This window comes from Lissotriton vulgaris, chromosome 2_1 (assembly GCF_964263255.1).
Source record: "Lissotriton vulgaris chromosome 2_1, aLisVul1.2, whole genome shotgun sequence".
In the NCBI taxonomy this organism is placed as follows: Eukaryota; Metazoa; Chordata; class Amphibia; order Caudata; family Salamandridae; genus Lissotriton; species Lissotriton vulgaris.
The window spans coordinates 598,720,112-598,864,290 of NC_141687.1; the positions used below are offsets into that span (position 1 = coordinate 598,720,112).

The 144,179-nt window shown below is 46.8% G+C and overlaps 2 pseudogenes; both read right to left on the bottom strand.

Annotated features, from left to right (window-relative positions):
• Positions 1 to 71,953: 71,953 nt before the first annotated feature.
• LOC147730815 (5.8S ribosomal RNA) lies at positions 71,954 to 72,107 on the bottom strand (annotated as a pseudogene).
• Positions 72,108 to 73,060: 953 nt separating this feature from the next.
• LOC147730816 (18S ribosomal RNA) lies at positions 73,061 to 74,809 on the bottom strand (annotated as a pseudogene).
• Between the last annotated feature and the right edge of the window lie 69,370 nt (positions 74,810 to 144,179).

Sequence of the window (144,179 nt, forward strand, 5' to 3'; positions counted from 1 at the left end):
CTGAGCTTGTTGCAGAGGTCCTGGGAGGGGGTGATGTCCATGGTCTCAGAGGGGGTTTGGTGAATTCTTGAATGATGCTGAAGAGTTCCTTCGAGTTGCCGACGTTGGCGGAGATCTTGTTCTGGATGAATGTTCACTTGATTGATCTGATGAGATGGTGGTATTCTGTCATGGCATTATTGTATGTGGTACGGTTTTCTGGCGTTTTGCTGTTTCACCAATTCTTCTCTAGACATCTGCAGGTGGGCTTGGATTCTTAGAGATCGGCAGTGAACCAGGGGCCTTCCTGGGGAATGGTCTGTTAGGGTTCCGGAGGGTTGCGAGTTCTTCTGCACAGTTGGGGGTCCATGTGTGTAGTTCTTTTGCTGGTGTTGGTTGAAGTGGAGGGGGCATTGGGGTTGAGGGTTGAGCTGGGGTGCTCCTTGGGGACCTTGCTCCGGTTCCTTTACGGTAGGCGGGTACAGATTTGGGGGCAGTGGGTTTGTCTTTTTTTTTTTTTTTACTTATTTTTATTATTTCCATACTTTGCACAGTTTACACATCATACATTTATACATTTCGTATAATACATTTCATATTATTTGCCTATAAGATAAAACATAGGATCGGCAATAACGACTCAATTGATATATGTATAAAAACACAATAAGGAAAAAACAACAAAAACCAAAAGCAAAGGGATACCCCTTAATCTTACTGAGGCCCAATATTCTCTTTCCATCTAGTTATGGGTTCCCATATTTTTAATCCTCTCATTTTACCTCTTATCCCTTTTCTGGAATAAATAGGTTTCTCCAAATTATAGGCTGCCAATAAATTAGCCAACCAGGTTTGCATGATAGGTGGGTTTTTATCTAACCAGGCTCTAGCTATAGTCAGTCTATAAACTGCAGCAGCCACAAAGATAAACCCTTTATGTACTATACCTCCATCCTGATCCATCCCCAACAATAATATTGATGGTGTGAGGGTTATGCGTAGCTTCAATGACCTAATTAGAAATCGTTCTATATTTTCAATCAGAGTGTACAGCTGTGGACAAGTGGCGAAAACATGGATTATATCCGCCTCTGGATGATTGCACCTTGGACAAGTGATACCCGTAGTACCTCCCCATTTAGCTATTCTCACTGGGGTAAAGTATAAGAAGTACCGTGTTTTATAATGCTGTGATTGTAAAGGTGCCGAACATAAAACCGTACGCGCAAGCTCAAGTGACTCTTGAAATAATTCTTTTGGAATACTCAATTTAGATGCCCATTTGTTACTAAATTTCTCCATATCATCTGCTTTTCCTTTCACCAGGCATGCATACAGGCTCCTAATTGCACAATCTGCAGAGATTTGTATTTTCTCTAAAATTTCATTACTCTGATATCCTGCAGGTCCTCCTTGTTTATTACCCAAAAAGCTCCTAACCTGAAGATATTTAAAGAAAGATCTCCTATCAATGTCGAATTTCGTCACGAGATCTGTAAACTGTAACATCGCTTCAATCCCTCTGAGGTCCCCAATCTGAACAATTCCCTTTTCAGCCCAGCCAGCCATTGTACTATCCGCAAAAATTGCTGCAGGTAATGACCTATTCTTGTATAATCTAACATATCTATTAAACCTACCAAGGCCTGATTTCTTTAAAAAAACATTCCAGATTCTAACAGCAGCATTTAGTGTTTTAAACCTGGTCCCTTTGTAGTACCCATACTCCGTACAGTTTAAGAAACAATTTTCTGCTTCTTCACCCAAAACAGCCTTGTAAATTTCTGTCGACATACTTGTAACTTTTTGTGTCTTACCACCTCCCCCAATTAACCCCTGCATATACTGCAGGGCAGCAGCAACATAATACAACATAATACATCCTGAAGTCAGGCACTCCCCACCCCCCTTTTTCTCTCGGCAAAGCCATAAATCTATAAGCCCTTCTCGTCTTGCCTTGTGCCCATATGAATTTATTCAGAATAATCTCTAATGAGTTAAACCACTTATTCTCGAAAAAAAGGGGAATAGCTCTGAAAAAATAAAGGAACTTGGGAAGAATTAGCATTTTGATAACATTTGTAGTTCCTACCAGAGACAGATGTAAATTGTTGAGCCTTTCCAGGTCATTTTTGACTTTTGCCAATAGGGGGGCGATATTATTTCCCACAACATTATCAAGGTCTGCCGAAATAGCCACCCCTAAATAAACTGCCGAGGTAACCACACGTGGATCATTACAGTTAGAATATCCATTTTCTACTATCTGGGTCTTTGCTTTATTAAGACTATACCCAGAGATTTGCCCAAATAACTCCGCTTCCCGTTCAACTTGACCAATTGACATATGAGGGTCAGGGGTAAGGATTGCCACATCGTCTGCGTAGGCGAGGGATTTGACAACGCACCCATTCAAACTAACTGGCGTGATCAAAGGATTGCCTTCTAATCTGTGGAGCAATGGTTCTAAATACAGGGCAAATAGCAATGGGGATGATGGGCACCCCTGTCTTGTCCCCCTTCCTATATTAACATCTGCTGAATACCCTCAATTAACTCTGATTCTAGCTATAGGATCATTATATAACGCCTGTATAGCCCTAATAAAACCCTCGCCTATCCCAGACCACCTCATAGTTTGCCATAAGTACTTCCAAGAGACCCTTCTCGGCGTCTAAGAAAAGTGCTGCCATAGGGTCTCCCAGGCCACCTGCCGCATCGAACATAGTTAGAACCGTCCTGGTATGCTGCGTTGTCCCTTTACCAGGTATAAATCCATGTTGGACAGGGCTTACCAGACTCTCAATAACCCCTGACAACCTTGTAGCTAATATTTTAGAGTAGACCTTGACATCAGCGTTCATCAATGTGATCGGCCTATAAGATCCTGTGTTTTTTGGGTCTTTCCCCTTTTTTAGGATTACAATAATATCTGCTCCTCCCCAGGATGGGGGAGCCCCATCACCTTTTTGTGCTGAAATCATAATATTAAACATATCATTAATCAATACATCTTTAAATACTTTATAAAACTCCACCGGAATCAAGTCCGGCCCTGCAGCTTTACCTGATGGTAGGCTATTCAATGCGGTGTTAAACTCATCTAATTGTATTGCCATGTCAAGTTCTTCTCTTCTATCTTCAGACAATTTATAGGTCTCAACTCCCCTTAGGTACCTCTCAATATCAGTAAAACTCTCTTCCTTCTCTGGGGTATAGAGGGTTGTGTAATACTCCCTAAAGACCTCTCTCACTTGTTCTGTCTCGCTTACCATGTTACCATGGCTATCCTTAATTTCTTTAATATCCGAAGTAGCCATTCTCTGTCTCGTACGGACCGCCAAAATATGTCCTACCCTCTCACTTAGTTCATATGCGCTCTCCTTTTTGGACAGATAATTATTTGCCTCCTTCTCTACAATGCCTTCTACTGCTTCTGCTTTCACAGCTTTAATTCTATACAGATGTGATTCCACTGGAACATTCTGTGTTAAGGCCAAAGCAAGATCTTCTTCCTCTTTTATCAGTCTCAATCTTACCTCCTCCAGTCTCGCCCTCTCCTTCTGTTTTGCTAGGACAAAACTAACTGTCTCCCCCCTTACTCCCGCTTTGAAGGCGTCCCAAACGATTCCTGAACTGGCAGATCCTCTATTAATTTCCCAATAAAATTTTATCCATTTTTCCATATGACCTCTGTATGCGTCGTCTGTTAGTAATGATCTTTCAAACGTCCATTGTGACCTGAAATTCTGACCCTGTCCTAGTTTAAAAGTTAAAATCAACGGACTATGATCTGATACTATCCGAGGTTGTTTCTCGATTAGGACATCCTGGAGTATTATACTAGAAATTAAAAAATAATCCAACCTAACCAAAGTCCTATGCGGGGCCGAGAAGAATGTGCTACCAAATACCTGTTGTTGTGATTTAATCCAAGGATCTACCAGGGAATTATGTGTAACCAGATCTAGTAAAGCTTTATATACTTTCTTCTTCCTACCACCATAATGTCCACCCGCCTGCAAACAAGAGCCATCTGGAACATGTATGTTTAAATCTCCGCAACATACTATTGGCTCTGGCCATTGAGCTAATTCAATGTCCAAGTATTGTAAAACGTCAGGATCATCCTCAGTAGAACCATAGACTGACGTCAGCGTAAAGGTCTTTCCTTTAAAACAGATTTCAAGGATGACCCACCTTCCCCACTGATCTTCTTTCTTTTAACCGTTATCTCCCTAGTCTTACCCAAAACTGCTACTCCTCTTGTTTTTGTCCCTTGTTGGGGGCAGTGGGTTTGTCGACGTGAAAGTGTACGCAGTGGTATGTCCTGCCTTGTGGGTGGGGGTGGTGATGAGCTGGTTCAGTCTGAGGTTTGTGAGGTTGTCCCGGAGGGCGCAGGAGTTGGGGTCGTTGAGGTTGTCGAGTTGGAAGTTGAGGTCTTCAACTAGTCTGTAGTCCGTGGAGGTGATGGTGTGGGGAGCAACGAGGTTGGCGATGGTGGTGGCGTGTGCAGTTCAGGGTCCGGGGGCCTGTAGGTGAGCGTGCCACATAATGTGGATCTGGGGTTAGTCTGCATCTGGAAATGGTGGTGTTTTATGGTGGAAGGGGAGTCTCTAGTAGCAGAGGTGGTGAGTCGAAAGGAGTTCTTGTGTGCGATGGTGAGCCCTCCTACTGGGCTGTGGGGGCAGTCCCTCCTTTGGACCTTGTATCCACCAGCGATGTCGGGTGCTGAGGAGGCATTAGTCCAGGTTTCTGTGAAGATGGCGATGTCTGGTGAGAGGGTGTAGAGGAGGTCCAAGATCTATACGGTATATCTGTGCAGGGAGGGCACGTTGAGGAGGATGCACTTCAGGGCTTCAGTGGTGTTGGCGTCCGATGTGAAGGTGGTGCCTATGTATGTATGTATGTATGTATGTATGTATGTATGTGTGTTCTTATATAGCGCTCGACTTACCCTAGGGCATCTCGGCGCTTGCATTGGGAACCCGTCCTGGCTTTTTTCCCTGTGAGATAACCCATACTGGGTATCCCCAAGGTGAAAGCCAGGCATCCCACTGCGGGGGGGAGGGCGTTGTGGAGATTAAGCAAGCTATTGCCCGGAGTTGCAGAGTGTGAGCCCGTGATTCGAGCAGGCACCGAAGCGAGAATTATCGAGTCCGTGGACAATTGGGCTCAGGACCCTGCCGCGTCGGGAATTGAACCCTGGTCCGGGTCTGACCTCTGCTTCAGGGTATGCTTCCTCTAACCAGTAAGCCACACTCTCCACCCCTATGGGGGTGCGGAGTGTGGTGAACGTCTGGCAGCAGTGACGGCAGGTGAACTGGCGGTCGGTGGTGTTTAGCGTGGGCAGCTGGCAGTTGTTGTTTCTTCCGGGGTTGATTGCGAGGTGGGCAGCTGAGTTGTTGTAGCAGTGAGTGGTTTGAGATTGAGGATCTCTGGCACTGGTCACGGCCTGGTCCTAGACGGGCACAGACAGGCTTGCCTTTGGCACGACGAGGCCACACAGTGGCTGCCATTAAATAGGGGAGGGGGAGGGAAGCTCAGCTGTGAGGCAGGAATGGCATGGGAGAGGGGCTACATGGGAGTAGCTGCAGGAAAAGGGCGTCGAGAAACCGGCCACGTAAAACAAGGGGACAGGATCAAAAACGGGTCACAGATAACAGGCACATTTTTAACAATAAATACAAAGAAGACAGAAAAAGACACCAAGAAAAAACCGCCACGAAAAGGCAGACAGGCAACAGTGGAAGCAGCAGAAGCAGGCTCGAAAACCTACCAGATCCCTATCAACCGCAGTGGCACAACAGTGGAGCTGCTGGGGGAGAGAGTAGGCCCCTGACCAGAGGCTTCGATACGGTCACCCACCACATAACTCATCTGCAAAACATAGGCATCCAAAGAGCTGCTCTCAGATTGATTGCCTACTTCTTCACCAGGAGAATGCAAAAAGTCTGCCTTTGCCCCTTGAATTAAGGAAATTACATCACCGAAACCCATGTACTTCACATCATATCCACTGCAAATGACACACAACTGATACTATCGCTCTCCGAAGACACTACCAACACCAAGACCAACTTCCACAACTGCAAAACAGACATCGCCAATTGGATGAAGGAAGTATTGATTTTTGGAAACAAGAGATGGGATGCACCCTGGCAGCACTCAGACCACTGACCACACTAGGAACCTAGGTATCATTCAGGAAAATATGGTAACAATGATTACATAGGTAAACTCTGTCTCCTCCTCCTGCCTCTTCAATCTGCACATGCTTTGTGAGATATTCAAATGGCTACATGTAAAATTCAAGTTACAATGATGAAGAAAGCACTTCAGGTAGTTGATGTAGGAGAGTAGGATCGGCTTACTATGGTTACCCCCACTTTTTGCTCGTCTTTCACTGTTTCTTGACTTTAGTCTTGCTGGGGCCCTGCTATTCAGGACCCCAGTCTAGCTGCTTCCTCTCTAAAATGATTGCATGTACTTTAGGTACACTCCAGGGCGCATATTATCAAGCACGGCATTAAAATTATCGCTGGTTTTGTGGCAAAAAACTGCTGCTAAAGCTGCAATAATGGGCTTGATAATATGCCCTTGAGAATTCCAATAGAAGCCCAGGTTCACACCAGAACATGGACTTCTATTTGAATTCTCAAGGGCATATTATCAAGCCCATTATCGTCGCTTTAGCTGCAGGTTTCTGCCGCAAAACCAGCAATAATTTTTACCCTTGTGCTTGATAATATGCCCCCAGATTGGTTACTGGGCTACCCTTGTGAGTCCCTAGTATATGGTACCTTAGGTACAATGGGCATAGGTACCCCAGAAGCCTACCAGGGGCTGTGGCATGTATTATGCCACCCCTGGGAAGCCTTTCAAAATGGCACCACAGGTCTGCTGTTGCAGCCTGGGTGAGGTGGTGCATGCACCCCTTACTAAGATATAGGCTACCTATATCTACCTTCAATCACTGACACATACAAACCTATCAGTCACTCCGACGGCAGGCCTTATCAATCCTGAAAGCAGAGTGCTTGGTTTTGTGTGAGAGGGTGCCCAAGCATGAGCTGGGCCCCTCTGCAACTTTTGGAGCCTATTCTATGAGGCTGTTCTGTGATGCAGCCAGACCACATCTACTCTTAAGTGCAGTATAACCTCGCTGTAAATGCTAACTTTGGAATGGCCTGGGAAGTAACTGATGTCCATTGTGAAGGCTCCATTGACACTACCAAGCAAACCGCTGGCGCTTCGTAACGAAAACGGGGAGATTGCTCTCCGTCCGACTGCGGAATTACTGCCCGCCTCCAAACGGAACGTAATTTTCCCAGTTCCCCTACGGGTCACAACTGCATTGCCCTGTGTACCGGCCGGCACTAACTGTGCGCAGGCTACCCATCACGGCTATCAAGGCTAGTAATAATTAGGCATTATTCAGTCCTGATGATGATCCCTGTAACTTTTTAAATGGGATCGAAACGCCGTTGACAATTACAACACCATATACTGTGATATGTATTAATTACTATAAGGCTAGTAATGGTGTGAATGAAAATTCTGTTATTTCAATATTCACAGAATACAATAGCTCTTGCCTAAAAATCTTGTTCTACTTTCTGTCCACTCTGCTCACTATGACAACTTGTAAATGTTTGGGTACAGGCTTGTGCCCTTCTCTAAGAAATTGTTGAAGGTATTCTCTCCAAAACAATTTTTGCTTAAATTAAAAATTGGACCATTGCCCGGCTGGGCAAGTCAGTACATAATATAGTTTCCATTGTGTCTATATTTACTCTGCTCTTGAAATTCCTCTATGCATGGGACCACTGTTGCTCTCATTAACTTTGGAATGGCTGCATGGAAACATGTCGTGTTTGATGTCAAACACTTTGGAATCCTACCGCCCCCCCGCCTGTCCCGGCGGCGGGGGTAGAATTACACCCTTCTAGAGGGAGAGACATGTACACACTGACCTAACCGGTTATAGTTCAAAAGAACCCTAGCATCACAAAATGGATGCTGCAGCCACAGACACGGGTCTGACTACCTGCTGCTGGATGAAACTCCAGCAGGGGAGGCCTGGACAATCGGTTTTCTGTCGCTTGGCGGTGTAACCACCTCCCAGACAGGCTTTAGTGTATTGGGGCTGGGTGGGTGCATTCGGAGAATGCTTTTCAGACAGTGCTGGGGGCACCCTTGGTGTCCCTGTGCATACGCCAGTTCAAATCGGTTGCAGGGGCACTTAGCCATTGCTCTTGCGCGAAACTGGGCAAAGGGAAAGGAGTGTAACCACCCCTCTTCCCAGACCCTCCCATAGGTGGGTCCCCAAAGTATGTCCAACCCCTTTCTTTAGTATAAGTAAGGGACCCCTGGCAACAGGGCTTTAGATTGTACCTGGACGAGTCTCTGAAGCTGAATCCTGGAACTTCAACACGCTATATTGACTAGAGGACTGAAGAATCTCCCTTGGGGTCAAGGAGTGACTCCCCTGTTCAAACAGGCACCAAAGAAGCATCTTGCCGGTCTGCATTTCCGAAGCTCCGACTGGACTCCAAAGTATTTGCGACTCAGGACATGGACTTCCAGACTTCACAGAGGCCAACACGAGATCCCAGCAAAGCTGAGACCCGCAACCCTCACGAGTGATGTGGAACCGGAACGCCTGGACACCGTGCACATTTGCTAGTGCATCAACTTCCAGAGATTTCCTGAAGTTGTGCATTGGGCTCCTTGTAGAGCACTATCTGTACCAAAGATTGTGGGCCTACACTCCACGACTGTTCCGTGAGCCCGCTTCTAGCATTTCTGCTTGAGGCCCCTTTGCGATCTCTGGTCCGTCGACTGGTGAGTCCCCATGAAGGTAACTCTTCTTTTCCTTGGGCTTCCCTGGTTGTTACAGATGTGCCCTGATACCACACCACGTGTTGAGTCCCTCAGACCTTGCTGGTCTGCACCAAAGCCAATCTCTGCTTTCTGAGTGGGTTGCCATTGCCAAGGCTTGTTGGGTCCAAACCAGAAACCGACACCGCACCACTCGACATCCTTCATGGGATAGCTTGAATCCAGCACCTGGTCATCGATGATGCCTCCTGGTCCTCGTGGCTGAAGAGTCAATCTTCACCTTCTTCACCTGAAATCACCCACATCGGTGGGCATCCGCTCATTGCCATCCTGTTCACTGGCAAGTGACCCAGGCTCTGTCCCCTCTGCTTTCAGGTTCTTCACATTTCCGATCCACCCCGACACTTTCCACTTGGACGCCAGCAGCACTTTGCAGCAGATCGTCATTGAAATCGACGACGAAACCCGACACGGAAAGACACCTAGGCTCCCGGCTTCCCTGGGTTAGGTAACTCGAGTACTCCAGTGTTCCTGCAGGTGTTGACTCTAGAACCTCCAAGTTCTAAAGGGGTTTACCCCAAGTCCTCTTCTAAGTGTCCTTAATCTTTAAAATTCCAACCGCGACTTTCCCCCTAGAAGTCAAAGGTGATTTGCAGCTGTGTTTAGACACTGCACGTGTCCCTTGTGGGTCCCCTGTGTCACTACCGTAGGTGGTTCCTGGTGGCCCCAGTGGTTCTACAGGCTCTAGGCCTGGTCTCTATGTCAGTCGTGGTTCTTATACCACTTTCTTGATATATGGTTTGGTACGCCCCTGGGGCTCAACATATATTGTGCTAATTTACTGTGTGCTAATTAAGTTTACTGAATGTACTTTTGCCGCTAGCCTCATAAAGAGACTGTGGTTCTCCTGTCATTTGGTCATTCGTAAGATTATAGACTGGTAAAACAAACTGCTTTACATTCCTTCAAGAATTAGCCTGAAGGCTGCTCTCCACAGCTACCACTAGCATAGCTTTCTATTAAGGTTGTCTTTAACCTACCACCAATAAGGGTGGTTTGGACTGGTGCAAGGTGCCCACTAGAATAATGGACAGCATATCCCAGGCCAACTTCTCACATTGGTGTGCAGCATGTGGGATTCCAGCTTGCCATTGTTTTACCAGATAATCTCAAGTGATTGATCATTTGAAAACCACTATAGGTACCAGAGGTATATTTGATACAGGCTTAGATACAGTAAGTTCTACTGAACTTAGAGTTGTGTGTTAAGGGCTTAGCACACCCTTTCTACAACTCAAGAGAAATTAGTAGGTAACAACTAGAGTAGGTAGTGCATACACCACACCTCACTCGTAATGTCTTCAAGGACAGGAATCAGTGGATCCCTGCCAGATGTAAGTATATTACAGGCATCCAAGTGTGATACAGTCCCTTTTTTTAGAATTAAGGGCTCTGTGTACTACGAGGAAATTAAAGACAGGCAAAAATGCCAACACCCAACGCCTCACAGAGGTGTTGCTGCTTGATGACCTTAGGAAGGCTGCAGAGCCTGAAAGGGTAGGCAGTAGGGTGGGAACAGCAGAGGAAGAAGAGCCCAGTGGTCCAAACCATCAGGACTCAGACTCTGATGCTGACCAGGCAGGTGACAATGACTTAGACCTGGACAATCCAGCTCCTACTGGAGATGAAGAATGCCAAAGTGGCCCTGTCTTTGTCCCACCAGGAAGAGTTGGCGGTATACCTAAAAGGCCAAGATCTCCTTCACATGAATCTAACTATTCTGACACATCTGTAGGGACCTCTGTCTCTTCTCATAGGAGGGACACCTCCCAGGAGAAGAAAGAAAGATAGATGAGACTTGAAGAAGCTCAACTGAGGATAAGGAGACAGAAAGTAGCCTTATAAAGGAAGTCTCTAGAGTTGGAAAAGCTAGAAAAAAAGATGGGGCTAGAGCCCCTTGGTGGCAGCAACATCCCTAATGTTAGAGAAAGGTCTTATGACCATAGAAACCTAAACAAGATTGTCCCTTCTTACCAGAGTGGAGTTCACATCCACAAATGGATAACTGCACTGGAAAGGGCCTGCAAGGTTCAGAAGGTCCCCCAGGAGCAGTGGGCAGCTATCTCGTGGCTCTACTTTGCGGACAAAGGTAGAGCCAAGCTCTTCACTGTAAGAGAAGAGGATGCTGATGATTACAAAGTCCTGAAGAGTGTTCTAATTGATGGGTTTGGCCTAACCACTGAGCAGTACAGAATACAGTTCAGAGATACCCAAAAGACTCACACTCAGGACTGGGTTGACTTTGTTGATTGTGCTACTTAGGCTCTGGAGGGCTGGTTACTGGGCAGTAAAGTGTGTGATTATACAGGATTATACAACTTAATTATGAGGGAGCAGATCCTTAATAACTGTCAGAATCAGCTGCTGCATCAGCACCTGGTAGACTCTGATATGACCTCTCCCCAAGAATTGGTAAAGAAAGCAGACAAATGGGTAAGAACCAGGGTGAAGCAGAAGGTACAGAAGCAAGGTGGTGACCAGAAGAAGCAAGATCTTAATAAGGGTGGGGAGAAGGGTAAAGACCAGAAGTCTTCACAAGGCCCCCCAAAATCTTTTAATGGTGGAGATTCCCAATCTTCCAAAAAGAAAGGCCAAAAGAAACCATGGTGCAAAATCTGTAAACAGAACAGCCATTGGACTAGCGATTGCACTAGAAGTAAAGACTCAACTCCAGCCACCATTGCCCCTAAGGCAATTGTTCCCCCAAGTTCAGCTCCAGGTGGTAGTACTCAGCAGAAGGGTGTAGTAGGGTTAACCCGTGGTTCTGAGGTGGACTCTGGCCTAGTCAGAGTTACAGCTCAGTCTGTACTGGTCTGTGATGGAGGCATGGATATGTCCTCCTTTGTGAGTAACTTGGGCAAATACAGACAGCAGCCTTTGATAAAGGGAAAAGAGGCTATGGCCTACAGGGACACAAAGGCAAGTGTCACAATGGTGACACAAGACCTGTGAACCCTGGGCAGATCATACTTTGTGCACTTTACCAAGTGACCAATGCTAGCAATGTCAGGACCAACCATGCCCTGGCAGTTGGGTAATGTCTCCTGGGGAGGTGTAACTGGCCTCAATAAAGTTGTGGTAAGTGCAGTCCTCCCTGTAGAATGCTTGCTAGGCAATGATTTAGAGACTTCAGCCTGGTCTGAAGTGGAATTAAGGACCCATGCAAAAATGATAGTGATCTCTGCACATGTGTTTGCTGTGAGTAGGTCACAGGCCAAAATGTCTAAAACTGAACAGGCCCTGGATTCTGAAATATTGGACCAGGTGCCTTCCAAGAAAAAGAGCAGTAGGGTCAAGGCAGTGCCTTTCCCACTGACTCAGAGTGAAGATCAGTCTCTTGAAGGAGATGATTGTGCTCCTGAAAAGGAACTGTCCGAGATGAGCTTGAGCCTGATCAGGTTGAGTTCTTGGGGACAGGGGGCCCTTCCAGGGCAGATCTGAGTCAGGAGCAGCTGAGCTGCCCTTTTCTTGAACCCCTCAGACAGCAGGCGGCTGCTGAGGCTGCTGGGAATGCTATTGGCACCCATAGGATTTATTGGGATGATGGACTCCTGTATTCAGAGACTCCTGGTGCAGCCAGGAGGTTGGTTATGCCTTTGAAATTCAGGGGCTTTCTATTGACACTAGCCCATGATATTCCTTTATTCCCAAATGATCCTCTTTTCCTCCCCCCCCCCCCCCCTCAGAGTAGTTACTCAATCTCAGCGCTGCGATGCCGTCTGGTAACCACGCGCTTTACAAAAACGACATACAATACAATACAATACAATACTTTAGCATGACACCTGGGCCAAAACACAAGACTTGGGACAGAATTGTCCCTCACTTTCATTGGCCCCAAATGTCTGAAGACATAAAGGAGTTGTGTCGCTCCTATATCACCCGTCAAGCCAGTGGCAAGGCAGGTGGTACAACATATGCCCCCCTGATACCACTACCTGTGGTGGGGGGTCCCTTTGAGAGGGTAGGGATTTACACTGTTGATCCCATGGCTCCTCAAACAGCATCTGGGCACAGGTTAATCCTAGTGGTGATGGACCATGCCACTAGATACCCAGACGCAATACCCCTTAGGAACACAACAGCACCTGTGGTGGCAAGAGCCCTCTTGGGAGTGTTCTCGAGAGTGGGTTTCCCTAAGGAGGTGGTATCTGACAGATATGCAAACTTTATGTCTAGCTACTTGACTGCAGTGTGGAAGGAGTGTGGAGTGAATTACAAATTCACCACACCCTATCACCCACAATGCAATGGTTTAGTTGAAAGATTCAATAAAATCTTAAAGGGTATGATCAAGGGTCTCCCAGAAAAGCTGAGGCAGAGATTGGACATCCTACTACCCTGCCTTTTATTTGCACACAGGGAGGTTCCTCAGAAGCGGGTTGGCTACAGCCCTTTTGAACTTCTGTTTGGGCAACCTGTAAGAGGCCCATTGCGTCTGGTGAAGGAGGGATGGGAGCTACCTCTCAAACCCCCTAAACAGGACATTGTGGACTACGTACTTGGTCTCCGCTCCAGGATAGCTGAGTATATGAAAAAGGCAACTAAAAACCTTGAGGCTAGCCAGGAATTACAGAAAGCCTGGCATTACCAAAAGGCTGTACTGACTGTTTACCAGCCAGGACAGAAAGTGTGGGTGTTGGAGCCTGTGGCCCCAGCAGCCCTCCAAGACAATTGGAGTTGCCCCCATATAATTCTTGAACAGAAGGGAGAGGTTACCTATTTGGTAGACCTTGGAACTCCCAAGAGGCCCCAAAGGGTGCTTCATGTCAACAGACCGAAACCATATGTTGACAGGGCAGGCATGGGCTTGCTCATGGCTACTGATGAGGGACAGGAGGAAGAGAGTGATCCACTCCCTGACCTGCTCTCACAGAAGAGAGTTCCCCACAAGAAGGGTAATAGATTAAAGAAGTGACTCTCTCTCTGAAAGTTGTTTGGTCGTGCAACAGGGAATAAGGTAATCCCTTGACGGAATTAAGGATGCCTCACACAATTAAAAGGCTGGACGACTATTGCCATCCTACCTGATGATTGTCTTGTATCATCATTGGCCTCCTGCTCCAGCGACAGACTGGCGGTGCAATGCCTGCCGGGTAGCACAGGGTGCTACTCTTTTGTGGAGTTCTTTTATTCCTGGCCAATAGATGCGTGTGTGTGAGGGGCCTAAAGTGTGAAGTAGTGAGCGTGAATGGAAAGTTAAAAGGGGTCAGTAGAGTCCACTAAGATAACTTTATTAATGTGGCTCACTGCCTCGTTAAAATTGGTGAAGGGAGGGGTACCGAAGCACGAAAGTAAGGTAATTTGGCCTCGTTCAACCCTCGCCTATGGTGCGGTCAACATGTTTCATGCCTCTAGAGGCAATTCTTCAGGACCTAAATAAGCTCATCAACTAGGAGGAAATTCAAACAATTTGAAAGAAATTTCGCATACAACCTGCGTGGTAGAAGTACCAAGGCAGGAAGGAGTCCTGCGTAGGTTCCCGCCCTAGGTGTGGGAGGAGAAGAAAAGAAGGACTCAATCATTCCTGGCACCATCAAATGGAAAATTACAGGGCAGGATTTTGCACATGGAATCATAATGCAAAGGTGGGTATGGCTCAATGGCTCATGCCAATACATAGTGAAGGTGCGAGAGAGAGAGAAAACAGGGGAGGGGTTACACCGTGTGTGTCATGTGTCATCAGAGATACAAATACATGAATTCAATACACATCATGTGTTACACTCCATGCTTGTCACTCATCTGTGTGTTACAGCCAAGGGGTAGTGTAATTATTAAAAAAACGAACAATAAGCACTTCAATGGGGGAAGGAGTAATAAGATCACCAGGGTGGAGCACTCGAAAGAAGTTCTTACCCCTGATCCCTGGAAGACGGTCCCCACAGACTGTCCTTGTGTCCGAGGAGAACCAGCCCCAGTGCGCGTGAACCGGACCCCAGACATTCCCCCCGCCCGGAGCCAGACACGGCCACAGCACCAAAGGGGCACAGCTCCCAGGAGGCGGTCGCCGCACATGCCCCGTTGCAGATAGGTCCGTCCCGGGCCCGGCGCGGCCCAGCAGGCAAGGTAGACCAGCAGCCGCCAGGGCAAGGACCACTCCCGTGGGGGCGCCCCAGAGAACACGGTCCCAGACGGCAGAAAGTCATGCCGGAAAAGCTAACATCCAATGGGTGCCACAAACAGACCCCATCGTGCTCGTTGACCACACCTTACCTTGTTCGCTCGAGGCACTTTTCAGGTTACCAACGGTGAAAAATTCTCACTAGTTTGGCCCTTTCTAGACTGATTAGTCCAGAATCAGAGCCTGCACTTCTCTGGCTAGCATATCCTTCCTTACCCTAACCATCTTCCATTATTATGGAGGATGTACCGGGCCTGAGTTTCGATGAGGATGCCATAGCCGAAGCGTTAAGATCCGCGCCACCATTGCTGACCAACCCGACTGCCTCTACATCTGGCACGTCCAATGATGAATGGTTGACATTAACCGAGATGAAAAAAGAACTAATAAGAATCACGATTCATGGTATTATGATGACGGAATACCTGAGGAGCAACATAGCCCCACAGGGACTAATCGTTAATATTATCCCTAGATTATTTCTGGAGGATAAGCAATTTAAAGTCGATTGGTGTCAGGTGTCCTGGAAATGCACCAAAGATCTACTTTTCCTTATTTCACAAACGGCGAAGCGCCTTTCTGACGCCCTACTTGAAAAAATCTCAGCTTTGGAAGCCACAATGAAGAGCGCCATTAACAAAAATAACAAAGCAGCCTTCACCACTAAGTTAGCTGAGATCAACCAGGAAATGGCAGACCACCATGAATTTCTCTTAAAACAAAAAACAACTAAACTCCAAAAAGACATCACAACATTTCAAAAGGAGAAAGTCTACCCCTATCTTAAGGATGGTTTTAAAGGGAAAAGGAACAACTACTCTTCTGATGATAACTCAGATAACAATAATAGACGTGGCTCCACGAGCAGTGACTCCAGTGGAGGCTATCCTGTAAGAAACACTCGGGTCCCACAACGCCCCAACTGGCAGCAAGGCTACCAACAAGGTCCAACATTCCATGGCCCGCCTCATATGACACCACCCTGGCAGTACCCATTTTTCCCACAAGGTCCTCCGCAGTTTTACCCTTTGAATCCGCCACTTTTTCAAGGCAGAGGCTGGGGCAGAGGAAGAGGGCAAAAGCGAGGCGGACAGAAAGGGGTACAATGGCAAGACCAACCGACACCACGGACCACAATGGAAACCAGGAGTACCACCTCCAGGGGGAGAAGAGTCTAATTGTCAATCTCTCCAAGAAAGTCCTTTCATCGACGGAGAAGAGCGTCTTGGAAAAGGGTCTCGGGTTTGTCCCGACACCCACTCCAGACAGCTTCCAGGAGATGATTGAGATGAAACAATTATTTAGGAAAGTACGCCTGCGTGCCTTCTTTGACGACAAACCTGAGCCCACCAGTCAAGACACTGGATTGAGAAAACCCTCTACCTTCACTCCCACAGATGGGATGGTCCCCCCGGAAGTCTTGACATTCGAACGAGCAGTCCGGACAAGCCTGAAGAAAAAACCACACGTCAAACAATTTCAAAACCTGACGACTGCAGAAAGACAAACATCCACCAATCTGGGTAAGGATGAATCCATTGTCATCAAACAAGCAGACAAGGGGGGAGCAACGGTCATCCAAGACTATGAGGACTACGACCGCGAATGCAGACGACAACTGTCTAATAATACTCACTATAGACCCCTCACTGAAGATCCAACTAAACGGCTGACGACTACCATCATGAGCCTCATAATCGAGGGAGAGACAAACGAATGGATTACCAAAAAAGAGGCTGACTTCCTTACCACCACGGAACCCGTTACGCCTTACTTTTATACCCTCCCTGAAATTCACAAGGGTACCACCCCAGTCCCCGGGAGACCCATAGTCTCCGGAATAGGGTCACTGCTGGAGCCATTATCTCAATTTTTCTACAACCCCTGGTGAAGCAAATTCCATCATACCTCCAAGACACCAGAGACGTCCTCCGTCTGATTAATTAAGTGGACGGCAGAGAAGATGTTGACCTCCTCCTAACCTTAGACGTAGAGGCATTATACACCAACATCCCACAACAGGCCACCTTGGAGGCTGTGGAATCACCACTGCGGCTGGAAGAATGGTCTTCTCCCACCCCAATTTCCTTCATCATGGAACTAGCCCACATAGCCCTAACAGAAAACTTCTTCAGATACGAGTCACAGCTTTACCATCAGATCCGCGGGACTTCGATGGGTTCTACGTTCGCACCGAGCTTGGCCTGTATTTATATGGTGACCTTTGAAAAAAATTATATCTACCCATCTGATCAGAACCCGTTCCGAGAAAACCTTACTCTTTGGCGTCGCTACATCGATGACATTCTAGTCTTCTGGAAAGGCGATCGAACCAGCTGTGAGGCCTTTTGCACGTGGATTAATCTCCAAGATCCCTTTTTGAAATTCACAGGTACGATTTCTGAACATTCTGTACCCTTTTTGGATCTGACAATCCAGTTGAATCCCACAGAAATCACCACTACTCTTTTCAAGAAAGAAACTGACAGGAACAGCCTGCTTCTGTATAATAGCCACCACACCAGAGCCTTAAGGGACAACCTGCCTTTCGGGCAATTTCTAAGGCTACACAGAAACTCCACCTCAGTAACAGACTATAAACAAGAAGCCAATACCCTACAACATAAACTTCAGGATAGGGGGTACCCGACGAGACTTCTCAAGAAATCAGTCAAAAGGGCACTTAACAACAATAGAGACTCGCTCCTGGAAGTCCACACTAAGGAGAAAGATGACACCATCACATGTGTTACGTCCTACACAAAAAATTCTGTGTTTATCAAGAAGACTGTGAATTCGCATTGGGGAATCTTGAACACGGCAGGCCTAGACATACCTCGGCCCCGGTTTGCATTTAAAAGGACATCCAATCTTAAGGACACCCTTATCCATACTCGTCCTAGAAAGACGAGCACCCGTCCTCTGAACACTCTCTGGGATTTGCCCCCTGTTACGGGCCATTATCGATGTGGATCATGTGTGGTATGCCCTCAGACAATCCAGGGAAAAACCATAGAGCTGCCTAATGATTTTACCTGGCACCTTAACAAACGTACGAACTGCAATAGCTCCAAATGCATCTACATGTTAACCTGCCCATGCAAGTTGACCTACATCGGTATGACGATGCGCACTGTAAAACTACGCATCATGGAGCATAACAGCAACATTCGCTGCAAGAAGACACACACCCGGCTGTATGAACACTGCAGACAACAGAGCCATTCGGCGGATAGCATACAATGGACTGTCCTTGAATGCCACCTATCTATCAACCAACAAGCACTATATAGAATGGAACAGCGGTGGGTGCATCGTCTACAGACAGATACACATGGTCTCAATGACTCTGTTCCTTGGAATATGCTGGCCAGATAAACCATGCTTAGATCTGTCTAAGCAACCTAAACGCAACTCTTGTTTGATCATGGGACCTACACCAACTTGGGAACTGCCCCCCCCCCCCCATTTGGACTGTCTGATGTGCCTACATGTCACACGTCATGCATCCCCTAAGTGACCGACATATTCTCTTGGGAGCAGTATGCCATCCCTGTATTTCCAATCCATTCCCTTCCTAACTAGGGAGACTGCTCCTCGGCCACCGGCCAAACCGATCCTGACCATAAAATGAACAAATCCCTCTGGGCTATCTGGGTGATAGTACAGCCCATGTTTGTTTTTTCTTAACCCTCAGCATAATTTACCCTACAAGGTTCCCGCAACTTTGCCTTAAACGATCAACTATATTGATGATATCCCCTTTCCACAGCGTAAAGTAACCTTTCTCACTCGCCATAATAGGGGTTGCTCCACTCCGAGATGGCGCTCCATTGTGGACGCTCGCTGGCCATTGCTGCTGATCGCCCTCTCTTTCCACACCACGCTTGGCCGCGTTACCCAGTAACGCTCCCCAGACCACGCCCACTCATGGCGCCCGCGGAAGTCTGCTTCTTAAGCAGCTCTGCCTCTCACTGATCCACCGGCTGTCCTGCGATCTCGCCGCCGTGGTAGGGGTAGGTGCTTACAAGCCTAGTGCCTCGAGCGAACAAGGTAAGGTGTGGTCAACGAGCACGATGGGGTCTGTTTGTGGCACCCATTGAATGTTAGTTTTTCCGGCATGACTTTCTGCCGCCTGGGACCGTGTTCTCTGGGGCGCCCCCACGGGAGTGGTCCTTGCCCTGGCGGCTGCTGGTCTACCTTGCCTGCTGGGCCGCTCCGGGCCCGGGACGGACCTATCTGCAACGGGGCATGTGCGGCGACCGCCTCCTGGGAGCTGTGCCCCTTTGGTGCTGTGGCCGTGTCTGGCTCCGGGCGGGGGGAATGTCTGGGGTCCGGTTCACGCGCACTGGGGCTGGTTCTCCTCGGCGGGCTGGGTCCGGGCATCTCTCTCCCCCTGGGGTCCCCTGGGGGCTGCTGTCTGGACTGCACAGAGCGGGTTGGACTTATTGGCAACCTTTAGGGTCCTATAAACAACCGGGACCTTGTATTCCAACATACTGCTGGACCTTCCGGCGATCCTTTAGGTGTAACCACCAAATGGACCATTCAACACCGTTTTGTTTTTCCTGACCAAGACCATAAACAAAACTTCCCTCCTCTCATTTAGGTAACTACCTAACAGCTCAGGCCCCACAAGGACAGTCTGTGGGGACCGTCTTCCAGGGATCAGGGGTAAGAACTTCTTTCGAGTGCTCCACCCTGGTGATCTTATTACTCCTTCCCCCATTGAAGTGCTTATGGTTCGTTTTTTTAATAATTACACTACCCCTTGGCTGTAACACACAGATGAGTGACAAGCATGGAGTGTAACACATGATGTATATTGAATTATTGTATTCGTATCTCTGATGACACATGACACACACGGTGTATCCCCTCCCCTGTTTTCTCTCTCTCTCGCACCTTCACTATGTATTGGCATGAGCCATTGAGCCATACCCACCTTTGCATTATGATTCCATGTGCAAAATCCTGCCCTGTAATTTTCCATTTGATGGTGCCAGGAATGATTGAGTCCTTCTTTTCTTCTCCTCCCACACCTAGGGCGGGAACCTACGCAGGACTCCTTCCTGCCTTGGTACTTCTACCACGCAGGTTGTATGCGAAATTTCTTTCAAATTGTTTGAATTTCCTCCTAGTTGATGAGCTTATTTAGGTCCTGAAGAATTGCCTCTAGAGGCATGAAACATGTTGACCGCACCATAGGCGAGGGTTGAACGATGCCAAATTACCTTACTTTTGTGCTTCGGTACCCCTCCCTTCACCAATTTTAACGAGGCAGTGAGCCACATTAATAAAGTTATCTTAGTGGACTCTACTGACCCCTTTTAACTTTCCATTCACTCTCACTACTTCACACTTTAGGCCCCTCACACAAACGCATCTATTGGCCAGGAATAAAAGAACTCCACCAAAGAGTAGCACCCTGTGCTACCCGGCAGGCATTGCACCGCCAGTCTGTCGCTGGAGCAGGAGGCCAATGATGATACAAGACAATCATCAGGTAGGATGGCAATAGTCGTCCAGCCTTTTAATTGTGTGAGGCATCCTTAATTCCGTCAAGGGATTACCTTATTCCCTGTTGCACGACCAAACAACTTTCAGAGAGAGAGTCACTTCTTTAATCTATTACCCTTCTTGTGGGGAACTCTGTACATTCTATTGGTATCTAGTTTGTAGGACACGTACATTGGACCCCGGTAAATTTTGTCCTTAATCTGTCCCTCCTTGTTGTTAGAACTGCTCTCACAGAACCCTGATGATGGGTCAATAGATGGTGTAGCCTTGGCAGGCAGCCTCACTGACCAGCAGTGAACTGATTGCAGATCGCTGCTCAATCAGTTCAGACATATGTTCTCTCTGACTCCAAGTCAGACTACCTGGTGCACTCATGAAGTGGACACTAGGAACAGTCCGCCTGTTAGAAATAAGATTTACAGGCAATCTGATCATGTCAGTGAATGTATCAGGACTGAAGTCCAGAAAATGTTGGATTTGGGAGTTATTGAACTCTCAGATAGACTTGGGCTAGTCCAGTGGTCTTGGTACCTAAACCTCAGACCCAGGGTGGTACGAGAGAGACGAGGTTTTGTGTTGACTACAGGGGTCTCAATGTAGTCACTAGGACTGATGCCCATCCAATCCCAAGAGCAGATGGGCTTATAGATATGTTGGCCTCAGCCACACTTCTGAGCACATTTGATCTTACAGCTGGCTACTGGCAGATCAGATTAACTGATGATGCAAAGCCAAAGACAGCATTTTCTACCCCTGGTGGACATTATCAATTTTTGGTAATGCCCTTTGGTTTGGAAAATGCACCTGCTTCTAAGGTTGGTGAACAAAGTCCTAACAGGCCAGAAAGACTATAGTGCAGCATATCTTGATGATATTGCTGTCTTTAGCTCCACCTTGGAGGATTACCTGGTCCAGCTGAGAAATGTTTTGGAGGCCCTGCAGAAGGCAGGCCTTACTATCAAGGCTACTAAGTGCCAGATAGGGCAGAGTCAGGTTATGTACTTGGGCCACCTTGTAGGTGGAGGCCAGGTTCAACCAGTACAGAGCATAATCCAGACCATCATGGAATGGTTTGCTCCAACTACCCAGACTCAGGTCAGAGCTTTCTTGGGCCTGACTGGGCACTACAGAAGATTTGTCAAGGGGTATGGTTCCATTGTGACACCCCTGAATGACTTAACTTCTAAAAGAATCTCAAAGAAAGTTCAGTGCACAGTTAGCTGCCAAAGGGCATTCGATGACCTGAAGTAGGCCATGTGCACTGCACCAATTCTGCAAAGTCCTAACTGCTCCAAAGAATTCATTGTCCAAACAGATGCATCTGAGTTGGGGGTAGGGGATGTGCTATCACAATTGAATGATGAAGGTCAGGACCATCCAGTAGCTTTTATTAGCAGAAGGCTGACCCCTAGAGAGAAATGTTGGTCAGCTATTGAGAGGGAGGCCTTTGCTGTGGTTTGGGCTCTGAAAAAGCTTAGGCCATACTGGTTTGGCACTCACTTCACTGTTCAGACTGAACATAAGCCCATCTTACGGCTAAATCAGATGAAGGGTAAAAACCCCAAACTTTTGAGGTGGTCCATTTCCCTACAGGGGATAGACCATACAGTGGAACATAGACCTGGGAGTAACCATGCCAATGCAGATGGACTCTCCAGATATTTCCACTTAGAACATGAAGACTCAACTGGTCAAGGTTAGTCTAATGTCCCTGCATTTGGGGGGGGAGGTTTGTGTAGGAGAGTAGGATCTGCTTACTATGGTTACCCCCACTTTTTGCTGGTGTTTCACTGTTTCTCTATTTTAGTCTGGCTAGGGCCCTGCTATTCAGGACCCCAGCCTAGCTGCTTCCTCTCTAAAATGATTGCATGTACTTTAGGTACACTCCAGATTGGTTACTGGGTTACCCTTTTGAGTCCCTAGTATATGGTACCTTAGGTACCAAGGGCATAGGTACCCCAGAGGCCTACCAGGGGCTGAAGCATATATTATGCCACCCCTGGGAAGCCTTCCAAAATGGCACCACCGGTCTGCTACTGCAGCCTGGGTACGGTGGTGCATGCACTCCTTACTAAGATATAGGCTACCTATATCTACCTTTAATCACGGACACATATAAACCTATCAGTCACTCCTATGGCAGGCCTTATCAATCCTGAAAGCAGAGTGCTTGGTTTTGTGTGAGAGGGTGCCCAATCATGGGCTAGGCCCCTATGCAGCTTTCAGGGCCTATTCTCTGGCCCTGTTCTGTGATGCAGCCAGACCATATACACTTAGGTGCATTATAACCTTGCGGTAAATGCTAACTTTAGAATGGCTGCATGGAAACATGTTATGTTTGGTGTCAAACACTTTGGAATCCTACCCCCCTCACCAGTCCTGGCCGCGGGGTAGAATTCTACCCTTCTAGAGGGAGAGATATGTACACTCTGACCCAACCGGTAATAGTTTAAAAGGACCCTAACATTACAAAATGGATGCTGCAGCCACAGACACAGATCTGACCTCCTGCTGCTGGATGAAACTCCAACAGGGGAGGCTTGGACAATAGGTTTCCTGTCACAGAGACAGGCTTTAGTGTATTGGAGCTGGGTGAGTGCATTCAGAGAATGCTTTTCAGACAGTGCTGGGGGCACACTTGGTGTCCCTGTGCATACCCCAGCTCAAACTGGTTGCAGGGGCACTCAGCCCCTGCTCTAGTGCAAACCTGGACAAACAGAAAGGGTGTAACCACTCCTCTTCCTAGACCCTCCCATAGGTGGATCCCCAGTGTATGTCCGTCCCCTTTCTTTAGTATAAGTAAGGAACCCCTGGCAACAGGACTTTAGTTTATTCCTGGATGAAACTCTGAAGCTAAATCCTGGAACTTCAACAAACTATATCAACTAGAGGACTGAAGAATCGTCCTTGGGGTCAAGAAATGACTCCCCTGTTCAAAAAGGCACCAGAGAAGCATCTTGCTGGTCTGCATTTCCGAAGCTCCCGCTGGACTCCGAAGTATTTGTGACTCAGAACATGGACTTCCAGATTTCTCAGAGGCTGAAAAGAGATCTCAGCAAAGCTAAGACCAGCAGCCCTCACGAGTAACGTGGAACCAGAACTTCTGGACACTGTGCACATTTGCTAGTGCATCAACTTCCCGAGCTTTCATAAAGCTGAGCATTGGGCTACTTGTAGTGCAAGCTCCGAGCACCATCTGCACTGAAGATTGTGGGCTTACACTCCACGAGTGTTCCATGAGCTTGCTTCTAGCATTTGTCCTCGAGGCCCCTTTGCGAAACCTGGTCCGTCAACTGGTGGGTAACCATGAAGGTAACTCTTCTTTTTCTTGGGCTTCCCTGGTTGCTCCAGACATGCCTTGACTCCCCACCACGTGGTGAGTACCTCAGACCTTACTGGTCTGCACCGAGGCCAATCTCGGCTTTCTGCATGGGTTGCCGTTGCCAAGGCTTGTTGGGTCCAATCCCTAAACCAACACCGCAGCACTTTACATCCTTTGTGGGATAGCTCGAATCCAGCACCTGGTCAACGTCTCCTGGTCCTCGTGGCTGAAGAGTCAAGCTTCACCTAAAATCACCCGACATTGGTGGGCATCCTCTCATTGCCTTCCTGGTCACTGGCAAGTTACCCAGACTCTGTCCCCTCTGCTTTCAGGTTCTTCACATCTCTAATCCATTCTTGGATCCACCCAGACACTTTCCACTTGTACGCCAGCAGCACTTTGCAGCGGATCACCATTGAAATCGATGACGAAACCCGACATGAAAAGACACCTAGGCACCCGTCTTCCCTGGATGAGATACCCAGAGTACTCAAGTGCTCCTGTGGGTGTTGACTATAGAACCTCCTAGTTCTAAAAGGTTTTTCTCCAAGTCCTCTTCTATGTGTCCTTAATCTTTAAAATTCCAACCGTGACTTTCCCTATAGAAGTCAATGGTGATTCGCTGCTGTGTTTAGACACTGCACGCGTCCCTCGTGGGTCCCTTGTGCCACTACCTTGGGTGGTTCCTGGTGACCCCAGCGGTTCTACAGGCTCTAGGCCTGGTTTCTATGTCAGGCATGGTTCTTATACCACTTTCTTAATATATGGTTTGGTACGCCCCCAGGACTCAACGTATATTGGGCTAATTTACTGTGTGCTAATTAAGTTTACTGAATGTACTTTTGCCTCTAGCCTCATAAAGAGACTAGAGGGATGTGTTTAGAATAAATACATAGGTTTTATATATATACCTGGTGTGGTTGTCATTTCATTTGGTCATTCAGAAGATTATAGACTGGTAAAACAAACTGCTTTACATTCCTACAAGACTTAGCCTGAAGGCTTCTCTCCACAGCTACCACTAGGATAGCTTTCTATTAAGGTTGTCTTTAACCTACCATCAATTAGGGTCGTATGGACTGTTGCTAGGTGCCCACTAGAATAGTGAACAGCATATGCCAGGCCAACTTCTCACAGTTGAGATGTAGATTAAGTTAAATGTGGTAAAAGGATCCCATCCATCCAGCAGCCAGCAACAGATGCAACTTACCAGCATTCAACAGCATCGCCACTTCCCCAGGTTCTATCACCATGGTGCAGCTTCAAGCATACACAAGATCAATAGAGAACTTTGGGGAAAACATGGCGCCCGTGTGAGGAGCGGTAGCGCGGCCTCGGTGAAGCTCTCCACTCCCTTTCCTTTCCCTCTCTCATGGATGCACGGAGGGTCACGGTGCCGCTGAACGGAAAGGCGCTGCCTCTCTGAGCCGTCCAGCGGATGTGTTTTGGGGCTTCGGACTGGGCCCCCTGAGGTACTGGGTTTTTCAGAACCGGTACTAATCTGGTAACCCAGCGGTGTCATTGCAACACCCAAAGACCCCGGATTCCCCTGTCTTGGCAAACAGAGACACAGGATACTTCTTGATGACGTCAAAGACCAAAGTCTATTGGTTGCAACCAGGGACAGAGATCTACGAAGTACACACGGGTAGTTCGTCAGAGACTGCACACTTAGATAAACGGAGCTCGGTCTTTTATGCCGAAAATCGTGCCTCAGGCAGTATTACAATTTATATTTGGTGCATACAAACTGACCAATAGCAACATAGCATTTCAAAAGTAGCAAATGACGACAGTCAAAGACAATCCCATTTTCCGTTGTCCAGCCCACCAAAAACGATCGCACACATGTTTGGTTTCCTGTTCCATCAGGCCGGACAAACCCATCATAAACCCTTCAACCCAGATCGATGATCAAGTCGTAAAGGAAAGGCAGAAACAGATGGAAAGGAGATAGAGGAGTGGGAACGGTGTAGCATAAAATCGGACACGTCCTGCCCTCTGATTTTTATCAGGCCAGCTGCTGAATAAGGAACTGGCTCAGCGGGATTCGCCCCAGGCAAGGAGCCAGTTCGGCCAGGTCAAACACAAGTCAGCTAAGGCGTACGTGTCTCAAGAACTTCTCGGCCGCAGTCATCGGGCCTATGTTAGAGCAACCACACAAAATGGCTGCCACTTACAAAATGGAACCCAAAGGTTCAGACTAAATCCTCGAATACAGAGTGTTCTCCTATATCGGTTCAAGCGAAAAAACTCAGACACGTTATACTCGCCATTTGCGGTCTATTGAGACCAAAATCGTCCATTTCCGAATATCTTTATAAATCGGGTTCCGAACTATCGAACCCAATTCGGGACCACGGAACCACAGACCCTCCTTTTGCCCTATCATAGCCAATAAACCCAGACCCATTTTAATCTGAATCCGGATCTATATTTATCAGGTCACCGATATGCTGCTGTAGCATCATCCTATTACTATGCATCTCCCTCCGGACAGGTTTCCGTACACACAAAGTAGCACAAAGGCCACAAATAGCCGGAGCACACTGTACACAGAGACAGAACATGAACAGGATTGCTAAGACCATCCCAATGACCATCAAAATCTTCCAACCCCAAGTGGATATCAATCCCCATAACCATCCCATCAAAGACCAATCTCCTTTGTCCATATGGACAGAATCAGAGATTTTGTGCAATTTGGAAATGGCCTGGAAGACTGATGGAGCGTTGTCTGGAATAAAAACACAGCAGCTTGATTGAATCAATCTACATACTCCACCTCGATCTGCTAGAATAACGTCTAGGGCAACTCTATTCTGGAGTGTCATAAGTCTATCCGACTGGAGCTCAGCAGTCAAGTTACCAAGGGCACCGGCGGTCTCAACTATGGTGGATTCAACCACTCTTGTAAGCTGACGAATGTTCCTACTGTTAGCCATAGGTCCCCAAAACGGCAGAAAACCCTTAACGAAATCCCCCAATTCTTGACCTGCAGTGTCTTCTTGGCTAAAGACACCTCTAGCAACTCTCGTCTTATGATAGTCTGCCGCAGCTGTAAAAGTGGGGGGTAACAGAAAGGAAACAAAACATGTGCCCGAGAAGTTGGGGGCAACCATGTATATGCTTTGTCATAGCAAACGAAGTAGGTACCCTTAGCAGCTAAGAACGCTGGGGAAGACTGAGACGGAAACACATAAGTCTCAGCGCAAACACTCTTCCCTAACTGAGCCTTCGGATTTTTACAGTTGCCCTGCAGACAATAGTAGCCTTTATGGGGCACTATCCAGATCGGTAGAGGACTTTTCGCTCGCTGGTTAATACTCAGACCAACTCCATATCCAGTGACGTTCCAACCACTATATGGTTGCCTCTCATCTTTCGGAATAGTCTCAACTGCATTAGTCCCTTTAATCATGTCGACTATGCCTCTAGCTAGTGGGCTATTCTTGGGATTGTCTTTCGGTGAAAGTAAGGGGTGGACACTATGGGCATAGATGAACATGGTTCTGTAAGCTCAAATCGAACCATTTAGACTGAAAGGCAAAACTAAATAAGGAATACCTTTATTAGTTGTATGAGGCATCAAACCACAAATCCAGCAGTTCGTTGTATTAATCACTAACTGATGCTGGTGCAAAAGCTGTATGAAGGAATTATTAGAGAATTCCAAACGTCTGACTACCTCATATTCGGGCAAAGGGTGGAAAGAATGAGAAGAAATAGTAGGTGAAGGTGTAGGTTGCACAGTGGAATTCGACGTCATTTTAAAAACAAATGCTACATAACCAGCTATGAATATTACGAAACTCAATAGCAAAAGCAAACATGCTATCAAAAAGCATTTCTTCGACATTATCTTGCATATACGTTTTCTAAAAGTCGGTGTCTGTACTGGTCTCTCCAACTCAAAGAAATCCATCCTAAACTAAAGGCGCTGCCCGCGGTGGCTAGTTGATTCTGCTTGAGAGTGCCTCTGCTGCACCCAGGAAGGCTGCCTCGGGCCAACAGAACCCTCGACCTAGTGTCTCAGGCTTACACTCCCAAGACTGGTAGCAACCGCGACCCTAGCAGCAAGAACCGGATGGCAGTTCAAGAAAAACAAAAATGAGTAGATCCTTGGTGGAGAGTTAACCTGCAAACAGTAAGAAAAATCAACTTTATTAATATCTTTATTTGTCCATGATTCTCGATCTCAGATTATATTGATCTCTTCCAGATTGTTCTTGATCAGTAAACAAAAGGTGAGGCTCTGTAGTGTCCAATCGCTCTGCAGGAGGTATTGATGCTTGTAAAATTCTATCGCTCTCCTTTTCTGAACTAGTTGCAATCAAACGGGCATCGCTGAACAGCAAGAATCGCGGTACTGTCTCTGTCTCAGAATCTCCAAGACCTTCCTGGACCCACTTGTCTTAAGGCAAAGGCAAAGGTGCCTTTTTGGTGTGCGAGCAGTGAATCCAGTTACGCTTTCCACGCACTTGCACCGCAGATCTCGTCGACAGAAGGACCTGATAGGGCCCAGTCCAGCGGGGTTGCTCGTTCTTCGTACGCTGGAAATTCCGAACAAAAACCCATGTACCGGGTTCAAGGGAGTGACCAGGATCCTCTGTAGCTTGAGGAAGACTATTGTGTACCTGTTGGCGTAAAACACTCATTTTAGTTGTCAATTCACGCAGATAGTCAAGCAAAACAGGGTATTCGAGGTCACTAAACCTCGTCGGTCTTGGTACGCCCCAAATATTCGCCGGGCTACCAAACACGACCTCGTATGGACTCAAACCCATTCTTGAATGTACAGTCATTCGGGTGGACAAAAGTGCTAATGGCAAGGCATCTGGCCATTGTAAACCAGTGCTTTCTTGAATTTTGGCCAATTTTAACTTAAGGGTGCCATTATAGCACTCGACTAAACCAGCTGATTGGGGATGATTTGCAGCGTGGAATTTCTGCCTAATCCCGAGACCCTCACACACTCCTTCACCACTTGACCCACAAATTCACTTCCGTTATCACTCTAGATTATTCTCGGCATTCCGAATCTCGGGAAAAACTCTTTTATCAAAACTTTCGCTGTGGACAAAGCAGTATTGTCCTTAAGGGGGCAAGCTTCTACCCATCTAGAAAAAGAGCAAACAACCACTAACACATACTTTAAGTTGTTGCATCTTTCCATATGAATAAAATGTAGCTGCAAAGCCTCGAACGGATACGTAGGAGGAGCAAAATGACCAGCTGGTGTTGGAGTTCCCTTACCAGGATTATGCATCAAACACACCATACAATTCTTAACTAAATTCTCTGCACATCTGGGGATCCCTACATTCTGCCAAACCGGGGCCAACAACTTGCAAATCCCTTTCACACTAATGTGTGCCATTCCATGTGCCATTGTAACAACTGGAAGCACATATGCATTAGGCAACAACCATCTCTGATGTTCGGACAAATCAGTCCAACAGCCATTCGAGTCCAATCTACCCTTACTCTCTCTCCATTCATCCAACTCTTTCTCTGTAGCCTCACTCTGAATAACTTTCACGCTCTCAATGGGGTCTTCACACATACTTTTCTCTGGAACCCATCTCGCCGGACCCACAACATACATTTGACTCATCACGTTCCTAGCAGTTTCTTTCGCAACCTCATCCGCAAACGCATTACCACGGCCAACATCATCCGTAACCTTTTTATGGGCACTGCATTCACAATCGCTATTTGCAAAGGTAACGTAAGAGATTCAAGGAGTTCATTCACCAACTGTCCATGCTGGATTTTCGTCCCATGCAATGTCAAAAACCCACGTTCACGCCACAATCGTCCAAAGCTATGAGCCACACCAAACGCATACTGACTATTTGTGTACACAGTCACTCGTTTCCCTTTCCCCAACACACATGCTCTCGTAAGTGCAATCAGTTCAGCCGCTTGTGCGGAATTATGTGGGATACGTGCAGCTTCAACGACCGTATGCAAAGTCGTCACAGCATATGCTGCAGTTGTATCGCCATTCGGTAATTTAAAACACGATCCGTCAACCCACAAAGCATCATCACAGTCAGGAAGAGGAGTATCCCTCAAATCTATTCTCCCTTTGGTCTCTTCTTCGGTTCTTAGAAAACAATTGTGTTGCTCTTCACTATCATCATCTGTTTCAAGTGAAACCGGCAATAATGTAGCCAGATTCAAAACATTGCACCTCTTGATGTGCACATGGCTCGCTAACAACGTAAGTTCATACCCTGACAATCGAGCACTAGTTAAGTGCTGTGTCTTCGTACGATTCAACAAGGTATCCACTGCATGTGGAACCATGACCACTAACGTGTTATCCATAACCATACCTGCAGATTGTCGAATCGAAACAGCCACTGCCGCTGTAGCTCTCAAGCAACTCGGCAACGCTCTAGCTACAGGATCTAAAGTCGACGAAAAGTACGCACATGGGCGTTGCTTCCCGCCAAACTGCTGAGTCAACACCGATAATGCACATCCCTCTCTCTCGTGGACATACAATGTGAAAGGATTACTGTAGTCGGGAGTACCCAACACAGGAGCCGAACACAACGCATTGCGTAATTCAGAGAAACTTTTTTGGCATTCATCAGTCCAAGGAATCGGATTTGGAGTATCCTTAACAGTAAGAGCTAGCAAAGGCTTTGCTAAAAGAGAAAAATTTGGGATCCACTGTCTACATTACGACGTTATGCCCAAAAACGCTCGTACTTCTCTCTGTGTCTTAGGGACACTCATTCTCACAATAGTCTGAATTCTTTCTGGGGTCAGTTTCCTTCCCTCCTTCGATAAGAGGTGACCTAGGTAGGTAACTTCTTGGCGACAGAATTGTAATTTCGAGAGAGAAACTTTATGATGGCAATCAGATAAGTGAGACAACAAGGACACAGTGGCATCCTTACATATGTCTTCAGTGTCAGCAACGACCAACAAATCGTCAAAATACTGAATAAGGGCTACACCTTCAGGAAAAGCTAACAAGTCAAGTTGCGTCTTCAAAGCTTGACTGTAAATCGATGGACTCTCGCAATAGCCTTGAGGAGCCCGTTTAAAGCAGAAGCTTCGTCCTCCTAAAGAGAATCCAAAGATATCTCTACTCTCTATGGCAATCGGAATGCTGAAGAAAGCATTCTTCAAGTCGATCACCGAAAACCAAGTGGCTGAAGCTGGAATCAATGTCAATAATGCAGTAATGTCGGGTACAACAGGGAATTGTGGAACAACAATTTTGTTCACTTCACGAAGGTCGATAACCAACCTATATACAGGAGGTTGTGAAGAATCAGTTCTCTTCAGGACAGGCAAAACAGGACTATTACACACATTACCTCATGTCTCTTCAATAACACCCTTGTCAATCAGATCATAAATGATCGCCAAAAGCGCTCGTTCACCATCACTTGAAATACGATATTGTGGAATGCGCGGTAACTGAGCATTCGCCTTCAATGTCACAACATATGGGGGAATGTCTAACAGGAACACATTATTTGGACCCGTAGCCCACAATAAATCTGGGAGCGAAGATAATTCAGGTGGGAGACAATCTTTCGAGATATATATTGGAGAGATCACATTCTCTCCCAAAGTAAGATGTACTCCTGACGGAGAACAGTACAAAGTCGCATACAATCTCTTCAACAAATCCAAACCTAGCAAGTTCTCATTACAACCTGTAGTCAAAAAAAGGGGTGCTTCAAACCTACGAGGACCAACAGAAAGAGGTAATGGAACGGAAATCAGATTCGTAACGGGGGCGCCAGAAAAACCTATAGAAACATTATTAAAGCCAGACAAAGGTGCGCCAGGGAGTTTGGAATGCATAATAGAACTCTTCGTAGCACCAGTGTCTAGCAGAAAAGGCTCTGACACACCTGATGCAATCACTTCCACGTAGGGTCTACTCTGATCTACCGGAACTGAAACAACTCCCTCTCTTTGTCCATAGCTGTCCTAACAATTATTACCTTGCTCTTCGTCGCCTTCAACATAGTAATCATCTACGTAGTACTGTGCAGACCTACCAGACGAATTCTGCTGTTGGTCAAAACTGTTCATTAAATTCTGCGGAGGCAAAGGGCGCGCGTTCTGTCCGCGACCTCTACCTCTAGGCGCTTGTTGAGCACCTCTACCTCTAACACCAGGAGCATTATTTGCACGTTGCAACAGAACCGGACAACTGTTTTTGTAATGACCCTCTTCTCTACAATACGCACACTGATTAGGCCCATACTGAATACGCTGTTGAGGAGTCTCGTCTCTTTGCGAGTTCCTCGAATACTGTGGTGATTGCTGATAATCACGCTGATTATTAACACGGGGTGGATAAGCTTGTTGTAGGAGAACTTTAGTCTTCAATTCCTTAGTCTTCTTATCCGCTTTCTCTAACTCATCCTTATGCCTATTCTCGTAATACTGAGCCGTAGCAAGAATCTGCGCCGAAGTAGAAACAGGCCAAGCACTCTCGGAATCCTTCAACTTGGTACACAACTCAGGAAGAAGATTGTGCACAAATTTATCAACAAATAATCTCTGGCCACCCTCGGTAGCCATATCCTGACCACTGTGGTCAACAAAAGTTTCTTCAAAACGAGAGAAAAAGTCTGAAACAGACTCATCTTTCTTCTGCTTACACGCCGACAATTTGTCCCAATTAACACGGACTTCAGGCATCAGAGTCTTCATGAAAGTAATAATTCTACCAGGAAGTTCAGTAATAAGATTTTCAGGCTTAGCACCTCCAACTTGTCTATCATCTGCCGCAACAAGACTCACCCATGAATCACCCAATTCATTATCATGATCTGTATGTCGAATGACATTCCAGATGGGCTGTGGAACAACATTCCCAAACAGCATGTCTATGTCCGCCAAATTCATAACGCACAAACTCACAGTTTGCGTAAGCTCTTTATAATATCCCGCAGGATTCTTCCGCGGATCTGGTAAAGTCTGCTTAAGTGCTAGAACTTCTGCATGCTTCCATGGAACATGAACCCACACTCGCTGAAAGTGCGCTAAAACAGGTGGCTGAGCAGCAGCATCAGCAGGTCTCCATACTGGAGGAACCTCTCGCATTGGATATTGACGCGCTTGTCTCCTAACTGACGAATCTGGCTCAAACAGCCGTTCAGTAGGGACATTGCTTCGAAGCGACAGTAACGTCGACACCGCTTTCTCGATGTCATGTAGACTCACAATCGTCCCCTTTGCAAACTCGGAATGCAATCGGAACAGCTCTTCATGAGCTTTACCCACTTCGTCCGTCCATTGTTCATGGAGGAACGCACACATAAGTTCAAAAACAAAACGCTGCTTTGGTGCTTCCCATTGCCGGAAAACATCCATAATACCCTCTAGATCGTACTGGGACTTATACGTCACCCATCTACGTGCCATATGATCCAAAACCACTCGCTCATCTGTATCAGGCAATTGGCTACGTAGCTGTCTACGCTCATTCACAGGAGACATACCCAATTGTCCCAACCAAGGAGTCAAGAAACCAGAAAAAGCAGCAGTCATCTGCTGTCTAGGAGAAGGAGTAGTCGGAAGGACAAGAGGAGACGAAACAGTAATAGAAGAATTCATAGTCGGAACAGGCATAGAGGCAGTAGTAGCAGGAAGAGACAAAGTTGGCGGCCCCTGAGGAGGCTGCGCCAAAGGGACAGTAGCCAACAACGGAGCTGGCTGTGGAGGAATCACATGAGGCAAAGCAACCAGCACTTGCACAGCCACGACCGGTGGCAGTGGTGCCGTAGCATTCTGCACATAAGGTGGCGGTGAATTTAACAAATGCGACATTAAAGGGTCTTTCACAAGATCCTTCTCATCTTTCTGCTCTTTAGACGGCAGGACTGGGTAGCATCTGTCTACCGCTAACTTCCTCACTCTAAGCATCTGCTCACTTTCCTGCTCTTCTTCATTATCTCTGTATGCAATGGCAGCTTGCACCATAGACATACCCTTCTTATTTTTCTTCGCTAACTTAATTTCTTTCTGTTTGGCTTCTTTGCGCCATATGCGGAAAGAGTCAAACATCGCCGGCCGGGCTTTCTTCTTGAACAACTTCACTTCAAGGTTATCCAAGACTTCTGTCTCAAAACTACCATAACGGGGCCACTGTAGGACACCGTCATTCTTCGTGTATTTAACCCAAATCTCATTATAGCTAATAGGACCCACGCCATGCTTCACATATAGGTCGTAGGTAGGAGTTCCAATCAGAGGAACTGGACACAAATCCTCTAACCGGGAATCCCTCAAAGTACCACAACTAAACAAATTCCTAATACTGCTAAAACCAGGCATCTTGCTCACTAGTCTAGCTTCAAACAACAAGGGGAATCTAAAATCGATAATCTCGTGAATACACGAATCCCTTGGCTTTGGGGCCTGCAGGTACCAAATCAAAGCTATCCACTAAAGGATACAAAACAAACTAAGGACTAGGAGACGCTCCGTTTATACTTAACTGAGTTGTCGATGGCGTCACCAGAAGACCCGTCAATCGTCTCGCTCTACAAACGTCTAAGGCTCCAAAACAGGGCGACAGTCAGGGCAGCAGTCCTTCGTAGCCGTCGGAAAGCGGGAAACCTTGCAGCAAAGACTTTCGGACCACGACGACATACAGGGGTCGATGAAGTGGCTGGCCTTCCTCCAGAATTTTCTCACGAAGCTTTGGCTTGGACCGGTACCGCTGAAGACGCCCCACATTGGGCGCCAATTGAGGTACTGGGTTTTTCAGAACCGGTACTAATCCGGTAACCCAGCGGTGTCAGGGCAACACCCAAAGACCCCGGATTCCCCTGTCTTGGCAAACAGAGACACGGGATACTTCTTGATGACGTCAAAGACCAAAGTTTATTGGTTGCAACCAGGGACAGAGATCTACGAAGTACACACGGGTAGTTCGTCAGAGACTGCACACTTAGATAAACAGAGCTCGGTCTTTTATGCCGAAAATTGTGCCTCAGGCAGTATTACAATTTACATTTGGTGCATACAAACTGACCAATAGCAACGTAGCATTTCAAAAGTAGCAAATGACGACAATCAAAGACAATCCCATTTTCCGTTGTCCAGCCCACCAAAAACGATCGCACGCATGTTTGGTTTCCTGTTCGATCAGGCCGGACAAACCCATCATAAACCCTTCAACCCAGATCGATGATCAAGTCGTAAAGGAAAGGCAGAAACAGATGGAAAGGAGATAGAGGAGTGGGAACGGTGTACCATAAAATCGGACAGGTCCTGCCCTTTGATTTTTATCAGGCCAGCTGCTGAATGAGGAACTGGCTCAGAGGGATTCGCCCCAGGCAGGGAGCCAGTTCGGCCAGGTCAAACAGAAGTCAGCTAAGGCGTACATGTCTCAAGAACTTCTCGGCCGCAGTCATCGGGCCTATGTTAGGGCAACCACACAAAATGGCTGCCACATACAAAATGGAACCCAAAGGTGCAGACTAAATCCTCGAATACAGAGTGTTCACCTATATCGGTTCATACGAAAACACTCAGACACGTTATACTCGCCATTTGCGGTCTATTGAGACCAAAATCGTCCATTTCCGACGATCTTTATAAATTGGGTTCGGAACTATCGAACCCACTTCGGGACCACGGAACCACACCCCGCCCCCACCCTCATTCCTGCTCACGGGCTTTCTCTGCCACAACGCTGGAAGGCTGCAGCCATGGAGCTTAGGCTTGGCTGCAGCGCAGCGGCTCGAGGACTCCTCCGGGGAAAAGCCGCGCAGGCGGGCATTTGCAGAGATCGCGGTAAGTTGACGGGGGGGGGAAAGGAATTGGCATCTATTTTCCCCTGGCGACCTCTGTATCAGAGCCTTCTGTCCCGCTTTTGGAGTCCCCAAAGGAGATGGTGTTTTTCGATAGTGAGCTGGCTGCTGCCTGTGTGGGTAACGGTCAGGGTGTTTACAGGGGGGGGGCAAAGGTGAGGCTGTTGTTGTGAGCTCTAAGAGCTCTAGCTCTGGAAAAAATGAGAAAAAATCCAAGAGTAAACCACGAAGAGGCAGGGGGTTAAAGGACAGTCAGGTATTATCATCGGACTGTGGCAGTGAAAGTGATTTGCAGGAGGGGAACGTTTTTGAACCGACGGGGCGCCAGAGGGGGCTCCAGAGAGCTGCAATTAAAGAGAGACAGTGTGAGCTAAAACCCGCTCGTATAACCCCCTCCTTGCACTCATTTTTTAAAGTTTTGCCCCAAGTTTTGACTATTCAGAGGCCCCACACACCTGAACAGGACTGCCACTCTGACTGTTTAGACTTTCAAGAGAAAATGACCTCCCATATGGCAGATCTTGCTCTAGAATATACAACCACGCCAGTAGATGGGTCAGGCAGTAATAACCAGACGGCAGAAAAAGTCCGGAGCACGACGATATTGAAATCTAACGGGCCAGTCAGCTCACAACTTGTTCAAGACATCCAAGATAGTCCACCGTCAAATAATCCAGAACCCTGTGAGATAGTTTTGAAACAGACATTGAGAATTAATCAGCACCCGCTGCAAGTAGAAAGGGGAGAGTCTGGCGGAGGTGTGGATACAGCTGGTTCCTCTATTGAGTCTTTGTTAAACTCTCTAAAAGCAGACTTAAAGCAGGGTTTCGCAACTTCTGCTGAAAATCAATCAGAGATTAGGGCTGCCTGTGATGTCTTGGAGCGAAAAGTAGATCGTTTGAACGAGAGGACAGAAACCCTTGAAGGCTCGGTAGAAGAACTTAATGCCAATTTAGGTTCTGCCCAAGCAAAAATTCTTAACTTGCAAAGAGAGAGAGATGCGATTCGCGAGAGGGTTGAGTCTTTGGAGAACTTTTCAAGAAGAAATAAACTCCGGCTTCTGAAGATTCCTGAGGGGAGAGAGAGAAGTGACATAAAAACCTTTGTCGTAAAACTGCTTAAAGACTCACTCAGCTTAGAAGAATCATCAGATATCTTGGGGAGAGATATCAAAAGGATTCATAGGGACCCTTTCCGTCTAAAACCTGGCAGAGAGAAGCCTAGAAAAATTCTGGTCACCTTTCTTACCTATTCAATCAAAGAAAAAATTCTAAATTTGGCCCTAAAAGATAAGACTTTAAATGGTCCTGATTTTCCTTTTGAGATTCGCTCTGACCTGTCAAAAACCACCCTGGATCGGCAGTGGGAGCTGGGCCAGAGGATGGAGAAATTCCGTGCCCTGGGTGCAACAGTGCAAATGAGATTTCCTGCTTTTCTGCGTGTTATGCATAATATTAGATCTCCTTTTGAGGCAGATGAAATGTTGGAATCACTAAAGGATCCTTCCCGGGGAGGAGCAGGAATCTCCTAATGAAAAAAAAACACAAAAAAAACGTTTGGCTGATCTCTCCATGCCATACTTGGGTCGTATGGTAGAAAAGACAGTGATCTTCCAGCCAGTCAAGAAATGTAAATAGAAGTTAATTAGAAAACATATGAGAGGGCGAAGGAACTTAATTGTCAGAGACATAAATATATATATATATATATATATATATATATATATATATATATATATATATATATATATATATATATATAAATATATATATTTTCACTGTTTCCCCACAGAGGGAGGTGGAGCTGCACACGACAACCAGGTTTGTCAGTTTCTTTATTTTCTATTGCATTCTTTAGCGCAGCATTGTTACAAGACGCGTTTCGTTCTTCCTAGAACTTCTTCAATTGCAGAACACCGCTTTTCCGGGAACGCCAGCTTGTTGCTATAAGTACCTCGTGATTTCATTGTTTTTAAAGCCTCCAATGGCAACATTTGGCAGGTCACTTCCTGTTGTAAGCCTTCTGGTACCTGTAGTGCAAGCGGCTCCCCAGGTCTTTTTTAATGTTTTTCTACCCTCCAGTGGGCACGGTGTTGCTTCAATGCCGACAATGTTTTTTCTTCCATGGACTTCTGTCCGACAATAGTTTTCCCCAAGTCAGCTCCTTTGAAAGCTTGTTTGAGTCCAATACCGGGTATCAGTACCCGGGAGCACCACCACCTCCTAAGCCGGTTTACCGGATCAACAAGGAAGGTTCAATTGGAGGGTGTATGGCGCTCTAGATGGCAGCGCAGTCTCCTTCGGCGGAACCAAGCCGCTAATTTATTTTCACTGTTTCACCACAGAGGGAGGTGGAGCTGCACACGACAACCAGGTTTGTCAGTTTCTTTATTTTCTATTGCATTCTTTAGCGCAGCATTGTTACAAGACGCGTTTCGTTCTTCCTAGAACTTCTTCAATTGCAGAACACCGCTTTTCCGGGAACGCCAGCTTGTTGCTATAAGTACCTCGTGATTTCATTGTTTTTAAAGCCTCCAATGGCAACATTTGGCAGGTCACTTCCTGTTGTAAGCCTTCTGGTACCTGTAGTGCAAGCGGCTCCCCAGGTCTTTTTTAATGTTTTTCTACCCTCCAGTGGGCACGGTGTTGCTTCAATGCCGACAATGTTTTTTCTTCCATGGACTTCTGTCCGACAATAGTTTTCCCCAAGTCAGCTCCTTTGAAAGCTTGTTTGAGTCCAATACCGGGTATCAGTACCCGGGAGCACCACCACCTCCTAAGCCGGTTTACCGGATCAACAAGGAAGGTTCAATTGGAGGGTGTATGGCGCTCTAGATGGCAGCGCAGTCTCCTTCGGCGGAACCAAGCCGCTAATTTATTTTCACTGTTTCCCCACAGAGGGAGGTGGAGCTGCACACGACAACCAGGTTTGTCAGTTTCTTTATTTTCTATTGCATTCTTTAGCGCAGCATTGTTACAAGACGCGTTTCGTTCTTCCTAGAACTTCCTCAATTGCAGAACACCGCTTTTCCGGGAACGCCAGCTTGTTGCTATAAGTACCTCATGATTTCATTGTTTTTAAAGCCTCCAATGGCAACATTTGGCAGGTCACTTCCTGTTGTAAGCCTTCTGGTACCTGTAGTGCAAGCGGCTCCCCGGGTCTTTTTTAATGTTTTTCTACCCTCCAGTGGGCACGGTATATATATATATATATATTTATATACATATATATGTATGTATGTATGTATGTATGTATGTATATATATATATATATATGTGTGTGTATATATAATATATAACATTATAAAATATATATAAAAAAAGAGGCTGGAAGTCTTTTAAAATGGGGTTGTTTTGGTGTCACTGGGTGGCTCTTTTTTAGTTATTTGTTAATTGTACTTTTATATTCTTTAGAAGTGGGTACCTTTTGCACTACCTTTGCACTACCTATTACGCAGTTTGTGAGTGGAGGGAGGGGAGGAGGGGTGAGGAGGTAGAGGGCGCAAACTGGCAATACATCTGTCCAGTTTAGGTGGGGTAGGGTTTTCCAGGGGGGAGGGTGTTGCACAGGGTGGCAGGGGTAAAAAAAAAAAAAACTCTGTCTGAGCCCGAAGGGTACTTGTATGCAAATAGCCTAACCTATCAACGAATATTTTTTGTCTCATGCTGCATAAAAATCAGAGTACGACATGACAACAAGGTGGCAGGGAATTGGGAGGAGGCAGGGGGGAGTGGTGACTGTTTGAGGAGATGATTCAGTAAAAAATGTTATCCTGGCATGTCAATGGCCTGCGCACTAGGGGGAGGAGAGCAAACATTTTTCAATATTTTTCAATATTTGAAAGATTCCCTGGCACAGGTCATAGCCATTCAGGAGTCACACCTCCTCAAGGCGGAAACAACAGAATTTCTAAAAAAGGAAAAATGGGTTGACGATTTTATTTGCACAGTCCAATCAGACCAATCAGCAAACATTAGGGGGGTGCTTTTTATTTTTAAAAACAAGCAAAAGCACAAATCATGGAATATAGGGAGGATAGGAGTGGTAGGTGGCTTATTGTAAGGGTTATGTTAGATGGCCTTCCTTTCACTCTGATCGGGTGTTACGGCCCTAACCAGGACAACCCCACCTATTTGAATATCATACGAGACGGCCTACTGGCTCTTCATTACCCAGTTATTTGGATGGGTGACTTTAACATCGTCCTAGACCCAAAATTAGATAAGTCTGCTAAATCTAGAGCATGTGCCCTCTCCATATCTAGACAAGATCTCTTAATAGCAATGTCACAACTGGGTCTTGTAGATGTTTGGAGGGAAAGGGTAGGGGATAATTTGGGGGTTTCCTTTCGAAACTTTAAATACAAACATGTGTCTAGGATAGACTATGCTTTGTTTAGTTATTGTCTGAAAGACCTATTGATAGATATTTCCTACCTTCCCTCACATCTCTCCGATCATTCTGCCATCTCATTATATTGAAACCAAGACACAAACATAGTCATACTTCTTGGTCATTCAATCGCACCAGTCTTTTAGAAAATGAGGAGGTCAATTTTTTTCGATCAGAGACCCGGCATTTCTTGGAGGTAAATATAGACTCTACGGAAATCCACGTCATGCGGGATGCATTAAAAGCCTTCCGGAGGGGGTGTATTATGAGCAGAGCTTCCTACAGAAGGAAGAAATACAGGGAAAGAATTGAAAATCTGGAGGGGGAAATGAAATCTATTGAAAGTACCTTGGGTGCCCAAAGTAGATCAGGTGCAGACTTTGAAAGATATGGAGAGCAAAAGTCACAATTAGAAATTATATTACAAGCTAGGGTCTCTAGAAGGTGGGAGGTGAGCAGAATCACTCATTTTGAGTTTGGCGAGGCGGCTGGGAAAATTCTCGCTTGGAAAATTAAAACCGACCAAGCTCGAAATTACAACAGGGAGATTAGGGTGGAGAGAGATGCAGCCCCCGGATTACTAAGGATGAAATAGGACGTGCTTTCCGTGACTTTTTCATCTATAAGGAAGACACCCTGGAGGATAAGGCAGGGAGGGAGGCCTGGCTAGACCAAATTCCTATTCCAAAGCTATCACCAGAGCAGAGTAGGTCGTTGGAAGAAGAGATTTCTGTTGAAGAAATTAGGAAGGTTTTGGGGCAAGGAAAGCGAGGGAAGGCAGCAGGCCTTGACGGGTTACCAGGTGAATTTTATAGGGCCCTTAAGGAGGAGATTGCCCCAATAATGGCTTCTGTTTTCAATAACATCCTTTTGGAGGGGAGGGACCCTCCAAAGTCTTGGAACGATGCCACAGTTGTCCTAATACCTAAACCAGGAAAAGATCTGAAAGAATGTGGGTCATATCGCCCGATCTCACTCCTCAATAGCGATTATAAAATCTTTGCAGCTATTATGGCAACCAGGCTGGGGAGGGTGGCGAGCTCTTTAATACATGAAGACCAAAAGGGCTTTATTGAGGACAGATACTTAGCTGACCTCACGCAAGATCTGGTTGGGGTGATTGACATCGCTACCACTTTTTCTCTGCCTCTGGCGGTCTTTACGCTGGAAGCAACTAAGGCCTTTGATAGGGTCAATTGGTCCTATTTGGCTGCAGTCATGGAGAAATTCAATCTGCCCGGAAATTTCTGCCGTATGATTTCACTCATATATAAGGCCCCGACGGCAAAGCTTTATGTAAATAACTCCCTAACAGAGCCTTTTGAAATTTCAAGAGGCACAAGGCAAGGTTGCCCTCTTTCTCCCCTCCGTTTTAACCTATATTTGAACACTTCGCACAGATTCTTAGAGAGGAGGCTAATATACCACCATTTAGCTTTGGAGGGTGGGAAAAGCGGGTAGCTCTATATGCCGATGACATCCTCATTATGACATCAAATTTAGATCTGGCCCTTCCTTCGGTGATTAGGAGGGCTGAGGAGTTCGGTAAAATCTCCGGATACAACATAAATTCCGAAAAAAACTGAAATTATGGTTTGGAATATCTCAAATACTCAGGTGGATGTAGTGTCCTCTATGCGTTATCTTGGCATCAGAATAACCCAAGACATAAGTAAAATCGCCACTTTCAATCTTGAGCGAGTACATAAGGAATGTCAAAAACAACTAAAGGCATGGAACCATCTCCCGCTATCTATCTTTGGGAGGACAAACCTTATAAAAATGTCCATCCTGCCTAAATATACCTTCTTGTTTAACTCTATCCCTATGGTTTTCGATGTCAAACAAATATCTAAATGTCAACAAGAAATAAACTCTTTCATTTGGAGGAATAGAGCCACGAGATTGGCTTGGAAAAAACTGAGGAGAAGGAGAGAAAAAGGAGGGTTATTGTCTCCAGACATCCAATATTATGCTTGGGCTTTCCAATTATCCTTTTCAAGAATGCTTCTAAAAACACCAGTGGATAACCCTAGGTTGAGGATGTTTCCAGCTATGTTGGAGGGGTCAGAACTCTCATCTGATGGTTTTCTTCTTAAGTTTCGGGACCAGAAATTCTTTAAAAAAATAAAATTAAAAACTCTTCAATCATTGGCCAGTAGTTGGTCCACAATTAGGAGACGAACAGGGGTGAGCTACTTTTCCAATTTAGCCCCCATCTGGGATTCACCAGGCACTCCTTTGTGTCTTGAAGACAGGCTGGCATACTCAATAAAGGAAGCCGGAATTCTTAACTGGGGAGAGCTGATAGCAGGATGTTCATTGATACCTTGGAAGGCTTTGCGGGAGAGAGTCGGGCCAAGGTTAACACCTTAGCTGCTTTGGAACGTCCAGTTCCAGTGCTGAATGTTCCATTGCGCAGGTGCAGCTGGAACGTCCAACGGCCGATGGCAGCACTCCCGAGGTAGTGGTGCCGTCGGCCGCTGGTATAGGCGCAGCACTTAAGCGGTTAACCAACTTTAAATACATACAGTTGGGCTCAGGCATTGATAAGGAAGGGAGTCCCCCTGGGAAATTACAGTAACTTAGAAAATCTATAGATGACAAGACCAGGGGGGGGATGCATGTTGCATGTTGGTACTGGGCGATCCTGGAGGAGATAGATGATGACTTAAATCTCCCGAAGGTGCTATGGGGTAGCAATGTCGGTGAACAGTGCCAGCATTTGTGGCGGAACTCTTTTAGTTTACTGTATAAAATTGTGAAGCCAGCTTGGATGAGACTATACCACCTATTTACTTTACATCATGCATATCTGTCTCCCCAAAAATTAGCCAAATTCCAGCCAGGAAAAAAGTGTAATAAATGCGATCTTGCAGAAGCCTCAGATGTGCACATGTTTAAAGAGTGCCCAGCCATTAGCCGTTTTTGGAAAGAGGTGATTGATGCCCTTTCTTCTATTCTAAATATCACTTTGAGTAGTACTCTCCCTTTGATTATCTTCGGGATTGATGAAAACATCTTAGGGCATGCCAGATCCTTCCTGTTTTTTGCAATTTTAATGGCAAGGAGACGGATCTGTAGGTTTTGGGTGGATACAGCCCCTCCAACATATACAGGATGGTTATCGTCCCTATATGAAGTTTCTAAAGTAGACTTGGCCAGATCCTGCAGCAGGAAAAGAGTTGCTTTTTGGGAATATTTGATACAGTGGACGTAGGTTTCCGGGTTTTTTTTTCCCCCAGGTCCTATGATTATGCCAGTTTCCCTGCTCCATGGACCTACAACAAGGGTCTTTCTCCGAATCTCTGGTCCAACAGGCCGAAATATACCTAGATGGAGTTTTCTGAAGGTCCCCCTCTTTGTGTGTGGTTTTCTCCTTCTTCCGCCAATCTAACATCCGCTCTTTTTTTTGTGCAATTGTCTGATGCACACTACAGGTATCTGGTGGGCAGGACAAGTTAGCACAAAATGGTGGTCGGTGGTTTTTTCAAGCACACATAAGGGTTCGGCAAATGAGGACAATAAAAAAAGAAGAAAAAAAGATAAATAGATAACTGTGCTGATGTAAAACATAGATAATTACACAATACTACACACCTTCCCCCTTTACTAAAGGAAGGTGGTCGAGCCAAACACAACACATATATACATTATAACATGAAGCATTTAAAAGTTTAAACATAAATATTAATAAAACAAGCATACTACATCTGATAATTAAATGTCAGCTGTAGTCTGGTAATTATCTTGTCTTTTAAATTATTATTATTATTACTTTCCTCTGCAATGTTTGTAGGAGAAACATGCAAAGAAGAACCTTCCTTATCAACCTTTAACTTACTATTCTTAATGATGACAACTCTGTTTAAGTTCAAAATGTGTTAATCTTCAGTTTTGATTGCATTTGTTAACACCTTGATTACTCTATGAGATTTTTGAAACAAGTTTGATGTCTTCCTGCCAAATGGAGCTCTGATCATAACCAAATCACCCACCCTGATGAGAGTGACTTTTACAGCTTTTCTTAGATCATAGCAAACCTTACGTGCTTTGATTTTTTCACTCTCCTTTAATCTCCAATCATCACCAGAGACATGCTCACCTCTTTTGGATTCAGCATCATTGATCCAGAATGGTGCAACCAATGTGCTGGAACACCTACCTTTAAGCAACTCAATAGGGGTGCGGCCAGTAATGGCATGAGGGGATATTCTGTATATTTCAACCTTTCTGACAATTTCTTCCTTCCAATCTAGGCAATTATGTTTGGCCAAATCAATTGTCTTCATCAAAACATGGTTGAAGCGTTCCACCATACCATAACTTTCTGGGTGATACAGTGCGCACATCTTATGTTTGATTGAACACCTCAATAAAAACTCCTCCATTTCATTAGAAACGTATTGCGTTCCATTATCAGCTAATATGGCTCCTGGTAAGCCTTCTCTACCAAAGACCTCCCTGAGAACCCCTGTGACTTGTTTTGTATTAATGCCTCTTGTGATTTTAATTTCTGGCCATCTGGAATAAAAATAGAGCAACACAAAGACATAATTTTCACAACGATTCCCATGAATAGGCCCCCGCATGTCAGAAGCTAACTCTTCCCATGGCTTTTTGGGATGTTCTCTAATGACCATAGGCTGAACTGGGCTTCTGACATCTCTCACTCATGCTACATGGTATGCAATCTCTCAAAAGGCATTCCACTTGCAAGTCCATGCCCGGCCACCAGTAAGAAAGTCTGAGCCTCTCTTTAGTTTTAGACATCTCTTGATGTCCTTCATGGGCAATATCAAGAAGTTCTTTTGGAAGGACACCGGGGGGAACTAACCAAGGACCTCTAAAGATAAGACCACCGCTCCCAGAAACTTCCTCCTTAACCAACCATAAATGTTTACAAAGACCTTTCACTTTACTGTTCCATCCTTTCTTGAGTAATGCGGTTAACTCAAGAAATTCTTTATCAACAATACTCTCTGCAAGCCACCTGCTTTCTTTCATCCCACTACTCTCAATGGTACAAACACATTCTTTTAAATCATGCTCTTCTGAATAAGTGGTATCATTATTTTGGACCACCAGCCTAGAAAGCATATCAGCAACATTGTTCTTAGGACCAGGTAAATATTCAACCTTGGAAATTCTTCCACAAATGGCATAAATTCTTTTCTTGTTCAAAATTTGACAAAGTCGCTTGTGATCAGTGCGAACTTCAAATCTCAATCCCCACAGAAGATTCTTAAGTTTCTTCACAGCTCAGTGAACAGCTAAGGCCTCTCCTTTGATAACAGAGTAATGCAGTTCCGCACCTCTTAACCCCTTCGAGGCTAATGACGAGCTGGGCTCGTCATGGCGCTTACCTGTCGTGCGCGGATGACAAGGCCAGCTCGTCATCAGCCCCACCCTCGGGGGAAGCGCTGGCGCTCCCCCCGAGGGTCTGCGATCTTGGTTGTTTTGCTGGGGGCGGCAGCGGAAGAGCTTCCGCTGCACCCCCCACCCCCCCCCCGTGGGAATCCCTGATGACGTCAGCGCGCACAGCGCGCGCTGACATCATCAGGGATTCCCTGCGCTCGGGAAGCCATTTGCTTCCTGAGCGCCGTGCAGCAAGGTAGGATTTTCGAACTCCGGCGGGGGTTTGGGGCAGCGAAGAGGCATCAGGGGAGAGGAAAGAGATTTTCCTTTCCCCTGATGTCTCTTTGCAGGGCATTTCTGCCTCACGATCGCGCACAGCGTCGCGATTGTGCGGCGGAAATGCCCCCACTAGCACCAGGGATTGTTTATTTAGCTTTTCGGAAGCGACCCCTTGGGCAAGGGTCGCTTCCAGGTGGGGAGCCAATTAATTTTCAATTTTCTGCCCCCCCTTGGGGCAAATCGGCCCGTTTTTTCGGCCGTTTTGCCCCCAGGGGGGGCAGAAATTTCCCACTAGCACCAGGGTTGTTTTGTTAAGCCAAGATGGCGGCGATTGTTTTTGTTTACGTTTTTCTGTCCCCCCCTGGGGGCAAATCGGCCCGTTTTTTTTGCCGTTTTGCCCCCAGGGGGGACAGAAAATGCCCACTAGCACCAGGGATTTTGTTTTTAGCTTTTAGGAAGCGACCCCTTGGGCAAGGGTCACTTCCAGGTGGCCTCATATTTAACTTTTTGTTTTTCTGCCCCCCCGGGGGCAAATCGGCCTGTTTTTCGGCCGTTTTGCCCCCAGGGGGGGCAGAAATTTCCCACTAGCACCAGGGTTTTTTGTTGGGGCAATGTGTTTGTTTTGGGAAGCGACCCCTTGGGTAAGGGTCGCTTCCAGGTGGCCATGATGGTTTTTTTGTTTTTCTGTCCACCCTGGGGGCAGTTTTGCACCCAGGGGGGGGGGCAGAAAATGCCCACTAGCACCAGGGAATTAAAATTTTGTTTTTAGGTAGCGACCCCTTGGGCAAGGAGTAGTGCTTGGCTGGCGGTGTGTGCGGAGTGGCGCTTGGCTTGCAGTGTGCGTGGAGTGGTGTTTGGCTGGCGGTGCGTGTGGAGTGGCGCTTGGCTGGATGTGCGTGCAGTGGTACTTGGCTGTCTGTGCACGGAGTGGTGTTTGGCTGGTGGTGTGTGTGGAGTGGTACTTGGCTGGATGTGTGCGTGGAGCGGTGTTTGGCTGGTGGTGAGTGGCGCTTGGCTTGCCGTGTGCGTGGAGTGGTGCTTGGCTGGCGGTGTGTGTGGAGTGGTACTTGGCTGTCGGTGTGCGCTGAGTGGTTTTTGGCTGGCGGTGTACGTGGAGGGGTACTTGGCTATCTATGCACAGAGTGGTGCTTGGCTGGCAGTGTGTGTGGAGTGGTACTTGGCTGTCTGTGCACGGAGTGGTGTTTGGCTGGTGGTGTGTGGCGCTTGGCTTGCGGTGTGCGTGGAGTGGTGCTTGGCTGGCGGTGTGCGTGCAGTGGTACTTGGCTGTCTGTGCACGGAGTGGTGTTTGGCTGGTGGTGTGTGTGGAGTGGTGTTTGGCTGGCGGTGTGTGTGGAGTGGTACTTGGCTGGATGTGTGCGTGGAGCGGTGTTTGGCTGGTGGTGAGTGGCGCTTGGCTTGCGGTGTGCGTGGAGTGGTGCTTGGCTGGCGGTGTGTGTGGAGTGGTACTTGGCTGTCGGTGTGCGCTGAGTGGTGTTTGGCTGGCGGTGTGCGTGGAGTGGTACTTGGCTATCTATGCACGGAGTGGTGCTTGGCTGGCGGTGTGTGTGGAGTGGCGCTTGGCTGGTGGTGTGTGTGTGGAGTGGTCATTTGCTGTCTGTGCATGGAGTGCTGCTTGGCTGGCGGTGTGTGTGGAGTGGCGCTTGGCTGGTGGTGTGCGTGGAGTGATACTTTGCTGTCTGTGCACGGAGTGGTGCTTGGCTGACGGTGTGTGTGGAGTGGCGCAAGGCTGGTGGTGTGTGTGGAGTGGTACTTGGTTGTCTGTGCACGGAGTGGTGTTTGGCTGGTGGTGTGTGTGGAGTGGTGTTTGGCTGGCGGTCATTTGCTGTCTGTGCATGGAGTGCTGCTTGGCTGGCGGTGTGTGTGGAGTGGCGCTTGGCTGGTGGTGTGCGTGGAGTGATACTTTGCTGTCTGTGCACGGAGTGGTGCTTGGCTGACGGTGTGTGTGGAGTGGCGCAAGGCTGGTGGTGTGTGTGGAGTGGTACTTGGTTGTCTGTGCACGGAGTGGTGTTTGGCTGGTGGTGTGTGTGGAGTGGTGTTTGGCTGGCGGTGTGTGTGGAGTGGTACTTGGCTGTCGGTGTGCGCTGAGTGGTGTTTGGCTGGCAGTGTGCGTGGAGGGGTACTTGGCTATCTATGCACGCAGTGTGCTGGCGGTGTGTGTGGAGTGGCGCTTGGCTGGTGGTGTGTGTGTGGAGTGGTCATTTGCTGTCTGTGCATGGAGTGCTGCTTGGCTGGCGGTGTGTGTGGAGTGGCGCTTGGCTGGTGGTGTGCGTGGAGTGATACTTTGCTGTCTGTGCACGGAGTGGTGCTTGGCTGGCGGTGTGTGTGGAGTGGCGCTTGGCTGGTGGTGTGTGTGGAGTGGTACTTGGTTGTCTGTGCACGGAGTGGTGTTTGGCTGGTGGTGTGTGTGGAGTGGTGTTTGGCTGGCGGTGTGTGTGGAGTGGTACTTGGCTGTCGGTGTGCGCTGAGTGGTGTTTGGCTGGCAGTGTGCGTGGAGGGGTACTTGGCTATCTATGCACGCAGTGTGCTTGGCTGGCGGTGTGTGTGGAGTGGTGCTTGGCTGGTGGTGTGTGTGGAGTGGTCATTTGCTGTCTGTGCACGGAGTGCTGCTTGGCTGGCGGTGTGGGTGGAGTGGCGCTTGGCTGGTGGTGTGCGTGGAGTGCTACTTTGCTGTCTGTGCACTGAGTGGTGCTTGGCTGGCGGTATGCGTGGAGTGGCGCTTGGCTGGTGGTGTGTGAGTAGTTACTTTCTGTTGGTCACTACACACATTGCTAGTTGAGTGACACTCTACGCAGTCCATCTTTTTCTGTAGTTGCTGTGTCAGATATGTGGGCGTGTGAAAGTGATGGGCCCTTGAATGGCGCTGGCGGTGTAAATGTTTTGTATGTGTCACACGTACAAAAGGTATATGAATGTCCTTACTGCCCCTGTGTGATGGGGGTACTGTTAGGAGCAAAAGACTGACTGGCACCAAAGGGGTCTGGCAGTAAAAAAAATTCAAAAAATTAACCAGTGTCTTGATGTTAAACCTCATCTAATCCCAATTGGTCTAAGCCCTATTTGGTGGCCCATCTTGCTGAATTTAAATTTGGGGGGCAAGTTTGTGTGTTGTTTTTTGAATTGTTATATTGTTTGTGAAATGTGGTAGTTATTTTTTTTTTCTTCTCTATTTTTGTCTTGTTTCAGGCTTTTGCTGTTTGGATTGTTGTAGGTTGCGTGTCTGTTAGCAGCTTGTGTAGTTGCTTGTGCTTGGTAAGTGAATGTATTTTGTACTACTTTCCCTTGATGTTTGTCTTATTGAAAAAGGTTGTACTTCTACCAGTTTGTGTGGCTCTGGTTTTTTTTGTTTTCAGTATTAGTGCTTGATGTGCACTTTGTTTTCTAATCTGTCATTTCTTTTTTTCTTTCTAGTGGGATATCATTTCTTTTTGCTGTGTCTCAACAGAGTAGGTGCTGGTGAGTGTAGCTATATTTGGTTAGAGTGAAATAGTTTTGGATTGTATTTATCTGTTTGTGAAAGCCTTACCTTGTTTACTTCTTACTTTGCAAAGTGTAGGTTGTTGTTCACTTGTGTGTGCAGTCTTCTTGCTTTTGAAGGATAATGGCTAGTCGCAGGATTACTGCTCAGCAGGTTCTTGGTTTGCTTTTTGAGTCTTCCTCTGACCATGGTTCAGAGTCTGACTCCGATTTGGACTCCCAGGTGGGGGCAGAAGATTCAGGCAGTGAGTTTTCTCTTCGCATGGTATCATCATCGGAAGATGAATCTTCTTCTAGTGCTGATGAAGGGCCTATGTTAGAGGAGGACATTGTGATGCCGGTAGTGGGCCAAGAGGCATCTGTGCTGCTGCCTAGGGCCGCAAGGTTTCCTTTCTTTTTACGTCGGCAAGAGGTAAGTGGGCTGGAGCCTGCGCCCAAAAGGCTTCACATTGCTGTGGTGCGCAAAGAGGCATCTGGTGCTTTTCGTCTTCCTGCTGGTGTAGTGCAGCAAAAGGCATCTGTGGCTGTTAGGCTTCCCGGTGGTGTAGTGCAGCAAGTAGCATCTCAGGCTGCTGGGCTTCCCGTTGGTGTAGTGCATGATGCGCCCTCTGGGGATGCTATGTCTTCTGTTGGTGTTGTGCAGCCTGAAGTATCTGTGGCAGTTAGGCTTCCCATTGGTGTAGAGGGGCAAGAGGCATCTGGGTCTGCTTGGTTTCCCGGTGGTGTAGTGCAGCAAGAAGCATCTCAGGCTGCTGGGCTTCCCGTTGTTGTAGTGCAGGAAGAGCCCTCTGGGGATGCTATGTCTTCTGTTGATGTTGTGCAGCCAGAAGTATCTGTGGCTGTTAGGCCTCCCGTTGGTGAACAGCAGCAAGATGTTTCGGTGCTGCAGGCTGGGGCGGCTGCTCCCCCCGTTGATATGGATGGCCTCTGGGTTCCCCCTGGCATGGTGCAGCCGGCATTGCCAGAGTTCACTGGTGTTCCTGGGTGTAGAGTGAATACTGAGAATTTTCTGCCAATAAATGTTTTTGAGTTGTTTTTTGACAATGTGTTTTTGCAAGAGATTGTTGATCAAACCAATTTGTATGCCGAACAATATTTGAGGGCCAACAGTGCCAGCCTTAAGTCCCATTCTAGAGCAATCCGGTGGACTCCCACAAATGTTGAAGAGTTGAAAAAGTTTTTGGGATTAACTTTTTTGATGGGCTTGCTAAGGAAGCCATCAATTACTTCATATTGGTCCACTAGTCCCTTGATGGCAACAGCTATATTTCCAGCAATCATAAGTCGTGATCGGCATACGCTTCTTCTTCGGATGTTGCATTTTGTTGATAATAGTTTAGCGTTGTCACGCGATCACCCTGATTGTGACCGTTTGTTTAAAATTCGACCTGTCCTGGATCACTTTGTTGATCGTTTTTCTGAGATCTTTGTCCCTGGTAAAGAAATTGCAGTGGATGAGTCTTTGCTGTTGTTCAAGGGCCGCTTGGTTTTTAGGCAATACATTCCTAGTAAGAGGGCACGCTATGGAATCAAACTGTATATGCTGTGTGACAGTGAGACTGGATATGTCTACAATTTCAGGGTGTACACTGGTAAGGAGTCCAGCATTAACCCTCCTGGTTGTCCTTCTACTTTTGGAGTGACTGAGAAAATTGTGTGGGAACTAGGTAGAGGATTATTTTACAAAGGCCACCATTTGTATGTAGATAACTTCTACACTGGTGTGCGGTTGTTCAAGGAGTTGGCCAAAGTGGGCACTGTTGCTTGTGGCACAATGCGCAGTAACCAGAAAGGTTTCCCAAAGGAACTTGTTTGCAAAAGGCTTGTGCGGGGACAGTCTACGGCTTTGCGATGTGGGGAGCTTCTAGCTGTGAAGTTTTCAGACAAGAGAGATGTGTACATGCTGACTACTATCCACAATGAAAGAACAGAACCTGTGCCTGTTTGGGGTCAGGGTGCTGAAGTGAGCAAACCTGTGTGCATTTTAGATTACAATAAGATCATGGGAGGTGTTGACAGAGTAGATCAGAGGTTGGAACCTTATGCTGTTCTTCGAAAGGCTTACGTTTGGTACAAGAAGTTGGCTATCCATCTGTTCCACTTGGCAATTTTTAATGCTTTTGTTGTGTATCAGAAGTCTTGTCCTCAGAATAAGATGCCTTTTGTTAAGTTTCAGGAGTCTATAATAGGCAGGCTTGTACTTTTGGAGGAGGCAAGTGTTCCTAGATTTGGAGTGGTGGAGGAAGTGGCTAGATTGAAAGATCGCCACTTTCTTGAATCTATTCCTTCCACTCCCGCAAGAGACTTTCCGACTAGAAGATGCAGAGTCTGTTGGCGAAGAGGCGTGCGGAAGGAGTCTCGTTTATACTGTCCTGACTGTCCTTCTAAGCCTGCATTGTGTCTGTCAGCTTGTTTTAAATTGTACCACACGCAAAAGAAGTTTTGGGAGTTTTAATGAGCTCTAAATTGAATTGCCTGGTCTGCATTCTGTAAGAAATTTTTAGTTTGTTTCAAGGATTGGCATTAGTGCAAAGTGTTTAGTTTAAGAATTTGTGTTAGCTGTTTTGTAGGTATTTCCATTTGTTTAGTGTTTTTTTCAAAAAAAGAATTCTCAATGTGTTTGTGGTGTGTGCCGGCTGGTGCTTGGCTGGCGGTGTGTGTGGAGTTGCGCTTTGCTGGTGGTGTGCATGGAGTGGTACTTGGCTGTTGGTGCAAGGAGTGGTGCTTGGCTGGCGGTGTGTGTGGAGTGGCTCTTGGTTGGTGGTGTTCGTGGAGTGGTACTTGGCTGTCTGTGCATGGAGTGGTGTTTGGCTGGTGGTGTGTGTGGAGTGGTGCTTGGCTGGTGGTGTGCGGGGAGTGGTGCTTAGCTGTTTGCATGGAGTGGTGCTTGGCTGGCGGTGTGTGTGGAGTGGCTCTTGGTTGGTGGTGTTCGTGGAGTGGTACTTGGCTGTCTGTGCATGGAGTGGTGTTTGGCTGGTGGTGTGTGTGGAGTGGTGCTTGGCTGGTGGTGTGCGTGGAGTGGTGCTTAGCTGTTTGCATGGAGTGGTGCTTGGCTGGCGGTGTGTGTGGAGTGGCGCTTGGCTGGTGGTGTGTGTGGAGTGGTACTTGGCTGGATGGTGTGCGTGGAGTGGTGCTTAGCTGTTTGCATGGAGTGGTGTTTGGCTGGCGGTGTGTGTGGAGTGGCGCTTGGCTGGTGGTGTGTGTGGAGTGGTACTTGGCTGGTGGTGTGTGTGGAGTGGTTCTTGGCTGTCTGTGCACGGAGTTGTGCTTGGCTGTCGTTGTGTGCTGAGTGGGGTTTGGCTGGCGGTGTGCATGGTCTGGTGCTTGGATGGTGGTGTGGGTGGACTGGCGCTTGGCTGGCAGTGTGTGAGTAGTTACTTTCTGTTGGTCACTACACACACTGCTAGTTGAGTGACACTCCACGCAGTCCATCATTTTGTGTAGTTGCAGTGTCAGAAATGTGGGCGTGTGAAAGTGATGGGCCCTTGAATGGCGCTGTCTGCTGGTGTGAGTGTTGAAATGTGATGGGTCCGCGGCTGGCGGTGTGAATGTTTTGTATGTGTCACACGTACGAAAGGTGTATGAATGGCCTGTAAAGAGGTTGGTGCCTTGACGTGGCTTTACAGCTCACGAGCTGTGAGTCAGTGGTTCAGTTTATCATACTTTCAATTATACGCAGTGTATTTCATTTTTTTGAAATTACTTGCGAATACAATTGTATGTACTGAATCATCACTCACCCTCGTGCCAAATCCAACCAGAATGTGTGTGTGCTTGCGGATTAGATGACTGTGCAGTAATGTTTGTCTTTTATCTCTTTCTGAAGTAGGGTGTACCTTGTCTCTTATTGTGATTGTTGTAGTGTGTTGCTGTTCTTTCTGGATGGTGTCAATGGTCTGGTTTGTATCAGGTATGAAAGGCGCGTGAATGGCCTGTAAAATGGTTGGTGCCTTGTCGTGGCTTTACAGCTCACGAGTTGCGAGTCACTGGTTCGGTTTTTATGCATTTTTTTATTGACAGTGCATTTCATTTTTTGAAATATCTTGTTAATAAAATTTTATGTACTGAATCATCACTCGCCCTCGTGCCAAATCCAACCTGTATGTGTGTGTCTTTCAGGAATACTTAGCCGTGCCTTGAATGTTTGACTTTTGAGTAACTCTGTTACGGTGAACATTATAGCTATAAATAACTTACTAAATTTAGTTATTATTGTTAAACCATGGAAGTATATGGTCATATCTTTCTGGTGAATTCTATTGTGGATTTTTATCCAGAATCTCCTGCAAACTTGAAATTGTCTGTCACAATTTCCTTGAATCACACGCTCTCAAATTGAAAACTTATTTTTCCACTGTATGATTTGGACCGTTTCCTGTTGCAGCCACTATGCCTACCCACGCAAGTGAGGTACCATTTTTATCGGGAGACCTGGGGGAACGCTGGGTGGGAGGAAATTTGTGTGAGCCCAGTGATGCCACGCTTTCCCATGCAAAAAAGTGTGAAAAAACCGTTTTTTTTTTAACTAAAATTGAGGTTTGCAAGGGATTCTGGGTAAAGGAACGTTGGAGGATCCACGCAAGCCATACCTCCTTGGAAGCCCCCGGGTGTCTACTTTTCAGAAATGTATGGGTTTGGTAGGTTTCCCTAGATGGCCGTCTAGCACGGGGCCAAAAACCCAGGTAACCCCTCTTGCAAAAGCTGGTTGTATTGAATGTCAATACCGCCTGGTTTTACAAGAGGGGTTACCTGGGTTTTTACACACTTTTTTTGTGTGGGAAAGCGTGGCGTCACTGGGCTCACACAAATTTCCTCCCACCCAGCGTTCCCCCAGGTCTCCCGATAAAAATGGTACCTCACTTGCGTGGGTAGGCATAGTGGCTGCAACAGGAAACGGTCCAAATCGTACGGTGGAGACATTACAATAACCAATAGCAGGATTACCTTTTTTTTGGGGGGGGGACTGAGTTTTTGGACCGGGGCTCGGCGGGCATCTTTGGAAACTACCAAACCCAAACAGTTCTGAAAACTAGACACCCGGGGGAGTCCAGGGAGGTATGGCATGCGTGGGTCCCCCAATGTTTTCCTACCCAGAAATCCCTGCAAACCACAAATTTAGGTTAAAAAAACAGTTTTCCATACATTTTTGCGTGGGATCGCCGTGTCGGCACAAATGTCCTACCACCCTGCGTTCCCCTTGTTCTCCCGAGTAAAATGATACCTCACTTGTGCGGGTGGGCCAAAGGCCTGTGACTAAGGCAGGGGGGCTTAATTTGTTACACTGAAATACTACTTTTTTCAACATTCGTTTTTGGCCTGTTCTGCTTTGGGGCACCCACACAAGTGAGGTATCCTTTTACTCGGGAGAACAAGGGGAGCGCTGGGTGGTAGGACATTTTTGCCGGCACGGTGATTCCACGCAAAAAAGTTTGAAAAAGTGATTATTTTACCTAATTTTAAGGTTTGCAAGGTGTTCTGGGTAAGAAAACGTTCGGGGACCCACGCATGCCATACCTCCCTGGACTCCCCCGGGGGTCTACTTTTCAGAACTGTTTGGGTTTTGTACTTTCCAAAGAATACCACTGAGCCCCGGGCCAAAAACTCAGGTGCCCCCCGCACAAAATCAAGGTTGTTTTGCAATTTGGTATTGTAAATTCACCACCGTACAATTTGAACCATTTCCTTTCGCAGCCACTATGCCTACCCAGGCAAATGAGGTACCATTTTTCTCGGGAGACCTGGGGGAACGCTGGGTGGGTGGAAATTTGTTGATCCACGCAGATTCCGGAACTTTCCACCACAGAAATGTGAGGAAAATGCGTTTTTTTTTCCAATTTCTTAGCTTTGCAAGGGATTCTGGGTAAGAGAACCTGGGGGTAGGCAGTCAAGTGACCCCATCCTGAATTCCCCTGGGTGTCTACTTTTCAAAAATATATAGGTTTGCTAGGTTTCCCTAGGTGCCGGCAGAGCTAGGGTTCAAAAACAAAAGGTAGTCTCTTTGCCCAAAACGTGCACAATTTCACTGAAAAATTGAGTTGTGACCACGTTGCGTTTTGCACTGTTTCCTGCCGCAGCCACTATGCCTACCCAGGCAAATGAGGTACCATTTTTCTCGGGAGACCTGGGGGAACGCTGGGTGGGTGGAAATTTGTTGATCCACGCAGATTCCAGAACTTTCCACCACAGAAATGTGAGGAAAATGCGGTTTTTTTTCCAATTTCTTAGCTTTGCATGGGATTCTGGGTAAGAGAACCTGGGGGTAGGCAGTTGAGTGACCCCATCCTGAATTTCCCTGGGTGTCTACTTTTCAAAAATGTATAGGTTTGCTAGGTTTCCCTAGGTGCCGGCAGAGCTAGGGTTCAAAAACAAAAGGTAGTCTCTTTGCCCAAAACGTGCACAATTTCACTGAAAAATTGAGTTGTGACCACGTTGCGTTTTGCACTGTTTCCTGCCGCAGCCACTATGCCTACCCAGGCAAATGAGGTACCATTTCTCTCGGGAGACCTGGGGGAACGCTGGGTGGGTGGAAATTTGTTGATCCACGCAGATTCCGGAACTTTCCACCACAGAAATGTGAGGAAAATGCGTTTTTTTTTCCAATTTCTTAGCTTTGCAAGGGATTCTGGGTAAGAGAACCTGGGGGTAGGCAGTCGAGTGACCCCATCCTGAATTCCCCTGGGTGTCTACTTTTCAAAAATGTATAGGTTTGCTAGGTTTCCCTAGGTGCCGGCAGAGCTAGGGTTCAAAAACAAAAGGTAGTCTCTTTGCCCAAAACGTGCACAATTTCACTGAAAAATTGAGTTGTGATCACGTTGCGTTTTGCACTGTTTCCTGCCGCAGCCACTATGCCTACCCAGGCAAGTGAGGTACCATTTTTCTCGGGAGACCTGGGGGAAAGCTGGGTGGGTGGAAATTTGTTGATCCACGCAGATTCCGGAACTTTCCACCACAGAAATGTGAGGAAAATGCGTTTTTTTTTCCAATTTCTTAGCTTTGCAAGGGATTCTGGGTAAGAGAACCTGGGGGTAGGCAGTCGAGTGACCCCATCCTAAATTCCCCTGGGTGTCTACTTTTCAAAAATGTATAGGTTTGCTAGGTTTCCCTAGGTGCCGGCAGAGCTAGGGTTCAAAAACAAAAGGTAGTCTCTTTGCCCAAAACGTGCACAATTTCACTGAAAAATTGAGTTGTGACCACGTTGCGTTTTGCACTGTTTCCTGCCGCAGCCACTATGCCTACCCAGGCAAGTGAGGTACCATTTTTCTCGGGAGACCTGGGGGAACGCTGGGTGGGTGGAAATTTGTTGATCCACGCAGATTCCGGAACTTTCCACCACAGAAATGTGAGGAAAATGCGTTTTTTTTCCAATTTCTTAGCTTTGCAAGGGATTCTGGGTAAGAGAACCTGGGGGTAGGCAGTCGAGTGACCCCATCCTGAATTCCCCTGGGTGTCTACTTTTCAAAAATGTATAGGTTTGCTAGGTTTCCCTAGGTGCCGGCAGAGCTAGGGTTCAAAAACAAAAGGTAGTCTCTTTGCCCAAAACGTGCACAATTTCACTGAAAAATTGAGTTGTGACCACGTTGCGTTTTGCACTGTTTCCTGTCGCAGCCAATGCATACCCAGGCAAGTGAGGTACCATTATTCTCGGGAGACCTGGGGGAATGCTGGGTGGGTGGAAATTTGTTGATCCACGCAGATTCCAGAACTTTCCACCACAGAAATGTGAGGAAAATGCGTTTTTATTCCCAATTTCTTAGCTTTGCAAGGGATTCTGGGTAAGAGAACCTGGGGGTAGGCAGTCGAGTGACCCCATCCTGAATTCCCCTGGGTGTCTACTTTTTAAAAATGTATAGGTTTGCTAGGTTTCCCTAGGTGCCGGCAGAGCTAGGGTTCAAAAACAAAAGGTAGTCTCTTTGCCCAAAACGTGCACAATTTCACTGAAAAATTGAGTTGTGACCACGTTGCGTTTTGCACTGTTTCCTGCCGCAGCCACTATGCCTACCCAGGCAAATGAGGTACCATTTTTCTCAGGAGACCTGGGGGAACGCTGGGTGGGTGGAAATTTGTTGATCCACGCAGATTCCGGAACTTTCCACCACAGAAATGTGAGGAAAATGCGTTTTTTTTTTCAATTTCTTAGCTTTGCAAGGGATTCTGGGTACGAGAACCTGGGGGTAGGCAGTCGAGTGACCCCATCCTGAATTCCCCTGGGTGTCTACTTTTCAAAAATGTATAGGTTTGCTAGGTTTCCCTAGGTGCCGGCAGAGCTAGGGTTCAAAAACAAAAGGTAGTCTCTTTGCCCAAAACGTGCACAATTTCACTGAAAAATTGAGTTGTGACCACGTTGCGTTTTGCACTGTTTCCTGCCGCAGCCACTATGCCTACCCAGGCAAGTGAGGTACCATTTCTCTCGGGAGACCTGGGGGAACGCTGGGTGGGTGGAAATTTGTTGATCCACGCAGATTCCGGAACTTTCCACCACAGAAATGTGAGGAAAATGCGTTTTTTTTCCAATTTCTTAGCTTTGCAAGGGATTCTGGGTAAGAGAACCTGGGGGTAGGCAGTCGAGTGACCCCATCCTGAATTCCCCTGGGTGTCTACTTTTCAAAAATGTATAGGTTTGCTAGGTTTCCCTAGGTGCCGGCAGAGCTAGGGTTCAAAAACAAAAGGTAGTCTCTTTGCCCAAAACGTGCACAATTTCACTGAAAAATTGAGTTGTGACCATGTTGCGTTTTGCACTGTTTCCTGCCGCAGCCACTATGCCTACCCAGGCAAGTGAGGTACCATTTTTCTCGGGAGACCTGGGGGAACGCTGGGTGGGTGGAAATTTGTTGATCCACGCAGATTCCGGAACTTTCCACCACAGAAATGTGAGGAAAATGCGTTTTTTTTTCTAATTTCTTAGCTTTGCAAGGGATTCTGGGTAAGAGAACCTGGGGGTAGGTAGTCGAATGACCCCATCCTGAATTCCCCTGGGTGTCTACTTTTCAAAAATGTATAGGTTTGCTAGGTTTCCCTAGGTGCTGGCAGAGCTAGGGCTCAAAAACAAAAGGTAGTCTCTTTGTCCAAAGAGCGCAAGATTTCACTGGGAAATTGAGTTGCGACCACGTTGCGTTTTGCGCTGTTTCGTGTCGCAGCCACTATGCCTACCCTTGCAAGTGAGGTACCATTGTTTTCGGGAGACCTGGGGGAACACTGGGTGGGTGGAAATTTGTTGATCCAAGCAGATTCCAGAACTTTCCTCCACAGAAATGTGAGGAAAATGTGTTTTTTTTGTCAAATTCGTAGGTTTGCAAGGGATTCTGGGTAACAAGACCTGGTGGTAGGCAGTCAAGTCACCCCATCCTGAATTCCCCTGGGTGTCTACTTTTCAAAAATGTATAGGTTTGCTAGGTTTCCCTAGGTGCCGGCAGAGCTAGGGTGCAAAAACTACAGGTAGGCACTTTGCTAAAAAAGGGTCAATTTGTAACTGCAAAATTTAGGTGTCACCACTTTGCATTTTGCGCCGTTTCCTGTCGCAGGCACAAGGGCGACCCACACAAGTGAGGTACCGTTTTTATCGGGAGACTTGGGGTAAGTCAGATTTGTAAATCAACTGTTATTACCAATTGAGCTTTTGCGCATTTCTCCCTTTCAATGAAAGACATTGTGTAAAAAAAAAATAATTTTGAAAAATGACCAATAATTCTCATGCTAGTATGAGTATTCCCAATTTTGAAAATTAGCAATAATATACTGTTTCTGAACTCTATATTTTGTACCCAATTCAGAAATACATAGGTGTCTTTCATACAGATTTTTCCATGTATACATTTTCCAAGACAAAGTGCTCTATACACAGTAAATGAAAAAATACCATTGCAAGTTGCTGCTCAGTTTTTGGATCTGGGTTCGTCGGGTTCTTGGTGAAACTACAAGTCCTATATATCCCCACAACCAGGAAGGTCTAACGGATGTAACGGTATATTGCTTTCTAAGAGCTGTCAAAACTAGAAAAAGTTATAGGTGAAAACGTTGAGACAAAAGGCTGTTTTTTTTCAACAAATTTTCAATTATTCCAATATTTAACTGTTAGTTTCTATAAAGAAACCTTCATGGATTTAGACAAATGACCCCTTTCTGAATTCAGGATTTTGTCTACGTTTTGAAAATGTACAGCTTTCTAGGATCCATTATTGCTTTCAAACTCATTTCTACCATTAACTGGAAGGAGGTGGAAAGCTCTAAAAATAGCAAAAATAGGCTATGTCCCAGAAAAATGCCAAAACTGTGTGAAAAATGTCGGTTCTCTGACAAAAGACTGTCATTTCCTAAAAGCTGAGAAAATGGAGATTTCAGCCCCACAAACCCTTTTTTGATAACATTTTCAGGGAAAAACCCAGAGGCTTTCATTTGCAGCCCATTTTTCCCATTTTTCTGAAAAATACAAAAAAATCACTATATTTTGGTTAATTTCTGGGACCCCTCCAAGGTAATCCACAAACCCTGGGCACCTTTAGAATCCACATGATGTTGGAAGAAAAGGACGCAAATTTGGCGTGGATACCTTATGTGGTCAAAAAGTTACAAGGGCCTAAGTGCGCACTACCCCAAATCGCCAAAAAAGGGCTTAGCACAGGAGGGGAAAAGGCCTAGCAGCGAAGGGGTTAAACTACGTGACAAGAATAAAATAACATTTTCAGGGTCCCCATCTCTCTGTTATAAAACCGCTCCTAAACCCTTCATAATGGCATCAGTAATAAGAACTGCTCTTTTAATGGGGTCAAAACTTTTTAGCTTAGGAGTTTTCTTGAGAATTGTCTTGATCGTGTTAAACTCCTTTTCACACTCCTCCGACCAAATGAACTCCACATCTTTACATAACAATTCACGCATATTCAAGCACCTTCCAGCAACATTTTTCATAAATTTACTGTAATATTCTGACATTGCAAGAAATTTCATTAGCTCCTCTTTGTTGGTGGGAGACACAAGATTTTGAATAGTACCAACCAGTTCAGCCTCAGGTTGAACACCTTGACACTAGATGGTGTGCCCTAGATATTCTATGGATGACTTTTTGAACTTGCATTTGTCTATTCTTACTGTCAAATTGAAATCTTGAAATCTCTTTAAAACCTCTTTGAGTATGGCATCATGTTCAATTTAATTCTTTCCAAAGACAAGAACATCATCCTGGTAAATTTTCATCCCCACAACACCTTCCAAAACTTTTTCTAGAGCTCTCTGAAACACAGATGCTGCTGATACCAGTCCAACCGGCAATCTGACAAATCTGTAAGTGCCATTGGGCGTAATGAATGCAGTTCAGTCTTTAGACATATCATCCAGTTTTACAGGGCTCGAGTCGGGGTACCACACGGGTGGACGGCATCCCCCCACTTATTTTACCGGGAGCTCTGTGCAGAGTAGGAAAATTATTCAGGTTAATTATTACTGACAAGTTATCGAAGCTTTACCACTTAATTCTCTCTCATTCAGAATGCTGCTCACGCGCTGGCTTCTCTGATGCAAACGCATCTAAGGGTTGAGTGAGGGGAGGCAATGAGTCTGATGGTGCAAGTCACCTTTCGTGACGTCACTTCCAGTCGTGACGTCAGTGTCCCACCACATCTTTTTTTAATACTTGTGCCCTGCAGTTTTATCTGATGATAAGCAGACTTTAAGTCCACAGTTGAGAAAACATTGACCCCTTGTAAGAGCATCAACATGTTTGAAATTTTAGGAAGCAGGTATTTATCTATTATGAACTGCTTGTTTAGTTCTCTTAAGTCGATGCATAAACGAAGGCTATCATTCGATTTACGAGCGGCCACTACTAGGGCCACACTCCTAGTCCCTTCTACTTCCTCAATGATACCATCAGTTTTAAGTTTCTCCAGTTCCCTTTTCATATCATCCCTCACCGAAAAGGGTACACTACGAACTTTACTAGCTATGGGTATAGATTCAGGAATAAGCCTTATTTTATTACATCCTAACTCATCTTTAAAGACATTTGGAAACTCACTCTTAAGAAGAGTGGTGAAATCACAATCAACATTCTGAGCCAAAACAACATTAGGTTGGAAACCCTCTTTTAGAATTATGGGAGGAGCTGACACTGGCTACATCCTCGTCGCCAGTGTAAAATTCAAGTTAAAATGATGAAGAAAGCACTCCAGGTAGTTGAGATGTAGATTAAGTTAAATGTGGTAAAAGGATCCCTTCCATCCAGCAGCCAGCCTCAGATGCAACTGACCAGTATTCAACAGCATCTCCACTTCCGCAGGTTCTATCACCATGGTGCAGCTTCAAGCATACACAAAATAAATACAGAACTGAGTAGTACTGAAGATTCTGGACCCGTGTTATAAACATCGTCTTATCATGACGATTTTGGTATTGGCAGACCGGTAATGATTGAGATACTATGTACAAGCATTTCCGTCATACTCGAGTGACGTAGTCACCCCGAATTCAGAGTTTCCGTCCTGAACCCTCGGGTTCCATTTTGTGAGCGGCAGCCATTTTGTGATTGCCCTCACCTAGGCACAATGACTGAAGTTGAGATCGAGTCAGAAGGACACGTATACCGTCGCTGACTCTACTGTGACCTGGGCGAGCTGAGTCCACTGCCTGAAGCCAAACCTGTTCGGCTAGTTCCTTTCCCAGTGGCCGAATGAGATTAGCATCAAGGCGCACATGGTAAACCTTTTCATCGCACACTGGCTATGTCTAATCTTACACACACCTGTCTCTGTTTCTTTCTTTATGACTTGCTTTACGATGAGGAGGTGCCCGTTTTTATTGGGGCTCTGACGATATCTGATGGAAATACTGGGCCTTCCCGGATAATTGATTATGGGTTGGACAAACTGAAATATGGGCTGGTCATCATGACTCTGCTTTTTCTTTGTAGTGGAAATATGTGAATGGTCAACTGTAAAATAAGGAATGTTTGCCTAAAGCATAATATTTTGTATAAAAAGGGAAGGCTGGCTTTGTAAGATTGAGCAGTCTCCTGAGAATATACACGTTGTTGTACTTCTAGGATACTTGTTACTGGCTGCAGCCAATAAATACGATCTTTGACTACACCTAGAAGACTCTGAGAACTCGAAGTCTTCGGGTGTTGTACCCTGGCACCGCTGGGTTCTTAAAACCTGGTACTTCAACTGTATGGATGTAAAAAATAGATAATTTCACAATACTACACAACCTCAAAGCTTAAAACGCACCATCAGCCAGGCCCTCATCTCCAGCCGGCTGTACTATGGCAGTGCTCTTTTTACAAGGATCGTAGCTCACCTCCTTAGATGACTACAGACCATGGCACCCAGTCTTGTCCTGGATTTTCCTAGATGAACCCACATCACCCCCTATCTCAGGGAACTCCACTGGCTCCCTGTGCAGAAAATATGTCATTTCAAGGTCCTGACCCAGGCATACAAGGCCCTAAAAGGTCCTACACAACTGCAGACCCGCTTACTTTAATCACTGTCTAAACATTCATCAGCCCCCCAGAAACCTCTACTACATGTCCTATTTTCTAACACTCCCCACCCCCATCTGACATAGCAGATTCCATGTATTTGCTCCTCTCCTTCCAGGCAGCAAAGATATGGAACGAGCTATCCTTTCATCTACGAACCTCCCCACCTCTTTCAGAGTTCTGAAAGTTCCTGAAGACTTAACGATTCTGCTAATCAATTGGACCCTTCCAGCTCCTGGATAACCTCACTCATGACAAAAAACGCTCTAAAAAGCTACTGATTGGTTAATTAATTGATTGATTGATTGATTGATTAAAAGCTAGTATATATTATCCCAGAAACTAGAGTGACGTCGTCACTCTTAGCCAAAGTCTGGTTAGTGGCTCGTATCACCCTCATCTATGCCAAAAAGACCTAAACTGCCACTGATCGATGGACTGATTGAATAATCGCATTCTCTGGTAATTCTTCTGAGCTGCTTTCCGTTCCATCCGTTGTGCTCTCTGTGTGTGTCATTACAGAGACCAGTAGGACTAGGAGTTTGCATTCCTCATTTTAGCGGTATCTTGACCATGGAAATTACTGGGTACAGTGGCTGTCTTTGCCCCAGAATGGAAAGTTGCAGCAACTTCTCTGCCGCAGTGTATGCCGCTTACAGAGTGCACGTAGTGACCCTGAATCTCCCTCGTTTCTATAAAGGATGCTTGCTCTACACAGATCTATTTGCTGGAGGTCCGTTTCTCGGTGTCTGCACACGTCATTACTTGTGCGGGGGCAGCAGTACAAAACCAACCCTGAACAGGAACACACCGGCATCACTTCCACCTCAATTGGATTGAAGCTTTGCGTCGAAGGAGTTCTGGACCTGCTCCCGTCAGCAAACCGCTCTCGGAGGTAACAGCACTGACCTGAGCAATCATGAACCGGAGGGCACAGCGGAAACAGCCAAGGAAAGAAGAGAGAGGGTCAGAGAGATGTGAGGTGCTCGCTGGGCGTCGGAAGGAACAGGGGCGGCTCTAGGCTCATGGCGGCCCTGGGCAGGAACCTTGGGTAGGGGACCCCGGAAAAAGGGGGTCCGGGCGGGGCGGAGCGCGAAGGCCAGTGAAGAGGGATGGTCAGGGTGTTTGGAAGTGGAACAGAGCTGGAGGCCTTCAAATCCCTGCCAGGGGCCGCCACGCAAATATGTATCCATCCTCAGAGGATTATTATATTAAGGATATATATTGGCGGGGTGGCCCCTGGGGTTTTGTGGCCCTGTGCAGGTGCACAGCTTGCACATGCCTAAGGCTGACCCTGGAAGGAAGCCCGAGGGAGGGAAGAAGGCAGAGACGAACGGATGGAGGTAGACGCGAAAAGTGCAAGTTGTAACAAAAAAAATGGAACAGCGCATGCATGACGAAGAAAGCCGGACCGAGTATCAAGGGGAGTCAAAAAGAAATTGACAGTTCAGAGTGCACCATTTCCAAGCTCTTGTAGATATCTGGGAATCCAAAATATGAATCGCCTTTCACAGAGCCCTCTGTGACCCAATGTTGCGCCAAAGCAAGTCGGGTGGTCCAGTCCCTGACAGTCACCGAGTTAAGCGATGTCTGGGGGCTTTTAGGTTCCTCCATGTATGTTTTTTTTTTTTTGAATGGGTTCAGTGCTCAAAATAACAGCTGGACTGTTCCATCAAAGGCTAATGGTCACTTAAAAAACACGAAAAGACAAACGATTAAACAAATAATAAGGCGGATGCTTCTCGTAGATGTGCTTCAGTAAAGTGCAGAGTTAGTGAGGATTAAGCAAGACAGGCGGGGGTCTTTCTTGCAAAAACCATCAACTTCCCCTGTCGAATATTTTAATATCTGCTGGATTGAATATTGATCTATACTGATATACCAACTCACGCTTTATTGAATAATGATTTACACTGATATACCAACTCGCGCTGCTCAGTGAAAAGACATCTACGAACTCTTCTCTATAAATAGTGGCAGACGGACAATCAAACACTACACCAGCAAGTAACGGAATAGACCCTTTGATTAACAGCAGTGTTCTTCTCAATGGCCACTAGAGGGCAATGTTTGTCAATAAACTTTTTCTATTACTCACACTGGCATTTAAGGAGGGCAAGGGTATTGTGCATGCTGCTCCCGTTGTTAGCACGCACTCAATCCCTAGCGCACCGTTTCCGACACGTCTGGTTTCAGCAGGAGGACGCAACCTCTCCGTGGATTAGCTTGCCTAATCATTTGCTCCTCCTTTCATCCCACTGACGCCACAGGCTTCTTTCTGCGGGAACAGAAAGAAATACACCTCTTAATATTTCTCATACACATCAAGTGCGAACGATCCAATATTTGCTGACATCTGTATGCGCTCCGTCATCACTGTTCTTATAAGCATTTGCACATTAATCTGCACATCATCATTTGTAAATCTGCTGTAGCCTTCTTCCTCTTGAATCCAGGATAATAACAGCAAACAATGTTCCTGGACAAACACATCTATGTGACTGTCGTTTTTATCGTTTTTATCCTTCTTATCATGCCTATTATCATAATGTGTTGCATGGAGAGAGTGTGTTTAACTGTATGTTTTTAAGGAATGTTCTTTAAAGAATAAACACTTTTAAAGATTAAAAAAAAAAACACGCGTTCTGCTTGTCCACAAACCACGCAAAATTTATTTTCCTACTGCTCATTCGGTGTTATTTTCCAATAGTTAAAAAAACATTTACTCGTGAAAATATCTTTTTGCATTTATCACCTCATCAGACTTCAATCACATTGGAAGGTACATGTCATGGATATGTGAGGTGATTATTACATTTTAGATGCAACCCAGCTATGAAACAAGACCTCTCCGAGGAGACAAAAATAATATCTTCAATTAGAAAGCAGAGTTGTAACCCTGTCAGTGAATAGCTTCATGTTTCAAGGTTCCAAGAAAAACATATTCCAAGGTTCCAAGAAATGGGCTACAGTCATCAACAGATTTATCAAAAAATACCGTTTGCTTCCGCTGCTTAGAACACGTGGTGCCTTGTTGATGCTATGGGGGCTGATACTGTAGTAACAGAAGCATCCCGGGAACCCGCAATGTAAGGCTCATGGGGACTGACAGATCCCTTCATTTCCTAGTCTTGCAGCAACGGGGAGCATACGCTCAGGCGCGCAACACCCATTGGACTCAAGGGGCTTAAGCCCCCTCCCCCCCCCGCCCCCTCGTGTGTGGCAGCCCTGGATGAGACAGCTTCCCGGGCACACACACAGCTGCATCCAAGCACTTCTCAGGTCTTTAAAAGACCATTTGCATGTTAATGAGGCTTTGTTGTTGTTTCACCCCTTCTAAGACCCCTGCAGCTCCACTCTGCCGATTGCTTAAAGTTTCAGCTCCCCCCCCCCCATATTTTTTCTCAGCCGTCCCCGAAATTTGGCTCTAGTTGCGCCTCTGCATACGCTTCTGGCATGCCAGAAACGAAGTGCACTGCCAGAGCCCTCTCAGGTACCAGTACTTCAGTGGCAGGAGGAGGCCTGAGATGCATCGAGCCTAGGTAGGTCCCAGTACTGGAATAGCAGAGGTGTTTACAGCCCAGAACTGAGGTGCACTAGCTGAGCTCCGCGAGATTCTTGCACCGCACCAGTAGTGAAATCTGCAGTGCAAGATATGGGTGCATCGAGCCTCGGTAGTTCCCAGTACTGGAATAGTAGGGGTGTTTACAACCCAGAACTGAGGTGCACTGAAAGAGCTTTGACAGAGTGACCCTTTGCAGGCTCTGATCTCACCAAACGCCACGGGAAGAGATGAAGGGAGGAGGATTGTCATTTCGGAACATCCATAGGTAACCCAGAACGCATGTCACCCGCGTGCTACATTCGCTAGTCTTGGACCCATGCTGACCTTCCAGCACGTATCCGAAAGAAGATCCGAGACAATGTGCATATAAGAGTAAAAGCCCGCGTTTAACCGTGAGCCCATTGGACCTAGCAATCAACCGCAGTGGAGTTACCTCCTAGGATAGGAGGAGGTTAGTAGGTGATCATACTATTGCTCCAGCCACTCTCTGGGACCTTTTGTGGTCCGACGGTCTGTGCCCTGAGGAAGGTCTATGGTTGTATCTGTGTTGCACCGAAACGCGCCTCGACATGCTGTATCATATAGACCATCCTCTGAATCTTCACCAACCATGATCTCTTTATCTCAAGCAGCTACCGCCCTCAGCAGACTTAGTTGGTTTCAGTTTCATTACAGATGGTATTGCGTATTTAAAAAAATCTTTTCGTTTTCTTTTTTATCTCTTTTTTATTTTCTTCTAATTTGGAAATTTAAATTGCTCTCTTACACTTTTGGCAGAGTTCCAAAGTACATATATTAGCTCTCCAAACCATCAACAAGAGGTTATACTAAGTTCAGAATGTTAGGGGAGTCTCCTTGCCTCTAGCCTCTCGACATCAGGGGACTTTACTATTTCAGAACTGTATGGGTGTGTCATTCCCTGAAATATCTCGATACTAAGGGGGTACTTTCATTTCCTTATTTATTACTTCCTTTTCTTCAAATCACCTGTGGTGTTTACTGTCATAATCCGTATTAATTTGCAGTTTACTTACGTAATGTATATATGATAAACCTATCTAAAGCATAACTTGTGTTCCTTATTGACTTCTCAGAGCATGCCAGGCATTCCCAAATGCAAATCCTACAAATCCCAGCTGAATTTCTCAGCTTTTGACAGGGCTGCTGTAGTTCATGCCTCCCTGCCCTGTGTAAAGCCACAGCAAAGGCCAATGAGGCACCAATGTGTTACTCGTGCTTTGCAAGCCTAGAAGAAATCATTAAGGATTCTGGTGTCAAGCGGAATCTACTAGGTTGTCCAAAGGATCCTTTGGCGCACAACTGGAATACAAAAACTGCTTCAGATCCGAAAAGAGGTGTATCGGCAAAAAGGATGTTGAAGGTTCTTATTCCGAAGCATAGTCAGATCTGAATTTCATTCCAGCTCCATTAATGAAAGGCTGCTTTACCTTCAAATTGAGATATATTATTAGATTTGTGTGTGGCTTCGGTGCCATACTAGAAATGGTGCTTCGAGGCTGGAATGAGACCCACTGACAGACCGGTGTGTGATCCCGGAACCCTAACATGCTACTGCCAGAACGGACTGAGATGAACTCGCTGATCTGTGTTTAGTCCTGCTGCTGGAGCCATAGTGGGACAACTGCTGCTGAACTGGTAAAAATTAAATGAGAGGGCCAGAGAATTGGAACACTGGTGGTCCGGTCATTCTTTACAAATTGTCATTCACTACACTGTTGGTAGGTATTTAGGATAGCAAAGAGTACTTTAGATTGGGAATGAGTTGCATAGGTAGAACATCATGTGGGCATTGAAACTGGAAAGCAGGCCACAGGAAGAAGAATCAAAACCCTTCTTGGTAGGAACAAAGCAAACACAAGGAGATGATGGACGGAGCGCTGAAACTTTTCAGACATTCACGCCCAGTCACAGATCTGGGTTGAATCCATCAACGTTCTTAACTCACTTTGCCACCCCAGTTCAGACACAGCTATATGCAAATCAGTCTGACCCTGTGCCTCAGGGCAACAGTCCAGCCCGAACTGCTAAGCCATCTCTTCCCTAGACCGGAAACAAGCATCTTGGGACCGGTTTCGGACTTTCAGCTCTCAACAGCCAGGCTAGCTTGAATCCAGTGGCTAAGTGAGCATGGGACCCACGTCTGGGTATACCCTGCCAACTTAGGACAAAAAAAACCAAACACAAGGAGATGATGAATGGAGTGCTGAAACTTTTCAGACACTCACCCCCAGTCACAGATCTGGGTTGAATCCATCATCGTTCTTTAGCTCACTTCGCCACCCCAGTTCAGACACAGCTACATGCAAACCCGTCTTGACTCTGTGCCTCTTGGGAACAGCCCAGAACGAACTGCTAAGCCATGCATTCCCTAGATCAGAAACAAGCATCTTGGGACCGTCTTCGTGTTAACAGCCCTCATCAGCCAGGCTAGCTTGAATCTAGTGGCAAAGTGAGCAAGGGACCCATGTCTGGGTATACCATGCCAATTTAGGGCAAACAAAGCAAACACAAAAGATGGTGGACTGAGCGCTGAAACTTTTCAGACACTCACCCCCAGTCACATATCTGGGTTGAATCCATCATCGTTCTTTAGCTCACCTCACCACCCCAGTTCAAACACAGCTAGATGCAAATCAGCCTTGACCCAGTGCATCATGGGAACAGTCCAGCCCGAACTGCTAAGCCATTTCTTCCCTAGACCGGACACAAGCATCTTGGGACCGGTTTTGGGCTGACAGCCCCCATCAGCCAGGCTAGTTTGAATCCAGTGACAAAGTGAGCAAGGGAACCATGAGTAGGTATACTGTGCCAACTTAGGGCGAACAAAGCAAACACAAGGAGATGATGGATGGAGCGCTGAAACTTTTCAGACACTCACCCCCAGTCACAGATCTGGGTTGAATCCATCATCGTTCTTTAGCTCAATTCACCACCCCAGTTCAGACACAGCTAAGTGCAAATCAGTCTTGACCCCGTGCCTCATGGGATCAGTCTAGCCCAAACTGCTAAACCATGTCTTCCCTAGACCGGAAACAAGCATCCTGGGACCGATTTCGGGCTGACAGCCATCATCAGCCAGGCTAGCTTGAATCCAGTGGCAAAGTGAGCAAGGGACCCACGTCTGGGTATACCCTGCCAACTTAGGGTGAACAAAGCAAACACAAGGAGATGATGGATGGAGTGCTGAAACTTTTCAGACACTCACCCCCAGTTGAATCTGTTATCGCTCTTTAGCTCACTTTGCCACCCCAGTTCAGACACAGCTATATTCAAATCAGTCTTGACCCTGTGCCTCATGGGAACAGTCCAGCCCGAACTGCTAAGCCATGTTTTACCTAGACTGGAAGCAAGCATCCTGGGACCGGTTTCGGGCTAGGAGCCCTTATCAGCCAGGCTAGCTTGAATCCATTGGCAAAGTGAGCAAGGGAAACACGTCTGGGTATACCCTGCCTACTGGGCGAGAGTGTTTGAAAAGTTTCAGCACTCTGTCCATCATCTACTTGTGTTTTCTTTGTTCTCCCTAAGTTGGCAGGGTATGCCCAGGTGCTGGTCCTTTGCTCACTTTGCCATGAAAATTCCCATATTTAGATCCATAACTTTTCATGCTGTGATGGATATAAAACTAAGATCCTTGTGTTGGTAGATACAAAAGTGGCATAAGAATCTATAACTGACAGCTGCAGCTCCCTTGCCTGAGCTGCAGTACAGACAGTAAACAACATCAACATCATGCCAGATTGGAACATTTTGTTCACACATCCAGGAACTGCTCTCATCATTATCACAAATTTCCAACGCCGGGTGCACAGGAAGGTTTTGGCACACTTACATCACAGTAATTGAGTGGATTTCACCAGAGCCCTGATGCTTTCCTATTTTGAAAGCTGTAACACTGTCAACAAAGTAGCTGTCACAACATAACTACAGAATCGCCAAGGAATACTGGAGCAGGACACCTCAAAATGTTTGAATATTTTAAGAAAAACTCCTTATATGATCGTTTGATGATCTCTGAGATCATTTTGGCCCAAAGACTGCTAATCATTTGCTTTACCAGATAAAACTGGGGGTTCCGAGCGCCAGCTATCCATAGGGAAACTTCAGAGGAAACCAGCTACTTGATGGTTTGATTAGTCCTTCGCTCCTATACCCAGGTTGGACGACTGTTTTGCACATCAGGACTACAACGTACCTCTACCAGAATTTCCTCTGGATTTGCCCCGCCCAGCCATAGAATCACACACGCTCATGCTCCGCCTTCCTGACAGAGCAAGCGAGAAGTTTCGGTGTTGTGAATGTTGCTGACTTTGTGACGGAATCTAGCCTCAGCCGGCAAATGCTGGCCCTCTCTTTCATTAAGCCACAGGCTTTCGCTCAGCCCTCCGACCCACGCACTGGTTAGACTCCTTGGTCCAGGTTTCAAAATGGGTCAGGTGGGTAACCAATATCGCTGCAGACCCCTGGTGCCAGCATGGGCCTCCCCACCTGGCTGCATAATGCAGTTAGGGTACACAGAGCAGAGGCCACTGCAGTAGACAGTAGCACCAAGAGCATGGGGTCCCATTCCCTTACCCTGCCTCAGTGTACCATGATAGGTAGGCAGGAGTGGTTGCCAGGGGAGGGCGCAGAAACACCTGAATCTCCCTCGGCCCCAGAGATATGGTGAAGCTGCTGCCAAGGAGGTTGTAACACTCTCTACCAGAGTAGAGGGCCACCTGCCACCCCAAAGCCTTCCCAGCCAAGTCACAGCCAGTCAGGAATATGCCCTACGGGGGCTCGGTATACCTAAGCCGTGGTCCCGCAGAGAGGATTCGCCCTTCCAGGCGAACAACCTTCCCGCCATGTTGAATCCATCAGTCCGACTGCACTGACCCCACCCGTTTACCTCTCAACAGTTTCACACACTCTTGAACTCTCTCTTCAAAGTTCTTTTCAACTTTTCCTTCTGTTACTTGTTGGCTATTGGTCTAGTGCCAGTATTTAGGTTTAGATGGAGTTTACCCCCTGCTTTGGGCTGCATTCCCAAGAAATCCGCCTCCGAGTAGGTCGGTCCCGGTGCTCCGGGGACCGCTTCAGGCCTAACACCATCCGTGGGGTGAGGCTAGATCAGAGGGACTTGGACCCCCTGAGCGATGCCGGGGAGTTGATCTTCTGTACACCATATTTCCAGCGCCCGCTGTGGGGCGGGTATATGGTGCTGGGCTCTTCACTTGCCGTTACTGATAGAATCCTAGTTAGTTTCTTTTCCTCTGCATAGTAATATGATTCAATTCAGGGGGTCACCATATCTGATCTGAGGTCATAGTCAGATGCTGAAGCACGGGGGAGCTGGGGAATACCACTCCCTGGGCCATGAGATCAGGGTCATGACAGCACACCCTTTTTCCCTGATTAGACACTGAGGCCTGTAGGGTCAGGCGAGCACCTGTGGGCCTGGCAGGGTGGGTGGCCTTCCTCAGAACCCGGCCGCAGAGGTAGGCGTTTAAGGCAGTGCAAACTGGCAACCATGGGACACCACAGATAGCCATGCATGGCATGTAGGTGGGTTCGATCACCAGCCTACACCCTGTGAGGCAGGAGTGAAGGCATGCTGGTGTATTACCTCTGTGACAGGCGACTTGGGGTCTGACCCTGGGGCGACGAGGGAAACTGAACTATCCTGCAATGGCCCAAGCCACACACCAGGGAAGTACCAGGACAATTGACAATTGAGCGTCCCTCAGACAGGTGTAGCCACGGGAGGAACCTGGGGCCACAAGGTGCGTTTGAAGTGTTGATGATTAATGTGTCCTGCAATTCACACTGATTCTGGCAGCTAGCTATGTTCTTTATCATTGTGTGAGCCAAGTGAGCCACCACCAAGAATCACAGGCAACTTTTTGCAGCGTTCACCCATTTGTACAGGAGATGTGGGCAGAAGGTGGCACCATCCTGCCATCCAACACCCATGTGGCAAAACGATCTGGTTCCCCATCAAGGCTTTTCCTCTGGGAGTTGGCCTCCATGAATTAAAGAGCCTTTCCATGTGCTCGGCCTGGGAGCCCACATCCACTCCAAGGATGAGGTGGGCTCCCGTAGTGACAGGTGCAGGCAGCCCTGAAAATGAACGGTCCCTCACTGAGGACCAGGAGGGACCACAGTAGTCTCTAAACCTTCAGCCCAGCTGGAAGGGGCCAGGACAAACCAATTACCTGGCAACAATGGAGGTTTGCCCAACCTGCACATCAGCCATCTGCCAGCGGCATCAAGAGTCCCTAGCTTGGGCAGAGGCCTCGAGACATGCTGGCGGGCTGGTGGATATCCCACCTCCTGCCCTGGTCAGAGGTATCGGAAGGGAAGAGCCAAGAGGCTGCCCATCCCACACACCCGAGAAAAAAGAGCCAGGGTCCCCTCAAAGCCGTGGCTCCTTCTATTGCAGGCTGCCCTTCCACCTGAGAGGGGTGGCTCCTTGGCCGCCCTAAGCCCAGTCAGTCCATGATCGGGCATGGGAGGGCACAGGGCAGCAGGGCCTTCTGGGCACTCCCAGTCTGGGGGGGCACTGCCATTCAGTTCCCCCCTGTGGGATCATGCTGGGTGAGCGTGGGTTCCATCCTCAGGAGTGCCTACCATTTTACCCTTCCCGGAAGGGCTGTCCCCGGTCCCTCATGTGTCTGTCGTTCACATCCTCCTGGATGGAGGAGCCCGCCCCAGAACTGCTCCTTACCCAAGTGCCCCAGTGGCTGAGGACTGCTCCACTGTCCAGTGTGCACAACGGCAAGGCCGGGCACTGTGCCTGTGGTGTGTTCTGTCTGGGAGGTGGTCTCTCGGGCCGCTCCGCTGTTCATGATCTTTCTGCATGTTCATATATGGAAACCTCCGTACAACTTTTACTCCCTATAGTCAAGTTTTATTGTCTTGGTGCTCTTCCACGGCCATTGCCAATCTCAGAGGGCTGATCCGAGGACCTCACTAAAGCATCCATGTGGTAGTGGCGATGGGTGGTGTGAACAAAGGGCAGGGACTTAACAAAAGCTTATGACCGGCATTTACTGGGAATTCCTCATTCATGGGAAATAATTGTAATCCCAACTTTCTATCATGAACAGAGTTCAGAGGGTTACCCGCACCTGTCAGGGAAATGTAGACACACACTGATCCGCTCAGTGTAGCACGCATGCAGCCCCAGACTTCTAAGGGCACCACAGACCTGTTATTGCTCGATCTCGTGTGGCTGAACACCACTTGTCACTCTAATAAGTTGAATGCTGACCACTGGGGGTCGCGTAATTGGTTAGCATAGTGGAGTCTCATTCATTATTGGAATTAATCAGATAAATCACACCACCAATAAGAACGGCCATGCACCACCACCCACAAAATCGAGAAAGAGCTGTCAATCTCTTCCTTGTCCAAGTCAGTTGAGGTTTCCCGAGTTGAGTCAAATTAAGCTGCAGGATCCATTTCTGGTGGTGCCCTTCAATCAATTCCTTTGAGTTTCAGCTTTGCAGCCATAATCCCCCCAGAACCCAAAATATTTGGTTTTCCAGAAGCTGCTCTGCATCATCTATGGTTGGAACTACAACTGTATCAGATTGTCTTCAAACATCCAACTTTCTTTCTTGAATAATGTAAACATTCTTGGCAGATGTTTTCACTTTGTTTCACCTTGCGCTGGTCCAAGAATTTCACATCTAGCGGTCCAAAACAAATGACCCCAGCTGTCCTGCTTAATCATGGCCCCAGTTCCAAAAACCAACAAAAAAGAACCAGAGTCCTTTTCTGTTATTCCTAGCAGAATTATGAAGGTAACTGGCCTTCTTTGAACACTCTAATTTTTTCAAGATAAATGCTTCGGACCCCCAGGATACTGAGTCAGGAGCATCAAGTGAGTGCTGAGAGGTGGGGGCTGGGACAGCGGTGGCTCAATTGGTGCTGGACCGTCAGCTTGATCCCAAGATCCAACTGCGAGCTTTTTAACTGCTGCAACTTTAATAAATGCTATTGGAGTTGGAATTACCCCGGCTGATGGCATCAGACTTGCCTTACATGAGATCCTTGTTAAAGGATTTAAAGTGTACTCATTCCAATTACGGGGCCTCAAAAGAGTCCAGTATTGTTATTTTGGTCACTACCTCCCCGAAACAGGAGTGGGTAATTTGCATGCTTGCTGCCTTCCTTGGATGTGGTAGCTGTTTCTCGGTCTCCCTCTCCAGAACTGAACCCTGATTCTGTGTTATCCATGGCCACCATGGTTGGCACAGAAAGAACCACTGAAAGTTGATAGGGCAGACATCCAAATGTATCATCGCCATCACATAGACGCACGATTAACTCAAGGCTATGTTGAATCACCACCGTGACTGGGTGAGCCCAGATTGGTCTTGATGTGATAAATACATACAACGGGAGGGCAGTGCTTGTCAGCACGTATTAGCTCTAGAAGTACCACAGTTAACCAAGTAACAGATGGAGCAATCAAAGGAATCAGTTATGAGCCATTCGCAGTTTTACTGTACGTACTGTATGTTCTTACACGTACATGGCCTAATCTTTGAAACAAGCAAATGCTACTGGCAGGATCAACCAGGTAACTGCACCTGCTGGATGGGGTGTTGGGAGCTGTGTGCCCATCCTGGACTGACCTTTGCACCCGTCTGCTGCCTTCTGGGAAAGCCCACCTGCCTGGGGGACAGGTGCAGTCACATGGGCATCAGCAAGCTCAGCTGTCTCCACAGAAGTGGGTAGGCTGAGGTGCAGCCTGAGGGAGACACAGGGGCGTTAGTCTGGGTGACTAAGGACACCCCATGGAATGGCCATTCTGATCTGCTGCAGAAAAGTGCTAGGCGGAGAAGGGCGTGCATGGCACACCTGGCCCAGATTGCAAGACAGCATCCGTGACCTGGTGCCACCCATCCCCTTTCTACTCTGATCAGACCACTGGGGGGGTACAAGCTACCAAGGCTGCTTCCTTCTCTCTGCTGGATATGGCCTCTGCAAAAGACCTTCGATTCAGATGGTCACTTGTGGGGTGGAAGTTCTTTGCTTGAAACAACAGCAGAGGCTGGCCAATCAGTCCATCCATATAGAAACCAAGCATGCCCAATCGATCAGAGTATATAGAGATGGCCAGGCCACCCAGCGCTGGGATGTCAACTATGTGCCCCTGCTTGCTCTCGAGGAAGCAAGCTCAGAAGAAAGGCCCATCGAGAAGGGCTGTGAGGCAGGCACAGACCCAGGCCCCTGGGGGAACATGCCTGGCAGCATCCATCTGAGACTGCAAGGGGGTCTGCAGTACCATGTCCCTAATAATACAGAGGAAGGATACCACCCTTTCTTGTAATCAATGCGCACTGAGTGACAGAGGGGATTATTGGCACAAAAACATACACCCAGCCTCCTAGAGCTCTGCCCGGGCTCAAGGAAGCAAATGAGCCCTCATCTGGACTTCCATGGCAGCTGGGGTGTCGGTTTCATGTTCCTGCCTACTTTCAGGGAAGGCAGGCTTGGAGGAAAGGCTCATCAGACAGGGCTGGGAGGCAGGTGCGTACCAAGGCCCATGGAGGACCCGGGTGCCAGCCCGGGCCCTATCGCCCGGGCTGAGGACAGCTGGACCACACGGCGGTCCAGAGTACACTGTCCCTAGTAGTCCAGAAGAAAGCTTTCCCCTTTCTTGTAAACTGTGCGCACCGATTGACAGAATGGACCAAAGGCACAAATGCATCTGGCCTCCTGGAGCCCTGACCGGGCTCCAGGAAGCAAATGAACCCTAATTGGGAGTTCCAGGGCTGCCCGGCCTTCTGGACACACCATTGGATAGCATTGCACTTGACCAGATGACCGAGGGACGGCTGTCTGGTTGTGTTGTTCCTTAACTAAAGGGCCTATTGTTTGTTAGCCTGGGTGCTCGAAGCCCCACCTGGGCCTCAGGCATGGGCTGTGAGGGGGCCCTAGACAGACTTCCGACCCGGGGCCCAGTCAAAGTTCCTGGGCCCAGCCGCACCGGGGAGGCTTCCCCGGGTCAGGTGGACCGCGTCTCTGGCACTTTGCCATGCAGTGGGCCTAAGTACGTAGTGGGCCTGGTATGAGCTTTTGAACCCAGCCAAGCAGGGGAAGCCTCCCCAGGCCCAATGAACCCTGTCCAAGGCCCCTGGTGGGACAGCAGGCTGGAGGATAAACCCCAGGGTGGGAGAAACCACCCAGGGGCCTGGGAGGGCCCAAGTCAGAGCTCCTGGACCTGCCATGTAGGGGAGGTCTCCCCGGGCCCACAAGACCCCATCCTGGGTGCTGTGCCACACAGCAGGCCTGAAGCTAGAGCCCAGGACGGGGGGCACCAACACCAGGGCCCGCAGGGGAGCAGGTCCTGGGTTCTCTGGTCACTGACTGCGAGCCAGTGGACCACAAGAGGGTCCGAAGTACCCTATCACTAGTAATCCAGAGGAAGGCTACCCCCTTTTTTTTTAGTACACATCAAGTGACAGAGGGATCGGCCATCTGGTCATGCTATTCCTTAACAAAAGGGCTTCCAATTGTCCTAGGGGGGGATGGAGACTCTACAGCCTGGTGGTTTGAAACCCCCGCTGGGCCTCAGACACAGGGCTGCAAGGTGGGTCCCTGACAGACCTCTGACCCCGGGCCTGGTCGGAGCTCCTGGGCCTAGCTGTGCCATCGAGGTTACCCGGAGCCCTGCCAATGGTGCTTTGCAATGTGGCTGGCCAGGGGACAGGACCCAGTATGGTGGGCCTCTGTTGGACAGGCCTCGTGGAAGGCCCGCTCCCTCCCCGCATGGCGGGGTCCGGACCCCTGCTCTCCCTGTATCCAAGACAAGAACCATCCCAGCAACCCACCGGGTCAACCCACGGTCCGTCCCCGACGGAACCTCAGCTCCTGAACACTCCGGTATCGGCTGGCCCGGGCCCCCGTCAGTACCACTGCCCCGGACCAGCCGCCATTTTTGGACACTACACGACAAGGCCGCATGGCCTCGGATCGACCCCAACCCTGGGCCTGGCCAGGCCCCGCATCGAGGCACCACCATCCACCCAGGAGGTGAGAGACCACTTGGCAGGTCAATGGGAGAAGGAGTGTCAATGGCTCCCCTCCGCCAGGTGTCGATCGCCCCCGGCCTCCCTGGGCGTTGGCTCCACCCCCCTGCTGGGTGTCTGGACTCCCTCATCCCGGACCTCCCGACCTCCAAGTGCGAGGGTCCGGACATCAAAGGGCGCCAGACCTATAACTGGGGCAGCTCCAGAGCAGGAAGGCAGTTGTATCCTGGAGTCGAGAGACACTGAGACAAACTCATCCTTGGAGGCCTGCTGGCGCTGCCGCGGCCCTTTCTTGTGAACCATCTTCGAAGCCTGCTGGCGCTGCCGCGGCCCTCGTCATCGTGAACTATCGTCCAAGCCTGCTGGCGCTGCCGCGGCCCTCGTCATCGTGAACCATCGTCCAAGCCTGCTGGCGCTGCCGCGGCCCTCGTCATCGTGAACCACCGTCCAGGCCTGCTGGCGCTGCCGCGGCCCTCCTCGTCGAGAACCATCTTCGTAGCCTGCTGGCGCTCCCGCGGCCCATCTTTGCCAACCCTCAAGCTCGAGGATTGTGAGCTTCACCTCTTGCTGTTCCCGTACCGGCCCGGTACTAAGACTGTCCCGCTACCCCTTTCCCCAAGAGACTAGAATTGGCAGGATCCTCGTATCCTGGTCCCGCTGTATCGTTGATTACCTGGCCTCAAGATTTCTATATAAAGTGTGCAGAACTCATCTTTGTGTGGTGTCCATCTGTGGGGGGGAAGTTACTTGTCTGTACGATCACCGGAGACGGCCCTCACCGGAGGCCTCTCCCCCTGTACTCGGCCGACCCTCCGGGTCTCCGTCTAACATTGGTGGCCAGCGGCGCGATCCGAGCCGACGCATAATCGTACAGAAAGTAACTCACCCCACGACACGCAGCCACCATGACGACAAAGGAAAGTGGAACAACGGAAAAGTTCCTGATGGAAAAACTAGAAGAATATAGCCACAAAGAACTAAAACAATTCTGCATAGAACTGGGCATTGCTACCACAGGACTGAGCACGAAAGAGGACCTCAAACACGCCTTGGAAGCTTGGGCGGAGGCGGGAACGACCGTACCCCAAGACCAAAACCCAGAGACCACCGAAACAAGCACCGCTCCTACAGAAGAAAGAAGACCGAGCCTTTCGCCGGAGGAGGCCCGAGAACGGGAGAAGAGCCGGCTCCACGAGTTGGAACTGGCCCGACTTCGCTTAGACGGAGAATTCAAGTTGGCGGAACAAAAAATAACTTTGGAACACTTACGGCTCCGAGAGGAGCGAGAAGAGAAAAAGAGTCAGAGAGAGCTGGAAGAGAAAAGACTAGCCTACGAGCATGAGCGCAACTTGAAGGAACTAGAGATTCGGAGGCAGAACAAAGACCTCGGAGTCCCCGGGCACCAGAACCGCCCTACTCCTATAGACCCCAAGGTCCACATCCCCAAGGATGTCGTCAGAGAATATTTCCGGAACGATGATATCCAGCAATGGTTCAAAGCCTACGAAGTAGCAATGACCTCCCACCGGATCCCACGGAGCGACTGGGGAGCCGGGTTATGGGGGAGGTTTGTCAACGAAGGGCGAGACGCCCTGCTGCAACTCCCGGACCATCAGATGACGTCCTACGACCACATGAAAGCTGCCCTTCTCACTCGATACGGACTCACGCCCGAGATGTACCGCCAGAGGTTCCGCGACTGCAAACGGATCCCGGGTACGACTTGGGTGGAGTACGTGAACTTCTTTAGCCGAGCCTTCGAGGGGTGGATCAAGGGCAGCAAGGTGACCACTTACGAGCAGCTCTTTGACCTTATTGTATGGGAACACCTCTCTAATAACTGCTTGGTCGAGCTCAGGCAGCACCTCCTTGACAGTAAACTGACTGAACCTCGCCAACTCGCCATCGAGGCAGACCGATGGGAGAGCACCCGAGTTTCCCGAAACTGGCCCAGCGAACAGAACTGAGCCTCCCAAGGGCCCCATCGCCCCCGAGGAGGAGGAGGAGGCCAGGGTCGGGGCCGAGACACCGTCCCGGTGGCTCCCAACAGCAACACCCCGGCCGGAAGAGGAAGCCCTCCGACGCGACCAGGGTTCCGCGCCAACGTTACCTGCCACCGATGCCAACGACCCGGCTACTACCCCAATGATCCCAACTGCCCGAAAAAACAGAGTCCCATGACCCGCCAGGTCGCTGCCGTTGCCCTGGGAGAAGAACAAGCCCAAGAAAACACCGAAGAGTACGAGCCAGACTAACCCGAGTGGGAACCCGCCGCCATGTCCCTGGTCTGCCTAGGGGAAAGAGACCTGATTCCGCGGGCACTCCTTCCCGCCAACACGCAGAAGTACAGCCAGTGGGTCAACATTAATGGGCGCCGGGCTGAAGCACTCCGCGACACCGGGGCCAGTGTGACCGCAGTCCGCTGCCATCTGGTGAGCCCGGGTCAGATCTTACCAAATATCCTTTGCCCAGTACGGTCGGCCAATAACTCCGAGAGCCTGTGTCGGATGGCCTGCGTTCCCTTCGAGTGGGGAGGAGTATCCGGCATGCTAAAAGTGACTGTCCACGACGATGCCCCCGTGGACTGCCTCCTGGGGAACGACCTCGAGAGTTCTCCCTGGTCAGCTGTGGAACGAAGAGAGCACCTGCGGATGCTTGGCCTCCCTGAATGGGCCTGCGTAACGACCCGATCCATGGCCGCCTGCGCCAACCCCAGTCCCGAAGAACAAGAATGGCCGGAGCCCCCTCCACCAATCGTCCAAGAAGGAGCAACACTGGAAGCCAGTTCCCAGGAGTCCAGCGAAGAAGGACCTGATCGGCTCCGGGACCTTCCCGAACTAGCCCAGTGGCGTCAAGAGGGTGGCCCCACTCAGGAACAATTCCGACAGGAGCAGAGGACATGTCCCTCCCTCGAGGGACTCCGACAGCAAGCCCTCACCCACAGCGCAGGAGACACCTCGGGGGCCCACTGGATTTATTGGGACAATGACCTGCTCTACAGTGAGCAGAAGATTGCTGAGCTGGGGGCCAGCCGGGTGCTGGTGGTCCCCCTCCGCTTCAGAGACTTCCTCTTGAACCTAGCACACGATGTGCCTCTGGCCGGACACCTGGGACAAGACAAAACGTACAGCCGCCTGGTGACCCACTTCTACTGGCCCAAAATGCGGAATGATGTAACGAACCACTGCCGGGCCTGCCCCACCTGCCAGGCCAGCGGGAAGAGCGGCCGAAAACTCAAAGCACCCTTGCAACCTTTTCCCATCGTCACCACCCCGTTTGAACAGGTGGGAATAGACATCGTGGGGCCCCTAGAGCCCAGAACAGCACAAGGACACCGGTTCATCCTGGTCCTGGTGGACCACGCCACCCGCTATCCCGAGGCCATTTCTCTTCGGACCGTGACGGCGCCCGTGGTAGGCCGAGCCCTGATGGGGATCTTCTCACGGGTGGGTTTCCCCCTTGAAGTCGTCAGCGACAGGGGCACGAACTTTATCTCTAAATACATGAAGTCCCTCTGGCAACAGTGCGGGGTCACCTAAAAATTCACGACCCCCTATCGCCCGCAAGGAAATGGGTTGGTAGAGCTGTTTAACCGCACCCTCAAGGGGATGATCATGGGCCTGGAAGAACCCCTACGTCGCCAATGGGATGTGCTGCTCCCGTGCCTCCTGTTCGCATACCGAGAAGTCCCCCAGAAATCCCTGGGCTTCAGCCCGTTCGAATTACTGTATGGACACCCCGTCCGGGGTCCCCTCAGCCTGGTCAAAGAAGGATGGGAGGTGGCCCCTCAGAAGACTCCTCCGGACGTATACAAGTACCTCCTGACCCTCCGTAACCAAACCCGGCGATTCAGGGAACTCGCCAAGGCCAACCTTGAAGCCAGTCAGGAGGACATGAAGCGATGGTATGATCAGCATGCCTCCTCCATCGAGTTCGAGCCGGGACAACAGGTCTGGGTGATGTCTCCGGTTGAACCCTGCGCCCTACAGGACAAATGGACAGGGCCCTTCAAGGTGGTAGAGCGCAAGGGTCCAGTCACCTACCTGATCAACCGGGAAGGATACAAGATCATCCGTAAGGACCGCATCAAGCAAACAGAAGGAGGCATCGCTATCGTCCATAAGAACTCCATCCGCATCTCAACCGAATCTGACGTCAACCTTGCCAGCGCCGAACACCTCCACTTCCAGATCCACACCGACCCCAAAACCACACTCAGAGGCACCCTCCTCTACCGGCCCCCAGGACCCCGTGCACAATTCAGTGACGACATCATTGACTTTATCACCCCACACGCCCTCCCCTCCGAGGACTGCATTCTATTGGGAGACCTCAATTTTCACCTGGAAAACAGCAATGACAGCAGCGCCACTACCCTTCTGGACAATCTCGCCAACCTCGGACTCAAACAACTTGTCTCTACGCCCACCCACATCGCAGGTCACACACTCGACCCTATCTTAACCTCCAGCAAACATGTCTCATTCAGTCACACCACAGCTCTTCATTGGACGGACCACAGCTGCGTTCACTTTATCTACAATAAGACCACAATCCACAACCATCCTCAACCCACCCTGCAAAGAAATTGGAACAAAATCATCATCGACCAGATCTCCTCATCGCTTCTTCTAAACCCCCCCGCCCACTCCTCAAACCCCGACCAAGCAGCCATTAACCTCACCCAATAGCTATCCAACAGCGCCGACATCCTAGCACCGTTGAAAAAACGTCAAATCAAACTAGGCAGCAAAAACGCCTCCTGGTTCAACGATAATCTTAAGAAATCGAAGAAACTCTGTCGCTCCCTCGAGAAGACCTGGAAAAAAGACCCAAACACCAGCACCAGGGACGCCTTCAAAAACGCCACCCGCATACACCACCAACTAATCCGGTCTGCCAAGAAAGCCGCATTCAAAGTCCGACTAGACAACAACGCCCACAACAGCAAGGAATTATTCAACATCGTCAAAGAATTTACAAACCCATCAGCCAACTCCAACGACATCACCCCCTCCCAAGCCCTCTGCGACACCCTAGCTTCCTTCTTCCACAACAAAATCGCAGACATCCACAACAGCTTCGACAACCGACCCGGAGACCAACCCACCCAACCTTCTGCAGGACCTTCACCCCCCTTGAACATCCTTAACGACTGGAACCCAATCTCCACTGAGGACACCATCCGCCTGATGAACTCCATCCACTCAGGATCCCCAACTGACCCATGCCCTCACCACATCTTCAACAAAGCAGACTCCATCATAGCACCACACCTCCGAGATGTCATCAACTGCTCCCTCAACTCCGCCACCTTCCCGGAAAGCTGGAAACACGCAGAACTCAGCGCCCTTCTGAAAAAACCCACAGCTGACCCCACCGAACTCAAAAACTACCGCCCCATCTCGCTTCTTCCATTCCCGGCCAAAGTCATCGAGAAAGCTGTCAACAACCAGCTCGCCGCCTTCCTCGAAACCAACAAATCCCTCGACTCCTCACAGTCCGGATTCCGAGCCAAACACAGCATTGAGACCGCACTCATCGCTGCAACAGACGACATCCGAACTCTACTGGACAACGGAGACACAGTCGCCCTCATCCTCCTTGACCCCTCCGCTGCCTTCGACACAGTCTGTCATAGCACCCTTCTACAGCGCCTCAGAAACGTCGGAATCCAAGGAAAAGCACTGGAATGGATCACCTCGTTCCTCACCGGAAGAACCCAGAGAGTCCGCCTCCCACCATTCAAGTCAGAAGCCACTGAAGTCATTTGTGGCGTGCCACAAGGATCTTCACTCAGCCCCACCCTCTTCAACATATACATGAGCCCCCTTGCGACCATCGCTCGCCAACACAACCTCAACATCATCTCCTACGCTGACGACACTCAACTGATCCTCTCACTCACCAAAGACCCTAACACCGCCAAAAACAACTTACAAGAAGGAATGAAAGAAGTTGCCGAGTGGATGAAGCACAGCCGTCTGAAACTGAACTCAGACAAAACAGAAGTCCTCATCTTAGGCACCTCCCCCTCCGCCTGGGATGACTCTTGGTGGCCAGAGGCCCTCGGTAATGCACCCATCCCGACAGACCATGCATGAAACCTGGGCGTCATCCTGGACTCCTCACTCTCGATGACCAGACAAGTCAACGCCGTCTCATCATCTTGCTTCAACATTCTTCGCATGCTCAAAAAAACATTTCGCTGGATCCCCACCGAAACTAGAAAAACGGTCACCCACGCACTGGTCACGAGCCGCCTGGACTACGGAAACACCCTATACGCCGGCACCACCGCTAAACTCCAGAAAAAACTTCAACGCATCCAGAACGCTTCGGCCAGGCTCATACTAGACATTCCGCGTAAAGAACACATCTCCAGTCACCTGAAAAACCTCCACTGGCTCCCCGTAAATAAGAGGATTACTTTCCGCCTCCTAACCCACGCACACAAAGCACTTTACGAACTTGGACCCGAATGCCTCAACACACGACTGTCCTTCTACACCCCCTCCCGTCAGCTACGATCCTCCAACCAAGCCCTTGCCACTGTACCTCGCATCAACAAAACCACCATGGGAGGTAGATCCTTCTCCTACCTGGCAGCTAAAACTTGGAATTCTCTTCCCACTCACCTTCGCCTTACTCAGAACCACCTAGCATTCAGAAAGCAACTCAAAACGTGGATAATCGACAAGTAATTCCCCACCCTTCCCCAAGCGCCTTGAGACCCTATGGGTATGTAGCGCGCTATATAAATCTCTTGACTTGACTTGACTTGACACTTCGTGCGCTCGGAACTCAGCCTCCAGATGGCTACCGATAGTGGGACTGAAGAAGACTCCGAGCCCCTTCCTGACCTGCTGAGGACGCTCGAAAGGAACGGCTCCGTGGAAGGGGTCAGCCTCTCCGATGCTCTATCCTCAGAGCAACGCCAAGACTGTCGAGACCTTCTGCTCCAGTTCGCCGACCTGTTCTCCCTCATCCCCGGGGTCACCCCCTGGTGCCTTCCCGACGTAGATACCGGGGATAGCCCCCCTATTCGACACAGGGCGTACCGAGTGCCGGATCGAGTGCGCGCCTGCATCCAGACAGAAGTCTCCAAACTGCTGGCTCTGGGAGGGATCGAGCCATCTGACAGTCCCTGGGCCAGCCCAGTCGTGCTGGTCCCCAAAGCGGCCGCCCCAGGCGTAGCCCCCGAGCTCAGGTTCTGTGTGGACTATCGGGGCCTGAACGCCGTTACCCGAACCGACGCTCACCCCATCCCCCGGGCAGATGAGCTGATTGACCGCATGGGGGCCGCCCGCTACCTGAGCATCTTCGATCTGACAGCGGGCTACTGGCAGATCGGCCTCACCCCAGGGGCCCAAGAGCGATCTGCCTTCTCTACCCCGGATGGCCACTACCACTTCAAGGCGATGCCCTTCGGCATGAAAAACGCCCCAGCTACCTTAAGAGACTCGTGAACCAGGTACTGGCGGGCCTCGAAGAATTCAGCGCCGCCTATCTGGACGATATTGCTGTGTACAGTCACCACTGGGCAGATCACCTCCACCACCTCCGGGAGGTCCTGCACGCCCTCCGGCAGGCCGGGCTCACCATCAAAGCCAGCAAATGCCAGAATGGCCAAGTGTCCGTGACCTATCTGGGACACCAAGTGGGGAGCGGTCTGGTGGCCCCCCTCCAGCTCAAGATCGCTGCCATTCAGGCCTGGCAACCACCAATCTCCCAAACCGAGGTCCGAGCCTTCTTGGGGCTCACCGGGTACTACCGGCGGTTTGTAAAAGACTATGGCAGCATTGTGGGGCCCCTCACAGAACTCACATCCAAGAAAAACCCCAAAACAGTCAACTGGACTCCGGAATGTCAGGCGGCCTTTGAGAAATTGAAGTCCGCCATGTGCACCGCCCCGTGCTCCAAGCCCCCGACTACAGCTGGGAGTTCATAGTGCAGACGGACGCCTCAGATCATGGCGTGGGGGCCGTCCTCTCCCAACTCAACACCGAGGGAGTCGATCAGCCAGTGGCCTTCATCAGCCGATGCCTGCTGGCCCGAGAACAGCGCTGGAGCACCATCGAACGGGAGGCCTTCGCCGTGGTGTGGGCCCTCAAGAAGCTCCGGCCCTATCTCTTTGGCACCCACTTCCGGGTGCAAACAGCTCACCGACCCCTGCAATGGCTGATGCAGATGCGGGGAGAGAACCCAAAACTGTTACGCTGGTCCATCTCCCTGCAGGGGATGGACTTCACTGTGGAGCATCGTCCCGGCCAAGACCACGCCAACACAGACGGCCTGTCACGTTTCTTCCGCCTCGGCGAGGAGAGAACCCAAGAGGATGGGTGACTCTCCCTGCCTTCAGCTGGGGGGGACGCATGTTGGACAGGCCTCGTGGAAGGCCCGCTCCCTCCCTGCATGGCGGGGTCCAGACCCCAGCTCTCCCTGTATCCAAGACAAGAACCATCCCAGCAACCCACCGGGTCAACCCACGGTCCGTCCCCGATGGAACCCCAGCTCCTGAACACTCCGGAATCGGCGGGCCCGGGCCCCCGTCAGTACCACTGCCCCGGACCAGCCGCCATTTTTGGACACTACACGACAAGGCCGCGTGGCCTCGGATCGACCCCAACCCTGGGCCTGGCCAGGCCCCGCCATCGAGGCACCACCATCCACCCAGGAGGTTAAGAGACCACTTGGCAGGTCAATGGGAGAAGGAGTGTCAATGGCTCCCCTCCACCAGGTGTCGATCGCCCCCGGCCTCCCCGGGCGTTGGCTCCACCCCCCTGCTGGGTGTCTGGACTCCCTCATCCCGGACCTCCCGACCTCCAAGTGCGAGGGTCCGGATATCAAAGGGCGCCAGACCTATAACTGGGGCAGCTCCAGAGCTGGAAGGCAGTTGTATCCTGGAGTCGAGACACCGAGACGAACTCATCCTTGGAGGCCTGCTGGCGCTGCCGCGGCCCTTTCTTGTGAACCATCTTCGAAGCCTGCTGGCGCTGCCGCGGCCCTCGTCATCGTGAACTATCGTCCAAGCCTGCTGGCGCTGCCGCGGCCCTCGTCATCGTGAACCATCCTCCAAGCCTGCTGGCGCTGCCGCGGCCCTCGTCATCGTGAACCATCGTCCAAGCCTGCTGGCGCTGCCGCGGCCCTCGTCATCGTGAACCACCATCCAGGCCTGCTGGCGCTGCCGCGGCCCTCCTCGTCGAGAACCATCTTCGTAGCCTGCTGGCGCTGCCGCAGCCCATCTTTGCCAACCCTCAAGCTCGAGGATTGTGAGCTTCACCTCTTGCTGTTCCCGTACCGGCCCGGTACTAAGACTGTCCCGCTACCCCTTTCCCCAAGAGATTAGAATTGGCAGGATCCTCGTATCCTGGTCCCGCTGTATCGTTGATTACCTGGCCTCAAGATTTCTATATAAAGTGTGCAGAACTCATCCTTGTGTGGTGTCCATCTGTGGGGGGGAAGTTACTTGTCTGTACGATCACCGGAGACGGCCCTCAGCGGAGGCCTCTCCCCCTGTACTCGGCCGACCCTCCGGGTCTCCGTCTAACAGCCTCCAACCAAGGGCACCCTGGGAATGGACCTGACCGCGCAGAGGAGGCCTCCACAGTCCTGCGAGAACCCATCCAGGGGGCTTGGCCAGGCAGCAAGCCGGAGGACGGAGCCCAGGACTAGGAGGACCCACCTTAGTGCCCCCCCCCCCGAAGGCTTGCCAGGCCCCTGACAGAGCTTCTCAACCCAGCTGACATGGGGAAGCCTCTGCTGGCCCGATGGACCCCCATTCTGGGCCCTTCGCTATACGGCAGGCCAGAGGATGGAGCCTAGGTAGGTAGCATCCGCCCCAGGGCCCCGCTGGGCCCAATGGCCTTGTCGGGGCTCCTGGACCTGGGCACAAAGGGGAGGCCTTCCTGAGCCCTTAGGACCCTGTCCCGGGGGTTTGACCACACGGCATGCCAGATGACCTGGTCCCCCAGGGTCCCGCTAGGTCCAGTCAGTTCTTTTGAACTCTGCCAACCAGGGAAAGCCTCCCTGGGCCAAATAGACCCCTGCCTTGGGCCCTCAGCAGTGCATCAGGCAGGAGGGCAGACCACAGGGTGGGAGTGTCTGCCCTGGGACCTGGTGGGGTCCCGGGGCCCAGTCAGAGCTCCTGGACCCAGGCGCTCAGGTTAAGCCACACAGCAGGCCGAGGGATGGAGCCCAGGACAGGGGGTACCAGCAAAGTGCCTGCCAGAGTCCCAGTCAGAGCTCTTCAATGCAGACAAGCTGGGGAAGCCTCCTCAGGTCCGATAGACCCTCATTCTGGACCCTTGGCGGTGCTGCAGGCCGAAGGACAGAGCCTAGTGTTGGAGTGTCTGCCTCAGGGCGTGGTGGGGCCCAGTTAGAGCTCCTAATACTTGCCACACAGGAGAGGCCTCCCCAGGCACACGGGACCCTGACCCAGGCACTCAGTCACATTTCAGGACAGAAGACGGAGATCAGGATGGGGGGGCCCACCACAGGGACCGCCATGGCCTCGTTCCTGGGCCACCTGGTCTTTGGCTGAGAAGCACCAAACCACAATGGTGTCCAGGGTACCTTGTCCCTAGTAATCCGGAGGAAGACTACTACCCTTTCTTGTAATCCATACGCACCGAGTGACAGAGGCGACCGGAGGCGCAAATGCACCTGACCTCCTGGAGCGTTGGTTGGGCTCGAGAAAGCAAATGAGCCCTCATCTGGGCTTCCGGGATAGCCCAACCATATGGTTGTCCCAGTGGAAAGGATAGTGTGCAACCAAATGGCCAGGTTCAGGGGACCCTGCGGCCTGGGTGCTTGGAGCCACAGCAGGGCCTCAGGCACCGGGCTGATTGAGGGGCCATGACAGAGCTTCGACCTGGGGCCTGCAGGCACCTTAACACACAGGTGAAGTGGGGTAGGCCTCCCCGGGCCAGATGGACCCCTGCCCTGGACGGTACTGCAGGCCGTAGGATGGAGACCAGGGTGAGGGGGCCCTCCCCAGGGCGTGGCAGTGTTTCAGGGCCCAGATAGAGCTCCTGGACCCCAACGCGCATCCCAGACCTCCCTGGGTCCAGACAATTGGAAAATGCACTTGTTCCACCTGGCATTCCTCCAAGTCTCCCGATACAAATGGTACATCACTTGTGTGGGTGGGCCTAGTGCCCATGACAGGAAACGGCTCAAAACACAACATGGACGCAGTGCGTTTTTTCACCAAAAACAGACCCTTTTTTTACCAATGAGCCACGCGGCTCATTTCTAGTTTCAATGCAATGACATTAGCACCCATGGGCGCCAATCGTCATTACACTATAAAAAAAAAACATGAAATGCCCCGGGCGGCAGGTGACACTCTCCCCCTGTTCCTGAGGCGGAAAAAAAAGAAATCCCTTCGCTGCCGGCAGCAGAAGGATTTCCTGAAATTGTACCGTAACCGTTAGGTCCTTTGCACAGAAAGGGTGATTTCTTTTTTGTTTTACAGGTAAACCCTGCCGCTCTACGGAGGCTGGATAGACGTCACACTCAAGCTCTGCGGCGAATATCAACACAGGATGAGACTAGGCTGCTCTGCAAAGACAGCAGACAGCTCTCTAGCCTGAGTGGGGGGCACCCCTGGGTGCTGCGGCGTTCACCGCTGCCATCTGCTTCCCAATTATCTGTGCCGAATAAACTGTGAACGAAAACTCGCTCTCCTTGAAATGTTAACAACCTTTCCCCTATCCCCCAAAAGAAACATAAGCATAATCCGTATCGGAATAGAAAGATGTTGTTTGTATTGCTCCCCAGGTGCGGTTATCACACAAACTATCAGCAACATTATTTTCATAAATAGCGATGGAAGAGAGAAGCTGTACCCAGGGAAAGGCGAAATTAAATTCCGTGAATGCGCACGGTTCCGTCCTTTGGGAAAACTCCTTATCTAATGCTACCTGTAGCACACACAATGGAAGCGCCGCGCGCGTGCCGAGCAGAGGTATTTAAATTAAACAAGGCCTCGTCCCCCGGTGACCCCTTTATGCAGTCGCCTCAGGACTTGCGGCACAAGCCTGGGGACGCGGGGCTGTCCTGGCAGGGCAGCTGAGCTGCGTGGTCAGCTGTGGACGCTTGTTGTCCTTCTGTTTCTCTTTATTTGACGCCATGACTAATGGCAAAGTTCTCTCACACCGTGTGAGAGGGCCGCGTGCATCTAAAATGAATAAAGAAATATAGGACTGGGCGCTGGGAGGAAAAAAAGCAAGGATACGAGTATAAACGGCATGAGGGAAGGGCGATGAGACCGACCCTAAAAGTATGACTATGGTCTGCTCTGTGGTAATTAAAAATACATTAGTACAGGCGAAAAATACAATATCTGTGCTAGGAGGTGCAGATTTTCGAAATGGTGTGTATTAGAATGTTACAGTCGTACTATCGTCTGGCATAAATATTGTGTCCCAATGGGTTGATAGTTGTGTAACTGATGTTTAGGACAGTTTTATGGAATTGCTGTACACGATATTGTGACATACAACCGTTCAAAAGGTAACACACCATGGGGCCTCATTTATGACAAGTGACGCATAGCTGCGTGAAAACAGCGATGCGTCACTTTTCACTATGCACTCCTTGCGACACCAATGATACGTCATATTTAATGTATGACGCATCATGTCGCAAGGACTTACAGATACGTCAGTATTTCTGACGTATCTGTAAGCGCAAAAGTGACGCATTGCTGGAGTGTGTCACAAAAGTGACGCACCTCCAGCAATGCGTCCTTTCACATGGGGAAAGCCCCATGTGAAAGGGCTTGCGTCAGTCTTACGCCTGCTGTGAGGCAGGCGCAAGATTTTGACGCAACAGCATCCTAAAAGTGACGCAGTGAAATCTCATAGATTTCACTGCGTCACTATTACGAGGCTTTTTGCGGGGGAACGCCCCCTGTGCATACATTATACCTGACGCAGATATAATGTGGCGCAGGGGTTTAAAAAGTGACGCATCTACTTAGATGCGTCACTTTTTAAATATGGCGCAACAAGGCGCATTTTTTACGCCGCTGGTGCGTCACAAAAAGTGACGCACCGGCGGCGCAAAACTGACGCAAGGCCTTATAAATAAGGGCCCATGAATGAAAGGATGTGTCTTGTTGTGAAATATTATGTCACAGGAGCGATTGTCCATACGGATTCAACTTTTCGGACAACTGGTCATCGCAAAGAATGGGAGGGAAGAACAGAGACTCTCTTTACAAACCCACGACAGGTGAGTTGAAAACTTTACCATCAAATAAGGTATCAGAAAAGTCATTGTTTGAACAAGGATAGCTCTATGTGATGACCACAAAATTCTCTTGCGAGGAGCTTTATACTATGTCTCAATTGCTTCACTCTTGTATTTCTGCTGAGATAGTCTCCTCAGTGTATTCTTCTCAATGGTGGCAGAAACTGAAGATTCAAAGGAATGCTCACAAAATGTAGATTGTACATAGCAAAGCCAAGGGTCAAATGCCTTCTCACTGTTTGTGCAAAGCATTGCACTGATGCTGTTTGTGAAAATGAATCTGATCATCTCCAAACAAGGGTATCGTCTTGTCTTCCACCACATGTGGTAAGTATGAGAGCCAGAGGGTGCACCGGCTGAAATAGGAGATGGTACTTTTCACCTTTGGAGAGTTTTCACCACTCAAGTAAAGAGCTTCAACAGGTGTTCATTCAGATGCTGAAAGTATTGTCTTCGCAGACTCTGCTGAAGACGGTTGTCCTCAGTCTTCTTGCTCTAGAAACAATAGTAGGAGATGATGTCACTCGACACGTAGAGCAGTAAAAGGCCCTGGCTGAAAGGAAATGGCAACTGCAAACATATATTTATACAGGAACTCCCTCGACAGAATAATGTCTAAGTTTGCTAGTCTTGCTGGTCACATTGCCTACCAGTATAAAAAGATGACTCTTGCCCCACAATTCTACTGACTACTTCTACCATGCTACCCTAACATCTGAGATATGTTGAAGCTGTACATAAGGTACAACAACTACTCTGAATTCCTCTGACTGTTGGCACAGGACCATATATATATATATATATATTTTATAGTTCTGTAGAAACATGTTTTTTTTATAGTTCTCTAAAAACATGGTTATGAAAACATACCATGATCACAAATCTGATGTTTATGTATTTTTAACCAAATTGCAACACAAGGGTGCGTGGTTTTGATTTAAAAACAAACAATCTTTTAATGTCCTTATTTAAGGCTCTTTATTTACTTCATTTTCACATAGTAAGCACATTGTTTATAAGGGTATGCGTTACTCGTATATTGCCTCAAACAATTACTGTTTTGATGTAACAAGAAAACGAAGCTCATGGATATTAGTACGCATTTTATATGTGGATAAAGCACTCGGTTGCTGTGGAGTTAGATTTAGCACTAATTATCCCAGTGTGCTATCTGTTAAATAACGACAATATCATTGTGCATGCTTCTTTGTGTAATGTAGGTGTGTCACTGTGGGCCTGATTCTCAAAAGCAATCTGAGACAAAAGTCTAACTTTACAACATTTGGTATTCACAGAGGTCTTTTAGGAGTCGTATCTTTATGTCTGCAATTTTTTATTTTTTATTTAATGCAATTTTATATAGCGCAAACTTTGCCCAAAGGTGTCAGAGCACTTAAAAAAAGGACCAATTGCATTACATAAGGACTTCGGAGTACATGAGTTACATAAAAGATACAAACAGAAAAGCTTTAAATTCACATAAAAGGGGTAGTAAATACAAAAGTCTACTACAGATTCTAGTGGTTAGAGTTACATATATAAAAGGTGCAAATTTACTCAAGGAAAACATACAAACTCTAAATACACATAAGAATGGTAGTAAGTACATCCGTCTACTACAGATACTAGTGGTTAGAGTTATATATATATATATATATATATATATATATATATATATATATATATATATATATATATATATATATATATATATATATATATATATATATATATATATATATATAACGCTCCAACTCCTCCTCGTGTCCGAAGAAGACAACAGCACTCGAGGGGTACTTTCTAACATGCAGATTTATTTATCACAGGCACTCTCCACAGACATGTTTCGGCGTGCTGCCTTCGTCAGTGTGGTAACAACAGTTTACATTTTTGGCGGATTAAATAAGACATTTTCGCTTTCTTACTATAGGCATTGAAATAGACGGAGGACAACCCCACTTGAGTCGCTATGGGCGCCATCTTAGAATGTCATAAGTACAACCTAAAGATGATCACAGATTGTGCAGTAAAGCCCATAGATGGGCAAATCCATACAGAAAGTGGGTATAAACAATGAATCCAATGTTTATGATATAAACAAATAAAATAAAGCCGTGGATCGGCTAAAGTCCTCTATCTAATTTTGTCAGATAATAGTCCACCAATATCTGCAGGCATTCAACATATCTAGCTACTGAATAAGTCGCAAAAACTGTACAACCCAAATGCTGAATATCAGTTCATCAACGTTGTTTTGTAAACAAGAAATTTAGAATCCCTTGAACACACCATTATTCAATTCCTTAGCATGTGTTGGTTCTAGACAGAGGAAAAAACTCTAGGGAATTGATCAAGTTCAATTCAACGAAGCATAGGGGCCTGATCTAGTGAGCGTACAGATTATGCGAAAGTAATAAACAAAATTATATACATTTGATAAGCAGTTATGCATACCATTACAAAGCAAGCAAACAGATACTTCAGCATACGTCAAATTCTACATCACATCGCAACTATATTGAAGATCCTGTACAGGCTATCTGATTACCCAGAGTTCATACTCCAATACTTCTCCGTTGGTTCTTACAGGTGGGGAAATATATTGCAAACTACATGGCCTTAGCGGTATTCTGTAATCCTATTTTCCCAGGTGGAACGCCATCTCCTCCCCAGCGTTTAAGCCCCTGGGATACTTCGTAGAAAGATCTATGATAAACCTAGATTCAAGTCTACGGAGTCGTCTTAGGCGGTCTCCGCCCCTCACATTAGGGGGTATGGTATCTAGACTGAAATATTGTAGCAGTTTACGGTCTCGTCTATGAACCTCCGCGAAGTGGCGGGCCACTGGGTAGCTGGGGTCTGCTTTGTCGATGGCTCTCAAATGTTCCATAACCCTTAGTTTCAGTTCTTTAATTGTGCTGCCTATGTAGCGGAGGCCACACGGGCAGTGCAAACAGTAAACCGCGTATTGCGTGCTACAGGTAATGAACTTCCTAATAGGCATGCTCCTTCCTGTGTCTGGTATAGTGTACGAGAGAACCCTCTTACTGCTCGCACAGGCTTTACACCTCCCACAAGGGAAAAACCCTTCTCGATCTTTTAAGGTATTTACCCTGGGGGGGGGGTTTCCAGATGACTGCTAACAAGCATGTCTCCCACAGACCTGGCTTTACTGAATGTTACTAATGGATTGGGGGGAAGGTCATCCTTTAATGCAATGTCCGTTTGCAGAATATGCCAGTTCTTTTTGAGCATTCTTTTCAGGTCATTAGCCCCGGTAGAGTAGGGGGTGATCATCCTAAATTTATTAATGTTAGTGGTTTTGTTCTTATCACAGCCAGATCCATCTGGTCTGGCAGTGAGTTAACTTCCTCTCGATATCTTTTTAACCCTTCTCAGCGTGTCATGCAATAAATCTTCGCCATATCCCCTTACCTTAAAGCGGGATATACATTCAGAGGCAGCCGCCTCGAAATCCGAATCTCTGGAACAATTCCTACGGAGTCTCAAGAGCTCTCCGTAGGGAATGCTATTGATAAGTTGTGGTGGGTGGCTACTGCTGGCAAAGAGTGTTGAATTGCCAGCAGTCTCTTTCCTGAATAGGCTCGTGTGTAGCTGCCCATCCTCAACAAACACCTTCAGGTCTAAATACTCCGCTGCCTCCGGACTGATAGATCCCGAAAAGTGTAAGTTGAGATGGTTATCATTAAGCATCTTGATGTACTCAGTAGCTGTTGCAACATTACCGTACCGTACCGTACAAGATCATCGATGTAACGATGCCAACACACGGTTGTTCCCACCTCCTGCCCAACCCTACAGCTCCTGGGTACCTGCTCCTCCCACCAGCCCACGAAAAGGTTCGCGTAGCTGGGAGCGAAGCAGGTACCCATCGCCGTCCCTGATTTTTGTAAATACAGTTGTTCTTCGAACAGGAATACATTGTGGGTTAAGCAGAATTCAACAAATTCCAGTATCATCAGGTTGTGTCTGGCGAATCGCGCCTGGCGCTGTTCTAGAGCATGTCTTATTGCTTTCAAACCCTGTTGGTGTTCAATGATTGTATATAAGCTTGTGATGTCCAACACCACAAGCAAATATCCTGAATTCCACTGCAGATCTTGTATTTTCATCAGGAAATCCTTTGTATCCCTGACGTACGATTTGAGGTTCAACACCAAAGGGAAAAGAATATTGTCTACAAAGCGCGACATGTTCTCTGTCAAGCTGCCAATTGAAGAGATAATGGGGCGTCCAGGTGGACTGTCTTTGCTTTTGTGCAGCTTAGGGAGATGGTAAAAGGTGGGAATCATTGGGCAATTGTTGCATAGGAATAAGTGTTCATCTTTGCCCAGCATCTGTAAATCGTACCATTTTTTGATGAGAGTATCATACTCTTTGATGCTCTGTTGGTACGTGTTCATGGTACACTTGATGTAAAAGTTTTCATCAGAGAGCTGTCTCAATGCCTCTGTCTTATAGTAGTCCCTACTCATTAAAACAACGTTCCCACCTTTATCAGAAGGTTTCACCACAATGTTATTGTCTTTCTTTAGGTTCATTAACGTCTCATATTGATGTTCAGTGATGTTGAAATTGTGACTGGTATGGTTGGACTTGCGGTATCTCATGAGGTCGTTGATCATGGCTTCGCTAAACGCATGCACAGCATCCCATGGAGACTGGGGAACAAATACGGAAGGAGGTTTGAAATTACTCTCCTCCCTCTCTTGGTCGATCCCTTGCAGCTCTGCCCTTTGTGCAGTGTCCAAATGTTGTACATCTAGTATCTCTTCTCTTTCAAGATCTTCCAGAGCTTCTACTGTTACTAGATCTCTGCTGCTGAGGGCATCCGTTGCTGTTATTCTAGCCCCCTTCTTATTGGGATCTTGAGTATGGGGACGTAGTTTGAAATATTTGTGGAGTTTTAGTTTTCGTGTGAAGCGAAACAGGTCAATCCTTGTTTGGGTATACTCTAGTTCATTGTTGGGGCAGAAGGTTAGTCCTAAACTCAGAACTTCAGTTTCTTGGTCGGTCAGTTGTTTTGACGTCAAATTAACAACCGTTAAGTTGGCTTGTTCTTGTGAGCCAGTGGTATCAGGAGTCGCTATTTCTTGGTGCGATTGCGGTTGGCCCAGCGGGAGTTCCTTGTTCCTCCTCTTCCTCCTTTTTCCGCCCCTTGACCTCCTCGTCCTCCTGGTACTCCTGTTCCTGGCTCCTCCGTGTCCGGGGGTTTGTTCTTTCCTCCCCGGAGCCACGTGCTCTTGATCACCTCGTACTCCTCTTGAAAAGGGGTTCTCTTGCTTTTGCCCTGCTGTATTCCGCAATTTTGCTCCCGCTGTAATTGCTCAGCTTGCTCATCACCTGATTCGTTTTCAGTCACCTCTGACTCAGAGGTGGCGATATCCAATGTTGTGGATGTTCCAGTAATTGTGCCTGAGCTTTTTAATAGGGCTTTGCGTGGAGCGTCGAATTTCTTGGCATAAGTTAGGACGCGCCCTGTCAAGTAGTCATTGGCGTCCCGCTCGTACTTTCCTTGCTTCCGATTCCTTATTTTGGTCTCATATTTCACCAGACGAGCTTTCATTTGTTCTTTTTTCTCAGTGATTGACATTATGATGCTCGAGTCGGTTTCTTTGTCAAGTTCATCATTGATCGATGAGATCTCGGCCAATACTTTATCACGGTCGCTCCATGCATATTTTATCAAGATTTTTAGAGTCCCTTCACAGTACGTAGCAGTATGTTCAAACCAGACGGTGAGTAACTGTGGATCTGGGTGCTCGTGGGATGTGACTGTATGCACCCTAAGGCCCCTGGGTACCCTTCCTTCTTCTACATAGTTGGTGAGGCTAGTCGCCTCCCACCACTTGCGTATTTCACGCTCGTAAAGCCTCTCAAGTTTCACCATGACCGATGTTAGTTTGTCACAAGACGGTTCTGCAGATGTGCCTGCTGCTGCTGCCGGCGGCTTTTCTCGCCATTTGAACATTCCTTGTGCCGCTGTATGGCGTTCGGCATCAGTAAACATGGCGGTTGTTGCCTGCAGAATTATTGCTCCACGTCTCGTTATGTAGCTTAGGGCACTCTTTGCTTAAAGCTACGCTGAGACTGGTGAGAGTGCCTGTGCTCCTGCTTGTACGATTTCACCCTCGGACACCCTGCCGCAATGCCCGCTTCACTGTACATATGCACAGACAGTGGGGGTAAGAATCCTTGATAGCGCTTACCGGACGGCGTCTTCCTCGATATATATATATTACACCAAACATTCTGCCCTCCTGTGGGATGGCGCACTCTGCCAGCAACGTGCCTCCATGGTGAAGGCTGCAGCCTCAAAGCACCCCCTCCCTGTGCTTTGTTGCCCTACGCGTTTCGGAATACACTTCCTTGTTCACGGGCCCAGCTAGTGATGAGGAAACAGCAACAGGTAAGATTTCAACTGCTTTTATTCGACTAGCATGCCTAAGTAGGCGTGTCTTGGTAGTCCCAGTGATAGCTGGTAGATGCAGTTCATAAATAATGCCCCAGTCGGTGTCGCCGTGAGCCTTGCCACAAAAGTTAAAATCCAAGTGGATGGAAAGGAGCATGGTTGAGAACGCTGCTTTATTCCCTCACCTTCGGGCACACTGACAGTCCTGAAAACGTGCCGGAAGACACTCCAGGGCCGCACACGTGCGGCGGACCATCCCGCGACCAAGGCATGGCCGCTAAAATTACACCAAACATTCTGCCCTCCTGTGGGATGGCGCACTCTGCCAGCAACGTGCCTCCATGGTGAAGGCTGCTGCCTCAAAGCACCCCCTCCCTGTGCTTTGTTGCCCTACGCGTTTCGGAATACACTTCCTTGTTCACAGGCCCAGCTAGTGATGAGGAAACAGCAACAGGTAAGATTTCAACTGCTTTTATTCGACTAGCATGCCTAAGTAGGCGTGTCTTGGTAGTCCCAGTGATAGCTGGTAGATGCAGTTCGTAAATAATGCCCCAGTGGGTGTCGCCGTGAGCCTTGCCACAAAAGTTAAAATCCAAGTGGATGGAAAGGAGCATGGTTGAGAACGCTGCTTTATTCCCTCACCTTCGGGCACACTGACAGTCCTGAAAACGTGCCGGAAGACACTCCAGGGCCGCACACGTGCGGCGGGCCATCCCGCGACCAAGGCATGGCCGCTAAAATTACACCAAACATTCTGCCCTTCTGTGGGATGGCACACTCTGCCAGCAACGTGCCTACATGGTGAAGGCTGCAGCCTCAAAGCACCCCCTCCCTGTGCTTTGTTGCCCTACGCGTTTCGGAATACACTTCCTTGTTCACGGGCCCAGCTAGTGATGAGGAAACAGCAACAGGTAAGATTTCAACTGCTTTTATTCGACTAGCATGCCTAAGTAGGCGTGTCTTGGTAGTCCCAGTGATAGCTGGTAGATGCAATTCGTAAATAATGCCCCAGTGGGTGTCGCCGTGAGCCTTGCCACAAAAGTTAAAATCCAAGTGGATGGAAAGGAGCATGGTTGAGAACGCTGCTTTATTCCCTCACCTTCGGGCACACTGACAGTCCTGAAAACGTGCCGGAAGACACTTCAGGGCCGCACACGTGCGGCGGGCCATCCCGCGACCAAGGCATGGCCGCTAAAATTACTCCAAACATTCTGCCCTCCTGTGGGATGGCGCACTCTGCCAGCAACGTGCCTCCATGGTGAAGGCTGCAGCCTCAAAGCACCCCCTCCCTGTGCTTTGTTGCCCTACGCGTTTTGGAATACACTTCCTTGTTCATGGGCCCAGCTAGTGATGAGGAAACAGCAACAGGTAAGATTTCAACTGCTTTTATTCGACTAGCATGTCTAAGTAGGCGTGTCTTGGTAGTCCCAGTGATAGCTGGTAGATGCAGTTCGTAAATAATGCCCCAGTGGGTGTCGCCGTGAGCCATGCCACAAAAGTTAAAATCCAAGTGGATGGAAAGGAGCATGGTTGAGAACGCTGCATTATTCCCTCACCTTCGGGCACACTGACAGTCCTGAAAACGTGCCGGAAGACACTCCAGGGCCGCACAAGTGCGGCGGGCCATCTCGCGACCAAGGCATGGCTGCTAAAATTACACCAAACATTCTGCCCTCCTGTGGGATTGCGCACTCTGCCAGCAACGTGCCTCCATGGTGAAGGCTGCAGCCTCAAAGCACCCCCTCCCTGTGCTTTGTTGCCCTACGCGTTTCGGAATACACTTCCTTGTTCACGGGCCCAGCTAGTGATGAGGAAACAGCAACAGGTAATATATATATCCACTCGCAAAAAATAGTCCGGCACTCCGCTTGGTAGAAAGAGTTGAATTTATTTAGCACACTGTGATCGCCTACGCGTTTCGAACCAGATGGTTCCTCATCACGGAAGCGTTAAACAGTTGTCCTACTTCACTTTCATTATTTACATATGTAAAGCATAATAGTGCATTCTGGGATATGCAGTTTTGTGCAATTTTTTAACTTACCCCAAGGTGTTTTGGTACGTGCAGTCTTGTCATAATTTTGCAACTGGCGTTTAAGTTACTGCATTAACAAAAATTCATGTTATCGTTCACATTACAATGTATGTCAAATGTGTTCATATTTCCGGCTGAGTGCCCAACTACCAATTGATACATTTTTAGGCATGCACACTTTCCCAATTTATGCAATATTATGGCGACTGGGCAGTGTTTTGTGCTGTACACATATGTGGATCCCAATTGACCTTATTATAAGGCTATATTGTTTAGACATTCATTTGTGTGTACAAGCAGTCTTTGTATCTAGGGCTGAGTGCCCTTGCCACTGCCATGTATCAGTCTCCACTAACGTTCACTTAAATTAACAACAATCAAAAAAAGAGAGATAATTATTAGTCATTTGTTCTACACTGCAGAGGCAGTCCATATCTATTGTTGATATTCATGTTTAAATATGTTGCAATTTAAGCAGTACCTGTTGTTTCGTAGAAATTGTCATTCAGTAGTCTAGAGATGGAAATAAAGTTCCTCATCCCCATTCAATCCTGTGGGTTGTTTTGTTTTGAATCGCATGATTAGTTTGGATTCAAGTGGTTTGCCATTGCAATGGCAAAACACTTCACCAGCCATACCAATAAGACATGGACGGATATTCAATTCTTTGGCCTGGCAACGATCCAGCAGCACGAACGAGGCGGAAACAGGAAACTAAAACTACGAAGACTTGAATCCAAACTAATCATGCGATTCAAAACAAAACAACCCACAGAATTGAATGGGGATGAGGAACTTTATTATATAACAACAGGAAGTGGCTTAAGGAAAGATGGATCTTCCATCTGGGAGTGCTGAAAATAAACCTTACCTATCTAATCTTGTGGTCTCTGTTTCATCTACTTATGCGGACTGGCCATTTTGGAAATGAGGATGAGGCGCATGTCGTGTCTGTTTCTCACAGACCTGTCAGCACACTGAGGGAGGGATTTACTAAGGTTTTATGCCATGTTTTCATCACAAAAGTGACTCAAATCGGCAAATCTTTTTTTTCTGATTTCCTTTCCAGCTCTAAAATTGTTTAGTGCTGGAAATAATGTGAAAGTAACGCAAAGCAGCGCTATGCACTGCTTTGCATTACTAAGCGTCAAGGGGGCATACCACAGGTGGAGCAGGGGCATTCCCAAGCAACCACCAAAGGTTTCTGAGGCTAAACCCAATTTGCTAAATAAAGCAGACAGGGTTAAGCATCGGGAAAACTGTGCCCTCTTGAAGAAGGCGCAAAGAAGAAGAAATGCTTCTATTTCTCCTCGCTTTTCCGACTTTGTACATGTGCTGCACTGTACAGCACACATACAAAGCGGAAAAATGGTTTAAGGCAGTCTATGCATAGTATTTCTGTACTGGAAGGGTACCCTTCCAGTACAAAACCTATGTTAAATTCATGGAGACATATTTGCACCATGGCGGAAAGGTGTCTCCAGGGCACACAGCAACTGATTTCAGGTGCTGGCACTAGGGAAAGGGGAGGAGAGTGCCATATTTCAGTAAATTTAGTGTTCTCCTGCTCTCTCCTTTTCATACAGCACAGCATTTGTGGCTACTGCACTGCACTGTAGCACTGCATGGAAAAAGTGGCAAAACTGACCCTGAGATTCTGTATTGTGATGACTTCTTGATTTGCTACCAGTCAGAGTTAGAATAGTGGGTCTGTGGACCCAATGCTATGTTCCTTTTGAATGGCCACTTCTCACTGTATTTTGAAGCTTACAGTCAGCATGGGATCACATTTGTTAGGACCGCATCACTCTGCTTTCCTGCTTGGATTATACACCATTCTATTTGCTTCTATGGTTCTCTCAGAGTCTCAGTGCTGTAATGGAGGGATTCTGGGTCGTGATTGGCCTTAAAGGTGTTAATCTGTGGTCAAGTCCTATGACATGTAAGGGTCTGCGGCACTTGGGTAGCAGAATAGATATCTTAATGAATTAAAATATTGCACAGTTTTTATAAGATGATTTAATTTTGATAACACTATCCACACTGGTTATGGTGTTCCCTTCCGTCGGAAAAAGTTTGCAGCATCATTCAAACTGCTTGGTGAATCTACCATGAACCCTAGATTTCTAAACAAACATGAGTATTAGAAGTAGTTTTTTTGCAAAGTTTTCATAAACTTCAGTTGGGAGCCTAGATGCACTGACATCTTTCACCTTTACCAAGGGCTTTATTTCGTTTAATTTCAATGGTTGGTACCTCCAATTTCCTTCAACCCTTCTAAGAAATTTCAACTTTTCCTGATCTCTGACTGCTGCATCTGTATTGGTTTTAGTTCTTCCACTTTTCCTGCACGTTTCTGTAATCATGGTTATTGGTCCTTGGTTTGTCAATGCATGCCTAAATGTACTCTTTAGTATTTTTTGGTCTTTTTTTATATTAAGTTCATATTGTTACATTAAACCTCCTATGATAAAAAAAATCCACTCTGAATATTGCTAAATCTACAAAGGTACAAAGAATACATCAGAATCACTATCACTGTTATGCCAAAGTTAGCCTCACCCACAGCAGCAGCTAAAACAAACATTGACAAAGCCACCAGGTCTGGGTTTAATGTATTCATTGTAAAGATAAAGACATAAAAGTTAGGCTAATCTTAAAGCTTCATACAGGTCGGTTCTGATCCACATTTCTTCTCAAGGTGACTGAATTGCTTTTAGCAATGAGTTTGAAATGCTCCTAGATGAAAACTTTGTCCAGAACAGCCACAGTCCACACTGCCGAAGTACATTAAGATCCGATAAAGATTCCTCCCTGGTTGGTATTTCCAAAATGGGTGTTCATCTAGCGTCAGTGACAGTCCCATCTTTCGAGTGGAAATATAAAATATTCCAAATGTAGGCCTTAGGTTGTATTTCAGACTTCCTAAAACAAACATTTTATGCTATAATAATATCAAATGCCTAAAGAACAATTGATTGACAGAATGCGGAACAATGTTAAACATTTACCCCAATTTAGAGATCTGGGCATAAATCCATCGTTTTTTGCTCACCGTGCCATTACATTTTGCAGCAGTCCTCCACACCTGAACTGCCAGAAAGGGAAGGATATAAGTCACAAACTCACCTTTACTCACTGTCACACGTCCCGTACTACCACGAAGCCGGCCCTCAACATCCTGCCACTGCTGCTCGATGATGACCAACAAAGTCATGGATTCATCCGACGGTAAGCCATATACCTACCAGTTCCCATTGACTCCTCAGACAATAGTTGGTCCAGCATTAACATGTGAATGTGTATGGGGTTCCTTTACCCAAACATGTAATGTATGATCCAGGAACTGCTCCATGATGCCCTCTGTGGGCAGGTCACTGACACTGCACAAGCCTGCATCACCAATTTTAACATGTGTTAAAAGAAGGAATCTGGGATACTGATGTGCGCATTGATTGGTGTAACATAACAGCACCTCCCCATCAATATCCTAAGCTATTCATCTCCACAGTACCTTCACATTTACCACTTGCTAGGTCCTGTTGTCATATCAAAGAGACTTCTGGATAGATGTGTTGTGAAACTTAAACACACCCTCTCTGCTAAAAAGCTGTACTAGACTCTCACACAAAAAGTAAATGTGATGTCTAATAAGCAGTGTGGGAAGCATACAAAGATCACAATGTAAATACTCTCTGTAGAATAGGCTTGCCTCTACCAGGGGGACACTTGAAAGGCTGGGTCCTTTGGCCCCAGTCCACTTTGCACATGTCTAAGCATACAGCACTTTTGGATTGAAATATATTAGGGACAACCAATAGCATAACCAAGTGCCATGCATATGCGGGAAATGTGTAAGTGCAAGTCAGAAAAGCAAACACTGCAGTAATTGTATTTGTTGCACACATATATAAAGTAGGTGTAAGCTAATCACACTAAAATCACATGTTGTAGCAAAGTGACCCTTTTTGCATGGTTACATCCCACTTTTTGCCTGACATCTCATGAAATGCCCCACAGCCTTGGGTAGCCCAACCGATGGTGTCCAGGCATCTCCCGAAAACCCAGCTTACCTCTCCAGCTGGTGCTTACCTTCAGAAAGTCTAAGCCTGCATCAACTTTGCCAAGCCAAAAGGTCTCCATTGAGAATCACATTGTCCCTGACGTCTTCTTGGCCCCTGCACCTGGTCACCCCGTGGCGCTGGTGGTGCAGCTACTGTGTGCTGGTTGTTGGCCTCTGCAGTGCTGACCTTAACCCCAGGAGCTTTGCTCCCACACCCTGGTGGCCTGTTCATCAGCAGTCCCTAACCGAAGACCCCTTCACCCTTTCGGTTAACAGCCTGCACTCAACAACCACACTGCAGCTGGTGGTGCAACTTGAGTGCCCACCTAGACCTTGTGGAACCATGATCCTAACACCCAGAACTCCCACTTGTGAGACGTTTACTTACCTGTAAAACCGATAACCATTTTTATCCTATAGGAACCTATGTTATGAGTTTTTGGCCTTAACGTAGAGTGTTCAACAATTGTTTTGTGTACAGGAAAAAGTAATTACAACTTTAACCAAGGAAAGTCTTACTTACCTTGTATTGTGATATCCCTCAGTGTGGCTTCTAAGCATACCACCACTAGTAACCAAAGTAATCTGAAAGTAATCCAAAAGTATTCTAAATGTAATTATTGTGAAATGTAAACTTATTTCTGAACCAATACCAACCTGTAACATTCACAAATTAATACACAACTGCATTTCCTTGTGAAGTCTTGCATTTGAGAGTATATTTTACTTACCTGTGCCAAGTCCTGCTTGGTTCTAAAAATAAGAAAAACAAAGGGTCCCTATTCAGATGTCAAAGGTTTGTGGGCAAAGTTATCCGTGTAAAAGAGCATGCCTCAATCTGGATCATGTGTTAAAGAAACAACAGAGTTCAGTGAAACTATACATTAATTTTGTAGTAGTATCTTGACCCAGAAGAAGTTTGTTAGAGCGGCGAGGCCACCTGTTTTTCATTTGGTTTTATTTTAAATGTTTCAGCATCAAAAGCGGCTGGATAAGAATCAGAATACTGTCAATGTTAAATACGCTGATATTTTGAGAATAATGCTGAAAGTAGCTACTTGCTGTTATTTGGGGATTGCATCCTCAGCAGCCTAGAATTTAATTTTGAACTTCTGTTGGCTCTAACGAACAAATACAAAGTAACTTGTATTAATAATAAGGTCAACCCCTTTCTCTTCCATCATTGCGGATGAGCTTTGCATTCCACTACAATGAAATCAAGTCAAGTGACTTAAGTTTATATCTCTATGAAACTTAAATAGACTTATCCATGAAAACTTTTGTCCTGAAGAAGGTGAAGGAGTAAAGTTTCACCGAAACGCTGCATTGACTCTTTTAAGTTTTCAGTTATTATTTATTTATTTATTTTAAACATATTTTATTGACTTTTTTAATTTTCACCTCATAACAACATGTTACATATCTTGTACCATCAGGAACATCTTATTGAGGATACATTTGTCTACAGCATTTTCCTGCTGTAGTATAAATGCACATGATACAGTTACTCAGCAAGTTAACATTCCACAAATAGATTTCAAGATATTGCTTGCTTTTGATGGTCATATTTCAACATAATATTACCACAAACTGTCCCCAACTCCCCCCTCCCGTCCCTCCCTGGTCTCATGAGTACTTCTTTTTCCTCATGTATATGTAGTGTTCGGTCTAGGCTTGTCACATAGTCACGTATACAGATCTGAGATCACCCTGTGCATGCGTCATTAACTGTACATGGTTTTCTTCTGCACATTCAGTATTAGATCTCCTACTGGGACTTGAACATCATCTATGGACTTTATGGTTTCTAGCAACACATCCTACTCCAACGCTATTGGTATTTTCCGTAAGCCCCTGAGTTCTTCTCTACGTAATGCCGTACTCTCTGCAGCACCCCAATGCAGTAATTCCATGTGCCAAGTCAATATGTCCGGGGGTTTACGCAACTTCCATCTCATAGTAATATTTCGTATAGCTAGTATAAGTGCTTGGTCTAAAAAATGGTATTGCACTTTATAACTGGGCGTTTGTTTATGCAACCCCAAAATACATTCCTCCACCGTGTTCTGCACTTCACGGTTTACCACTTCTCCCGTTCTGTGCCTGATGGTGTCCCAATACTCCCTCAGTCTTGGACAGGCCCATAACATATGAAGTAGGTCTGCACCTTCTAACAAACATCTCAGACAATAATGTTGTGTTCGGGGGAACATTCTGTCTAGCTTGTGTGGAGAGAGGTAAGCCCTATGTAATACCATAGTCTGTATAAATTTGAATTTCGTGTTCCTCAATGTCTTCCTTGGGTGTTCCAGTACCTTTGTCCATTCTTTATCTGTGAGGTCCCTATCGATATCTCCCACCCATGCAGTTCTCAGCGTGTCCAGAGTGGCTGCGGTATGAGAGCTGATGCCTGTATAAAGCCACCTAATAAGGTGCCTGCCCCTTCCCATATAATGTACCATTGTACCATTAGGGAGGTCTTGCCTTTGCGGGACCCAGTGTGTGTATCAGCGCAGCATGGCGTAGATATAAATGTGCTGGGCCCCATTTCATTAATAAAGGTGTCGTGATCAAGTTGTATCCCGTCCCCAAATAAATTAGATATTGTGCTGACCCCTGCATTCGACCAGGGCATCAATTTGCGCTTCTGCCTCCTGCTAGGGAGATCCCCAACATAGGAATGTTACCTGCATATGCTGGGGTCGCTTTCGTGTAATGTAGCACTGCCTTCCAATATCGAAGTGCCGTGCCTAGCAGTGTGGGGAGGTCTCTCGGGGGTCTGCTGCCAGGTAACAACAGTGCATGGAGTGCGCCATTGTCTATATCAGTTTCTGTGAACCCTATTTCCTGCAAGTTCAGTTATTAATTTGAATATATAATTATGTCTACAATATTTGGATCGTAAATTCTCGGCTGAGAAATTGTTTTTAATTCTGTGTGAATTGTAATTTAATTTTCTCTTTTTTTAATATATGTTTTTATAAAATAAATCTGATACTTATAGATATATTAGTCATTTACTCTACTACAAAAATGAATGTATGTTTCACAGAACTCTGTTGTTTTCTTTAACAAATGATCCAGATTGAGGCATGCTCAATTATACGGAGAACCTTGCCCACAAACGTTTGACACCTGAATAGGGACCCTTTGTTTTTCTTAGTGTTACCCTGTCCCTTTTCCCAATATTAAGGTAACTTCCTCCTTTTTTGTCATTGGTTCTAAAAATAAAACATAAGTATACCTTTTTTTATACTTACCAAATTTGTCTGGATTCAGTCTCTGAGTGTCTTGATTGAGTGAATACAATAAATGCTTCACACATCCTCTGGAAAAACCTAACTGCTTGGCGCACAACCACAAAGAGAGCTGTTGGTACTCACCTAATTTAGCCTCTGCTATACCTCTGGGGACTCCATGCACACTCTACTTTACTTTAGTGTAGTATATACAGAGTCAGCTTCCTACACATGTTCATAAAAACGTTTAAGAAGGTATGGCAATTTACCACCCTCCGTGTGGATAAACAAATAACTAACTTGCATACATCAAACACATATCCAATCTACATCAAAGGGGAAAATTGCCGGCTAAATGATGTTCACATTGCCCAAGACAAGCAGAATTACTTACCATATGATAGCTCACCAAATACAATGTCAACCCTAGTTGTAATTCATCCCACATATCCTTCCTTGGAACAGTTACCCTTCCCCTGTGTAACTCCAGCACTTGTTCCAATGTCTGACTATACAAAGCCCTACAAATAGATCAGCAACCAGGGTGAATCAAACACAACTGTAGTCACACATCCCAAAGTATGCAATAACATCGAATAGTTTGAAAAGTAACTGTAAGACAATTGTGTCCTAACCAAACACATGTTTTACGACTACAAAATAACTTGATGGAGCAAACCAATGGCCAGTCCATATCAATATTCTGTGGTCCAGCACACTGCTGTGCCACTAAACCTGCCTTCATTATACTGCCAGGGAACCTAATCACAAAGGGGCATCAATTGGGCATATCAGGCACCTCGATGATATTTGGGAGAGGGACGTTTGGGTTTGGAAGGGGTGTCCTTGGATAGTGAAGGTGGGACTTTGGAAGAGGAAGGGGTGGACTGACGTTTAGGGGGAGGGTTGTGGGTTGCAAAGGGTGGAGCAATGTTTGGAAGAGGGAGGCTGGGAAGTCGAAGGGGTGGATGGGTCAGAAATAGGAGTGGATTTGGAGGTGGAACCAGTAGTTATGGCTGCAGTAGGAGGAGGAAGCTTCTTCGAAAGGGTGATAGGCTGTTTCGTAGTGGTGAGGGCAACAAAAAAGGAAGGGTCTTCTGTAGGGAATTTGGGAGGGGGTGTGGGAAGGAGTGGGGACTTGGAGTTAAGGAAGTGACTTTAAGTGATGTGCTTGTTTCTGTTGCAGGTTAAGGGGCATGTGTGTTGAGTTTATGTGCTGCAAGTATGGGTGTGTCTTGTTTATCTGGTGTAGGTTGAGTGCTGGATTGTTTTAATCTGAGTTTCTTTGATGTGTCGAAATATGGGTGGTGTGTCTATGAATGTTGCTGCATTGGAAGTGTTGGGTATGGGTGTTGTGAATTGTGATGTTGTGCTGACTGTAGTGTATCTATGGATGTGCTGGTCGGTGTGCATGTGGGTATGGGTGTGTTTGGTGGACGCAATGGTGGGTGTGTGTGTTGTGTGCATGTGTGTGTGGTGTCACCTGTCCTGTGTGGCCCTGTGATAGGTGAGTGGTGGGGGTCTGTGAGTGTTGTATTGTCAGTAGTGTTTGCGATGGTGGTGAGGGTGGATGTGAGTGTGGTGGTGGATGTGGTGTCTGTATGTTTGGATGCAAGTTTGCCTTTTTCTGTTTGTACTTGTGTGTGAATGTGCTGCTTTTGTCTGTATGGGTGGGTGCATGCAAAGATATGTGTGCTTTGGACAGGTTTGGGAATTGGAGATTGGGATAGGTAAGAGGCAGGGGGACGAACACATGTTTAGGGGATGGGAGGCGGTGGTCAGTGAGGAGGCCAGGGCCTGAAAAGATCTCTGCAAGACAGACATGGCACTGTGAATGCCTTCCAGGGAGGCTCACCATCTGCTGCAGATGACTGCTTTGCACCAGGATGGCGTTCAGCAATGCAGTCTGACCCACAGAGATATTCCTCAAAAGGCCAATAACTTCCTCACTCAGTGCAGTTGGAGGTGGACAGGGGCTGAGGTGTTTGTAGTAAAGGAGACAGGTTTCCTCCTAGGGGACCATGCATGGGCAACTGGATGGGGAGCAACTGAGAGGGCAGAGCTGAAACGTGGGGTGGCGGTCAAGGAAGATGGTGGTAGATTTCCTGTGGGTCTGCCACGATTCTGGAGTGTGCACTGGAGGATGACTCTAATGACTCCGATGAACTTGAGCTAGCCTCCTCCGTGGCACTCCACACACTCTCTCTGGCACTGTGTTGGAAGTACCGGAACCTGAACCACTGTGGCCAGCTGCTTCCCCGACGATGTTGGCCTTCTCTCCTTCGCTTCCCCAAGATGATGCTGAAATTTAAAATGAAATCAGTTTTGGTCTAAAGTTTAACTGAGACCAAAAGTCTGTAGAGCCCGATACACAATGGTAAACTGAGATGAAAGTCTAACTTTACGACTTTCGGTATTCACAAAGGGCATTTACGAGTACTAAAGTTAGACTTTTGTCTCAGTTTAAGTTACGTTTTGGTCTTAAGTTTAATTGAGTCTAGACTTTTTGTTTCAGTTAAACTTAAGACCAAACCTTAAGTTTAATGAGACAAAAGTCTAACTTTACTACTCGTAAATGCCATTTGTGAATACCGAAAGTCATAAAGTTAGACTTTCGTCCCAGTTTGCCTTTGTGAATCGGGCTCAAGATGTGTATATTAAACATGCTGAGATATACAAACACCCCAATGCACACTTCTGTAATAATCTGCTGAATACCATTATCCCTGTTCATGTCCCTAAACCACAAATGTACCTCATTAACATGAAACACCCCAGGGGCGAACTACATGTACTGTGACGAGAGCTACAATGAAACCAGACAAAACCTTATGATCTGTAGAAAGCTGCACAACTTTAGCCAACATTTGACATTCATATGTAAAGGCAGGCGCATTGACTTTATGCCTACAGTCCAGAGGGACTGGTTTCAGGGTATGTCCCACAGACTTTCACTTATCCTACTGTGACTGACCTGCCATGTGTGTCAGTGGGAGGATGCACACAGGAGTGGCGTGGGCATGTCTACTCCTTGATGATACACAATACTATAGCTTAATGATTATGTATGCCATGTACTACCCCCAAAGGACGCCTTTTGTAATATGTGAGACTGTCACAGTGATGTCATCAGCATAGCATAGTAAGTCCACCCTTTCTTGATTGAATGTATGGTAGCTAATAATTTACCTAACCAACATCTCATCTCAACTAAACAATGATCTGGACTGTGAGTGGGTGAAATTCATTTGTTGTTGGGCCTGCATTGTGCAACCATCAATTGTTGCATTTGTTAACAGATCATTGATAGTAATGATCATGTGTTTGTGAAATTACACACTTTGAATACCATCTGCACTGGACAGGAGTATGAGGTCAAGGGGTTACCTCCCTCACCTTGCAAAATTGTGTCCATATGAGACCAAGCAGAGGTAGTGTTGAGGTTGGCACAGCTCAATTTGTCATCATACATTAAAAAAGAGGACTACAGGGACATAGCTCTTGGTATCAGTTGTATTGCCACAGACACACTGCCCTAGCCAGGTCCATGCTTCTCATTGGTCACAGCTCATTGTCACGCCTTGCTCTCTGCAGGCAGAGTATACCGATGTCCCATGTCCATCACATTACCAACATATCACAATCACAGGTCAGCTTGTGGACATTGAATAAACAAAATCAATGCTAGGTGGCACCATGAACGGGTCTGTGATATATTGCTACCTCCCAGGCAACTTGTTTGAGAGCCTAAATGTAGGCTGAATGATATGTGTGGCTAGACACATTCCTGACATCATCCCCATCTGCTCTTGTCAGAGTACATGTAATTCTCATGCTGCTAAGGATATCCACATGTCTTCAAATTTGGCATTATCAGATTTGTAACAATTTTACAGGTACCAGTGAATGTACAAATGCATAGATGGCTACATACACCTGCCATGGACTTCAGACCTTTTCATAGTTGTCCCCAAACAAAGTTGGTGTCACATCCACAATGTATAGTGCTCAACAATCACTAACATGATTGTTCTATGCAATGAGCTACAAATAATACAACACACTTTCGAGCTATATTGTGATTCATGGGCACAATGTAGACTGTGAACATGGCAAAGTTTGAGTTACAAAGAGTTATATACGTTATCAGTAACTCACCTGATCCTCTGGTGAGCCATAGAGATGGCCATAATGGAATAGGGCCTCATATCATTTCCAGTTCTTTTGCAGAGAAGGCAATGGCCCTCTCTACTTCTTGGCCTGCCATGAGTGCTCCCAGAGGTGGCACACAACAGCTCAAATGGAGGAGGTGTTAGTGGCAGCAGTGTCTGTAGGCAAGTGAGCTATTTTTGAAACTGCGGCATACATGTACACAAAGTACACGATAATCAGTAGACACGGCCACTGCCACTGGTCCACGACCATCACAATCTACAACTTTAGCCGATGGCTGTGTCCATTGTGAGTGAACTGCCCATTGCATGTACAACTTCAGCTGGCAGCGTCTCAGTCAGAATGTCCCAAGAACGAGGCCATATAGCCGCCATGTGAATAGTTGAAAGTAGTGGATTATTTCATCTAAATGTGTCACCACCACTCATGTGAAGGGGGTTACATGTTGAAATGTGAATGTAATTTAATTGAAACTTAACCTCTGTGTTGTGTGTTATTTGGCATTATCGGTATATTACGGCCATTGATGGTATTATGCTCAAAAATGTATAAACAATAAAAAGGTGCAAATATCACCTTTGTGAGGCAATATTTGCATATCAATGCTACAAACACATGTAAAGCACAAAAAATGGGATTATCGATGGATGGATGGACGAGACCCTCTATCCCCCATAGGGTCGAAACGCCGCCGACGATAATAGAAAGCTAAACTTACACATGGCACTCATGTTTGTGTAGAGTATTTGGTGGATCTATCTCTGTCTACATATTCAGATTGGTCGCTTTCTCAGTACTATTGACTCATGAAACCGTGTAAATACTGTCACATTCAGTCACAATTATAATGTTTAATGTTGGTTCTTTTTGTTACACTGGGGACACCATCACACTGTGAATACCTATATGATTGTACATATTGTGAATTATTTTTGAAAATAACAAGCTTACCATTCAAACTTGCTCCGCGTCAAGTGCCTCCTTCTCTCTCTGCCATTGCCCGCAACCCTTAGACTTTATCGGCTATTAAGCACTATTGTTACTCCAAGAAATAATTGTATTACTCCACTGGAACCATTGTTTTTCATATAAAGTATCTACCCTGGTTCCTTAGTGAGTAGGGTCCCCTTGTTCCTTCCTTTCGTACAGAAGATTACTAGCATGTTACATATGCATATTAAATAGTTCCCCAGTTATGTTATGTCACATTTTTTAAATTTAATTGCACATATATTATGTGACCATTGTACTGCTATGTTGTCACTCCACACATAGGCACCCTGGGGGAGGGAGGAGAAGGCAGCCTCTAGTGTGCCGCAAACTTCCAGGCCTACAGACCATGGAATAACAGGATATTACTACAGAACAGCACCATACCCCAGCTGATGTCACAACTTCTACAAGAGAGGGCCTAGCTTTTTGGTAAGTATGAACTGTCCAAACTCTGTATGGGTAATGTCAAGTAATATCTTTTCAAACTGTGTGACCCATGTTGCACGTACGTGTGACTCCCTTCTAGGCAACTCAGCGTATCCCAAGCAGACCATGGTTATTAACACTGCTGATGAATCCAACAACGCATCGGTTACTACACTTAAATGAGGCCTATGGAAGAACACAGCAGTCAGTGGAGCAGGCTTTAGGGTTCCAGAAGGCCAGATTTAGATATCTGGACAAAACAGATGGAGCCCTCTTCTAATGACCCGGGAAGGTATGGCAAATTGCTGCATGTTCCCACAACATCACCCGCGACAAATTATCCCTTTTATCACAGCGGATGGAGACAATGGCGAGTCACCGGGTGAAGACCATGAAATGCCTAATTAGGATGATAGTGGCGAAGAAGGAGGGGACTTGCATCAGGATCCAATCAACAACTTCTTCTCCAGAGTGTAAGTATTTCTTGACCGTACATTACTGTAACTGTTACAGCACCTCTTGTTGTGATGATGAGATAAGTATGTTAAGCTAAAATGAAAGGAAGGGCAAGCTTGGGGAACTAGTAGGCAACGGTGTATTTAAAACAACATTTTGGCACATGGGTCTTTAGTTTCTGTAGCATTGTTTATCTTAGATTTTCAGCCAGGACTGTGTTCTCCAGATAATGACTATGTGAATTATTGTACATGTATAGTTTGTAATGTACTCTTATGCAATGTTCTGTTGTAGGTACCTTCACCTTGTCAACTTCATTTGGATATTGCAAAGATATGACATCTGCAGACCTATGTTGCTGTTTGGATGTTCGAGGGGGACCTGGCTTGTTCCTGGGACTGACATAAACTGACTTTGGGTGTACAAATCCTGTACCAAGACAGCTTGCAAAGTGATTGGATGGGAGTTTTGAGGAATCTATTGGACCTGTTCCTTGTCTTGGACTTAATTCAATACATGTACCATCATAAACCCAGTTGAGCCTATTCATGCAAAGCTCCCTTCACATTGCCTAAATCCTCATTGTGGATAATGTGTATGTAGCTGTTGATGAGTCTCTTCATTATGGGACATGCCTCTAGCGGCACACCATTGACATTTGGTGGTGACATCATACCAGATAGTGAAACAGTGTATTGTAATGATGGTTTGATAATAAAAGTGTAGTACTGTCATGTGTTTGTCTATTGATGTAATTGATGTGGGATTCCTTCTGTGAGGTACGTTATATGGCTCCAACTGATGACAATGATCAATGTTATATTGCCAAATCTGTTGTAATTTATCAGATGTATCCCTTCCTTTCATGTAGGTGTGGTCTGGGACTTTAAATGTGTTTACTAGTACAGACTATTGGTATAATGCTTGATTTGGTTTGCAACTGATATCCTGACAGCCCATTTGTTTAGATGGCACAAGGTGGTATTTGACAATTTATTAGTTTGTATGGTTGTTAACCTGATTAACATTGTGTACATTCAAAATATCCTTTCTTACACAAGCAAAAGTTGTGGAATTGTTCAGTTCAGATGGGAAAACATATATGGTGCCCTAGATTTGAAATATACTACAGCAGTCAATGAGTTTAAGACTAGTGCATTTATTGAAGTGAACAAAGAGAAATAAACATTGTAAAAAAATAAAACAGAGACACCAAAAAGTGCAGATGTCAGTCACGGAGAAAGAAACCATAGCTGAAGTTACTAAATTGTTTGGAGTCTAACGTCCAAGATACTACTGCCATCAGAAAGGGCACTAGGTCCAAAAACAGTCTACAAAGTGTATGTGTGTCACACACTGGGAGAAATTAGGTCAGACATTTCATGCTGGTGGTGGTATTGGTCTTGCTATCTGAACAGACTGGAAATTTGCATGGATACCTGGCTTGCCAGGGCTGGGGGGATCCACAGATGTAGGGTGAGGTTTCTTTACTGGCAGGGCCTCCCTTCCTGTGGCTCCAGCAGGTGTTAAGGGGCCTGATGATGGGGCAACACAGGTAGAGGTGGGTGGTGGTTGAAAAGCCCTGACTAGAGTCGTCCTAATGTCCAGAATTTGTATGTCCCTCTGCACCAGCTTCATCTCCCTGATTTTGGTGAGTACCTGCTCCATCTTGTCTTGGGACTGACGGTATGCTCCCAAGACATGGTCTGTGTTAGACTGGGTGCGAGTGGCCGCAGGGGCCTCGTTCAGGTGGCCCATAGATTCCCTCCTATGCGCTCTACCCTCATAAACCTGTGCCCTTTCCACAGGTTGCCACATCCCACTGGATCCTGGCTCTTTTTGGGCAGGGATGGTAACAGTAATATCAGTAGCCATGACTGGGGTGCAAATAATGGGAGACACTGTGGTAGATGCAGAGTTTGGGAGGACTACTGGTGGTTGAGTTTTTACAGATGGGGGAGATGTTGTGGGCCTAGTGGCACTCACTGTTGCTGTGTTCCCAGCCTGACCAGATTGACCAGCACTGTTGTCCACGTCAAGATATCCTAGACTGTCCTCATCACTGGCAGCTTGTTCCTGGGTTGCTGTATGGATCTCTTCGGTGGCAGAGCTCTGGCCACTTGCTCTAGCTGACAGACCTGTTGAGAAATGGAGAACATTGTTATCGTTGGAAGTGTGATATCTACCTCCAAATCTTGTGACACAGTTAGTAAAACCTAGAAGAAGAAAAGTAATAGGCTGCGATTAATCTGTTGATAGATTTCAGTGGTAATGCACATTTACGGTCGACATTTTCAGATTCCGTACACATAGACTTCTAAAATATAGCTTATACCATGTCCTAAGTTGTAGCCAGTTAGATTTGTAAGTATACATGAGATCTATGAGCCATTCTATCCAACACAGTGGAGATATGACTGTGAATTTAACCATTCCAAGCCCCATACCGTAGATGACACAACTTGGTTGTGTCTTTGCCATTAGTGATCATGTGAGCAGTGCAGAGTCAAAGGCCACCTGCCACTTAAAATATTTTAATTTGAGCTCATGGCCTTCTATGTTGGGCAAACACAATTTTTGTGGGGTCACTCATGCCATTAATTGATTCAGGTGCTGAGACCATTGCTACATACAGGATAGTATTGTGACATGTGTCTCAGGAGGAAAGCATTGGATGTAGATTGCCAAATCCATGAGAATTAAAAAAAATATGTTTTCTCTTTGAGACATGTGACAAAAGCACATTTTCATCTTGTTTTGGGTAATGGAAACAGGGCATCATAGTAGTTGTAGTCATTTCTAACCAAACCTGTCTACATAATATATGTGGTTAGTTTGACATCCCCATTGAAATCATATTGTTGGTATGGCCCATACCTTTACATTGCGACAGATTAGATGGATTAAGGGACATTATATTTTATACAACACTTACAGTCATCATTCCATCATGTGCCATGGTGTGGAGATTGATGCAATAAACCCTATATGCAACACTAAACATTCACACAGACAATTTCACATCTCTGATGCTGATACTTTTCTGATTGGTAAGGAAATATGTGGATATCAAATTCTTATGAGCTGGTGAACAAACAGGGTATTCAGGTTTCATGTGAGTTTATAAAGTGTCACTTACCACAAACTGCTCCTCCAGGTAATCCATGCAAACCCTACGAGTGTAGGATGGCTAAGATCTCCTCCTTCCAGGAGCAAAAATGTATGGGCATGCTGAGAGGACTCCCACCGATCCTCTGGGCCTTCAGGTGTTGGTTGAAGTATGGAATGGGCTGTGCTTTATAGTGTGCTATGCTGGTGTCTCCAATTGGCCAATGATCACCAAGTTTGAATGGCCATTGTTCCAACGGCCACTTTTTAGTTGCTTTGCTGAGTATGAACAACAATGATTTCCTGCCATCGAGAAACAGCCTGAAGGGGCCTCCCATAATGTATTTTTGTAATTTGCTTGCTGGCGATCTGTAGTCCTGAGAGGTGTCCGTGTACTGATCATGAACATTGCAATCCGCCTCAACGCTGGTGGGGAACACTCTGTCGTGGCTGTCTGCCACTCAACATCCATGTATCATAATTGGGCCGATTGAATACTGCTGCCACGGTGTTGTGTTTGAACTGTGGTGACAGTGGTTTGACAGTGATATCACCAAATTTGTAACTGGGCCTTTAGTTTATATTGGAGTGGGAACAGTAAATGTTGCTCTTTTAGTGTCCAATACCTTCCCTGAGGTAAATTATATTGGAGTAGGAATAGTAAATGTTGCCTCTTTGGTGTTCACCTCCTTCCCTGACTTATTGGGTATTGGAGTGGGGATAGTAAAGGTTCTAACACCTTGCCTGACTTAGCTTATATTGGAGGGAAAATAGTAAATTTTTCCCATTTAGTGTCCAACACCTTCCCTGAGTTAAATTAAATTGGAGTGGAAATAGTAAATATTTTCCATTTAGGGTCAGACTATGATGTCTTTAGGAAACTGTTCCGAACTAATCGGTCTCAGACTCGTTTCTGAATGAATTGGGTCCTGCGTGTCCAGATGACAGATTAAGATGTTTCCCAACATCGTTCTGTCTGACTTGCATTGACTTCAATGGAAGTCTGTATTCCAAACGAGAAGACCTTGCACCCTGTGGTGGGCATCCCATGGTGCCTGCCACATTGGGCATGGTTGAGAAGAGGTGTCCCTTGGATACCCCCACCTGCCCCATTCGTATGCCTCCGGGTAAAGGGGGGCTTACAACAGGACCCCAAAAACAAATTCTGACAGCTGTTTTGTGTCAGGCAGACTGAATCGTTACGGCTGTCCGAATCGGTCATCGTAATCGCTCGTCTGGAAACCATGTCCACAGAGCTGTACGAATCAGCTCTGAAAGACTCGGGTTGTCCGAATGCCTTTCAGAACCGATTCGGACTGCTCAAACGGTTTTCAGGCATCGTAATCGGTTGTTGAGGAATGTGTATTATTTGTTCGGAAACAAGGGTTCTGAATCGGATCCTGCAAAATGGAATCCCATTTGGAGCCTTCCCAAATGACATTGTAGTTGGCCTTTAGTATCCAACAACGTTCCTGACTCAGTTGATATTGGAGTGGTAATTGTTAATGTTACTCCTTTAGTGCCCTACACCTTCCCTTAGTTAAGTTCTATTGCAAGGGCAATAGTAAATGTTCCCTTTTAGTTACCAACAACTTACCTTAATGATCTTGCATTGCAGTGGGAATACTATATTTAACATATTTAGGGCCTTATTACAAGTTAGGTGCTCCGAGCGTGGTGAACTCAGTGAACCAAACGCCATATCAAGAGTTGGCAGATCAGCTTTGTGAAGATTGGTGAGAGATGTCTAAGACTCCCAGCAGACTACCGGGTTCGCAGTCGGGGAATGGCAACCACCATAGGGCGATACAGGGGTGCTGTACAACCATGCGTATAATGAGTTGATTGATCCACAAGCAGACCATGGCAGTCCGACCTCCTGCTGCTAGGTGCCTGTGACGAAGGATTTGGGGCATGTAGTTACCCCTTTCTTCTTACTGGCAGAGTGCAAAGTCGATCCCTGTCTCCAGGTCCCCCCTTCAAAGCAGGATTTTTCCCCCAAAGATAACGACCCTGTGTGCGGCAATCTACGGTTGAGTCCCTGTCATACCATATACACATTGCCAGGTCTGCCCACATATGGGCCGAACCACAGTAATGAGTACATGGTATTGTCTCACATATATTATGCATATGTGTGCATCCACCACAATGCAGTCGAAATGCACACACAGGCATCGATATATTTGGTAATAGTACTCACCACCTCTGCAAGATCCCGGCCTTCACAACGCCGGCTCCATAGTGAACTTGTAATATGGCGGTCTTCGCCCGTGGGCTGCTGGTAAGAGGAGATGCATTCCTATGGCAGTCAGACCGCCAAGCTCGTAGTAAGGCTCTAAGTCTATAATGTCTTGTGTCAGTTAACTTATATTGTAGAGTGTATAGTTGTTTTTAACCTGTAAATGCTAAAATTATGTGTTTAGTTTGTTTGTAGTGAAGTGGAAATAGTAAGTTTTATGCTGATATTGTGAAATAGTCTGTGATAGTTTTGTTTTCTATTAGTGCGGTAACATAAAGTTTTATTTTTCACTATTTTTATACATTAATAAGTATAATAAAAACAAAACACACATATATTTAATAAATTTTTATTTAAAGGAAAAATAACGTATTGCAATTTTTTGTCATTTTGAAATGTATTTATTGCATAAAAAAAGTACATATTTATTGAGATGCATAATCAAAACTTTTTTTATAGTTGTAAAACATTTACAGAAAATACTAATGGAAATTATTTTTTACAATGTATACATTTTAATTTTTTGAAACATTGTTCATTTTTTGTATAGTGTTTGCAACACTGTTATATGCATAATGTAAGTTTTAAATTACATAAATATATTCAGTATATATTGCATGACATATTTAATATATACTTAACAATTCCTGTAATAATTTCATAACATTGGTGTAAATGTTTAATGTTTTTTTAACATGTTTAAGCATTTTTTTACACTTTTTAGTAATATTTCTGCTATTTTATCCATTCATTACTATAGGAGATAGTCTTTTTTTCCTTTTATTAGGTTGCCATTTTTTTCTATCGCTAACAATGTTTAGTAGTCTATTGGTGTTATTTTGGGACGTTTCTGGAAGAAAGAAGTAGTGGTTGGGTGCTGCTGTTCATCAGTAAAGGTATGTTTATTTCTATCGGCTTTAAGGGATTTCTGTGGTTGAGGGCATGTAGGATAGTTGTGTAAACTATTTGTGTTTTGTTATTGTAAATTATTTTGTGTGTTTTCAGGCGTTTGTAATGATATTTGGGACTGTGGTGTTTTGAAACATTTTTGGGAATGGCAAGTAATGTATAGCCATGTACATGATTAAGACGTGTTGCAAACTAGTTTTGTATAATTTAATGGTATGTTTGTTTTAATTTGAGAATGTATTGTTTTGCACAGGATGGTGTGTTCTTTCCTTTTTACAGGTTTGCATTTTCCAGGTGTTTCTAATGAAAGTTGGACGTTAAGTTTAAAAAAAAAAGTAATATGCATCCATTTTTCAAATGTTTGAATTTTTTCGTGGGCTTTCTATTACCATTTTGAGGACTTTTGGTGGATTATTCATTTTTCCTATATGGATTTGGACGGAGATCTGCAGCAACAAAATCGTAAGTTTAATTTCTTTATTTACTGAGGGTGGAAAATGTGATATGTTTCAAATATTTTTATGTTGATATTTTTAATGAATTGCTTTGTTAAATATATGTGTTGAATTTATACTGTTATGCCTACTTACTTTGGTAGATTGTTTTATTTGTTTATTACAACAATATATTTGTTCAATGCTGATATCGATATTTTTATTACAGTGTGTAATGTTTATTTCAGTATTATTAATTCACTCAAATAATAATAATATTTTGTTAGTATAAAAAATATATTTTTTGGCTCTGCTCTGGTGTATTGTACATTCTGAGGTTGGTGGTAAATTTTATATGTGGATTATAAGATAGATTTGGCTATTACTTCTAATGATTCTAGTCCTTTGGTATTTATAAATATTCTTACTTTGCTTTGTAGCAGCTCATACATTCTGGGGGGGTGTTTACCTAGTATAGGGCAGATCTCTGTAATTGATTGTTCTATTCTGAGTTCTTGGTAGATTTTTTCTTTTGTGAGGATTCTAGTATGTTTTATATTGTATGCAGGGTTCTGCCTAGTGCGGACTGGAAGGCATTATGCCATCCTTCCACTGCAATGTTTGTTTTTGCTTCCTGTGCCACAGAGCTGTCATAGACATTTCCCCATGGTATCTGGATTTGTGCTTTGCTTGTGTGTCCTGACCTATGCAGTCTGCCAACCCATGTGTCCTCGAAGTAGTCTAGTAGAGGAGTAAGTTATCCTTTCTTATTTTGATAACAGGGACTCTCTGTTAGAATGTTGTAATGGTTGGCTCCTTCTGTGACAGGGACATAGGCTAGTGCCATCATTTCTTTTACTTGAAAGACAACCTGTCTATTGGTGACATATTCCACTCTAGGGGCATCATTATGATGCTGGGCGGTCGAGAGCCCACCTGATGAGCATGCATAGGTCTGACTGCCGTATTTGGATATGATCCCTGGGCTGCTGGTCGCAAAGTTGGCATTCCTACCACAGCAGCATGGTTTGGCTATTGGAAGGGCTGCAGCAGATGCTGCCGTGGCGCTGCGCCTTCTGCACGTCCTTGCACTGTGTGCCATGCATCCTGTCGTGCATGGGCACACAGTGCATGGAAGTCAGTGGGGGCACTACATGTGCTTCCAGGCCACTTTTCAATGGCCCTTTATGCATGGGGGCCCTGTTTGGGGCACCCCATATCCCTTTCGTACAACCTTGACATGGCAGGGTTCCCACCATGGAAAGGCTATTGGAAAGGGATATTGTAATCCCGACGGCAGTGCCTGCCTTGGCACTGCCATCATGCTAGGATGCTGCTCTAACCGCGGCCCCATCGGAATCTCTGAACCTGGCAAAAGCAGCAGTCATACGTCCGGCAGCTGTAGGTCAAACCACATCACTATTCATGATTACTGAAGGGATGTTGGCGGTCAGACTGCCACCGACAGCCTGTCCGTGATTCAACCGGTCAACTTCCTAATCAGGCGCAAAGTGCAGATTTCTGTAGCTGACACCTATACTTTAATATAGTAATAACATCCTTGATTGTCTATGTGGGGGTATATTTTTAGGATAGATTGAATCATAGCTTACTCAAAGTAATTTATACATTTTGGGGGGCAATAGTTGCTTGCATGTTGTTTGATTTGGTTGAGCAGTTCCATGTATGTTCCATGTAAGCATTGTCTTGTTTATTAGAAAGTAGAGCATAAACAAAAGGAATATTGGTGTGTTAAAATTCACCATGGATGCAGTTTATGGATAGATTTGGGGCGCATTTTAAATGTACAATCCATCATCCATGTTTGACATTGGACATTGGAACAGTTTCAGCAAATTAGATTAGAATTTTTTTGTCATTATTTTTATTATCGTATAGTAGGAAGGGTTTCTCTCCATGGGTTAATGTTAGGTTTGTTGGCATGTCTATCTTCCTGTATGTTTTAGGAGAAGGTGAGGTGTCACTGGTGGTTATTTTAGTGTGTGTTATCAAGAAGCGTAAGGTGGGCATTGATGGTAATTGGTCTGTTATATGTTCAGGTACTTGGGGTAGTATATTTTTGAGTATTTGGGTTGTGCGTTCCTCATACTACTGCTTGCTTCTTTGATATTTTCTAAAACATCTCTCACTTCTATTTATGTAATATTTGGGTGGTTATTATGCTCTTTCACATTAATAACTACAAATTATTTACTAGTTGCCCTTCCATAACATGGATTGGAATAATACTTTGTACATTTCCAAATAAAATGTTCAGTAGAAGCATTTTCTTGGTTGTAGGTGTATCCCATGTAACACAATAATAGTTTTCCCTTCTGTGATGGTATACATTTTGCACCTTCTGTCATTATTTATTTAATTACTGTAATATGAAAGATATAGAAAAATTAGATATTTAATATATTTTTTATTAATATACAGTTAAATATACATTTCCTATTTCTTGTTTAAATTTACTTGTATGATCTTTGGATACATTTTGTTTTTTCAGTCTTTTCATTCAAGATGCTTCTTTGTGTAACAGGTCTTTTTTCTGTTGGGAGAAAAAAGCTGTTTTATTTGTTGCATGTGATGCATCCTTAGTGATTGATGACCCGTGGGTTATTAGCACGTTTTGGCATTGCTGTTGTAGTAAGTTTAAAGTTGTTATTTAAATATACTAACTTTAGTTTGTGGTGTTAGATGTGTAGTGTTGGTTGATGTGTAGTTGAAAAGTGGATAATCTGTTTAAAACGTTAAGCAGTGTGTTAGAAATTGTTTCTTAAATTGTATTTTTGCAAGTTACAATTATTTTACTTTTTATTTTATTTGGAATTTATACTTACTTGGAGACATAGCCTTACAGCTGTATATGTTTAGCCTTGCAGTTTGCAAGGGAAATCTGGCAGTTTACTTCTTTTGAACTGGCTTGCGTTTTGTGAGATTTTTTTAATTTAATTTGTTTGGCTTTTATATTGTTTGTTTAATTGGTTAAGCTGTTTTATTGGTTATAGTTTTGCATAGTTTAATATTACTTGTTGCTTTAGGCTTATTTAAAAGTAAAATGGCAATTACATCCTTATTCTTTTTTTGGGAAAAGCTAATTATAATTTTTATTTGTGTTTTTACTTTCTGTTAGTTTGTTTATTTAATATTGTATTTGTTTGCATTGAGTTAAGAATTGATACTCTTTATTAATGTACACATTTATTGTACTTAAATTTGTTTTAAATGTGTGTAATAAAAATGTTAGAGGTGTTTGCATTCATATTGTTTAAGGTTCCATTTTTGGTGAATTAAAATAGTATTATTTATTTATATATTTCAGTTATAATTTTAGGATATTTTAATTGTTGCTTGTTTGTTCATATAATCTGTTTTTAATACATTTTCATTGGATTTATTTGTTGTTTTATGACATTTATATACTCAATTTTGTTTTCGATAATTCTGATATTGTATGTGTGTTTTTATAAGTCACAATATTGTTATTACCTATATTTTTGATATATGTAGATTTAGGGTCTAATCATAAGTTTGGCGGTGTGGAAGCGGGACCGCCCTACTTCCACACCACCAAACCCATGTCTGGACTGCCTGCCAGATTAGAAGTTTTTTCCTGTCTGGGTGGCATCCCCAGGTTGGTGCCTAAGAAATAGGCACCACAGTGGAACTTTAGAGATAGTACCTGCACAGCATGGACTGGTACTGGTGGGCATGCACCCAGAGGGCCACATGTTGTGCAGGCCCGGCCCGTGCAGGGTGTTATACCGGGCGGTGACGTCAGGCGGGGGAGGGGCAGGGTGGGGGGTTTGAAAATGCGGGATATGGACCATTACAGGTAAGTAACGAAGAAAATGAATAAAACTAATTTCGTTGCCTGCTCTGCATCGCCAAATGTGATGCAGCGTAGGCAACGAAATTCGTTTTTTTTTTTAGTTACTTACCTGTAATGGTCCATATCCCACATTTTCAAAGCCCCCACCCTGACCCTCCCCGCCTGACGTCACCGCCCCGGTATAAAGCCCTGCACGGGCCGGGCCTGATGTTGTGCCCCCCTGTGTGCATCCACATGGTGTAAGGCACCAGTGGGCCCCTTGAGCTCCTCACCACCACACTTTTCATTGCAATCACACCACCATGAAAAGTGTGGCAGTGAGGAACCTCATAATATGCTTGGCAGGTCAACAGTTCCCCATCCAAGCAATTGAGGCCTCAATACCCCCATATTACCGCCAGGGATCTCTGATCCCCGGTAGTTACGGTAGCCCCAGAGCAACCCAATCGCCCTGGTCGTAATACGGCAGTCGGAAGACTCCCACTGCCGTGCCCCATGAGGCTGCCGGTCAGTGGACTGCCAGGCTCGTATTAACCCCCTTAGATATTTTTACCATCGATTTTTATTTGTTAGATATAAAAGACTTTTATAGTTAGGTATAGGGGGTTGATATTTTTGTTCACAATTTTAAAGTTTCAATATATCTGTGAATTGAAATTTGTTCTCTCAATATTCTGTCACTGATCCTTGTGCCACTGGGTTCATGTTAGCCTGGCTGATGAGGAGTGATACCCCAAAACTGGTATTAGGATGCTAGTTCCCGCTCCAGGGAGGACCAGCCTTGCCAGTTTGGGCTGGACTGTTCCCAAGGGAGCAGGGTCAAGACTGATTTACAGATGGCTAAGTCCAAACTGGGGTCGCTTGGTGGGCAAAAATACAATGGATTAAACCCAGATCTGTGACTGGGGGTGAATGCTTTATTTGTTCAGCATTCCATCCATTATCTGTTCATTTTGCTTTTGGCACCCTAAGTGGTAAGGGTGTGGCCAGACATAGGTCCTGTGTTCACTTTGCCACTGGATTCAAGCTATCCTGGCTGACATGGGGTGATACCCCTAATATGGTCCCAGGATGCTAGTTTTTAGTCTAGGGATGACCTAGCTTGGTAGTTGGGCTAGGCTTTTCCCATGGAGAGCAGGATCAATCCTGATTTGCATATGGCTGGGTCCAAACTGGATTGGCATTGTGGGCAAAAAAAGCGAGGGATTAAAATCGATCTGTGACTGGTGGTGAATGTTTGATTTGTTCAAAATTCCGTCCATCATCCATTCTTTTTGCTTTTTTCACACTAAGTGAGAAGGGTATGCAAAAACGTGGATCCCGTGCTCACTGAGCCACTGGATTCAAGCTAACCTGGCTGATGAGAGTTGATACACGAAACCGATCTCAGGATGCCTGTTTCTGATCCCAGAAAGATCTCAGCTTGGCAGTTTGGGCTGGGGTGTTCTCATGGGGAGAGAGTCAAGATTAATTTATTTGCATATGGCTGGGTTCAAACTGAAGTGGCATGGTGGGCAAAAAAACAATGGATTAAACCCAGATCTGTGACTGGGGCCTGAATGTTTGATGTGTCCAATATTCTGTCCATCCTCTGTTCTTTTTGTTTGTAATTATATCATAGTCAGTATATTGATTTCCAAATATGTCGGCAGTCAACATTCTGGGTACAAAATATTTTTGCAAAATAGTTAAAGCTCAGTATTGTGTCTGTATTCCAATTTGAAAGTTTGCTCCAGGATCTGAAAACATTTCAGATTGGTTATCTGGGCACTATGTCCAACTTCTCAATTTTCCTCCTCAACGCAATCAGCCACTACAGTATTTAGCTATTACAAATGTATATATCATAACGTATTACTTGTTTTTTTTGACCAGCGCTGTGAACAACCAAGTTGTTCATTGAATTTTCGGATGTGCTTAATCTCATCTGAGACTATAGAAACGTTTTGATTTCTGATGACCACTGCTGTTTTCTTGCACTTTATTAGGCTAGATGGCGAAGGTAGATGCAATAACATTCTCGATGTTGACTTCTCTGGTGCTCAGGATATCTTTGTGCTAATCATGTCTTTACTAGTATCTATTGAATTTGTTCCTTCTAAGCCTCAAACATTTCAACATTTATCTCAGCGTGGTAAAGAAGGAAAACCTCTTTTATATATGGAGGTTATTTCTTCACTGAAGTTATCTTGCTAATCAAACTTGTTGATTAGATCAACACAGTTCCATTTTGCTTGCTTTTATAGTGTCCTTTTCAGAGTTAGATTGCCTCAGGCTCTCGTTTGTCTTCTTATTGTTACTATTTCACAAGGAAGTGCCTTCTCTGGCATTGCCTGTGGTAGTTAATGCTGTCAGTGATTGATTCCAGCCACTTCCAACTTTTCTAATGCTTCCACGAAATAGTTGCAAGAAGGAATTTATTTTTCAAGCAATAGCTGGAGTTAAAAACTGCACATGTGAATGGAGCTATTTCTTCATCTTCAGAGACAGCTGTATGATACTTCCTGATCGTCTTACCACTATTATCATTCTCTGCAATTACATCGCCTTCATAAGCACTGGGGGCTACAATCATATGGAAACGGTTGATTTGCAGAGAGATATAACTGCCTCGGTTCCACAGGGAATGAAAGGTACCAATTTCCACCCCCTTGAAAAGTTGTCTGTTTTTTTAGTTCTGCCAAAATTTTTACCTGAGCAGTCCCGGGGAAGGAGAGTAGGTTTTCGTGTGGCATTATGACACATGTCCCGCGCTGTTCAGGGCCCCATGCTTCTGCATCGAAATGTAGTTATAGATTTTTAATTTAAATTACGCATATCTTGTGCATACCTGACCCCTGTTCGATTGCAGCGAGTGGGCTTTCTCCCGACCCCGAGATGCCCGCGTTGTGCGGAGGTACCTGAAGACTTCTACCACATGGTCTGGTCCAGGGCCTCCCTCTCCAAATATTAGGCTTTGACAGTAGCTGAACTGAGTGATACTGGGATGAACGATCCCCCTCAGCCCTCTAGCCCTTCTCTTAGGGCTGATGGAGGGAATGGACGGCTCCAGAGCAGATACACTGTTCCTTGGGACGGCCATTATGGTGGCCAACAGAGACATTGCAGCAGGGGAAAGAGTCTGCATCTCCATCCATCGCAAAATGGCATAAAGGAGTAGACGTGTGCGCAATCCAAGAAAAATCAGTGACCGAGGCAAGGGGATGCCCGGCCAAATACAATCGTATATGGGGCAAATGGTTGGGATTGGTGAACTGACGATAAACCGGCAGTCTGGGGTGTGTAATATGTAATATGGGTTTAATCCGAGCATATGCATTGCAAAGGGGAAATTTTGGGTAACATGATTAATTGTATTGTATTGTATGTCACAGTGATGCACTGTTCTATGTTGTTGCTTATTAAACAAATAAAATTGATTATCACAAAAGTAAATTATACATATCATCATTATTAATAATGAGACTTCATTATGGCCATACCATTAGATTTTGCCAGATGTCATAGCTGCAGTGCATTAGTGGAAAATGGAAGAAGCTGCCAGCTGGCCCCGCATGACGTAGTTGACCCAGGATCTGTGATCTCACCACATGCTGTGACATTGCTCTGACACTATGTAGCAAAGAATTTGGACTTCTTTCTGGGCGGCTGTGGGACAGCAAATGCCAATTCACTTGAAATGTTTTTCTCTTGATTCTTTCCTCTACTGTTCTAATCACCATATGACAAAACTGGATCCAGATTTTGTAGCTGCCGGCTGCTCTTTTGTTTCTGACCCTCAAATTCTCTGTTAATGGTTTATACAAACAATAGGTTTGCTGGAATTAAGCCTGAAAGCTCATTTTTAAAGTATGCAGCCTGTGATTTATGTCAACAGGTCCCCGCTTTTTTCATAACCATGAAGCAAAAGAAAAAATTAACTTTTAGGTGGACTTTAGCAAGATTTTTATACCTATCAAGGTACAACGTCTACCTTGTGCTATGTTTTGCTGATATCTCAATATCAATATCTCCTTGGGACTGTGTACGATGACAGATCCTTTTATGCCAAATATGCTGTCTCATCTAATGCAGCCTGTTTACCGTTTTGAAAAGCTCTGTAGTGCCAGTTACAATCAGCCAAGGTCCCTCACGACACCCATATGTGCAACCAAAGGGGGATAAAATAATTACAACTTATCTAGAGAGAGAATTCCATTGTAGTGAATACTACACAGTGAAATGTCATCACACAAAAATAAAAATTTGTTTTAGAGATGACACTAATATTTTAATTACCAAATATGTGTGCTTATAGGTTAGATTTATGGTAAAGTAAGAAGGTATAGTTAAGCCTATGGAAAGTGTCGGATTAAGAGTTAGGTTGAGTGTCACCATAAGGGGAAACAGCATTTACAATGCTGTCTCCAAAACGCGGTACCATTACAACGAGGTCGTTACAACGGCTGCGTTATTACCATGCACATAATTACATAATTACATCATTACATTGTAAGTCATTACTATGACTTGCTGTAGGGGGCGCACTTGTTGTGGATTTAGAATCCAACACCTTCCCTGCTGTTGCACAAACCGGAGTAGGAATAGTAAATAATACTATTCCCAAGTCTAGCGCGCCCCCTACAGCAAGTCATACTAATGACTTGCGGTGTAATTGTATGCGTGGTAACAACGCGGTCATTGTAACAATCGCATTGTAATAGCATTCAATGTATTTGCATGCATAGCAACAGTATATACTGCACCATAAGAAGTAGAGCAAGGTTTAGGTGTGGGATTAGGGTACTTTTGGGAATGTAAATCTGACGGCTGGTGTTATGGTTAGAGTAAGTGTTGGAGTCAGTTTCAGTTGGTGTGAATTTGGGAGACAGTGAGGATTGAAAAGAGAATGTTTAATAAAAGAGGGCGTTGTTTTTGCAGCTATAATTTAGACTATAAATTTGACTATTCCTTGCAGAGAGTTTATGGTAAGGAATTGTATGAAAGGATACGTTGTTGGCATGCCTTTTTAGGTCTCGACTGGCGTTGGCAGCACGCGTACGCTGCTCTTGTCATGCGAGTAACTTTTGGAATCAATACAGAATCCAGATGTGCACACAGATGGACTGAAGATGTGCACGCTGGGACTGGATGCTTGACTTGCGGCGGGAGACAGACAAACTATTTTTTTCACACTGGCAATCGCTTGTCTTCTCTTTCTCAGGTCGCTGCACAGCATTAAAAAGGCACCTCAGCCTTATCTCGGCGCAGCTTTACCCAGTGAGGCTCCCGCCCTTCACTCCCCCATCGGAAGAGCATTATCGACTGTCTGCCACAGGCCCTTTGATCAGCATGACTGATGGCAGTCATAATTACATTAAACGCTCCGATAACCTCCCCTGGAGCTTTCGAGCTGCAGTGGCAAATGAACTGCTTCCAAAATGCCCCTCATCTCCCAGGAATTATATTTAAGAGAATTAAACTCAGTGGTACTCGCAGTTCATCAACCACAGAAGTATGAAACTCTGAGTTGGTCACAAGGAGATGCGAACCTGTGACACTTAAGTTCTACATAGATTTCCACAGCTGTTTAAACTGCTTAACCAGCACAGTGGATTAAGGCGCACAGTACAGAAAGGTTCAGCTATCAAGCAGGTCTTGTTACTGTCTTATGTATTGTTATACGAGGGAATATGTCTGCAGCAGTTTCCAGCAAGGCACAGGCTTGAATGACAGTTTGAGAGCATCATGCATTCCTGCATTTTTTTGTAGAGATTTAATTGTGGTCTGCCTGGCATATGTTTCAATCCTTGCCAGACTGCCCTGTCTGCTATGCGCTCAGTGCAGACAACTACATGCAACAAATGTATCATACAGTAAGGCCATGCAGGCATAACTGTAACTTGGACTCTTCTAAAGGTGATAAAACAGTACCCTTAAGCTGTATAATAATCAACACCTATTGTGCAGCACTAGGAAACAATTACGTTTGTGCTCTATGCTGTATTAGTAGCCGTTATTAATGTAATTAGGTTCCTAGACCTATAATACATACCACATATAATAGCCACTGGAATTATGTGGCTGTGAGAGCACAGCGATCAACTTGAATATGATTTATTCCGCCATGTGCTGAAAATTTTTCCAATTTAAAAAAAAGTCTATATCTCATACTAACCAAAAGTTACACCAAGAAACCCGCCCGATAGTGCAGCACCGTGGAAGACAATTTGAATACTTTAACTGATCCCCTTTAAGTTGGTGACCAGAATATTGAGGTGCTAGATTGAAAATGAAGTGAAACTATTCCAGGCACTTTGAATGTCCCCAATAGGTGGATTGGGGAAAGGAATCTACCTACATCATGAAAAAATCCATACACATTTACATTTCAAATACATTTCAAATATGGTGGAAATGTGCAGTACTGTTCTGTGCGGCTCCTAGGGCCCAAGTGAAGATGCAGGCACTACAAAGTAAACTGAAGAGAACGTTCTAAAACATAAATGGGATATATGTACTAGAAGAGACAGTTTTTTCCCAAATTGTGTAGAAGTAGACTTTTTCTGCTGCAGCAAAAGTGTGGCACTCAGCAGAAAATAAAGCTGCATGTCCATTCTTCTTCAAATACAATATTTTAAATTTGAGTTAAAGGGACACAGTTGATAAAAATAGTTAGTGTGTAACATATTTAATAGAGTTCGTATTGGAGAATCCAGTGCATTTTCAAATTATGTAGAGCTTTTGAGATTTTTTTAAAAATGGTATTGAAATGACAAAATAGGTACAGTATACTGACACCGAATATGCTGAATGAGTTCTATTTTCTACTCACGTTATTTGGCCAACCATGCTGTATAATTTGGCCCTTCATTCACATCTATTGCCAGAAGCCCTGCAAGTATTGTGCACTCATTAACTCTATTCATAAAGTGACCATATGCTAACATGCAGGGCTTCATAAATCTCCAGATATATAAATGCTTGCCTAACCTGAAGGCGACATGAGACACGTCCTTTGGTAATTTTGGCAGTCTGTATGTCTATACTGTCATAATCTAATGTAATTGTATTTATATAGCACGTCATACCCATGATGGGGTGCCAAAGGTCTTGATTAGACCAGTATCACGCTACACCACCGTAAGGTAGTGCTTGGTTTCAAACATGTGTGCACTGAGGCCTCAGCGGGCTGGGTTTTAGTGTTGTGTGTGGGCGACCAGAGTGGTGCTCTAATCTTGAGTTGTGGTGCTTCATAGTGTGATGGTGGGATATAAGTGAGACGGAGTGCTCTCCGTTAATGTCAATTGGTCGCAGCAGCTTCCAGATGGAATTCTTTGAAGGCCCCAGAACCATCAACCACATACAGTGCTGGATACAGAAGCTCCACATAATCATGGGAACAGGGATGGTCGCCAGATTTCCCTGATGCAAGACTTACTTTTTACAGGAGAGTGAATACAACTTTAAGGGACCAGTTTGGAGGCTGGTGTGAGATCAGAGCTGGACCTACAGGCATGGACTAGATTAATGCCATCCAAAATGCAACTAGTCAATGTAGGGCAAGAGTTAATAATATGTCGAGTATCCAGCCCATAGCGGTGAAGTCTAGCAGATGTCTTCCTGCATTGTGCAAGCTCCATTAATAATAAGTCAAACTGGTTTACAATCTAGGATATATGTTGAAACACTTAGTTCAAAATATATTGAGTTTGAGACACTTCGTGGGAAAGGTGGCTTGAAATTAACTGCTTATGTTACATTTCATTTGAAAATATGTCATTTTAGAAAGTTTGACCAAGAATAATGTGATGCATGGCTAAACACTTATAAGGTCCTAATGACGAAACCTACTGGCTATGCCAATGCTTGTTTGTTTATGACATTGAGTTTTTACGACGGCCCAGGGCTGCAATTCCTTTACAAGGAGGGGCATCTACCTGGAAATTCACTTTGTCACAAAAATACCTCTATAATATCTCCATCAGCACAAGAGAGCAACTGCTCTCGGAGAAGCAGAGCTGGTCTGGTGATCCACACTGCTTAACTGCAGATAATGGACAGCATAGCTTCCACAGCATGGAGCTGTCACGACTAGACATCCTAGTCATAGCCTGCCTGCCAACCTCCAGGCTATCTCGGAGCCACATGGGCCACTGCAGTTGCACAGCCACTCTCATGAAAGAGACACCTTCATAGATAACAAAGGAAGGCAGGCAAACGGAAGGGACGTCAAAGAGAGGAATGTGGCTAAGCTTAGTATGTAGAGCAGAACAGTTAGCACCAGTGCTAGGGGATGTCTAAACTCAACTCTATAAAATGTAACGCAACTGAATTTTTAACAAAGTGAGCACAGTAAACAAGTCTCGCAATGTGGGTTATGCAAGGGTCTCACAAATTCTCTGTCACTGGAATGGTATCTAAGATGTCCATTACTACTTCTAAACAGTCCTTTATAATAGTCCCAATCAAATCTTTTTAAGTTATGTACCTTGTAGGATGGGGTGTTGAGCAGAGTTTTTTTCGGACAAGGCAAGCCATTTTATTCAGGTAAAACTAACCAATGGGGAAGCCATTGAGAAAATTGTCAGCAAAGGTGGAATGTGATTGGATCTTCTTCTTCCTGTGATTAGGTGCAAAACGGCATACCATTTGGTTTTGAATGGCCAAATATGTATTTTGGTAACTCCTCTAAGAATGGCATTTCATTATATAAAGAAGATATGGCAACTATTGTCTCGCAGCCAAGGTATCCCACCCACACCCAACCCACAACTCCCTTTATGGTAAACCTTATCACTGCAATTTAGACTGGAAAATGACAGCCTCAAATTCTGACGATTCCTAAAGATTAATTTCTGCTTCTTTGCATATGGATAGTTACGTCCTCGTTATGAGAATCCTCGCCATCGTTCTCCGTGAATCCTGACCATACAGAAGAATAGATCCAAATTCACCTCTCTCCTGGGAATATGGGGACTCATTATGTCAAAAGGCTTTAGCATCATTTTGGAACTATACTGTTGATGTCTTTTTGAATGTTGAGTGGTTTCTGTGAGATAATACTAAGGGATTTGGTGCTTTTGATAATGTTGAGTTTACAGTCTAGCATTCTATATTCAAAAAGTCACAATTCTATTATGAGCCTAGTGAAAGAAGAAGAAATTAGTAAGGCATTGTTTGAAAATGGGTCAGTTTTTGGTGATGAAAGGGGATGCATTTCTAGATACCAGCCAATTTCTTAAATAAATGTCCTTTATGCAGACTTAAGTACCGTCCGCATATCATAATGATGGCATGATAGGCCAGCATTTCTTGAAATAGCTGTCAGAGATTCTAAATAAAGAATAAACAGAGATTGTTCTTATAGAACCCTGGGAAATGCCTCACTGTAAGGGAAGAATATCAAGAGGAAGCTTATTAGCTTAACTTGCAATGTACTTTAAAGGCAATTTAATACATTGTTCAGTAGACCCATACATTTATTTTACTAATACCTACTGGGAAAAGATTTCTTTACTTTCCAAAAGCCAAGCAGAGAACATGTTCTAGCCACATTTTGTGTTCATTGTCTGACGTCTTTCAAATTCTTATAGTTTTCTGATGTCCCCTCTATTGGCTAGACGTCACTTCACAAAAATTTCATTTTTTGTGCATACTCTAAAGGTGCAGCTTTAATCCATTCCTGGCCCACCTATGCAATTAATACAGTGAATATGGTCCGGACATTACAATTTCTTTATTTATACAAAAAGCTCTTCCAATTCTACACAAACATTTACATTTAAAATACATAAGACAATAAAATCTTCCTCTTTAAAACTAAGGGTGGGCCTAGTTCGCGAAGTAGCGCTACGCGAAGCTACGCAAAGTGCACTTCGCACTACGCGAACTTCACGTAGCACTACGCGAGCTAGGTAGTAGCATGTTCGCACTGTGCAAGATGTGTTTTCAATGATTGCACAGTGCGGACAAGCATCCGGCACTGTGCAATCATTGAAAATGGCATCTTGCACAGTGCGAGCTGTAGTTTTCTGCTGCTTGAGTAGATTATTACTCGAGCTGCAGCTTTCTCAACGCGAACTGGTAGTTTCTCATTGAGAGCGGTCGCGAGCATGCGCAACCTCTCACAATGAGAAACCTTACCTCCCCGCGTTGAGAATCTCACCGGGATGTCATTTTGCTTGCTCGCGGTCGCGAACATGACGTTCAGGACCGCAAACAATCAAAAAATGAGCGCTGCACTACGCGTGTTCGCACTGTGCTACGTGCAGCTCGCGTAGTGCGAAGTTGCGCAAACTTCGCAAACTCCGCGAGCATAGCGTAGTGCTTTGCCCAGGTCTATTTAAAACACTACATCACTATAACCTTAATTGACAACTGTCATAATGTGCACAATTTAAAATCAATGAAAAAGTACCTCTAATTAAAAATGTTTACATTTCCAGAGCTATTATTGGCCATTACTCATTCTGCTAATTTACATGAAGAGTATGCTAAATACTTTGACACCACCAGAACTGTAGGCCTATTGCATTTTAGTCAGCAACAAAAATAATTAATATACAGATGATCTGTTTCAGAGGCTATTCAGCAAGGATTTGCTGTTGTAGAGCAGTCAAAGTGACAAAAAAGCAAGCATTGTCCTCATAGTTATACATAAAGGATATTAGTTAGCTGAATATGAGACTCCTTTCACAGTCTTTGTTACAGAACTTCACTTTGAAAAAGTACTGGTAGGTTCAAGGAAAAATATTTCTTGGCTATATCTTTAGTTTCAAAATAGTTCTTGGATATTGGCCAATTTTGTAGGCATTTCATTTTTTGATACTCTACCAGGCTTCAGGAATGTTTTTTCAGCTGTCAAGGCATGTTCTGATGTTAACGTGCCTAGTAGTAGCCAAAGGCACCCTTTACTATAAAGGTAAAGATTATTTCAACCTTGTAAGCCATTGTGACATGGGCTCTTCATAACGTCCTACAGTGCTCCACGATATCAACGTAGACATGGAGGTTACAACAAATTAAACCAAAACACAGCTGATTTCCAACTGGCTAACTGGTTTTCCCCTGTCTTGCAAGACGTAAGGAAGTTTTCTTCAAAAATTGTGTTTCACTATTTTTGCTAGGCTTGACAACTAAGGGCCCGATTCAGATGCGGTTTGAAAATCTTCCTGACCAAATTGGTTTGGGAATAGTTTCCGACTGACTCAGATCAGGAGAATCGACCGACCGAGTACGATGCATCTGGATGCTTCCAGATATGATTCGGTCGGACTCCCATTGACTTCAATGGGAACCTATATTCCAACCAAATGCATAGGCTCCCATTTAAGAAAGGGGTGGCTGGGGAAAATCAAGCACCCTGTGGTGGGCAACCCCTGGTGACTGCCACACTGTGCATGGCTGGTAAGGGGGGACCCTTGGGTACCCCCCCCCCGGGCCTGATTGGGAGTGCTCCAGGTGCAGGGGGGCCCGCTACAGGCCCCCAAAGTCTGATTCTGACTGCCGATTTGATTTGGACAGCAGGATTCGGAAAGGCTGTCCGAATCTAGTATCGTTCTCCGAAACACGGCCCGTAGAGACATACGATTGTGCTGCCTACGACTCGGTCATTCCAGATGCCGTCGTATTCCGATTGGGATATTCCTAATGCCTAACTTGCATCGTACTCGTCTGTCGAAAACCTTTCCGAGTTGGTTGGAAAGACATGTTCCTAATCTGATTCGAATGGAGCAAATGCTGTTAGGAGTCCTTCCTAACCACACCGGAATCGGGCCCTAAGATTTCCCTACAGTTTGAATAGGGGCGGCTGGTGATATTTGACTTGTGTCGCATACTATCTGCCCTGAATTTCAGAGAGCGAGGCCATTTTCTTCTCAAGCATTTTGGTTGGGGTTGGGGGTAGGAGTGGTTCTCATACGGCAGCCTCACAAGCCTAACAAACTCACATACACAATATTACTCACTCATGCTCACTTACATTTACTAGCTCATTCTTATGCTCACTGACATTCATTAATTCTCACTTGCACTGCCTTCATACTGCCTTACACTTATTCTCAGTACTTATACTCACTCTTCTTTCCCGTCACTCTCACAATCTCACGCTCTCATTCTCAATAATATGACCATTGCTTTATGTGCTCAGCAGAGAGACCATGGAGTGGATGAGCACATAGTCTACACACCTTTATGACTTGGCGACAGGGACTGTGAGAAGATCGCATTACCTTCAAATTTAACTCCAGGCGACTCTATTACTATTCGCACCATACGCTATGAAATGTTAATGAAAGAGGGGCATGGCCAAGATGGCGGACGGCTGAGATGTGTTTCTCTGTCTCTCCGCTCGCGCCCCAGGTCTGCCAGAGATAAAGCTCCTAAATTGGCAGGGAACAGGTCTTTCCTGCTTGGGGACAGGAGCTCCGACACCCTGCGGGTCACAGATCTGCTTGGGTTGAAGATCCAGTAGATTCAGAGCAAGTGATCACCGGACCCGTGATGGGCTTCTGGCCCGTGGCTAAATAGGACGGTGAGACTGAGTGCTGGGCCCCTCGGCCCGAGCTGCTGGGTTAGAGTGCTGATGATGGCTGTTGCCTAGGCTGGGGCGGGGCTGTAGATCCAGTGTCCAGGTCCCAAAACATACAGCGGAATAAGGACGGAGTGGCCTTTGGGACCGACCCGGACACTACTGCAGCCAGATTGAGGCAATCCTAAGGACTGTGATGACAGGGGCCTGGCTCGCGGAGGCCTCTGGGGCTGCAACGCACGTGGACCTGCGGGCCGCACTCCTGGGGGTGGCCACACCTGTGCAGCCCTCCTGCACCCATGAGCAGCTCTGGAGGTTCCCCGGCGGATGCTTTGGTAGTGAGGCGGTGCATCCAGAGAGGTGATGGCACCTGGGCGACTGTGCTGCACTGCTAGAGGTGAGGAAAGAGATGCCCACAAGTAAGCTATGCTGTCCTGGCCTGCAGCTGTAATCTGATATGAGCACGGCCTTCTGGATGTAGCAGTGGGACCTACTTCTGGCAGGCCCCGTTCAATCGCACCTTCCTCAAGTCCCTGTTCCCATCCCTTTGGGAGGATCTCCAGTCTATGAAAAGAGAGCTCTCAAATTACCTAAAGGAGATCCGTCGCGACTTGGATTCCCTAGGCAACAGAGTGAGTACCCTGGAGGACCATGAGACAAGCAGGGACGAGGACATCGAGTGTCTCCAGCAGGAAGTCCTCCGACTTCATGATCAAAATCTGAATCTCCAGGCTCATACTGATGACTTAGAAAAACGCTCCAAGCACAACAAAATACGCATTTGGGGCATTGCGATCAGGGCAGAGGACACAAACATAGAAACCTTTGTTTCCGACCTCTTCCACGCAATTCTTGGGGAACCCTCAGACTTTGAAATCAAATTGGATCGCAACCATTGGGTGGGCACCAGTAGACAGGCCCGATGACAGATATCCTGAAATGCGTCCGCAACTTTCCAATGAAGGAGCGCATCTTCCGAATAGCCAGTTACAATCATCTGTGACAGTTTAGGGGCCAAAAACCCACTCTGTACCAGGACTTGGTGGTGTCCACCCTTCAAAAACGCAAGGCCTTCCACCCAATCACCTGCCATCTCCGGTCCTCTGGCATATCCAACTGGGGACACCCATTCAGATTGATCTTTCATTTCCAGGGGGAGCTTCACCAAATTCGATCTGTGGAGTAAGCATGCAAGCCCCTTGAGATTGGGGCTGTCTCCCCGGGTCAGTCACATCTGGCTAAGCCAGGAGGTGGTCATCAGGTGGTCATCAGAGCTGATCAAGCCTTCTATTCTGGCACTTTGCCCAGACCTTGATACTATGGCCAAGGAACTTCAGGCGGTGCTGGTGTCACCATGAGTTGCTCGAGTAAACAATTGTTGACCCATTTTGTCTCTTTCTAGCTATCTTGATGAGGGTATGCGGGGCAGGCCTAGGTGGGGGCAGATGGGACGCTGCCCACTGGTACCCCCTCTTTCTTTAACATTGGAGAAAGACCCTTTGGGCACTGTCCAATTCCATGATGCCCGTTCAATTGTTTGTAGTTCATATTGTTGGGAATTGTTTGTTTTTGTTCACCTCCCAGGAACCCCACACATTTGCCCCCTTCACACTGAGCTTGACCATGACACAACCCCACACTTAGCACCATTGACAGACATAACAACCGTGACACCAATGGCCTGGTATGGGCCTACAGCTTTCCCCCTTTTTATCACCCTACTTACATGACAGCGGACCTTAAGATTCTTATCCTTGGACGTTAAGGGCCTGAACAAGCAGACTAAAAGAGGGCCATTCTACCCTACATTGAACACTCTAGACCTCACATCTGCCTTCTGCAGGAACCCCCCCTCCTTGCCAGGGATGTCTACAGACTCCGCTCGAGGGCCTTACCACACCAGTATTTATCATCTCACACGTCTAAAACTGCAGGAGTGGCAATACTCATCTCTAATTCTTTCAAGGGGAAGGTTGGGCCTAGTCAGGCTGAACTCTGAGCTCAGTTTACACCCATACCAAGGGACAGCCCTTTCTGCGCCAGGTGGTGTTGAAGCTGGCCGTATCACCAGACCGCTGTGTGCTAATGAGAGAGAGACCTTATTTTGGTCTTCGACAACCAGCTGGATCACTTGGTCCAATTCCATGGTCAATCTGGAGGCATGCCCTGAGACGGGAAACGGTGAGCACAAGATATGGGGCTGGCAGACAACTGGCGGACACTAAACCCCCACACTAAAAACGATACATTCTACTCCTACACATATAAGACGCATGCCAGACTCGACTACTTCATGAGATCACGGGCCTTAGCTTCTTCCGCTGCAACCTCGAGATCGAGCCCTGCTCGATCTCCGACCATGCTGCAGTGACCCTCACACTGGCTATTCCTCCAACCTGCAGGGCCCTACACTCATGGCGGCTGCGCGACATGCTACTCCATCGCCATGCCATGGTACAGCAAATTACCAAGACACTCGAGGAGTTCTTGGCTTTCAATGACACCCTTGATACGTGCATCACCACTCTCTGGCAAATGCTGAGAACAGTTGCCCGTGGGGCATTAATAGCGATTTCCTCTGCAGACAACCAGATGTGCTGGGACAAGAGGGAAGGCCTCACCTGACAGGTTCTAGAGCTGGAGCCATTCACAAGAAACCTGGGGCACCACAGGTCCGGCACCAACTTGATGCTGCATGTGCACAGCTAGTGAGCTTGGACCTGGACAGGGTGGAATAAGCTGCTTTGTGACTGCAACATTCCTTTTAAGTGGAGGGGATAGATTTGTACGCCTTCTGGGTAACATATTGTGAGCACAGTGTCAGGCGGCTACTGTCCAGTTAGTGCTGCACGCGGCCAGATCAGAATGCAAAGACGACCCACAGATAATAGACGCATTACACAACTTTTATGCTGAGCTCTACAAAGTGCAACAACTTCCTATGGAGGCATTGATGAGATATCTCCAGGATGCGGCCCACAATATACTAACCCTGGATCAGACAGCTGACCTAGATAGCCCTATCCACATTGAGGATGTGATTTCTGCCATTGCCTGTCTTAAACTTCTTAAATCCCCCGTCACGGACGGGTTCTCAGCAATTGTTTTGAAAACCTTCTGCACTATCACAGAGCCTATACTAACTAGGTTGTTCAACGCAAGAGGTGAATCGTCTTCTATCCACCTTCGATGTTCCTAGCTTCCATTGTAGTCCTTCCGAAGCCTTCAAGGACAATCGACATTGTGCGTCCAACTAACCAATATCTATTTCAACTGTGGACCTTAGGCTGGGACCTATGCTGCCCGGATTGGTGGACCTGAATCAGGCGAGGTTCATCTGTGAGTGTAGCGCCAATACAAAAAGGCTACTGCACGTAATTGATATTACAAATGGGGGTGGGGTCGCACACTACTCACACACCGGTGGTGTCTCCCCTAAGGACTCTGGTCAATGTAGTAACGTGTTTGCGATGCATCATCTTTCGATCTTCCGCTGTCTTCGCTGTCTTCGCCATCCCTGGACTCGTGTTTCAGGGTATCACCCCTCGTCAGCAGGGATAGGCAGTGTTCTGGGGTTGCAGATGGCTGCCAATATCTGCCAGGTATAGTACCAAACAGGCCCGTAGGTGCGGGATCCCAGGCTCATCAGCCCGCTGCTCAAGGGAGCTTTAAAGTTTCAAATGGGGGTGGGGTCGCACACTACTCACACACAGGCGGTGTCGCCCCTAAGGACTCTGGTCAATGTAGTAATGTGTTCGCGGAAGATCAAAAGATGATGCATCGCGAGCACCTAACTACACTAACCAGAGTCCTAAGGGGCGACACCACCGGTGTGTGAGTAGTGTGCAACCCAACTTCCTTTTGTAACTTTAAAGCTCCCTTGAGCACTCGGCTGACGAGCCAGGGATCCCGCACCTACGCGCCTGAGTGGTAATATACTTGGCAGATATTTGGCAGCCATCGGCAACCCCAGAACACGGCCTATCCCTGCTGACGAGGGGGTGATACCCTGAAACACGTGTCCAGGGATGGCGAAGACGGCGAAGATAGCGGAAGATCGAAATACAATGCATCGCGAACACCTAACTACACTAACCAGAGTTCTTAGGGGCGACACTGCTGGTGTGTGAGTAGTGTGTGACCCAACTTCCTTTTGTAACTTTAAAGCTCCCTTGAGCTCTCGGCTGACGAGCCAGGGATCCCGCACCTACGCGCCTGAGTGGTACTATTCCTGGCAGATATTTGGCAGCCATTGGCAACCCCAGAACACGGCCTATCCCTGCTGACGAGGGGTGCTACTCCGAAACACGTTTCCAGGGATGGCGAAGATGGCGAAGATAGTGGAAGATCGAAAAATGATGCATCGCGAACACCTAACTACACTAACCAGAGTCCTTAGGGGCGACACCGCCGGTGTGTGAGTAGTGTGCGACCCCACTTCCTTTTGTAACTTTAAAGCTCCCTTTAGCTCTTGGCTGAGGAGCCAGGGATCCCGCACCTAGGTGCCTGAGTGGTACTATACCTGGCAGATATTTGGCAGCCATCGGCAACCCCAGAACACGGCCTATCCTTGCTGACGAGGGGTGATACCCTGAAACACGTGTCCAGGGATGGCGAAGACGGCGAAGATAGTGGAAGATCGAAAGACGATGCATTACGAACACCTAACTACACTAACCAGGGTCCTTAGGTGCGACACCGCTGGTGTGTGAGTAGTGTGTGACCCCACTTCCTTTTGTAACTTTAAAGCTCCCATGAGCTCTCGGCTGATGAGCCAGGGATCCCGCACCTAAGTGCCTGAGTGGTACTATACCTGGCAGAACATGGCCTATGCCTGCTTACGAGGGGTGATACCCCGAAACATGTGTCCAGGGATGGCAAAGACGGCGAAGATAGCGGAAGATCGAAAGATGATGCATCGCGAACACCTAACTACACTAACCAGAGTCCTTGGGGGCGACACCGCCGGTGTGTGAGTAGTGTGCGACCCCACTTCCTTTTGTAACTTTAAAGCTCCCTTGAGTTCTCGGCTGACGAGCCAGGGATCCCGCACCTACGCGCCTGAGTAGTACTATACCTGACAGATATTTGGCAGCCATCAGCAACCCCAGAACATGGCCTATCCCAGCTGACGAGGGGTGATACCCCCGAAACACGTGTCCAGGGATGGCGAAGACGGCGAAGATAGCGGAAGATCGAAAGATGATGCATCGGGAACACCTAACTACACTAACCAGAGTCCTTAGGGGCGACACCGCCGGTGTGTGAGTAGTGTGCGACCCCACTTCCTTTTGTAACTTTAAAGCTCCCTTGAGCTCTCGGCTGACGAGCCAGGGATCCCGCACCTACGCGCCTGAGTGGTACTATACCTGGCAGATATTAGGCAGCCATCGGCAACCCCAGAACACGGCCTAACCCTGCTGATGAGGGGTGATACCCCGAAACACGTTTCCAGGGATGGGGAAGACGGCGAACATAGCGGAAGATCGAAAGATGATGCACCGCGAACACCTAACTACACTAACCAGAGTCCTTAGGGGCGACACCGCCGGTGTGTGAGTAGTGTGCGACCCCACTTCCTTTTGTAACTTTAATGCTCCCTTGAGCTCTCGGCTGACGAGCCAGGGATCCCGCACCTACGCGCCTGAGTGGTACTATACCTGGCAGATATTTGGCAGCCATCGGCAACCCCAGAACACGGCCTATCCCTGCTGACGAGGGGTGATACCCCGAAACACGTGTCCAGGGATGGCGAAGACGGCGAGGATAGCGGAAGATCGAAAGATGATGCATCGCGAACACCTAACTACACTAACCAGAGTCCTTAGGGGTGACACCGCCGGTGTGTGAGTAGTGTGCGACCCCACTTCCTTATGTAACTTTAATGCTCCCTTGAGCTCTCGGCTGACGAGCCAGGTATCCCGCACCTACGCGCCTGAGTGGTACTGTATCTGGCAGATATTTGGCAGCCATCGGCAACCCCAGAACACGGCCTATCCCTGCTGACGAGGGGTGATACCCAGAAACACGTGTCCAGGGATGGCGAAGACGGCGAAGATAGCGGAAGATCGAAAGATGATGCATCGCGAACACCTAACTACACTAACCAGAGTCCTTAGGGGCGACACCGCCGGTGTGTGAGTAGTGTGTGACCCCACTTCCTTTTGTAACTTTAATGCTCCCTTGAGCTCTCGGCTGATGAGCCAGGGATCCCGCACCTACGCGCCTGAGTGGTACTATACCTGGCAGATATTTGGCAGCCATCGGCAACCCCAGAACACGGCCTATCCCTGCTGACGAGGGGTGATACCCAGAAACACATGTGCAGGGATGGCGACGACGGCGAAGATAGCGGAAGATCGAAAGATGATGCATCGCGAACACCTAACTACACTAACCAGAGTCCTTAGGGGCGACACCGCCGGTGTGTGAGTAGTGTGCGACCCCACTTCCTTTTGTAACTTTAATGCTCCCTTGAGCTTTCGGCTGACGAGCCAGGGATCCTGCACCTACGCGCCTGAGTGGTACTATACCTGGCTGATATTTGGCCGCCATCTGCAACCCCAGAACACGGCATATCCCTGCTGACGAGGGGTGATACCCCGAAACACGTGTCCAGGGATGGCGAAGACGGCGAAGATAGCGGAAGATCGAAAGGTGATGCATCGCGAACACCTAACTACACTAACTAGAGTCCTTACGGGCGACACTGCCGGTGTGTGAGTAGTGTGCGACCCCACTTCCTTTTGTAACTTTAAAGCTCCCTTGAGCTCTCGGCTGATGAGCCAGGGATCCTGCACCTACGCGCCTGAGGGGTACTATACCTGGCAGATATTTGGCAGCCATCGGCAACCCCAGAACATGGCCTATCCCTGCTGATGAGGGGTGATACCCCAAAACACGTGTCCAGGGATGGCGAAGATGGCGGAAGATCGAAAGATGATGCATCGCAAACACCTAACTACACTAACCAGAGTACTTAGGGGCGACACCACTGGTGTGTGAGTAGTGTGCGACCCCACTTCCTTTTGTAACTTTAAAGCTCCCTTGAGCTCTCGGCTGATGAGCCAGGGATCCTGCACCTACGCGCCTGAGGGGTACTATACCTGGCAGATATTTGGCAGGCATCGTCAACCCCAGAACACGGCCTATCCCTGCTGACGAGGGGTGATAGCCCGAAAACACGTGTCCAGGGATGGCGAAGACAGCGAAGATAGCGGAAGATCGAAAGATGATGCATCGCGAACACCTAACTACACTAACCAGAGTCCTTAGGGGCGACACCACTGGTGTGTGAGTAGTGTGCGACCCCACTTCCTTTTGTAACTTTAAAGCTCCCTTGAGCTCTCGGCTGATGAGCCAGGGATCCTGCACCTACGTGCCTGAGGGGTACTATACCTGGCAGATATTTGGCAGCCATCGGCAACCCCAGAACACGGCCTATCCCTGCTGATGAGGGGTGATACCCCAAAACACGTGTCCAGGGATGGCGAAGATGGCGGAAGATCGAAAGATGATGCATTGCAAACACCTAACTACACTAACCAGAGTACTTAGGGGCGACACCACTGGTGTGTGAGTAGTGTGCGACCCCACTTCCTTTTGTAACTTTAAAGCTCCCTTGAGCTCTCGGCTGATGAGCCAGGGATCCTGCACCTACGCGCCTGAGGGGTACTATACCTGGCAGATATTTGGCAGGCATCGTCAACCCCAGAACACGGCCTATCCCTGCTGACGAGGGGTGATAGCCCGAAAACACGTGTCCAGGGATGGCGAAGACAGCGAAGATAGCGGAAGATCGAAAGATGATGCATCGCGAACACCTAACTACACTAACCAGAGTCCTTAGGCGCGACACCACTGGTGTGTGAGTAGTGTGCGACCCCACTTCCTTTTGTAACTTTAAAGCTCCCTTGAGCTCTCGGCTGATGAGCCAGGGATCCTGCACCTACGCGCCTGAGGGGTACTATACCTGGCAGATATTTGGCAGCCATCAGCAACCCCAGAACACGGCCTATCCCTGCTGATGAGGGGTGATACCCCAAAACACGTGTCCAGGGATGGCGAAGATGGCGGAAGATCGAAAGATGATGCATCGCAAACACCTAACTACACTAACCAGAGTACTTAGGGGCGAAGCTGCCGGTGTGTGAGTAGTGTGCGACCCCACTTCCTTTTGCACGTAATTGATAAAGCCCAACACTAGGAAGCAGAATGCATGCTGCTCTCTGTTGACACTAAAAAAAGCATTTGATAGAGTGCACTGGCCATACCTCACAGCCACTCTAACAATTTTGGAATTTGGGGCCGCCTCTACAAATTGATCTTTAGTAGCTACACACAACCAAGAGCAGTCCTCCGGGTGAACTGACATTCCTCTTCTCAATTCCCCTTCGCCAGGGGTACGAGGCAGGGGTGCCCACTCTCTCCCCTCCTCTTCACTCTGTACATGGAGCCCATGGCGCAGAGAGTGCGGGACAATGCATTGATTACAGACATTCAGTTTGGTGGGGACAGATACACTGTCAGTCTCTATGCAGACGATGATATCGCAACTTTGAAAGACCCCCAGACTTCAATTCCGGCTTTACTCTCTGAACAAGCAGCGGGTTTCAAAGTTAACATACATAAATCACTAGCCTTCTGCATTTCTCTCCGCACGCTCACATGGGATGTCTTATGGCACTATTGCCCGGTCCAATGGGCGGCGGACTCGATCCCCTATTTGGGACTCCGACTCACGGCCTCGTTCCAAGCTAGAATCTACCTAAATTACAAACACATTCTTTATCAAGTCC